Raw genomic sequence first — 135,227 nt, 5'->3', positions numbered from 1 at the left:
CTGGTACACTGCTGGAGACTGGTTCAATTAGCACATGATGCTAGGCTTACTGGTACACTGCTGGAGACTGGTTCAATTAGCACATGATGCTAGGCTTACTGGTACACTGCTGGAGACTGGTTCAATTAGCACATGATGCTAGGCTTACTGGTACACTGCTGGAGACTGGTTAAATTAGCAACATGATGCTAGGCTTACTGGTACACTGCTGGAGACTGGTTCCATTAGCAGCATGATGCTAGGCTTACTGGTACACTGCTGGAGACTAGTTCAATTAGCAGCATGATGCTAGGCTTACTGGTACACTGCTGGAGACTAGTTCAATTAGCAGCATGATGATAGGCTTACTGGTACACTGCTGGAGACTAGTTCAATTAGCAGCGTGATGCTAGGCTTACTGGTACACTGCTGGAGACTAATTCAATTAGCAGCATGATGCTAGGCTTACTGGTACACTGCTGGAGACTAGTTCAATTAGCAGCATGATGCTAGGCTTACTGGTACACTGCTGGAGACTAGTTCAATTAGCAGCGTGATGCTAGGCTTACTGGTACACTGCTGGAGACTAGTTCAATTAGCAGCATGATGCTAGGCTTACTGGTACACTGCTGGAGACTGGTTCCATTAGCAGCATGATGCTAGGCTTACTGGTACACTGCTGGAGACTAGTTCAATTAGCTGCATGATGCTAGGCTTACTGGTACACTGCTGGAGACTAGTTCAATTAGCAGCGTGATGCTAGGCTTACTGGTACACTGCTGGAGACTGGTTCCATTAGCAGCATGATGCTAGGCTTACTGGTACACTGCTGGAATATAGTACTGCAACTCTTTGAACTAGTTAATTACATACTACTGAACTAGTTAGTTACGTACTACTGAACTAGTTAGTTACGTACTACTGACCTAGTTAGTTACGTACTACTGACCTAGTTAGTTACGTACTACTGAACTAGTTAGTTACGTACTACTGAACTAGTTAGTTACGTACTACTGACCTAGTTAGTTACGTACTACTGACCTAGTTAGTTACGTACTACTGAACTAGTTAGTTACGTACTACTGAACTAGTTAGTTACGTACTACTGACCTAGTTAGTTACGTACTACTGACCTAGTTAGTTACGTACTACTGAACTAGTTAGTTACGTACTACTGAACTAGTTAGTTACGTACTACTGACCTAGTTAGTTACGTACTACTGACCTAGTTAGTTACGTACTACTGAACTAGTTAATTACATACTACTGACCTAGTTAGTTACGTACTACTGAACTAGTTAGTTACGTACTACTGAACTAGTTAGTTACGTACTACTGACCTAGTTAGTTACGTACTACTGAACTAGTTAGTTACGTACTACTGAACTAGTTAGTTACGTACTACTGACCTAGTTAGTTACGTACTACTGAACTAGTTAATTACATACTACTGACCTAGTTAGTTACGTACTACTGAACTAGTTAGTTACGTACTACTGACCTAGTTAGTTACGTACTACTGACCTAGTTAGTTACGTACTACTGACCTAGTTAGTTACGTACTACTGAACTAGTTAGTTACGTACTACTGAACTAGTTAGTTACGTACTACTGACCTAGTTAGTTACGTACTACTGAACTAGTTAGTTACGTACTACTGACCTAGTTAGTTACGTATTACTGACCTAGTTAGTTACGTACTACTGAACTAGTTAGTTACGTACTACTGAACTAGTTATGTCAAAACACTTTAATTAGACAATGTTTTATTACTCTGTCTCTTGAAAATGGGATATCAGTTTAAAGGCCCAAATCAAAGGGAGAGATTAAAGGAGGGGGCAGAGAGAGCGAGAGCGCGAGGACATTGACATCATCCAATCCCCCTCACACAGCCACAAACCACAGAGAACTCATATAGAGATGAATGGGGTAAGATGATATTTGAATCACTCATTTACAGAGACACACACAAGCTAATTTCCCCCCAATATCAGACAACCCGTAACTATCGGTTAGAGGATAAAATCACCTGGAGCTCAACGTTTAAATGGGCTGGAAAATAACGGTACGTTTTGCAACTAAAGACACCTTTCTAGCTAGCTGACAACCAATTTTCATCGCAATTTATGTAAGTTAAGTTAGGATTTTGAGAGTTTTCAAAAAAGTAATATGTATACACATTTTGTGGGACATGTTGTATATTGTAAAATTCAACAGCTCGACAGATCACACATCGTTTAATATCCAACTTTTTTACCTCTGAAATATAGCTAACTGATTTCAGGCGAGTATTTTTTTTTTTATCCGGAAGACTAGCCAACTAACGTTAGTCAACTATCTAGCAAACAGTTCGGATACAAGGTTGATGTCACGTTCGTCGTTCAATGAAGACCAAGGCGCAGCGTGTGTATCGTTCCACATTTTATTATAACTGTGAAACTATGCAAGACATACAAATAAACTAATAAACAAAACAACAAACCGTGACGAAGAGGTGCAACATACACTTACTCAAAATATAATCTCCCACAAACCCAGGTGGGAAAAACAACTACTTAAATATGATCCCCAATTAGAGACAATGAATGACCAGCTGCCTCTAATTGGAGATCATCCCAAAAAAAACATAGAAAAACAGAAACTAAAACCACACAACATAGAAAATGTAAACTAGACAAAACCCCCTGTCATGCCCTGACCTACTCTACTATAGAAAATAAAAGCTTTCAATGGTCAGGACGTGACAGTTGATGTCTCTTTTTTTGAACAAAATCAACAACCAAAAATAGTCATCAATAACTGGGAACCATATGCCGATAATACGGGACGTGTTTTTTTTTGCTAAACCACAAAGCTGATAGTAGTAGATATCCCTCTAGTGATGTGGGGGCTGTGCCTTGGCAAAGTCGGTGGGGTTATATCGTACCTGTTTGGCCCTGTCCGGGGGTATCGTCGGACAGGGCCACAGTGTCTCCCGATCCCTCCTGTCTCAGCCTCCAGTATTTATGCTGCAGTAATTTATGTGTCGGAGGGCTAGGGTCAGTCTGTTATATCTGGAGTATTTCTCATGTCATATCCGGTGTCCTGTGTGAATTTAAGTACGCTCCCTCTAATTCTCTCTCTCTCTCGGAGGACCTGAGCCCTAGGACCATGCCTCAGGACTACCTGGCCTGATTGCTCCTTGCTGTCCCCAGTCCACCAGGTCATGCTGCTGCTCCAGTTTCTACTGTTGTTCCTGACCTGTTCACCGGACGGGCTACCTTGTCCCGAACTTTCTGTTTTGGACTCTCTACCGCACCTGCTGTCTCTAACTGAATGATCGGCTATGAAAGTCAAGTGACATTTACTCCTGAGGTGCTGACCTGTTGCACCCTCTACAACCACTGTGATTATTATTATCTGACCCTGCTGGTCATCTATGAACGTTTGAACATCTTGTTAACATGTATAACATGTTCTGTTATAATCTCCACCCAGCATAGGCAGAAGAGGACTGGCCACCCCTCAGAGCCTGGTTCCTCTCTAGGTTTCTTCCTAGGTTCTGGCCTTTTAGGGAGTTTTTCCTAGCCACCGTGCTTCTACACCTGCATTGCTTGCTGTTTGGGGTTTTAGGCTGAGATTCTGTACAGCACTTTGTGACATCGGCTGATGTAAAAAAGGGCTTTATTAATACATTTGATTGAAATTTGATTGATAGTATTTCCACTGAAATGTCAAACATGCTAATTGCTAACCCGGTTAGCTAACATTTTTACGACACCAATAATCACAAAACATTGATGGCTTTATCACAAGATAACAACGTTGAAGGTAATATGTTTCTTATACACTGTTGAATATGCCGATGATACGGGATGCTACGCTAAATGAAAACACATTGTGAAATAATACAGCAAACCATACAACAGCTCAATTTATACACAACACTATGGAGAGATGAAAACACCTCTGTAATTAAGAATAATTTGTTTTATACAAAGTATCTTTTATGTGTTTGGGAGGAAATAGAGGGGAGTACCATTCATTCCTCTTCATGAAGCTTTGATACTATATGCATTATTGAACATTTCTATTGTTGGTCGCGGTGTTAAATAAACAAGGGCTTCTTTGAACATCCTCTGTACCTCAGAGAAGATGTTATTTAGTATCACTGAACTCTTATAAGAGACACTCTAGGCAGGGAGGGAGAGAGGAGGGGAAGAGGAGGAGGAGGAGAGGAGGAGGGGAAGAGGAGGAGGAGAGGAGGAGGAGGAGGAGGGGGAGGGGAAGAGGAGGAGGAGAGGAGGAGGAGAGGAAGAGGACGATAGGAGGAGAAGGAGAAGAGGAGGAGAGAAGGAGGAGGAGAAGAGGAGGAGGAGGAGAAGAGGAGGAGGGAAAAGGAGGAGGGGAAGAGGAAGAGAGGTGGAGGGGAAGAGGAGGGGGAGGGGAAGAGAAGAGGAGGAGGAGAGGAGGATAGGAGGAGGGGAAGAGGAGGAGAGGAGGAGGGGAAGAGGAGGAGAGGAGGAGGGGAAGAGGATGTTTTTAAACATGAGACCCCGGCAAACACTCCGCTCACCCTTCTGGAAGAAAAATTAGAAAAGAGGGAAAATGGGGGAGAAAGAGAGAGGGTCTGAATCCAGATAGGTGTGTGTTCTCACTTCTTCACGGAGGTGTGTGTTCTCACTTCTTCACGGCAGCAAGTGGCAGGTCTCCCCTTCACAAATAAAAAAAACACACACACACACACACACACACACACACACACACACACACACAAAAGCTAACACGCCATTTACCCAATCAATGTGAGGCTTAGTTTTCCCACTGTGTGTTAGAGTGCTGCAGCCTTTCATTTGATATTCCATCCATCCATCCTTCCATCTCTCTGCGAGTCCCTTCCATAGGCAGTGTTTGTGGCTGGCCCACCCCACCGCTGGTAGTCTCGGTAATTAAACACACAGCTCTTCAATGAGTCACTCTGGTTCACAGTAATTAAAAATGAGAGATTAACCACAGGAATCCATCAAGTGTTAATTAGCTGGGAAAAAAGCTGTTTTGAATGAAGGTCTGTTTATGATGTGCACACACGCACGCACACACACACGCACGCACGCACGCACGCACGCACACACACACACACACAGAGAGCTGTTTCCAGTGCACACACGCACGCACACACGCACACACGCACGCACGCACACACACACACACACAGAGAGACAGCTGTTTCCAGTGCACGCACACGCACACACACTCCGCTACACCTGCTCTTCAGTCTTGTTTGGGTCCAGGTGTGTAACCGGGGCCACCTGTGTGGGTTTGCAGCAGCCTGCACAGACGTACTTGAGGAAACAGAGGTAGGCGCTCCCGGACACAATGACAGTGATGATGATGATGATGGTGGCGCCGAAGGCTGGGGACACGGTGTCCTCCAGGACAGATTTTAGACCCCCCACGTTGACCCCAGCCCCACTGCCCTCCACTGAGGTCATACTCGGTCGGCTGGTGGTGTGACCTGGAAGAACAAGGTTGGGGATCAGTGATGTCTTCTCTGGGCAAAAACACCAACTGTACTGGAAGGAGGTGGTTTTTCCCCCAATCAACAAGGCTGTAGTTGGTGCCAGGTGTTGTCTTGTAGGCTGGAATAGGTGTACAGTACTAGAATAGAAACATGTCGCATTCCTTTGTATGTTTACTGTCTAAGAGCCAACACAGCTTCATAAGCAAACTGTATTTTCAATATTCTCTTCCAAAGGATTATCTACTGCTAGTTATTATGACTTGGTATGTCAAGGGGGACACTTTGGGTTGAGACGATCATTCAGAGGACCTCACAGATCTTAAAATGTGTTAACTTTTTCTTCCAATATTATCAATAATCAATTGAGAGCAAATTCAGAGCAATAGAGCACATGTAATTGATTTGACGTACAGCACATGACAAATATATACATACACACATCAAATAGGCTACATCGCATGTATAAGACCCATATTAAGGGTTATCTCAGGGTTATCTCAGTAGAGAAAATGTCCCTTCTGTCCCTTCTCCTTGACTGAATTCATTCTGAATTTATAGTCTGTTGTTGCTATCCTTGTGAGGCAATCCAGGTGTGCATTGGTCAGTCTGTTTCTCTGTTTGTGTTTCACAATGTTCATTGTTGAAAATGTTGCTTCACATGTATAAGTGCTGACAAAAAATGATTTCACCTTTTGCACACGCTGCTTCAGAAGTGGATATTCTATCAGGTATGAAGGTAAGACCAAGATGCAGACCACGTCGAATAAACAATAGTTTAATATTCCAACAGGGGCAGGCAATAGACAGGTCAATGCAGGCAGGGGTCAGTACACCAGAGGAGGGCACAGGGTCAGGTAGAGTGGTCAGGCAGGCGGGCTCAGAGTCAGGTAGAGTGGTCAGGCAGGCGGGCTCAGAGTCAGGACAGGCAAGGGTCAGTACACCAGAGGAGGGCTCAGGGTCAGGTAGAGTGGTCAGGCAGGCGGGCTCAGAGTCAGGTAGAGTGGTCAGGCAGGCGGGCTCAGAGTCAGGACAGGCAAGGGTCAGTACACCAGAGGAGGGCTCAGGGTCAGGTAGAGTGGTCAGGCAGGCGGGCTCAGAGTCAGGTAGAGTGGTCAGGCAGGCGGGCTCAGAGTCAGGACAGGCAAGGGTCAGTACACCAGAGGAGGGCTCAGGGTCAGGTAGAGTGGTCAGGCAGGGCGGCTCAGAGTCAGGTAGAGTGGTCAGGCAGGCGGGCTCAGAGTCAGGACAGGCAAGGGTCAGTACACCAGAGGAGGGCTCAGGGTCAGGTAGAGTGGTCAGGCAGGCGGGCTCAGAGTCAGGACAGGCAACGGTCAAAACCAGGAGGGCGAGAAAAGAGAGACTGGAAAAAGCAGGAGCTGAGACACAAAACGCTGGTTGACTTGAACAAACAAGACAAACTGGCAACAGACAAACAGAGAACACAGGTATAAATACACAAGGGATGATGGGGAAGATGGGTGACACCTGGAGGGGGTGGAGACAATCACAAAGACAGGTGAAACAGATCAGGGTGTGACATACTCTGTGTCTGACACAAAGATCCAGAAATGGGTAACACCTGATCTTAGTTCACCTTGCAATGTGTCATTTGCCTGCAGCTCTACTATCTCACTCTCTATTCCAGCACGGTCAGGACAGAGGGCAGTGATGACTGGGGGTCAGAGATGACACTGGCACATGAAAGGGGTTCTCAATGAAGTTGAAAAAGTCCTTGTACTCCAAGATATCCTTGAATCTTGACTCAAACTCCAACTTCAACTCTTCCAACACACGCACAAATGCATCATAGCTAAAAGGTTGCAGTATGTCTGGGTTGTATGTGGTGACTGATCTGAGTTTTGGGAAATGAACAACATGTCTGTCAGGTATAAACAAATGTGCTGATTTTATTTTTGAAATGCTGTGACCACACGTATCATTTTACCCAGAGTTTTAGCTTTCCCTTGGCGCTGGAGATTCACCATGTTCAGGTGGCAGGTGATGTCAGTTAAAAAAGCCAGCTTTAATATCCACAGTGGATCATCCAGCTCTGGCTCCTCTCTCCCCTTGCTTGCAACAAATTCATGGATTTGAGGGAGGAGAGAAAGAAATTTTTCCAAAACTCAAAGCCACGAGACAGACATCTCACCTCATGGAAAAATATAAAGTCGCCGTATTCTGTCTGGTATTCTTCCAGCAACTCGCAGAATTGTCTGTGATTCGGTGCCCTCGCAATAATAATGTTCACCACTCGCTGCATCACTGTCTTTAGCCACAAGTGCTTCCTGATGAATGACACAATGAAACATAACAAATTCAGGAATATCCTCTCTCATCAGGCCTATTTTAGCTTGTATTTATTTAACTAGGCAAGTCAGTTAAGAACCAATTCTTATTTTCAATGACAGCCTAGGAACCATGGGTTGACAGATTTTTACCTTGTCAGCTAAGGGATTCAAGCTTGCAACCTTTTGGTTATTAGTCCAATGCTCTAACCACTAGGCTACCCTGCCACCTATGACCAGCCTCGCACTCAGCACGCAGCGGATGGGGAGACCGGCATGGAGGAGAGCAGATCTGTCAGTGGATTCCTGCACTTTGACACCGTCTCCAAAGGTTAGTTCTAGTTCTTCACACCAACATATCTAACTGTGAACCATATACAATCTGTCACTATAGGCCCTTTTGTATTATAAGTTGCGGAAGTCAAGCGCTGGTCTTGTGATCCCGTGTGGCTAAGTTGGTAGAGCATGGTGTTTGCAACGCCAGGGTTGTGGGTTCAATTCCCACGGGGGACCAGTACGGGGAATATAAAAAATAAAAAAATGTATGAAATGTATGCACTCACTACTGTAAGTCGCTCTGGATAAGAGCGTCTGCTAAATGACTAAAATGTAAAATGTTCTCCTTCCCTCGCATGTTTGGGGTGCACACAGATTCCAGATTTGACCAGTCAATATTATTTTCAGCAAAAAAATGTAACAAGGGCTTTCATAATATCCTCTCCTCGTGTCTGTCCCTGAAGGGGCAGTAAACATAAACGTTCCTCTCTGAACAACTCGTTTTGAGGGAAGCGGACCCAAACACATAATTGGGCAATGTCAGTTACATCAGTGCTTTCGTCAAGCGCAATACTAAAACACGGCACCACGGATATGTCAGTAATCAGTTGCTAATGATGTCCTCGCCGATGTCCTCTATGCGTCTTGTTATGGTTGAGTCAGAGAGTTGCAGTCCCTTCATTTGCTTTAAAATAGCTTCCTTGTTTGTGAAATCAGAATATAATATTTTGGCTGAGGCCATAAAAACATTATTTGACCATCTCTGCATCTGTGAAGGCCTTGTTGTTTCTCGCGAGTATCCAAGCAATCTCATATGTTGCCTCTGTCGTTTTCTCTGCAACAGTGCTATATCTGTCCATCATTTGTTGTTGTCCTTTGAGCTATAGCACAAGCATTTCGCTACACTCGCATTAACACCTGCTAACCATGTGTATGTGACAAATACATTTGATTTGATTTGAAGTTGCAAGAGGGTGGGCAGGAGGGAGGGAGGGACAAGTCTTTGAGAACAGTGTGAAACTATGACTGAATCTCTCATGGGTTCCTCATGCACCAATTCAGTGATGACTGTAGGTACCTATAATGAACAGTGGGTCCAAGTCACTATTGCTTGAGTCACAAGCAAGTCTCAAGTCACAAGGTCCGAGTCTCAAGTCGAGTCCCAAGTAGAACGGGTCAAGACTCGAGTCAAGTCCAAGTTGAGCATTCTAACAGCAAGTCAAGTCGAGTCACAACTTTTCAAGTTAAATCTCAAGTCAAGTAAAAAAAAAATAATAATCTATACATGCAAGCACTTGTTCAACCACTATTCCTTGTCTGTTTATTGACGCTACCAACACATTTTGATTAGTCTATGTGACTGTAAAATATGTCCCTTTGTAGCAGTGCTAAGGCCATGACATCAGCAGAAGACAAGGCAGGTTGACATACTCAGAGTGTACATTTATTTACCGGTTTTGGGGACGCAATGGTGAAAGCGACATATCATACAAAATGTACAAGTAGATTTACTAAATATACACGGGCAGTAGACCACATCTGTATCAGGCTTTACCTGTCCTATCTGAACGGACACAGGTAGAGGGACAAGACTGTATACAGCCTCCCCTTGAGAAACCAAATGGAACCTGTCTAAAGGCGAGATCAAACAGGTGAGCCTGTATAATATAAGCACTTGGCTACCAGTACCATACAATTACCATATTGGCAATTATAACCAATAAACTGGTTCTATATTGTAAAAAGCCATTTCCACATCCATTGTTACATTCCTCTTAATGAGACGTAATGATTATTAATGATATTTCAACAACGTGCATACACAGAAACAATCATTTTCTCTTATTCAACGTTCTGACTCCAAAGCGTGGAGGAAACGTAGTCTATTTGTATGAAGCACTGAAGCACGCGCATCCATTACACACAACAACAGAACTTCTATTTCATGAGCCCTGCGAACGTTCATGTGCACTGTACACATCGCACTCACTCAGACCAGAGTAACAATGGTTGGCTGAATTCAAAATGTATCAAACATAAAACAGAAATGTCTGGCTAACGTTATCTAGGCTAGGGGTTAGGGTTAAGGTTAGGGGTTAAGGTTACGGTTAAGATTTAAGTTAAAGGGTTAAGGTCAGGGGTTAAAGGTTAGGATTTAGGTTAAAGGGTTAAGGTTAGGATTTAGGGGAAGGGTTAGCTAACATGCTAAGTAGTAGCAAAGTAGCTATAAAAAAAAAGGAGTAAGTAGCTGAAACATTGCTAATTAGCTATAATGCTAGTGTTGTTTTGCAGCTGGGCTCTTATGCTGAGACTGTGGAATAGAAGAAATCACTGCAAATTACATACTGCTAATGTATTTCCGCACCGTGCTGCATTGCACGCTGCCTGTGAAGAAAGGAGGAAGGGAAGGAGGAAGAGAGGAGGAGGCTTTTGAAGTTCTGGGGAGATTATAGACAGAAACTATGTTAAAAGAAAAAATTTAAATAAAGCTACCAGAAAGATAATGAGGAATTGGGTCACACAGGCACTGATCATAAAAAAAAGCGTCTTATGACAGCTCAATCGGTCTGCTATAAAAAATATGGTTTTCAATGAAACTTTGGATGGAAGCATTATCCTTTTGTCTGTCTGAAAATACTATTCTATTGCTATATTACATATATTATCTATTCTATATAATTATCTATTGTATTGTAGATATATAGTGGTAGAGTAGTGGTGTAATAATGTGTTGTATTGTAGATATGTAGTGGTAGAGTAGTGGTGTAATAATGTGTTGTATTGTAGATATGTAGTGGTGTAATAATGTGTTGTATTGTAGATATATAGTGGTAGAGTAGTGGTGTAATAATGTGTTGTATTGTAGATATATAGTGGTAGAGTAGTGGTGTAATAATGTGTTGTATTGTAGATATGTAGTGGTAGAGTAGTGTATAATATTGTATTGTATATATGTAGTGGTAGAGTAGTGTATAATATTGTATTGTAGATATATAGTGGTAGAGTAGTGGTGTAATAATGTGTTGTATTGTAGATATATAGTGGTAGAGTAGTGGTGTAATAATGTGTTGTATTGTAGATATATAGTGGTAGAGTAGTGGTGTGATAATGTGTTGTATTGTAGATATATAGTGGTGTAATAATGTGTTGTATTGTAGATATATAGTGGTAGAGTAGTGGTGTAATAATGTGTTGTATTGTAGATATATAGTGGTAGAGTAGTGGTGTAATAATGTGTTGTATTGTAGATATATAGTGGTGTAATAATGTGTTGTATTGTAGATATATAGTGGTAGAGTAGTGGTGTAATAATGTGTTGTATTGTAGATATATAGTGGTAGAGTAGTGGTGTAATAATGTGTTGTATTGTAGATATATAGTGGTAGAGTAGTGGTGTAATAATGTGTTGTATTGTAGATATATAGTGGTGTAATAATGTGTTGTATTGTAGATATATAGTGGTAGAGTAGTGGTGTAATAATGTGTTGTATTGTAGATATATAGTGGTAGAGTAGTGGTGTAATAATGTATTGTATTGTAGATATATAGTGGTAGAGTAGTGGTGTAATAATGTGATGTATGATGTACTGTTTTATTTTCTTGTTCAGACCCCATAGGGCACTGATCAGAAGTTGTGCACTATATAGGGCTATGATCAATAGTGCACTATATAGGATTCTGATCAGAAGTAGTGCACTATATAGGGAAGAGGGTGCCATTTGGGACATAATGGGCTCTGTTCAGGAACTAAATTGGGATCCTTGTACACATGAAAATACACTACAGATGGAGTCTCTCACACAGACAGACAGACAGACAGACAGACAGACAGACAGACAGACAGACAGACAGACAGACAGACAGACAGACAGACAGACAGACAGACACTAACCCTAACCCTAACCCTCACCCAACGTGATACGGATCTGCTATTTTTAGACCTTATAGCTAGAAACTCCAACAGATGTTAGCCATCAGATGCTAACCAGCTAATTATGCGATTAGCTGTTTCATCATTGTTAGCCACTGCTAGCAGCCTTTACCTTTAGCTAGGACACAAGCCGCTTTTAGCCTGGATAATACCTGCTTGTCTGCACAGCGCGATATCAACCCTGAGCATACCGGACTGGTCTTCTCCACTACATCACCAGATTCCTGCCGTAAGCTCTGGACCATTACTCCATATCATCGCATCTAGCAAGCTGCTACCGAGTGGCCCAGCCCCGAAGCTAGCCTTGAGCCAGTCCCATCTCCCAGCCTGCTCAGTGGACCCGATGATCACTCGTCTACACAGCTGATGCTTCCCGGACTCTTCACTAACACAACTAGAAGCCACTACATCACCGGATTCCTGCCGTAAGCTCTGGACCTTTGCATCGGATTATCGCAGCTAGCTAGATGCTACCGAGTGGCTATAGTGGCTAACGCTCTTGTTCCAAAGCTAGCACCAGTTAGCCTCGAGCCAGGTGCATCTCCCGGCTAGCAAACAAAATTACTCCAGCTACAATATCTCTTTTGCCAATTGGCCTGGACTCTTTGTCGACACGGAGCCCCGGCGATCAATCACGACTGGTCTGCCGACGTTATTCCGTCCGTTGTGCCCTCAACCGGTCTTTGCTGGACGTCGGTGAAGACGCTTCTGCTACCTGCTATCTTTATGTACGCCGTGTCTCCCGCTTGCTAGCGTAGTAACGAATACCTAACGGCTTCCCTGTTTCATCTATCGCTGTTCACTGGACCCTATGATCACCTGGCTACATAGCTGATGCCTGCTGGACTGTTCATTAATCACGGTTCTGCATTTTGTTTATTTTGTTTATCTGTTGGCCCCAGCCTCGAACTCAGGCCCTGTGTGTAGTTAACTGACCCTCTCTGCCCATTCATCACCATTTTACCTGTTGTTGTCTTACCCGTTGTTGTCTTAGCTAGCTCTCCTAATCAACACCTGTGATTGCTTTATGCCTCGCTTTATGTCTCTCTTTAATGTCAATATGCCTTGTATACTGTTGTTTAGGATAGTTATCATTGTTTTATTTTACTGTGGAGCCCCTAGCCCCACTCAACATGCCTCAGATACCTCTTTTGTCCCACCTCCCACACATGCGGTGACCTCACCTAGCATAACTAGTGCCTCCAGAGATACAACCTCTCTCATTGTCACTCAATGCCTGGGTTTACCTCCACTGTACCCGCACCCTACCATACCCCTGTCTGTACATTATGCCCTGAATCTATTCTACCACGCCTAGAAATATGCTCCTTTTATTCTCTGTCCCCAGCGCACTAGACGACCAGTTTTGACAGCCTTTAGCAGTACCCTCATCCTACTCCTCCTCTGTTCCTCAGGGGATGTGGGTATTAACCCAGGCCCTGTGTGTCCCCAGGCGCTCTCATTTGTTGACTTCTGTAACCGTAAAAGCCTTGGTTTCATGCATGTTAACATCAGAAGCCTCCACCCTAAATTTGTTTTACTCACTGCTTTAGCACACCGCCAACCCTGATGTCCTTGCCATGTCTGAATCCTGGCTTAGGAAGGCCACCAAATATTCTGAGATTTCCATCCCCAACTACAACATTTTCCGTCAAGATAGAACTGCCAAAGGGGGAGGAGTTGCAATCTACTGCAGAGATAACCTGCAAAGTTCTGTCATACTTTCCAGGTCTATGCACAAACAGTTCGAGCTTCTAATTCTAAAAATGATTCTCTCCAGAAATAAGTCTCTCACTATTGCCACCTGTTATAGACCCCCCTCAGCTCCCAGCTGTGCACTGGACACCATATGTGAATTGATTACCCCCAACCATCCTCAGAGTTCATTCTGCTAGGTAACCTATATTGGGATATGCTTAACTTCCCGGCCGTCCTACAATCTAAGCTAGATGCCCTCAATCTCACACAAATTATCAAGGAACACACCAGTTACAACCCTAAATCCGTAAACATGGGCAACCTCATAAATATTATCCTGACCTACTTTCCCTCCAAATACACCTCTGCTGTTTTCAATCAGGATCTCAGCGATCACTGCCTCATTGCCTGCATCGGTTATGGATCCACGGTCAAACGACCACCCCTCATCACTATCAAATGCTCCCTAAAACACTTCTGCGAACAGGCCTTTCTAATCGACCTGGCCTGGTATCCTGGAAGGATAATGACCTCATCCCGTCAGTCGAGGATGCCTGGTTGTTCTTTAAAAGTAATTTCCTTACCATCTTAAATAAGCATGCCCCTTTCAATTTTTTTTAACTAAGAACAGATACAGCCCTTGGTTCACTCCAGACCTGACTGCCTTCGACCAGCACAAAAACATCCTGTGGCGTACTGCACTAGCATTGAATAGTCCCCGCGATATGCAACTATTCAGGGAAGTCAGGAACCAATACACAAAGTTAGGAAAGCAAAGGCTAGCTTTTTCAAACAGAAATTGCATCCTGCTGCTCTAACTCCAAAAAGTTCTGGGACACTAAAGTCCATGGAGAATAAGAGTACCTCCTCCCAGCTGCCCACTGCACTGAAGCTAGGAAACACTGTCACCACCAATAAATCCACGATAATCGAGAATATCAATAAGTATTTCTCTACGGCTGGCCATGCTTTCCTCCTGGCTATCCCAACCCCGGCCAACAGCTACGCACCCCCGCAGCTACTTGCCCAAGCCTCCCAAGCTTCTCCTTCACCCAAATCCAGATAGCAGATGTTCTGAAAGAGCTGCAAAACCTGGACCTGTACAAATCAGCTGGGCTAGACAATCTGGACCCATTCTTTCTAAAATTATCCGCCGCCATTGTTGCATTACTATTACTAGTCTGTTCAACCTCTCTTTCGTATTGTCCGAGATTCCTAAAGATTGGAAATCTGCCAATGTCATCCCCCTCTTCAAAGGGGGAGACACTCCAAACTGTTACAGACCTATATCCATCCTACCCTGGCTTTCCAAAGTCTTCGAAAGCACAGTTAACAAACAGATCACTGACCATTTCGAATCCCACCGTACCTTCTCCGCTGTGCAATCCGGTTTCCGAGCTGGTCATGGGGGCACCTCAGCCACGCTCAAGGTACTAAACGATATCATAACCGCCATCGATAAAAGACAGTACTGTGCAGCCGTCTTCATCGACCTGGCCAAGTCTTTCGACTCTGTCAATGACCATAACCTTATCGGCAGACTCACCAGCCTTGGTTTCTCAAATGACTGCCTCGCCTGGTTCACCAACTACTTCTCTGATAGAGTTGAGTGTGTCAAATCGGAGGGCCTGTTGTCCAGACCTCTGGCAGTCTCTATGGGGATACCACAGGGTTCAATTCTCGGGCTGACCCTTTTCTCTGTATAAATCAATGATGTCGCTCTTGCTGCGGGTGATTCCTTGATCCACCTTTACGCAGACGACACCATTCTGTATACATCTGTCGCTTCTTTGGACACTGTGTTAACAAACCTCCAAACAAGCTTCAATGCCATACAACACTCCTTCCGTGTCCTCCAACTGCTCTTACACGCTAGTAAAACTAAATGCCGATCGCTGCCCGCACTTCAACCGATCGCTGCCCGCACCCGCCTGCCCGACTAGCATTACTACTCTGGTGTCTGGCTAGACTGTAAACTCTCCTTTAAGAAACATATCAAGCATCTTCAATCCAAAATTAAATCTAGAATCGGCTTCCTGTTTCGCAACAAAGCCTCCTTCACTCACGCAGCCAAACATACCCTCGTAAAACTGACTATCCTACCGATACCCGACTTCGGCGATGTCATTTACAAAATAGCCTCCAACACTCTACTCAGCAAACTGGATGCAGTCTATCACAGTGCCATCCGTTTTGTCACCAAAGCCCCATATACCACCCACCACTGCGACCTGTATGCTCTCGTTGGCTGGCCCTCGCTACATATTCGTCGCCAGACCCACTGGCTCCAGGTCATCTATAAGTCTTTGGTAGGTAAAGCTCTGCCTTATCTCAGCTCACTGGTCACCATAACAACACCCACCCATAGCACGCGCTCCAGTAGGTATATCTCACTGGTCATCCCCAAAGCCCTCAACACCCAAAGGCCCCAACACCTCTTTTCGTCGCCTCTTCTTCCAGTTCTCTGCTGCCAATGACTGGAACGATTTGCAAAAATCGCTGAAGTTGGAGACTTATGTCTCCCTCACTAACTTTAAGCATCAGCTTCTGAGCAGCTCACCGATCGCTGCAGCTGTACACAGCCCATCTGTAAATAGCCCATCCAACTACCTACCTCATCCCCATATTGTTTTTATTTACTTTTTTGCTCTTTTGCACACCAGTATTTCTACTTGCACATCATCATCTGTACATCTATCACTCCAGTGTTAATTTGCTAAATTGTAATTACTTCGCTACTATGGCCTATTTATTGCCTTACCTCCTTACTCCATTTGCACACACTGTATATATATTTTTCTATTGTTATTTACTGTGTTCTAGGGGTATGCGTGTTCTCGCATACCCCTAGAGCATCGAGCCAGCGGGGTGGTGGCACTGGAATCCTCATCTGTCCCAAGTGGACATTCTCTCTTTCTCCCCTGACCCATCTGTCTATCTCCTCATTTGAATTCCATGCTGTCACAGTTACCAGCCCTTTCAAGCTTAACATCCTTATCATTTATCGCCCTCCAGGTTCCCTTGGAGAGTTCATCAATGAGCTTGATGCCTTGATAAGTTCCTTCCCTGAGGATGGCTCACCTCTCACAGTTCTGGGTGACTTTAACCTCCCCACGTCTACCTTTGACTCATTCCTCTCTGCCTCCTTCTTTCCACTCCTCTCCTCTTTTGACCTCACCCTCTCACCTTCCCCCCTACTCACAAGGCAGGCAATACGCTTGACCTCATCTTTACGAGATGCTGTTCTTCCACTAATCTCATTGCAACTCCCCTCCAAGTCTCCGACCACTACCTTGTATCCTTTTCCCTCTCGCTCTCATCCAACACTTCTCACTCTGCCCCTACTCGGATGGTATTGTGCCGTCCCAACCTTCGCTCTCTCTCTCCCGCTACTCTCTCCTCTTCCATCCTATCATCTCTTCCCTCTGCTCAAACCTTCTCCAACCTATCTCCTGATTCTGCCTCCTCAACCCTCCTCTCCTCCCTTTCTGCATCCTTTGATTTTCTCTGTCCCCTATCCTCCAGGCCGGCTCGGTCCTCCACTCCTGCGCCGTGGCTCGACGACTCACTGCGAGCTCACAGAACAGAGCTCCGGGCAGCCGAGCGGAAATGGAGGAAAACTCGCCTCCCTGCGGACCTGGCATCCTTTCACGCCCTCCTCTCTACATTTTCCTCTTCTGCTGCTAAAGCCACTTTCTACCACTCTAAATTCCAAGCATCTGCCTCTAACCCTAGGAAGCTCTTTGCAACCTTCTCCTCCCTCCTGAATCCTCCTCCCCCTCCCCCCCCTCCTCTCTCTCTGCGGATGACTTCGTCAACCATTTTGAAAAGAAGGCTGATGACATCCGATCCTCGTTTGCTAAGCCAAACGACACCGCTGGTCCTGCTCACACTGCCCTACCCTGTGCTTTGACCTCTTTCTCCCCTCTCTCTCCAGATGAAATCTTGCGTCTCGTGACGGCCGCCCAACAACCTGCCCACTTGACCCTATCCCCTCCTCTCTTCTCCAGACCATTTCCGGAGACCTTCTCCCCTACCTCACCTCGCTCATCAACTCATCCTTGACCGCTGGCTACGTCCCTTCCGTCTTCAAGAGAGCGAGAGTTGCACCCCTTCTGAAAAAACCTACACTCGATCCCTCCGATATCAACAACTACAGACCAGTATCCCTTCTTTCTTTTCTCTCCAAAACTCTTGAACGTGCCGTCCTTGGCCAGCTCTCCTGCTATCTCTCTCAGAATGACTTTCTTGATCCTAATCAGTCAGGTTTCAAGACTGGGCATTCAACTGAGACTGCTCTTCTCTGTGTCACAGAGGCTCTCCGCACTGCTAAAGCTAACTCTCTCTCCTCTGCTCTCATTCTTCTAGACCTATCTGCTGCCTTTGATACTGTGAACCATCAGATCCTCCTCTCCACCCTCTCCGAGCTGGGCATCTCCGGCGCGGCCCACGCTTGGATTGCGTCCTACCTGACAGGTCGTTCCTACCAGGTGGCGTGGCGAGAATCTGTCTCCGCACCACGTGCTCTCACCACTGGTGTCCCCCAGGGCTCTGTTCTAGGCCCTCTCCTATTCTCACTATACATCAAGTCACTTGGCTCGGTCATATCCTCACATGGTCTCTCCTATCATTGCTACGCAGACGACACACAATTAATCTTCTTCTTTCCCCCTTCTGATAACCAGGTGGCGAATCGCATCTCTGCATGTCTGGCAGACATATCAGTGTGGATGACGGCTCACCACCTCAAGCTGAACCTCGGCAAGACGGAGCTGCTCTTCCTCCCGGGGAAGGACTGCCCGTTCCATGATCTCACCATCACGGTTGACAACTCCCTTGTGTCCTCCTCCCAGAGTGCTAAGAACCTTGGCGTGACCCTGGACAACACCCTGTCGTTCTCCACTAACATCAAGGCAGTGACCCGATCCTGCAGGTTCATGCTCTACAACATTCGGTAGAGTACGACCCTGCCTCACACAGGAAGCGGCGCAGGTCCTAGTCCAGGCACTTGTCATCTCCCGTCTGGATTACTGCAACTCGCTGTTGGCTGGGCTCCCTGCCTGTGCCATTAAACCCCTACAACTCATCCAGAACGCCGCATCCCGTCTGGTGTTCAACCTTCCCAAGTTCTCTCACGTCACCCCGCTCCTCCGCTCTCTCCACTGGCTTCCAGTTGAAGCTTGCATCCGCTACAAGTCCATGGTGCTTGCCTACGGAGCTGTGAGGGGAACGGCACCTCCGTACCTTCAGGCTCTGATCAGGCCCTACACCCAAACAAGGGCACTGCGTTCATCCACCTCTGGCCTGCTCGCCTCCCTACCTCTGAGGAAGCACAGTTCCCGCTCAGCCCAGTCAAAACTGTTCGCTGCTCTGGCACCCCAATGGTGGAACAAGCTCCCTCACGACGCCAGGACAGCGGAGTCAATCACCACCTTCCGGAGACACCTGAAACCCCACCTCTTTAAGGAATACCTGGGATAGGATAAAGTAATCCTTCTAACCCCCCCCCCCAAAAGATCTAGATGCACTATTGTAAAGTGGTTGTTCCACTGGATATCATAAGGTGAATGCACCAATTTGTAAGTCGCTCTGGATAAGAGCGTCTGCTAAATGACTTAAATGTAAATGTAAATGTACTGTACTTTTGTTTATTCCATGTGTAACTCTGTGTTGTTGTTTTTTATCGCACTGCTTTGCTTTATCTCGGCCAGGTCGCAGTTGTAAATGAAAACTTGTTCTCAACTGGCCTACCTGGTTAAATAAAGGTGAAATAAAAAAATTAACTTGGCTGGCTGATCGTTTCCATTATCCATTGCTGCCTGCTAGCTCTTGACACTGAGACAGTGGGAATTCCCTGTTGCAGCCAGGTGGACATGGAGCACATGTTCCCCAGTCTACGGTGTCGAGGTACTCCAGGACTCACTTCATCTCCATTACATTGACAGTAAAAACACTAATTGTCACCCAAGTGAATGTATAGGCTACAGTGCTGTCCCCTGTTGTGCTGGGGTGGAGTAGAGCAGTGGTTCCCAACCAGGGGTACTAGGACCTGTCCATAGGGGGTACCTAGTCTATCCATAGGGGGTACTTGAGAAGACTCATGAGACCATAGGCCTACTGGTAAAATGCACATGAGGGGGTACTTCAGGGGTACTCTGGGAAGAGCAGTTGGTGGTAGAGTAACCGAAAAGACTGGGAAACACTGACTCTACTCTGATTGCAGCATTCCGATTGGTATTGAATAGACGTGATGGCTTTCTGCGGGGGACAGTACTCTCTCTCTCCTACACAAAGCAGAAGATATAGGGGTCTTCTCTGCATTGTCTTTGGCCCGTCAATCAAGCCACAAATGGCACAGATGGTAGGGTGACAGTGCCAATGACAGAGAAACATCTGTGATCCCTCATAATATGTGAGGACACAGACTGTTGTGCAGTACAGAGCAGACGTCATTCAATTCATATAGGTCATAAATGTACTATCAATGCAGTGAGAATAGTTATTTTCAGGCAGAGAGAAATGTGATAGTGATTGAGATTGAAGTCGACAACGAAAGCGAACTCTGTCCTGAGGGCAGATCGATTTAATTACAATATGGATGACATAACGGTCATCTAACCAGTGGACCTTTGTAGAAATGTTACAGAAAACTTCTCATGAACTGCTGTGAGAACTGCCAAAGTCTAAGTAAATGTTGTCAACAATCCCAAAGTATATCGTTTGCTGAGTTTAAACCAAGCACTAAAATGTCCAGCGCAAGCATATCCCATGTATTGTGCTGACTGAGGAAGTGTGTGATTCGATCACTTGCTGATCCTAGAGAGGTAAGAGAGCCCTTCTGACAGCCCCTCTGACAGCCCTACAATCATCACAGGAGGAGATTCAAGGCCAGGCTGAAGGATGTTACCTTCCAAATCACATGCTCCCATTGCCCTGTCTGGACGCCTGTGGTGTTTCTGATAATAACACTCAGCTGGGTGACTCTTTAAATAATGACACATCCGTGCTATGTTTGGAGTCTACTGTAGTTCCATTTAAGGAGGCATGTAAGTGCATACTACAGACTGGACATGGCTGTACCAGATAGACATTGCTTACTAACTATGTGTGAGAGCCTATGGACCTGGTAAAGGAGGCTGGTAAAGGAGGCTGATAAAGGAGGCTGGTAATTGAGACTGGTAAAGGAGAATGGTAAAGGAGACTGGTAAAGGAGGCTGGTAAAGGAGACTGGTAAAGGAGGCTGGTAATTGAGACTGGTAAAGGAGAATGGTAAAGGAGACTGGTAAAGGAGGCTGGTAAAGGAGACTGGTAAAGGAGGCTGGTAATTGAGACTGGTAAAGGACACTGGTAAAGGAGGCTGGTAATTGAGGCTGGTAAAGGAGGCTGGTAAAGGAGGCTGGTAAAGGACACTGGTAAAGGAGGCTGGTAAAGGAGGCTGGTAAAGGAGGCTGGTAAAGGAGGCTGGTAAAGGAGGCTGGTAAAGGAGGATGGTTAAGGAGACTGGTAAAGGAGGCTGGTAAAGGAGGCTGGTAAAGGACACTGGTAAAGGAGGCTGGTAAAGGAGGCTGGTAAAGGACACTGGTAAATGAGGCTGGTAAAGGAGGCTGGTAAAGGAGGCTGGTAAAGGAGGATGGTTAAGGAGACTGGTAAAGGAGGCTGGTAAAGGAGGCTGGTAAAGGACACTGGTAAATGAGGCTGGTAAAGGAGGCTGGTAAAGGACACTGGTAAAGGAGGCTGGTAAAGGAGGCTGGTAAAGGACACTGGTAAAGTAGGCTGGTAAAGGAGGCTGGTAAAGCCTCAGGATTCCAATAGACCCTGATGCCACACAGAAGGAATGTTATTACCATCACAACATAATTATTCTCAGCACTGACTTCGCTCATCGAACTGTATCTAAGTCATCAAAGTAAACAGGAAACGCATGCACACACAAACACAAACTGAACTCATCACATAAAAGCAGTCAGGATTACCCATGGGTAAAGTGATGTAACGTACTATAATGAACCAATTCTAAACATTTACATTCATCATCATACATCAACTACATGGTGTCGCCTACTAGACATGAAGGTATGTTTTGGGTGATGGTAATACTGTACAATGATTGTACATTAGACTTGTGGCATTAGGTCTGAGAGAGTCAAAGTTTCAACCTCAAATATCCATTCACCTTTGAACTCTTTAAGTAGCAGCCAGTGTTTCTGGATAAAAGTATTAGATGGTCATAGAGGGACACATTTTGCACTAATGAGACCCAACGGATAAATAATCCGAGCTTCTTTTCTCGCTTCTTCTGTGGTCTCTGTGTTCCCGTTCCTCTGTCCCTCCTCCTCCAGGATCAATCTTTACTCTATCTATTTTTATTACTCTTTCATGTTTCCTTATTTTCCTGCTGAATAGAGTCTGTAGCTGAGAGCCCAGTGGGTATCCCTGTATTGCAATCTGAGGGGGACCAGGCAACCATGTGGTCTCTTGGGAACATAAAGTAACTCTGCCATGTTTGGTTCAATGCCAGGGGGAGGGAGGGCTGCCTGCAGAATAATATACAGAATACAGATCCTTGAAAGAGACAGAATGGATGATGAAACACAGTTCATCTGGAGTCGATCAATAAACAATAACCTACATGAAGGATCCCTACCAGGTCTGTTCTGACTCTCTCCTGGATCCCTACCAGGTCTGTTCTGACTCTCTCCTGGATCCCTACCAGGTCTGTTCTGACTCCCTCCTGGATCCCTACCAGGTCTGTTCTGACTCCCTCCTGGATCCCTACCAGGTCTGTTCTGATTCCCTCCTGGATCCCTACCAGGTCTGTTCTGACTCCCTCCTGGATCCCTACCAGGTCTGTTCTGACTCCCTCCTGGATCCCTACCAGGTCTGTTCTGACTCCCTCCTGGATCCCTACCAGGTCTGTTCTGACTCTCTCCTGGATCCCTACCAGGTCTGTTCTGGATCCCTCCTGGATCCCTACCAGGTCTGTTCTGACTCTCTCCTCTCTCCACACACACAGACTCACACAAATACACACACACACACACACACACACTCTCTCTCTCTTTCTTTGTCAACCTCGGTCTCTCAAACAATATGTTACACACTGTGACACGGGTTCACGGGCACACCTTATGAACACTTTTCTCCTCACCAAAGCTGTAATGGTATTTTAGGACACAAAGGTAGACTGATTGGATTTTAAAGTGGGGCACAACACCGACTCAGCTTTGTAATAGACCAGACCAAATAGGTTCATTTGATTGAAAAATCCTGAATAATAACATAGGCTAGTAATTCAAATCCCTGAGAGTGGTTTGGGTATTTTCTTTCCAGATTCTTCAATCATTTACAGTTACTTATTTCATACACATTTACTGTATTTTACTATATTATAGTCAGTGCCACTCCGACATTGCTCGTCCTCATATTTATACATTTCTTAATTCCATTATTTTACTTTTAGATTAGTGTGTATTGTTGTGAATTGTTAGATACTCCTGCACTGTTGGAGCTAGGAACACAAGCATTCTGCTACACCCACAATAACATCTGCTAAATATGTGTATGTGATCAATACAATTTGATTTGATGTACAGTGCCCTGGGGCATAGCAGCTGCGAATAACAAAAACAATGATCTATTTCTTCAACATTCAATATGCAGTATGGATACAGTAGTTATCCACTAACCGGCCCCTGAGAGATTTAGAGAGTGTCCTTTGGTTTAAACAGCCATCAATTTAACTCTTTATCAGCAACCATCGCAGTTTCATCTCTTACCTCGAACAGTGGAGAAAGACAAAAAGGCAAACAGCAACGTTCCAATGGACACACATAAATGTTCTGTGGGCATCTTCATAAAGGAAATCCTGTGTAGCAGATTTAATGATACAATTCAGTAGTTGCATGAAGAACCTTAATAATAAATAAGGATTAAGGATATAGCTAAGTCTCTATGACGGAAAAGACCATAGCATACAAGCAAAAACAGCCTGGTCTCATACACTAGACGTAACATAGTAAATGTAAATCCAGGACACTCAAATGAGTATGATATGTTACGTTTGGTATGGTTACATAAGACAGAAGGTTATTTAAAGGAGTAGTTCACTATTTTACAACTTGATGTTAGATGGTTCCAAACCCTGAAAGTAGTTTATGGGCCAGGAGAAACTGTAATCCATGGTTCCGTTTTCTTTAAAAGGTGCAATATGTAACTTTTTGGGTGAAATTCACATAGAAATGCTTTCCGGTGTTAACTTCTCTAGCGTAGGGGGCAGTATTTTGACGTCTGGATGAAGAAGGTGCCCAGAGTAAACTGCCTGCTACTCAGTCCCAGAAGCTAAGATATGCATATTATTAGTAGATTTGGATAGAAAACACTCTGAAGTTTCTAAAACTGTTTGAATGATGTCTGTGAGTGTAACAGAACTCATATGGCAGGCAAAAACCTGAGAAAAAATCCAACCAGGAAGTGTGGAAATCTGAGGTTTGTAGTTATTCAAGTGATTCCCTATCCAGTATACAGTGTCAATGGGGTCATTTTGCACATCCTAAGGCTTCCACTAGATGCCAACAGTCTTTAGAACGTTGTTTCATGCTTCTACTGTGAATGGGGAGAGAATAAGAGCCATTGGAATCAGATGACTGAGAAAATGACATGAGCTCAGTGGCACGCCATCACGTGACAGTTAGCTGTGTTCCTTTGCTTTTTTGAAGACAATGGAATCGTCCGGTTGGAATACTATGGAAGATTTATGATAAAAACATCCTAAAGATTGATTCTATACATCGTTTGACATGTTTCTACGAACTGTAATATAACTTTTTGGACTTTTCGTCTCAACTCACTACGCGAGCACAGTGGATTTGGATTACTCGACTGAACGCGCTAACAAAAAGGAGGTATTTGGACATAAAGGATGGACTTTATCGAAACAAATTAACATTTATTGTGGAACTGGGATTCCTGGGAGTGCATTCCGATGAAGATCATCAAAGGTAAGTGAATATTTATAATGCTATTTCTGAGTTTTGTTGAGTCCATAAAATGGCGTGTTTGGTTTTGTGACTGAGCGCCGTACTCAGATTATTGCAAAGTGTGCTTTCTCTGTAAAGCTTTTTTGAAATCTAACACAGCGGTTTCATTAAGGAGAAGTGTATCTATAATTCTTTGAATAACAGTGGAATATTTTATCAACGTTTATGATGAGTATTTCTATAAATTGATGTGCTCATTCACCGGAAGTTTTGGGAGGCAAAACATTTCTGAACATTATACGCCAATGTAAAATGGATATAAATATGAACTTTATCAAGCAAAACATACATGTATTGTGTAACATGAAGTCCTATGAGTTCCATCTGATGAAGATCATCAAAGGTTAGTGATTCATTTTAGCTGTATTTCTGGTTTTTGTGATGCCTCTCCTTGCTTGGAAAATGGCTGTGTGGTTTTTCTTGTCTCGGCGCTGTTCTAACATAATCTAATGTTATGCTTTCGCCGTAAAGCCTTTTTGAAATCGGACACTGTGGTTGGATTAATGAGAAGTGTATCTTTAAAATGGGATATAATAGTTGTATGTTTGAGAAATTTGAATTATGAGATTTTTGTTGTTTTGAATTTGGTGCCCTGCTATTTCACTGGCTGTTGAATAGTGTATCGCTAGCGTCCCACATACCCCAGAGAGGTTAAGTTTCATTTTTGCGTCTTTTACTTTCGGTTTTGTACGCTAGCGTCAAACAGTTGAAAATATAATATTTTTGGTTATGGAAAAGATATGTCACAGCAGTTTAGATGGTACAATGATTCTCTACACTATGTTTGCTTATTTAGTCACACAAACCGAAATCAGGCAAACTATTATAATTTTACCAACCAAGAAATGGCGGAGCAATTTTTGATTAGTGCACCTATTTTTTATATATTGTTTAGCCCTTTTCCTCCCCAATTTCGTGGTGTCCAGTTGGTAGTTAAAGTCTTGTCCCATCGCTGCAACTCCCGTACGGACTCGGGAGAGGCGAAGGTCGAGAGCCATGCTTCCTCCGAAACACGACCCTGCCAAGCCGCACTGTTTCTTGACACACTGCTCGCTTAACCCGGAAGCCAGTTGTACCAATGTATCGGAGGAAACACAGCACAACTGCCGACCGTGTCAGCGTGCAAGCGCCCCGGCCCGCCACAGGAGTCACTAGAACGCAATGGGACAAGGACATCCTAGCTGGCCAAACCCTCCCCTAACCTGGACGATGCTGGGCCAATTGTGCGCCCCATAGTGAAGCCTCAAGCACTGCGATGCAGTGCCTTAGACCGCTGTGCCACTCAGGAGCCCCACATAGTGCAGCTTTAGAGCCACTACAAACTTTAGCTAACTTTAGCCACCACAAGCTAACAATCAATGGAAGTAATGGAGGCATGTGAGCATGGCCATTAGACTACTTTCAGGGTGAGGAACTATTAAAGATTTCTATTTTAACAACAAACTACTCCTTTAATGAAAAAAAAATTAAAGGAAGGAGATTGGTCAGGGTCGGGGTACAACGCAAGTGTCTAGAATGTCTACTTTTTAGCTACATGGCAACTACTTAGCATGTTAGCTAACAGTTCCTCTAGTCTACAACCCTAACCCTTTAACCTAACTCCTAACTCTAACCTTAACCCTAACCACTAACCTTAACCACTAGCCTAGATATAGTTAGCCACTTATCTAACATTAGCATTAGCCACCTAGTTAATGTTAGCAACAATAAATTGGAATTCACAACATATTACATATTGTACGAATTGCAATTTGTAACATATCATATGAAATGGATGATGGGCATCCACAAATTAATACAAACCATATGAAACGTAACATCTCACACTAAATGAAGGGATACAGATTCACATTTACTATGTTATGTCTACCTCTGAGTCCAGGTTGAAAACAATAACACTGCCAATATTGTCAGTCAGCGGTGTCTAATCTACATAACCAAAAATGTATCAATAAATAGCAACACAAGACAACAAGACATATAGCGTATACATGCACTGAGAACTTTTAAAATATATAAAAAATAACTTACCTCAGTTATTTATTTTTTCCACAGGTGACACACCTTGTACTCATCCGATAAGAAACACACAACCGCAGATGAATCCCACATTTCTTTGAAGTGAGGGAGAACATATAGCAAACTTCGGTTTTCTGTCCTCTTTTCAGAACAGGAAAAGCAGTCGATGGATAAAGCATCTCCAAATGTCAAGGTGGATTAACTCAATTCGAGAAATAAGTCACATCCTCCTTTGCTGAGCGCAGTGTGCCTGCACATATTTAACTGATGAGTTTAGTGACTTATCCTCAAAGTGGGCAAGCATCTTTGCCTCTGCTGTTGGCGACTGAAATAGCAGCGTCTAGACTACTGAAAGCAATAACGCCAAGTGGTAGGAATAAACAGAAGAAAAAAATACTACATCAAAATGAAAATCATGTAGCCATACCATTTACTATTTTCTTCTGTGTGCATAACAATAAAACAAATTGAATGTTGAATGAACACGCAGCAAAATGGAGTAAAAATGACAAAGAGATGGAAGAATGAATGAAACATCAGTGAGATGTTGGTGGTCATTTATAGAAGAAAGGAGAGAGAGAGAGAGAGAGAGAGAGAGAGAGAGAGAGAGAGAGAGAGAGAGAGAGAGAGAGAGAGAGAGAGAGAGAGAGAGAGAGAGAGAGAGAGAGAGAGAGAGAGAGACAGACAGACAGACAGACAGACAGACAGAGTGAGAGAGAATGTGAGAGACAAACAGACAGACTGACATAGAGAGAGAAAGCATGAGAGAGACAAACAGACAGACTGACATAGAGAGAGAAAGCATGAGAGAGAAAGAGAGCGAGACAGACAGAGAGAGAGAGCGAGAGAGAAAGTGAGAGAAACAGACAGACAGAGAAAGACAGACAGATAGACGGATAGATGGATAGATAGAGCGAGAGAGAAAGAGAGACAGACAGAGAGTGATAGAGATCAAATACAAATCTTAGAATCAACTATTAAAGACTACCAAAACCCACTGGAATCTCCAATTACATTGAATGAACTGCAGGACAAAATACAAACCCTCCAGCCCAAAAAGGCCTGTGGAGTTGATGGTATCCTCAATGAAATGATAAAATATACAGACCACACATTACAATTGGCTATACTTATACTCTTTAACATCATCCTCAGCTCTGGAATATTCCCCAATATTAGGAACCAAGGACTAATCAACTCAATCCACAAAAGTAGAAACAAATTTGACCCCAATAACTACCGTGGGATATGCGTCAACAGCAACCTTGGGAAAATCCTCTGCATTATCATTAACGGCAGACATGTACATTTCCTCAGTGAAAACAATGTACTGAGCAAATGTCAAATTGGCTTTTTACCAAATTACCGTATGACAGAACACGTATTCACCCTGCACACCCTAATTGACAAAGAAACAAAACAAAGGCACAGTCTTCTCATGCTTTGTTGATTTCAAAAAAGCTTTTGACTCTGCTATACAAATTTATGGAAAATGGGGTTGGGGGAAAAACATACGACATTATAAAATCTATGTACTGTACACAAACAACAAGTGTGCACTGGAGGCCTGGTGCGTGGAGCCGGCACAGGTAGCACCGGACTGATGACATGCTCCTCAGGGTGAGTGCGGGTGCCGGCACAGGAGAGAGGCAGTGTGAAACACAGCAGGATAGAAGGAGGATTGGGTACTAGGAGGTAGGAGGTGGGAGAGAGGCAGTGTGACACACAGCAGGATAGAAGGAGGATTGGGTACTAGGAGGTAGGAGGTGGGAGAGAGGCAGTGTGACACACAGCAGGATAGAAGGAGGATTGGGTACTAGGAGGTAGGAGGTGGGAGAGAGGCAGTGTGACACACAGCAGGATAGAAGGAGGATTGGGTACTAGGAGGTGGGAGGTGGGAGAGAAGCAGTGTGAAACAGAAGGAAAGAAGGAGGATTGGACAGAAATATTAGGTAAATACTTCAAATCAAATCAAATGAGGAATTACAAGTTGACTGGAAAATGAAGAAAAATACGAAAAATATAGTCATTTTGTGTAAATGCGGTCAAGGTTTCAGGTCTTTAATGGCAAGGGCGTTGATGTGTTGGGAACGTAAGTGTAGTATTTTTAGATGTCAACTCCTCTGTTCCGTTGGCACAGCGTTCAAGCACAACATGCCTCCTATGTTGTCCTTTCCTCCTAAAGACAAGTACTTTCCCTTCATGTTTTGTGCATTGGGATGACTGCCAGAGCTGTGGCTACACCAAGGGTCACTGAGCTGCTGCTTTTTATAGCCCTGCTTTTGCTGACCTGAAAAAACCAGAGCATCAATTCTTGCTGTATCAGATGGGAACTTACCCTTCAAACTAAAACAAAACAAAATGTGAATGTATTCAAAAGAAGTAGTTAAGTTCTAGTTATCAAATCAAATTGTATTTGTCACATGCGCCAAATACAACAGGTGTAGACCTTACAGTGAAATGCTTTCTTACAAGCACAAGCAAGAAAATCTCTAAAAAAGTAAGAGATAAGAATAACAAATAATTAAAGAGCAGCAGTAAATAACAATAGCAGGGCTATACACAAGGGGTACCGGTACAGAGTCAATGTGCGGGGGGCACCGGTGTCGAGGTAATTGAGGAAGTATTTACATGTAGATAGAGTTATTAAAGTGACTATGCATAGATAATAACAGAGAGTAGCAGCAGTGCAGAAGTGGGGGGGGGGCAATGCAAATAGTCTGGGTAGCCATTTGATTAGATGTTTAGGACTCTTATGGCGTGGGGGTATAAGCTGTTTAGATGGCTCTTGGACCAAGACTTGGCGCTCTGGTACCGCTTGCCGGAGAAAACAGTCTATGCTTGCAGAGAAAACAGTCTATGACTAGGGTGGCTGGAGTCTGACAATTTTTAGGGCCTTCTTCTGACACCGCCTGGTATAGAGGTCCTGAATGGCAGAAGGCTTGGCCCCAGTGATGTACTGTGCCGTACGCACTACCCTCTGTAGTGCCTTGCGGTCGGAGGGCGAGCAGTTGACTTACCAGCAGCAATTTAACCAGTCAGGATGCTCTCGATGGTCCAGCTGTAAAACCTTTTGAGGATTTCAGGACCCATGTAAAATCTTTTCTGTCTCCTGAGGGGGAATAGGTTTTGTCGTGCCTTCTTCACGACTGTCTTGGTGTGCTTGGACCATGATAGTTTGTTGGTGATGTGAACGCCAAGGAACTTGAAGTTCTCAACCTGCTCCACTATAGCCCCGTCGAGCTTTGAGGGCACTATGGTGTTGAACGCTGAGCTGTAGTCAATGAATAGCATTCTCACATATGTGTTCCTTTTGTCCAGGTGGGAAAGGGCAGTGTGGAGTGCAATAGAGATTGCATCATCTGTGGACTTAAGTAGATACTTTATACTAGAGAGCACACAAGGTGTTCTCCCTCCCCGGTGGATGATCTCCTGTCTGTCTGTCTGACGTTCCCTCTCAGCATTTGGCTGAGGCACATCTATAACGCCATGCTTAATACAGTATTACAATTCCGACTGGGCAAATCACGCAAGCAACTTTTTAGTTTGTGCTAAGCTACATAAAAAGAGGATTTTGCCATGGACTTCTGGATTGACCTTCAACACCCATTGGCCCCACCTAACAGTGAAGAGGTGACTCCGGGATTCTGGCCTTCTAGGCAGAGTTGCAAAGAAAAAGCCATATCTCAGACTGGCCAATAAAAAGAAAAGATTAAGATGGGCAAAAGAACACAGACACTGGACAGAGGAAGTCTGCCTAGAAGGCCAGCATCCCGGAGTCGCCTCTTCACTGTTGACATTGAGACTGGTGTTTTGTGGGTACTATTTAATGAAGCTGCCAGTTGAGGACTTGTAAGGCATCTGTTTCTCAAACTAGACACTTTAATGTACTTGTCCTCTTGCTCAGCTGTGCACCGGGGCCTCCCACTCCTCTTTCTATTCTGGTTAGGGCCAGTTTGTGCTGTTCTGTGAAGGGAGTAGTACACAGCGTTGTACGAGATCTTCAGTTTCTTGGCAATTTCTTGCATGGAATAGCCTTAATTTCTCAGGACAAGAACAGACTGACAAGTTTCAGAAGAAAGGTCTTTGTTTCTGGCCATTTTGAGCCTGTAATCAAACCCACAAATGCTGACTCTCCTGATATATTTACATTTACGTCATTTAGCAGACGCTCTTATCCAGAGCAACTTACAAATTGGTGCATTCACCTTATGATATCCAGTGGAACAACCACTTTACAATAGTACATCTATATCTTTTTTTGGGGGGGGGTTAGAAGGATTACTTTATCCTATCCCAGGTATTCCTTAAAGAGGTGGGGTTTCAGGTGTCTCCGGAAGGTGGTGATTGACTCCGCTGTCCTGGCGTCCTGAGGGAGCTTGTTCCACCATTGCGGTGCCCGAGCAGCGAACAGTTTTGACTGGGCTGAGCGGGAACTGTGCTTCCGCAGAAGTAGGGGGGCCAGCAGACCAGAGGTGGATGAACGCAGTGCCCTCGTTTGGGTGTAGGGACTGATCAGAGCCTGAAGGTACGGAGGTGCCGTTCCCCTCGCAGCGCCATGGTCTTGTAGCAGATACTCAACTAGTTGTAGTTGATACTCAACTAGTCTGAAGAAGGTCAGTTTTATTGCTTCTTTAATCAGAACAACAGTTTTCAGTTGTGCTAACATAATTGCAAAAGGGTTTTCTAATGATCAGTTCGCCTTTTAAAATGATAAACTTGGATTAGCTAACACAGCGTGCCATTGGAACACAGGAGTGATGGTTGCTGATAATGGGCCTCTGTACGCCTATGTAGATATTCCATTAAAAATCAGCCGTTTCCAGCTACAATAGTCATATAGCACATTAACAATATCTACACTGTATTTCTGATTAATTTTCTAAGTGACCCTAAACTTTTGAACGGTACTTATTCCACATTTTGTTGTGTTACAGCCTGAATTCAAAATACGTCCATTTTTTTGTCACCCATCTACACACAATACCCCATATTGACAAAGTGAAACCATTTTTGGATTTTTTGCAAATGTATTGAAAATGAAATACAGAAATATGTAATTTACATAAGTATTCACATAAGAGTCAATACTTTGTAGGAACACTTTTGGAGGTGATTACAGCTTTGAGTCGTCTTGGGTGTGTGTGTATCAGCTTTTCTCCCATTCTTCCTCACAGATTTTGGGCTTTGGCTGTGTCACTGAAGGACTTTCACATTTTTGTTCCAAAGCCATTTCAGTGTTGCTTTGGCTGTATGCTTGGGGTCATTGTCCTGTTGGAACGCACATCTTCGCCCCAGTCTAAGGTTGTTTGCACTCTGAAGCAGATTCTCATCAAGGATTTGCCTGTATTTGGCTCCATTCATTGTTCCCTCTATCCTTACCAGTCTCCCAGTCCCTGCTGCTGAAAAGCATCCCCATAGAATGACGCTGCTACCACCATGCTTCACGGTAGGGATGGTATTAGACATGTGATGACCTGTGCCTGGTTTTCTCCAGATATATCTCTTTGCATTCAGGCCAAAGAGTTAAATTTTTGACTCCTAAGACCACAGAATATTTTGCCTTATGCTCTCAGTCTTTCTCGTGAAAAAGGCCTTTTCTCAGGCATGGCTTCTTCCATCTGGCCACTCTCCCATAAAGCTCCAGGACTAAGTTCATTGTTAGAACCTTCGCTATTTCCCAAAACCATTGTTAACATTGCACTTGAATACGCTCGTAATCTAACAGTTTGCCTCAGACCACTTGCAGAACAGCTAAATGCGTCGTTAGATGCTTTTTTTTTTGCCTTCCAGCGTCACTTTATACACAGAAGTATTGTGGAATAATTTGAATGTTAAAATAAGACTTGAATGGATAAAGCTGATCTGAGAGCAGCGTTCCCTTTCGATCCTATCAGTATCGTCATACGCCTCAACGACACACTTAGCGAACATTCTCTCCGTGTGGTGTTTTGGGGAAACGTTTGTTACATCATCGGCCGTTGTAGGAAAGATGCATCGTTAAAACACTTGTAAGCCTAAATTCCATCGCTATCGAGAAACCGGGCCCAGATTGGTGAAGTGCTGTAGAGACTGTTGTTCTTCTGGAAGGTTCTGCCGTCTCAGCCAAGGAACTTTGTAGTTCTGTCAGAGTACTCATTGGGTTCTTGGTCACCTCCCTTCTTGTCCGTTTGCTCAGTTTGGTCAGACAGCCAGCTCTAGGCATAGTCTGGGTAGTTCCATATGTTTTCAATTTCCTAATGATGGAGACCCGCTGTGCTCTTGGAAACTTTCAACACTCTAGAAATTGTTTAATACCCTTCCCCAGATATATGCCTTGTCAGAAACCCCGGGAGACCTACGGACAGTTCCTTGGACTTGATGGTATAGTTTCTGCTCTGAGATGCACTTCTTCTCCGATGAGGTTTAACGGCGGTTAGCATACAATAAATGTTGCACCTACTAGACTGGAGTATAAATCCCTTATACTTCACTTGAAAAAAAAGGGAAATAAATCAACCAATATCCTACCATTAAATCTACCCCCACCACTATATAAACCTATCTAGTCCTACCTACCATTACCTCTACCCCCAACACTATATAAACCTATCTAGTCCTACCTACCATTACCTCTACCCCCACCACTATATAAACCTATCTAGTCCTACCTAGCATTACCTCTACCCCCACCACTATATAAACCTATCTAGTCCTACCTCAGGCCAACAACCTGGGAGGACGGAACACCATCACTCAACACACCCTGTAACTTGTCTGAAGTCAAATCTCGTATACTCAAATACTTCTCTGCAGATGCCACCACAACATCTATTTTCTGTGCCTTACATTCCGTCCCTGCAGTACAGTTGATAACCATTGATATGAATGCTAAAAAGCCAATCTTACTGAAGCATGTAACACTTGTTGGCCCCTCCCTCTGTACTGATACAGATCTACTACTCACTGGGATCCTCTCAGGATCCTTCCCCCTTGATCCAATCTCCTCTACTGTCTTCACTGCCTCAGCATACAACACCTTCTGCACTACTCTAACCCTGGAAACCTCAAACTGCCTCTCTCGCACCGGACACTTCAAATTCCCAACCCCATGGGGATCCCTACAATTAACACATACTGCTTCTTTCCCCAATGCTACACATTCCTTTGTCTCATGCCCTTCTGCACACTTCTCACACCCAAGAATCTCCCTCCTACCCACATGCCCATAAGCTTGACACCTGTAACAACGTAATGTAATTGGCACAAAAGCTGATAAGAGATAAGTGAAATATTCTAACATCACTTTGTCGTGCAAAGACTCAACACCACAACTCAAAAGAACTTGTCTCACCACTCACACCACCCTGTCTGCATCGCACCAACTGACGAGCATCACAAACACCGGGAATCTTTCCCTTCAGTTGGTCCACTTTCACATTTACCGCTACCCCAGTAATCACTCCTTTCAATGGCGCCCTTTCTAGAGAGCAAAACAATTCACATCTCTTGACCCAATTCGTTTGGTGCGAAGTGCAAGCTCCCTCTGACCAGAAGAAACACAAACAGTTATCACAATACCAGTTCTGGTTACCCTCAATGATTCCACAGCACCCAACTCTGTTTTCACCCTCCCTGTTTCACCCAACTCTGTTTTCACCCTCCCCTGTTTCACCCAACTCTGTTTTCACCCTCCCCGAAACCAGCCAAAAGGGACAGATTCACTTTCTCCAAACATGTCACAGACTCATCTTTATCCTGACCCTCTGTGTAAGCCTCGGGCTCTGAGGACTCCCCTACACCTGCCACCTCCAACAATTCGCCCTAATTCACTTCAATTTCACCTCCAGACCTCGATCAGGCGTACATCTCACTCTGCTTACACTTTCTTCCATTTTTCTTCAAATAACCATCTCCCTTTTTCCACCATATTTACCTGACTCAAGCTCAACCAATTCCTCGTTGATCTCCTCTACCACAATTTTTTCCCTCCATTCCAAGTATACAGTTGAAGTCGGAAGTTTACATACACTTAGGTTGGAGTCATTGGAACTCATTTTTTCAACCACTCCACAAATTTCTTATTCACAAACTATAGTTTTGGCAAGTAGGTTAGGACATCTACTTTGTGCATGACACAAGTAATTTTTCCAACAATTGTTTACAGATTATTTCACTTATCATTCACTCTATCACAATTCCAGTGGGTCAGAAGTGTACATACACTAAATTGACTGTGCCTTTAAAAATCTTGGAAAATTCCAGAAAATGATGTCATGGCTTTAGAAGCTTCTGATAGGCTAATTTACATCATTTGAATCAATTGGAGTGGATGTGGATGTATTTCAAGGCCTACCTTCAAACTCAGTGCCTCTTTGCTTGACATCATGGGAAAATCAGAAGAAATCAACCAAGACCTCAGAAAAACAATTGTAGACCTCCACAAGTCTGGTTCATTCTTGGGAGAAATTTCCAAATGCCTGAAGGTACCACGTTCATCTGTACAAACAATAGTACGCAAGTATAAACACTATGGGACCACGCAGCCATCATACCGCTCAGGAAGGAGACGCGTTCTGTCTCCTAGAGGTGAACGTACTTTGGTGCGAACAGTGCAAATCAATCCCAGAACAACAGCAAAGGACCTTGTGAAGATGCTGGAGGAAACAGGCACAAAAGTAAATATATCCACAGTAAAACGAGTCCTATATCGACATAACCTGAAAAGCCGCTCGGCAAGGAAGAAGCCACTGCTCCAAAACCGCCATAAAAAGCCAGACTACAGTTTGCAACTGCACATGGAGACAAAGATCATACTTTTTGTCCTCTGGTCTGATGAAACAAAAATAGAACTGTTTGGCCATAATGACCATCGTTATGTTTGGAGGAAAAGGGGATGCTTGCAAGCCGAAGAACACCATCCCAACCATGAAGCACGGGGGTGGCAGCATCATGTTGTGGGGGTGCTTTGCTGCAGGAGGGACAGGTGCACTTCACAAAATAGATGGCATCATGAGGTAGGAAAATGATGTGGATATATTGAAGGAACATGTCAAGACATCAGTCAGGAAGTTAAAGCTTGGTCGCAAATGGGTCTTCCAAATGGACAATAATTCCAAAGTTGTGGCAAAATGGCTAAGTACAACAAAGTCAAGATATTGGAGTGGTCATCACAAAGCCCTGACCTCAATCCCATAGAAAATTTGTAGGCAGAACTGAAAAAGCATGTGCGAGCAAGGAGGCCTACATACCTGACTCAGTTTCACCAGCTGTCAGGAGGAATGGGCCAAAATTCACCCAACTTATTGTGGGAAGCTTATGGAAGGCTACCCAAAACATTTGACCCAAGTTAAACAATTTAAAGGCAATGCTACCAAATAATAATTGAGTGTATGTAAACTTCTGACCCACTGGGAATGTGATGAAAGAAATAAAAGCTGAAATAAATAACTATTATTCTGACATTTCACATTCTTAAAATAAAGTGGTGAACCTAACTGACCTAAAACAGGGAATTTCTACTAGGATTAAATGTCAGGAATTGTGAAAAACTGAGTTAATGTATTTGGCTAAGGTATATGTAAACTTCTGACTTCAACTGTATGTCTCCTAATGATGATAGTGTAGTTAACATGCATCTCGTTCTTGCCCCATCAAGGAACGTCATGTTTAACGTCTTCTTGATTATTCTGCTTCTCTCTGACATGCACTGTCAACTGTAGAACCTTATATAGACAGGTGTTTCTTTCCAAACAATTGAACTGGCCACAGGTGGACCCCAATGAAGTTCTAGTGACATCAAGGATGAGCAAAGGAATTTGGATGCACCCAAGATCAATGTGGAGTTTAGTAGCAAAGGGGTGTGAATACATATGTAAATAATTTCAAACATGTTTCAATTTGTCCTTATGCAGTATTGTGTGTAAATGGGTGAAGAAAAAAAAATCTATTAATACATTCATCATTCAGGCTGTAACAAAACATAGAATAAGTCAAAGTGTATGACTGTGCTGTTGCTGTGTGTGCACGCTTTAATTTGTTCCCAAACCCTTCCCTTGGGAGAAAAAAAAATTAAATACAAATGTTGATTGGGATATGAATGACTCGTGGTCTTTCCTTCTAAAATATAAAAATCCGATAATCCCCCACGCCAACAACAAAAATCCTATATTCTTCGGCAAAGCAAGAACGTCATGCTGTTTAACACACATATATGCAGTCTGGCTCAAAACTAAAAGACTGAGTGAAGAAGAAACACCCACAGTTAGACAGGTTCACTAAAATGAGGGAGTGAGTTTTTATTTGAACACTTGCTCACCCACAGAACAGCAAAACATGGAAAATTTGAAATTACAAAAAAAAAAAACATTTGTATATCAAGATCACTCTCTTCCCATAGGGGAATCTGTGGATATTCAGTTTATAATTATATTTTCCTGGTGGACAAACAGTGGGGGTGGGACGGTCATGTGTCTCACCAGTCTCCTCACAGAAGACTAGAAGAAGTCAGCCGCAGTGGGGCGTTTGGGGGTGGTTTTCAGGGTGCTTTTGGTCTTCTTAGTGCTTTTGGTAAGAAAGGCCTCTGGAGATTTCAGGACCCCAAACAGGGGCTTCTGCTGGGGGTCAAAGGGCACTCGGGACGACCCCTCTGGACTCACCAGCAGGCTGCGGTCAGTCTTCCTGAACTCTGGGGATCATGAATGGGCAAAAAACAAATAGGAAAGTCTCATCAAAACTACGGAACGACATTGAACCGTAAAGAAATGAGGACCTAGAAGCTAGATTATCATGGGATAACTGGAGATATATAGGTCATTAGAAAGTAAGAGGTCTTGTCTCTTGTACAAGTCCAAATAAGGTGCTATCCTGCCCTCTAATACCTGCAGTTTTGTTTTTATTGAGTCCGAAGGTAACCTTCTTGGATTCGGACTTTGGAGTCTGACACTTCTTCTGTGAAAGAAAATGATAAAATATGAGGATTTCACATTTGTGAACAGAAGTTAAGGACAGATGGTGAGGGAGTAACTTGCTGAAATAATAGACTGTAGGTTTTGAACCAGTTCACTACCTTCTTCTTGCTGGATAGCGGTGTGCTGGGGCTTCCCTTGGTGGTCTTGAAGAAAAGGGGAGTAGGGATGGTGGCATGGTTCTGGAACGTGATGAAGTCCGACTCCTCCCCTGCCTTCTTGGGCGTCATTTTTTTGGTTTTCTTGGCGCTCACTGGCGTGGACAGCTCTTTGCTGTCCTGAAGAGATGAGGAAACAAAAAGGAATTTAACTAAATTTAAAACAAGCTCATTAACTGGAAACCTGTTCAATGGCTACTAGCGAACACAGCTAACTAGCGCTCATCTGCTTCACTTACGCCAACTAAAGTGGTACGCATTTACTGTAGCTACTAACTTTAACTATTTGCATATTTGATAGACGGGGACACCTAACAAATGTGTCAGGCTGACTCAACCCGGGCCTAGGAAGTGACGTTAACGTCAACTTAAAACTCACGTTGCTCAGTTTGGCTTTCTTGCCTCCAGCCACCCCGTTGACCTCAGCCTCAACCTCTATCACTACCGGGACCTTCCTCTTCTTCCTCTTCCCTTTCTTCAGGGGCGTGTCCAGGTCAGCATCTGTAGGCTGCTCCTCTGAAACGCTCTCCTCCGCTGTTGTGGTCTCTGGCTCCTGCGCTACCCGTCCAGAGCTTCTCTTCTTCTTCTTCTTGAGTGGGGTAGGTGTGGCGGCCTCCAGCGTCTGTACCTCAGTGTCGATCAGTGTGAGGTTTGCCTCTGCTTTCGGCGGGGTTTCACCCTCGGCCTCCACGCTCTGTTCTTCAGCCTTGGCATGTTTCTTCTTCTTCTTCTTGAGCGGGGTTGATGTAGCGACATATGCTGGCTCCACCTTGTCCTTCCTGTAGACGCCACCTGCTTCAGTTTCTGGCTGCATTTCACCCTCAGTGCTCTCCTCTCCAGCCTTTGCCACCTTTAGTTTCTTCTTTTTCAGGGGAGTGGCGGCGATGCGGAGGTCAGCTGGAGGCTCCTCGGCTGGTGTAGACTCTGGTTCAAGGTCCACCTGTGTTGTGTCTGTCTCAGCTTCCTCAGCGGTCCGTGTAACCTTCTTCCTCATCCTCCTCCTCCTCTTCTTCGGTGGGGTGGCCGTGGTCTCGTCTACTGTTTCTAACGTCATTTCAACTTCCTCTACGGTTGTCTGCTCCTCAGGCTCCTGCTTGGTGTTTTTCCTCCTGCTCGGGGTGGTAGTAGCAGTCTCAGGGGCAGACTTGGCTGGTTCTGCTACCTCTTCCTCCTTCGGTGCAGGCGTTTTGGACTTCTTGATATTTTTCTTCTTGGAAGACGTGGCGTCTGGTTTCGGAGTCTCTGATTGTTTCTTCTGGTCTACCTCCGTGACTGTGACAGATGATAGGTTACCTACCACTACATCCCGTGGAGTTCCTGATTGGACCCCTGTCTCCATGGATGTCACCTTTGCCTTCTCCTTCAGGAGAGCCGCTCTCGTATCAGTGCCCTTGGCTGGGATAGAGGGCTCCGTCTCTGCTTCTTTAGAGTCTGTCGTCTGCGGTGCAGAAGCAGGAGTTGTGTCCTCCTCAGCCTTCACCACCACCCCGTTCTGCTCTTCGGTCTTCACCTCTCCAGTCTTCTTCTTCTTCTTCTTCTTCTTCTTGTTATATGAGTCTCCGGGAGCCTCCGCTGGTTTACTGTCATCTGTTGCGGCAGTCTGGTCAGAAGTTCTTGCTTTGGAGTCTTTTTTCTTGCCTTAAGTACAAGATATCAATGATGTAAGAACAACAAATAAATGATGAAGTAAAAGAATAAGATCAAAGGCGATCGTTTAAATAGGGGTTTTAGGTACCTTTCCATTTCTTGGCTGGTGAGCTCTCTTCCTCCTGCTCCCCGAAGCCTCGTCCCCGTTTCATCCTCTTTCTGCTGCCAAACATTTCATCATCATCCTCATCTGTCGATACCTCCTCTGGGTACTCATCCTGTGGAAAGACTCCTGAGAGAGAAAAAGAGAGGAGACAAAGGGAGAGAGAGAGACGTCAGCTTTCCTTGCACATCTATGATGGGGATACGCTGATGAAAGTTATGACCATCAGGATTCCTACCTTCACTGAGATCCCGGAGACTGCAGGAGAACAGAGGGAGAGAAGAGGTGTCCGTCAACACACAAACTGAACCAACTCCTCTTCATCAGTGTCCATGTCAAGGATTTCTAATTTACGAGTGTGTGTGTGTGTGTTTACTTACGTCTTGACGACTTTGTACAGTCTCTGTCTGTTGTGGCTAGGGGTGTTGCTGCGTCTGGCTAGCCCAAACAGCCTGTCTGCCAGGCTAGAGTAGTCAAACTGGAGAACAGGTCCGATCCCCGCGTCATCTGGCATCTCAGACTCAGAGTCACTCTCCAGATGAAGCATTTCGTCATCGTCCTCATCCTCCAGACCATCTTCATCATCATCATCATCTTCCTCAGTTGATACAGTGCCTAAAACCACAAAGGAAGGTGAGAACAAGACTTATGGATTATAACTGGACATTTGCAAATATAGGCTTTGTGTCATTAATAAGATAATTCCATATAATGCAACATACTTGTGGTATTCAAGCTAAAGCTGATCCATAAATTATGGCTCTTATATTTCACCGCCTACCGTTGGTCTGCCCACCAGTGGTTTTCTTGGGGGGTTCCTTTGCAGTTTTTTTGCCCTTGGGGGGCTCCTTCTCTAACTCCTCCTCTTCAGAAGCCTGTCCCGAGTCGGACTCCTCAGCCCCTCCACCTGTAGCCTTCACTTCCTTCAACAGGTCTTCGATGGCGAAGGGAGCCTGGTCCACGATGGCGCTGAAAATGCTGCTGCAGATAGCCTTGAGCAGGATCCGACTGAGACAGAGGGAATGAGACACAAGGAATGAGACACAGGGAATGAGCAGGAAGGATTGAAACTCGATATAAAAAAAGGTAGAGATTATCTTGACCCCTCCCCAGAAATGTCCCTGTAAAACTTACTCTTTCGTTTTAGATGCTGTTTTGCAGAAAGGGTCAATGAATGTCATGTTCTGAGCCGCTGTGAGCTGTAATCACAAGCAAACCACAACCAGTCATTCCACTGTGGTGGAAATGGAACCAATCAGCATACGACCACCTCATTCAGCCAATAGAACCTCCTAACACCCAATCAAACTGACAGATCTTTATCAAACTTAAGTCTCATTACTTCCCCTACCCTTAAAGGTGGATTTATTGATTGATTTATTACCTCTCAATTACAACTCTAATCGTAAACAACAAAGTGAACCTAGCACATCTCTTGGGGCATTAACATAACCAGTTGATACCTCAGCTGAGCCAACTGCAGCCAGCTCGGTCATATAGATGTCCAGTATGTGGAACTGTAATCCACAGGGAGCTCCGCTGGAGCTGTGGAGGACCTGGGCAGTCAGGAGCTCCAGAAACCTGCTCACCACACTGTAGAAAGACAAAACACCCCATTCTAACATCACAGGAAGCATGCATGCACAAAGACTTAAAGGGACAGTACACCCCAAAAATCTAAGTTTGTCAGATGTTTTCAAGTAAAAAAAAAAAAAAAAGGGGGGGGTGGGTTTGGTCAAGGGTCAAAGCGTCACCCACCTGGTCTCCCATTCTTTCCTCTTCATCATCTCAAAAGTGTTCCTGAACACGAAACGAACCAGCTGTCCGTCAGAGAGAATGACAAAAAGGATTTGTCATTTCTTCATGTACAAAATATTTTCAATTTATCCTCTCTAAGCTATACAGGACGATTTACTGCGTAAGGAAATGCTGATAACATTTTGATGGTTGAATATGCTGACCTGGAAGAACTTATCCATGCGAAGCCTGTCAATGCCAGTCCATTCTCTTTTGATGGTCTGCAGGAAGGTCTCCAGAAACATGAACTCTACAAAAAAGGATTAAAAAAGAATCGATGAAAAACAGGAACAGATCTTAAAATTGGAGTACATGTTCTGTATAGGGTCTGTCAAAACTCTCAGAACATTTGCTCCCAGACCCATGGGTAACATTTAAATTAAATAAAAGACAATATTGAATACATAGTAGTGCGTAAAAATGAGGCCTTACGGCTCTGGATGTTCTGGAAGCTGTGCATCAGGCCAGAGATCTGATTCGACAGCTCCTCCTGTTGGCAAAAATCATCATCAAGCAACTTATAGTCCGAAGTATTTTGTGTAGTCCGAAGTATTTTGTGTATCAGCTCTTCTAGTTTAACCTTTTTTTTAACATGAATGCAAATAAGTTGTGTCACAGTGGCTACGACTTACCTGAAGAAGTGGCTTGTCCTGCATCCACAGGCAATAAAAGAGTCCTTTCCATAGTTTGAGTAACTCGTCGCCTTCAAACCCACCTAGAGAGAAGACAAGTGCCGGTCAAACAACTAGATACAAAAAAATCACAACTATGAAAGGAGTTGGCAACATTGTTGCTCGCATCGTCACAATTTGCATTCCCGACCAAATGTGATCATTTTCTTTGATGTGTTACATTCTAAGCTCGTTTATATCATTTTTCGTGCTCTAACGAGTCCACTATTGTATTGTTAAAAATATATAAATCAAATTGGTTTAACGTGCAAAAAAAACGAATCGAAGGTTAGCTAAGCTAGGATCACGAAGAGATGAGGCAGACAAGCTGCGTGTGTGGAGGCAAAGCGCGTGGTCCATTTTCCTGGTAACCTCGTTAGCCTTACCTTGGATTTTCTGTGACCTAACACTAATATATTTTCTTAGCTTCTTGATGGCTTTTGTTCGCATGGGCTTCTCATTAGATGCCAATCTTTGAGCGAACTGGATCTCTGGTTCTTGTTGTACCGGCGCCATGTTTCCAACAAATTAACGTAGAAACACTTTTTGCCTAGCAGTGACACATTTCTCTCTGCGCTTTCCGCATGCGTTTCCCCTCGTCGCATGATGATGACGTAACACCTCCACTAAGTGGACGTTACTCTGGATTTCCCCACAGGGTGGCATATTCATTCAACTTTGACCCATCTTTTCTACCCTGGCTAAACCACACAGTCAATTGGGGATTTTTTTTAAATAATCACATCAAACCTTTTCATAGTCAAATAATTCCTCAGTGACTCTTATTAATCAGACCAGTAATTATGAGAGAGAAGTCTTTATTGTTGAAATGTGTGTTTGCTGTGCGTAAACTGTGAATCTGGCAAGGTCTCAGGTCTCTGGAGTGGGAGGTTCGGATCCCCCTTTCTGGTCTGCGGAGGCCAGTCCTTCTCCGTCTGTTGATAGAAAAACTATTTTAAATGATACATGTAAAAAACAAAATATGAATTATTCCTCAGACAAGGTTTATCACAGTCACACGTGATAAACACTACTACAGGCTACATAAGGGTCCTGCTCACCCGAGGATGGATCTTTGGCTGGGGTCCAGAGGGACAGGCCCGTGACAGCCTTGGGCTTCCACTTCAGGACCATGGTGGATACTATGTCATCCTCATCGGCATCCCCTCTGTCCTGTTGTCCATGGAGAAGCCGTAACAGAGGTCAAGAAAAGGTTCCCTTTGGCCATTTCTGCCGAAAGCACCTTTATGCATCTATTTTCATTTTCTCTTCTATGAATACAGTTGGGATGTTTTAAGTGCAATGCCATGCTGCAAGTGTTTTGCTGTCATTGTGTAAGATCTGTGTAGTGCTTCCTATTAGATGGTTAAATTGTTCAGCGACAGCTTCTTCTATAGCACGGCAAGCCCCAAAACATCTAAAACTCCAGTGCACAACTCAGCCAAAAACACACAGAGAGACTAGAAGACGAACAGTGGATCCATGACTACTATTACAATGTCATGAAGGATGATAATCATGCAAGTATCTAGGTGTATGCACTTTAAGAGACTAAGCCCAATAGCATTTTGAGAATTGTTGAGAAAAACAAAGAAGAAGGTTATCTTTGTATCAATCAACCACTAAGGGGTGTCATGCAACAAATGGACACATGAAGTGGAACTACTATTCTACAACAAAGGCACAGCACAGCAGCACTCTGTAATTGCTGTGGCACCTCCTCTCCTGACGCCCCTATAGAGAAATAGCCCTCCCCATGGCCAGGGTAGGGAGACCTGGACTTCTGGGCTTTCCCATGTTTACCATTCTCCTCATCTGATGCAGGCTGGAGTTTTAGTCAAGAGAGAGAAGCAGCTCTCTGTTAAGTGTCTTTGTCATGATCTCTTCCAGATACTTCAAACAACAAACATTTGCTAGAGAGACATTCTGCTCTTGTACTGGTTGTTTTATCATATCATTGCAATTTCTGCATATGCAAATATGTGTTAGTGGTCATACCTGATCCACCTGTAGGTATTCTCCATGCTGCTCACAGCCAATTTCAAACACATACTTCCCTGGACCTGAGGGCTGTAACACAAATGGCTGATAGTGAGTTTATATATGCAAGTACACAATAATCTTGTTGTATGCTGATAAACTTGTAACTAAACATGTCATATTTGATTTGATCATGCTGTGTTTGTGGTTATTGTTTTCATGAAGGCAGTGTTTTTGCTTTAATAATGTCAGATTCCTCCTGGGCTGACTTACATTGTTGTTGAGGAAGTTGCCCTGGTATCTGTGGTTCAGGTGGATGAATTCTCCTGCTGACTCCATCTTGCCCATCACCCACGTGCCCATGTACCTGGAACCTGTGTCGTTGTAGTGGTATATACCTTGTCCATTTCTGGTATTATAAAGACAAAGAGTAGTAAGATCTGGTGGGGGACTGTAATATGAATATTTAATATGAATAAGTTTCATTCCAAAACACTATACTTACTGTATGTATAACCATTATCAGAAATGTTGGTAAATTAGCTTTTTTTTGTTTAAAGAACTTATGAAAGAGATGTGTGTTTTTTCACCACCTAATCATGGAATGGGGTTGTTCATTGATAGATGTCAAACAAATACATGTCTATCACTTGATGGTATCATTTCAGAGACAAACAATCACATGTTGTTGCAAAATGAGATATATTTGCCTCAGTAGCTAGGTTTCCATCCAATTGGCGACGTATTTTAATGCAAAAATTTAAAAATCAGCATTAAATTGACTTGTTGCGGATAAAAGATTGTGCGTGAAAAATGTATTTTGCAGTTAAAATACAAGTTAAGTATGCTTCCATCCCATTTTCAATTCTACTGATGGTTTTGTCACAAAGCATATTGCGTTAAATAGCGAATGTGCCCACTCTAGTATTGACACGTGCGAACTACAGCTTGCAGATAACTGTGCAGGTAGGCTAGTCTACATGATGAGATTATTATGGATAAGAGCGAGAATATTTTTATTTGTCAAACAGCAGTCAAGCATCGATCCTCATGTCATCAGAATAAGAGCCTGGATATTTATTGTAAAGGAGCATCAAGCTCATCACCGTGCTCTTTCACCACCCTGTGAAGTTCTGTAGCCTAATAAACTGCATGCTTTCCCGATGAGTCAAACTGGGAGGACCATACAACACGTCATCGTGTGACTCCCAAGTTTACTTGTCACGCCCTGACCTGAGAGAGCCTTTTTTATGTCTCTATTTAGGTTTGGTCAGGGTGTGATTTGGGTGGGCATTCTATGTCCTTTTTTCTATGCTTTGTATTTCTTTGTTTTTGGCCTTGTATGGCTCTCAATCAGGGACAGCTGTACATCGTTGTTGCTGATTGGGAGTCATACTTAGGCAGCCTGTTTTCCTTTGGGGTTTGTGGGTAGTTAAATTCAGCAGAGAACTGGAAGGAAAGACGACCAAAGGAGGAATTGGCTTTTGGGGGTGACGAGTGAGATATACCTGCTGGAGCGCGTGCTACGAGTGGGTGCTGCTATGGTGACCAGTGAACTGAGATAAGGCAGGGCTTTACCTAGCATAGACTTGTAGATAACCTGTAGCCAGTGGGTTTGGCGACGAGTATGAAGCGAGGGCCAACCAACGAGAGCATACAGGTCGCAATGGTGGGTAGTGTATGGGGCTTTGGTGACAAAACGGATGGCAGTGTGATAGACTGCATCCAGTTTGTTGAGTTGAGTGTTGGAGGCTATTTTATAGATGACATCACCGAAGTCAAGGATCGGTAGGATGGTCAGTTTTACGAGGGTAAGTTTGGCAGCGTGAGTGAAGGAGGCTTTGTTGCGAAATAGGAGGCCGATTCTAGATTTAATTTTGTATCGGAGATGCTTAATGTGAGTCAGGAAGGAGAGTTTACAGTCTAACCAGACACCTAGGTATTTGTAGTTTTCCACGTATTCTAAGTCATAGCCGTCCAGAGCAGTGATGCTGGACGGGCGAGCAGGTGCGGGCAGTGATCGATTGAATAGCATGCATTTAGTTTTACTTGCGTTTAAGAGCAGTTGGAGGCCACGGAAGGAGAGTTTTGAAGCTCGTCTGGAGGTTTGTTAACACAGTGTCCAAAGAAGGGCCAGAAGTATACAGAATGGTGTCGTCTGCGTAGAGGTGGATCAGAGAATCACCAGCAGCAAGAGCAACATCATTGATGTATACAGAGAAAAGAGTCGGCCCGAGAATTGAACCCTGTGGCACCCCCATAGAGACTGCCAGAGGTCCGGACAACAGGCCCTTCGATTTGACACACTGAACTCTATCAGAGAAGTAGTTGGTAAACCAGGCGAGGCAATCATTTGAGAAACCAAGGCTGTCGAGTCTGCCAATAAGAATGTGGTGATTGACAGAGTCAAAAGCCTTGGCCAGGTCGATGAATACGGCTGCACAGTAATGTCTCTTATCGATGGCGGTTATGATGTCGTTTAGGACCTTGAGCGTGGCTGAGGTGCACCCATGACCAGCTCTGAAACCAGATTGCATAGCGGAGAAAGTACGGTGGGATTCGAAATGGTCGGTAATCTGTTTGTTAACTTGGCTTTTGAAGACCTTAGAAAGACAGGGTTGGATGCATTTGGAAAGTTTACCGACACATGTTCTGTTTTCCATCAGGCCTCTCGTGATATTTTTTATCCATCATGTACTTCACTGGCATAAAAAGGGGCCACTACTTTAGACAGTCAAATGTGACACATACTGTTTTTAATAAAGAACTGTACAAATTATACATTTGTGACATCAACATTTTAAAAAAAAGATCTATATCATTTTTTTTTTTTAATCAATACAGTAATATGAGATCTAGACTCTGTTCAGAAGTAATCCAGAGGCCTAACTCAAACCAAACACTATAGCATGAGGCTAGATTTATGATGGTTTCGATTTGTATGTTAAAGATACAGGATACGAACATTCCATTCCAGCGGAACAATGGATATATAAACCCATTTTAATACACATCTAAAATCTACGAATACAAAATCTTACACACACATAAACTATTAATTGGATACCGCAATTGGGGAGAGAAAGGGGTAAAACATTTTTTTTTTTTTAAATAGATTATTATTATAAAAACATTTTTAAATGAAGACGGTTCAAATGAATTATGCCACCTCGAATTTGCCTGCGTTCAGCACAATGAGTTGTCCATTTCCGATTGACTGTGTCGCAGCTGCTGCTTCAAGGTTCAACACCACCATACTTATTTATTGTGAGGTCCAGAACTCTGATAAATACATCATGGGCAAGAAACATATTGTTTTTAATAAAATAAAAAATGTAATAAAGCCACACACTCTAGGAGCTCAGATGCAAAAATGATTTATGTCCAACGTTTCGACAGACAAGCTGTCTTCAACAGGGTATAATGACAAACACTGCGAGATGACTCATTTATATAGTGTCTATAGTGTCAAAAGACACACACAGGTGTCTGGAATCATGGCCGGGTGTGGCCTGATATCATTGGTTAATTATCATATATTAAAATAGCATACAAAAAACATAAATGGATAGCATACGATCATGGATACAATTTGACTACATAAGCCTACAAACATTTACAATAGCAAAATCACAATAATCACAAGAATGGCTTCAGATCAAAGTCTATGTTGAGACCGAAGGGAGCAAGGGTCTTTAAATTAAAGATCCAGGCAGCTTCTCATTTTAATAATAAATTGTCGAGGTCACCCCCTCTCCTAGGGAGGGTGACATGTTCGATGCTGATATAACGTAGAGATGAGGTTCCTCTCTCCTAGGGAGGGTGACATGTTTGATGCCGATATAACGTAGAGATGAGGTTCCCCTCTCCTAGGGAGGGTGACATGTTTGATGCCGATATAACGTAGGGACAAAATCGAGTGGTTTTCTTCCAAAAGGTGGGCTGCGACAGGGTAAGTCGAGTTTTTGCACCTAATGGTGCTACGATGCTGTGAGATACGTACTTTTAATTCACGCTTTGTTTTACCCACATCATTTTTACCACAAGGACAAGTTATAAGATAAATAACTGCCTTAGTGGAGCACGTGTTAACACCTATGATTGGGATCGATTTCCCTGTTTGTGGGTGTTTGAAAGATCTACAATTATAAGTGTCATTGCATTGAGCACAGCCATTACACTTGTAGTTTCCATCCAGTAGGGGCGCAAATAGATGTTGTGCAGGGATATCTTGGGGTGGTAAATCAGAGTGTACCAATTAATCTTTGAGGTTTCTGCCCCGCGGGAATACGACCAAGGGAAGGTCCGAAAACACATTACCGATACTATCATCGGATCTTAGAATGTGCCAATGTTTGTGAACGATTCCCTTAATTTGTTCAGAGCACTTTGAATAGCGCGTAGTTAGAACGCAAGAATGCTTACTTTTGCGAGACTGACCTTGAAAAAGGTCATGTTTTGTTTTGAATTTTCTCAATGGCAGTATTAATCTGACCATTTTTGTTCCCCCTGTTTCAATATGCTTTGTGTTGTAGTCACGACAGACAAAGATATATTGTTAAGCAAACTTTACTAGGCATGTTGTGAACTAGCACATTAATAACGTAAGTAACAACTGGTTTCCGTTTCCTGTGTAACATCAATATGAGTAACATCAATGTTGCTACATGTTCTCTTTTTTTTTCTTTTTTTTTACAACAAAGGCAAACCACACCTAACTTTGGCTTGTAGTCCATGTCTGCAATAAACTGGAATGTGAACTGAATGTTTGTTTACTGTCTCTGACTGTCCATGAATTATTATTATTTTTACCTTCACACAAAGTCTTTCAGGTGTATAGGTCTTCGGATGGCCCTACCAGACCTTGTGTGGGGAGTGTTGGCTCCATCAGGTGCTTGACCTGAGATGTTTGGATCTTCTTGTTGAGGTGCAGCGTTCACCTCTAGGTTGTGTTCAGCACCATGCTAGGCGTCAGCTGGTGCACTGTTTACTGGCTCTGTGACAGGCTCCTCAACAGTGGGGAAATCCTCCTCTATTTATCTGCTCTTCCTCAGGTGTCGCCTGTTCCTCCTGAAGACTTGTCTCTGTTCTGTCTTCACCTCGTAGGACCTTTGCTCCACAGGTCTGACTACTGTGGTCCTCTGCTACCACTGTTTCTGTCCTGTGAGTGGCTGAACTCTCACCCTGTCATCTCGTTGCAGCTCTGTGAGATCCTTATCAGAGGTGTCGTAGTACTTTGCCTGTTTCTGTTGTCTTTCTTTGAACTTCTCCAACTGACAGTTTGCCATCCCCGGTCTCAGAAGATTTTCATTCATTATAAGTAGTGTCTTTGAACGTCTTCCCATGAGCACCATTGCAGGGCTGGTGTCTGTTCCTTGTGATGGGGTATTTCTGTGATCCAGCATGGCCAGGTATGGGTCAGCACCTGCTCTCTTTGCTTTTGCCATCAGTCTTTTGGCTGTTTTCACTGCCGATTCCACTTTCCCATTACTTTGCGGGTATCCTGGAGACTATGTTTTGTGTGTAAAGTCCCAAGCCTTGCTGAAACTACGGAACTCGTCTGAAGAGTACTGGGGACCATTGTCTGAGTAAAGGATGTCAGGTATCCCATAGGGTGCAGGGTGTCTTCAGTTTTCGAATGACCGTTTTCGACTGTGTGTTCTCCAAATGGTCCACTTCCCAGAAGTTGGAGAGATAATCAACTGTGACCATGTAGTCTCTGTCGTTGAACTGGAACAGGTCAGTCCCTATTTTTTCCCAGGGACGCTTTGGTGCTTCGTGTGGCCTCAACGTTTCTTTCTGCTGCTTTATACCCCATGCAGTGCCGGTGCTACACTGTGCCATGTATGTTCTCAGCTGTGCATTCATGCCTGGCCAGTAGACAGACTCGTGAGCTCTTTTCAGACACCCCTCTGTTCCTATGTGTGAGGAATGGATTCTCTGCATTATCTCTGACCTGAGGGCAGTAGGCACAACGACTTGCTCACCTCTGAAGATAACTCAATTTTGCACACTCAGCTCATCTCTGTTGTGAAAATGCATGGCTACTTTCAAAGTACATGTCTTTTCACTTCAGGCCACCCCTGCAGGATCAGATTTTTCAGTGTCTGGAGCTCCCGGTTCAGCTCAGTGGCTCTCTGGATTAGAGGTCGACCGATTATGATTTTTCAACGCCGATACCGATTATTGGGGGCCCCAAAAGCCCGATACCGATTAACCGGCCAATTTATTTATTTATTTATTTGTAATAATGACAATTACAGCAATACTGAATGAACACTTATTTTAACTTAATATAATACATCAATAAAATCAATTTAGCCTCAAATAGATAATGAAACATGTTCAATTTGATTTAAATAATGCAAAAACAAAGTGTTGGAGAACAAAGTAAAAGTGCAATATGTGCCATGTAAAAAAGCTAACCTTTAAGTTCCTTGCTCAGAACATGAGAACATATGAAAGCTGGTGGTTCCTTTTAACATGAGTCTTCAATATTCCCGGGTAAGAAGTTTTAGGTTGTAGTTATTATAGGACTATTTCTCTCTATACGATTTGTATTTCATATACCTTTGACTATTGGATGTTCTTATAGGCACTTTAGTATTGCCAGTGTAACAGTATAGCTTCCGTCCCTCTCCTCGTTCCTACCTGGGCTCGAACCAGGAACACATCGACAACAGCCACCCTTGAAGCAGCGTTGCCCATGCAGAGCAAGGGGAACAACTACTCCAAGTCTCAGAGCGAGTGACGTTTGAAACGCTATTAGCGCGCACCCGGCTAACTAGCTAGCCATTTCACATCGGTTACACCAGCCTAATCTTGGGAGTTGACAGGCTTGAAGTCATAAAAAGCGCAATGCATTGCTAAGGGCTGCTGGCAAACGCACGAAAGTGCTGTTTGAATGAACGCTTACAAGCCTGCTGCTGTCTACCACCGCTCAGTCAGACTACTCTATCAAATCATAGACTTAATTATAACATAATAACACACAGAAATACGAGCCTTAGGTCATTAATATGGTCGAATCCGGAAACTATCATCTCGAAAACAAAACGTTTTTCCTGTCAGTGAAATACGGAACCGTTCCGTATTTTATCTAACGGGTGGCATCCCTAAGTCTAAATATTCCTGTTACATTGCACAACCTTCAATGTTAAGTCATAATTACGTAAAATTCTGGCAAATTAGTTCGCAACGAGCCAGGCGGCCCAAACTGTTGCATATACCCTGACTCTGCGTGCAATGAACGCAAAATGACACAATTTCACCTGGTTAATATTTCCTGCTAACCTGGATTTCTTTTAGCTAAATATGCAGGTTTAAAAATATATACTTCTGTGTATTGATTTTAAGAAAGGCATTGATGTTTATGGTTAGGTACAGTCGTGCAACGATTGTGCTTTTTTTTCGCAAATGCGCTTTTGTTAAATCATCCCCGTTTGGCGAAGTCGGCTGTCTTTGTTAGGAAGAAATAGTCTTCACAGTTCGCAACGAGCCAGGCGGCCCAAACTGCTGCATATACCCTGACTCTGTTTGCAAGAGAAGTGACACATTTTCCCTAGTTAAAAGAAATTCATGTTAGCAGGCAAAATTAACTAAATATGCAGGTTTAAAAATATATACTTGTGTATTGATTTTAAGAAAGGCATTGATGTTTATGGTTGGAGCAACGTGTACCTAAGCGATTATATGCAACGCAGGACAGGCTAGATAAACTAGTAATATCATCAACCATGTGTAGTTAACTAGTGATTATGATTGATTGATTGTTTTTTATAAGATAAGTTTAATGCTAGCTAGCAACTTACCTTGGCTTCTTACTCCATTCGCATAACAGGCAGGCTCCTCGTGGAGTGCAATGTAAAGCAAGTGGTTAGAGCGTTGGACTAGTTAACCGTAAGGTTGCAAGATTGAATCCCCGAGCTGACAAGGTAAAAATCTGTCGTTCTGCCCCTGAACAAGGCAGTTAACCCACTGTTCCTAGGCCGTCATTGAAAATAAGAATGTGTTCTTAACTGACTTGCCTAGTTAAATAAAGGTCTAAAAAAAATTGTTTTTTTACATTTAAATGTAAAAAACGGCCAAATCGGCGTCCAAAAATACCGATCGGAAGATTGTTATGAAAACTTGAAATCGGCCCTAATTAATCGGCCATTCCGATTAATCGGTCGACCTCTAGCGCCCAACTCTAGTAACTACCTTTGATGGTGTAACCACTCTCCCTCATATGTGTCTTGGTTGGGGTATGTGTAGAGGCCATGGCCCTGGCGCTGGTCATCAACCCAGCTGCCTGAGAGAAAGAGAGAGAGGGTAGGGGCGTATATGACACAGACAGACAGACAGACAGACAGACAGACAGACAGACAGACAGACAGACCTTCATATTTTGATCCATCTGGGTAATAGAAGACACCCTGTCCGTGCTTCAGGTTCTGGTAATATTCTCCAATGTACCTGGCCCCATTCTTAAATCGGTATGTCCCCTGGCACACACGGAAATAGTCAAGGAAATGGTCAAAGGAAACAAGAAATATTAGCAATCAACAAATAATATTATTTATGGTGACAGTTACCTGGCCAGACCTTTTCCCGTTTTCATACATTCCTTGGTAAGTGTCTCCATTGGGTAGGACAGCTCTCCCGACCCCATGTCTCTCTCCAGCTTCATTTCGGTCCCCTTCATATTCCTGTGTCAGTCAATTACATCCTTCTGTCAATGTTGCGTAGGCGCAAGTAACGTTAGCTGTTAAAATTAGCAAACGTTAGCTAGCTAACGTTAAATTAGCATTGCTAGCTCAAAATCGGCTTACGAGTTTTCTACCAAGTTTAACAGCGAACTTTGACTCACCCCAAGGTAACCCTGATCATCATCAAAATCCTCTGATCCAACATCTGACATGTTTAGCTACTCGTTTAGTCTTTGCTCCTGTAAAGTAAAAAGTAAACAAAGGGACTGTGGCTCTTCAACTCTCCTCTTCCCTCCTCTGTTTACCGTTGGCATGACAATGATGGACTGGACACGTGACCAATGGAAAAAAACCGGAAATAAACCAACGGAGAAAAAAAAAAGATAAACAAGCATCAATATCTTTAAAACTGTTAGGTGTACATTTATTAGCATTTATATCTTGATTTATTCTGTGCCATGTAAAAGATGTTCAGCCTTATCATTTGGTGATAAGGATATCTCAGAAATTCCTCGACAAATAGAGCAACTGCAAGATTTTTAGCGTTCCAGTACCTAGGTTTCCATCGGAATTGGAGAAAGATTATATGCGCATTTTTCCAGAAGATATGTGTTTTTATCAAATTGACTGTGCTTGATGATGCAGTACCCATAAAAATAACTTTTACTGTTAAATTCCCGTGTACTGAATAAACAATATAAGTTAATAAAATGGGTTTCCATCGCATTTACAACTCTACTGACGGTTTTCTCACAACAATGTCTGCGTTATATTACAGCGAGTTACTGTTACGTGTACTCCAGCTAAAAGCGCTTTGTGCGCTCTGTTGGTAATGCCGCGTTCACAACAACTAGGAACTCGGAACTGGCGACTTGGAAATCTCCTACTTCGGACCTCAACGCGTTTAAAACAACTGGGAACTCATAAAAAACAAAAAATATATATATATATATCCGAATGGGAAATATCGTTTTAAATGGTCATTCAACTCAGAATTCCAACTCGGGAACTCGGCTTATTTCCTAGAGCTCCGACTTTCCGAACTGAAGATCACTGGCGTCATGATTTGACCTCGTATTTTTCCGAATTCCAAGTTGGACAGAAAACAAAAATTTTTTATGGACAAAAGAGCGAGATTGTTTTTATTTGTCAAACGGCAGCCAAGCACCGATTATCATGTCACCAGAATAAAACCCTCGATATTTATTGGAAAGGAGCATCAAGCTCACCGCCGTGCATTTTCACCAGCCTGTGAAATCTACCATAACTTTCATCTGTAGCCTAAAAACTGCATGCTTTCCCGACAAGTCCTAGTTGGAGGACCACACAACGTCAACGCGTGACTCCAAGTTTACTTCGATATAATGGTTATTATATCAATATTTTCGCATAAAAGCCTTTCCACCGACATTGCTCGCATAGTTCCCTTTACCGACACTAAAATATTCCACCTTCTCTAGCATATTTTGTTTTGTCGACATTTGGAAAGTTTACCTAAAATGTAGCTGTTTCCATCAGGCCTGTCATTACATTACATGTAACGTTACTTTACTCGCATAAAAAGGTTGGATAGAAAACCTGGTTAGTAACAGATTCATATTGTATCTGATTTCCTTGTGTTATTACATGTTTTCTATAATCCGATATGTACTTTACTCTCATAAAAAAAAAAAAAAAAGGTTGGCTGGAAACGTGTTTAGTTGCACATAACTATTGTATTTAATTTCCTTGTTGGGTGACTTTGTTGCCATTTGTTTGACAAGGAGCCAGGGCTCGGCCGTTCCTCTGCGCTGTTCTGACGTCATCCGGAGACCGAAGTGGAGGTTGGGCGACCAGTGTGACTGTGAATGACAGCTCCACCAAGCTCTGTGAAAGAACAAGGAAGTGAGAGCTACACCGCCCGAGTTGGACGACAAAACCACACGGTTCTTTTGAAATTTTCCGCGATTTCAGCCACGGTAAGTTTGATCATTTATCCCTGGGTGTCTGTGAATAGATAGGGTCGGGGATTTTTTTTCCACAGATAGACCGCTGTTTTTGTCTAGCATCGAGGATGAGCAGAAAGTGAAGCGAGCAAGCCATGGTTATTTGAACACAGTGGTTCTAAACAAAGAGCTGTCGGATACATTGTAAGGAGGATTCTTCATGTTAATACGTTTGTATCTTTCGACTGGAGTATCGATTTGGTTGCAATGTTGCTGAGGATCATAATGATTGGAAACATTGATGTGGGCTTTCAAAGCAAACTGGCAAATGTCCTACAGTAGGTTTCTCTCTCTCTGATGTCTGCTACACTGGGAAGTCAAATGTGTTTTCATTGTTTTTACTACAGTCCAAGAAAATGGTAAAATAACAGTATTGGGCTCTGTATAACAATCTCAATTTAATCTACAGGATGTTAGATGGTTATATACGTTCATATATGGGGGGAAATAGAAGAAATACAGAAACCTATTGTCGAATGAACTTCAGTAATGAACTTCAGTAACTGGGTTTGAGGCTCTGTCACAATATGAATGAAAAAGCCTGGTCCAGTTGATGTGCCATCCAAGATTCCACGTATGAGGTTTTGCTATGAGCTGTAGCCAACTGTAGGCGGCTGTACTGTATGGGCCAAATAGTTTTTTCAAATGTAGTTTAAATTTTAGTCATTTAGCAGACGCTCTTATACAGAGCGACTTACCTTAGTGAGTGAATACATTTTACTACTTGTCCACCATGGGAAAGTATTGACAGTTTTAGTATGTAGAATGAATCAATTCAACTTACAAAATGATGACAGTGACCATATCAGTAGTGTAAATGACTAATGTTGTGGCAGAGGCTCATGATAGAGTTCAATGGTATGTGTAGTTTAGCAAGCCAAGCTGTCGATATACACAGTTGGTGGTTCAGTGCTTGGCAACATCATGTTCCCAGACCAAGATTCTGGTATAGAAGGGTACTGGTATTCATGCTACATGTGATCCCCAGAGCATTAAGCAGAAGTTGTATGAATGTGAGAATTATCTCTGATACCCCAATGAGATGAGTGGCTATGGAAGGTTTACTGTATCCTACTATGCCTTTCTGGAGAGTTGTCCCATGTCATTTCAACAAGCCATCACACCCACCATCGCAGATAATTCAGAAATTGTTTCTGTAGTTAGAAACAGGTAATATTGACATTCCTGAAGAAAAAAAAAAGTAATTTCAACAAAATAACAATAAAGAAGGATAAACTGAATTGCTTTCATAGAGGACTAGCTTGAATTGTGAGGATGACCACACAACAGGTCAAAACCTGGTACTTTCACACTATTTAATGGTAAATAATGCAAGTGACTTCAATGACAAATTTCTCTGAACAGTGAAAAAATGTACATCACCACATTCACAGAGAATAGATTACATAATATGGAGAAGCAATACTCCAAGCCGCAGGTTCATACGTCTTGTCAAACATATAATTTGATCTCTGAGAAACAAATTCTATTTCAACAAAATAATGTTTCACAAAAGATAATTGTATCGGTTACTAACAACAAAATAATTTCAGAACAATCTGAGATGGTTGGTGTCAATCCTCTTTCTTGTGATTTTTGAGGTGGAAGGACCCTGGACAGATACATGCACAAAGTATACGTTCGAGAACATACACTATAGAAATGGAACAGAGAGAGATGCCATCTTCAGATGTCCTGCTGTGTTTAAAACTCTTTAATTATTTTGCCCCATACAGGAGAATACAGCTTCTGAGGGGATATTCCTGCAGCCTCTTGGCCATGTCTCCTGGGCCTTGCATTAAGTTCACAGAATGGAGCATTAGGTCTGCGTGTTGGTCATCATCATCGCTGTGAGACCTGCCCGTCTATTGACTGCCCAGTCAGTGCCTGTTATCGGCAAATTATGGCCCCCGTGCCACCTGGCATCCGCTTCCTGGCCTCCTTCAACAGAGACCAGTGGTGAGTTTGTTTGTCTGTGTCTGTCCTTCTGCCCGCCCGTCTGTCCACCTTCCGGCCTGTGTCTGTCTTGTCTATCTGCCTGTCTGTCTTTTTGTCTCTGTCTTTCAGATGAAAATGCACTCTGTCATAAGTAGTTTATCAATGAATTAATGTAGATGACAGTCTCGTCAGAACAATAAGAGTGGATCAGGGCTAACAACTTGCTTTTGGTTGGTGGCATTTGGTTGAAGAAGCAGGCTGTCCTCCTCTGACAAGTAAGCCGACTATTCATGTCACTCTTCTAATCAAACCAGATGTTCGTGTTTCTGTCTTCGCGTGTCTGTTTTATAATTCCACAGAGTCCTGTCTGTCCACGTGGGTTGTGTGCTTGTCTTGACATACGTGTCTGTTTTATAATTCCACAGAGTCCTGTCTGTCCACGTGGGTTGTGTGCTTGTCTTGACATACGTGTCTGTTTTATAATTCCACAGAGTCCTGTCTGTCCACGTGGGTTGTGTGCTTGTCTTGACATACGTGTCTGTTTTATAATTCCACAGAGTCCTGTCTGTCCACGTGGGTTGTGTGCTTGTCTTGACATACGTGTCTGTTTTATAATTCCACAGAGGCCTGTCTGTCCACGTGGGTTGTGTGCTTGTCTTGACATACTCTAGGGTGAAAAGTGACTGAAGGGTACATAGCCCATCATTCTATTGACTTTGTGCTACTCTGTTTATGGGGATTTGTCTCTGCGGGGTCTTGCTCACACTTGGACTTAGTTGTAAATCGTTGATGACTTATTATATCAGGACTCAAGCCATACTTTGTGTGTGTGTGTGTGTGACCCTGTGTGTGTGTGACCCTGTGTGTACATATGGCTGTGCTGGTGTTGGTGTACTGTATGTGCCTTGTCTTGCGCCAGTTTGTGCTGCCCGTATCAATTTTATATTTAGTCCAATATAATTATGTGTGGGAGACAGGGAATTGGCCGAGCTACAGAGAGAGAGAGAGAGAGAGAGAGAGAGAGCACTGTGCTAACAACAGACGTCCCATAGATCATGTAGTGTAGGGCCTACAGCTGTAAATGGTAGGTACGCACCATCTATGTGACATTGGTCCAGCATACTTGCAGGCAGGTTAATGATTACTGAACAACTTCTACCCCCAAGCCGTAAGACTGTTAAATAGTTAACCAAATAGCTACACAGACTATCTGTATTGACCCTTTATACACAAACTGTCTCGACTCATCACACACTGCTGCTACTGTTTATTATCTATCCTGTTGCCTAGTCACTTTATCCCTAGTTATATGCACATTGTCTCAGTACTGGTACCCTGTGTATATAGTCTAGTTATCATTACTCAGTACTGGTACCCTGTGTATATAGCCTAGTTATCATTACTCAGTACTGGTACCCTGTGTATATAGCCTGGTTATCATTACTCAGTACTGGTACCCTGTGTATATAGTTATCATTACTCAGTACTGGTACCCTGTGTATATAGCCTAGTTATCATTACTCAGTACTGGTACCCTGTGTATATAGCCTAGTTATCATTACTCAGTACTGGTACCCTGTGTATATAGTTATCATTACTCAGTACTGGTACCCTGTGTATATAGCCTAGTTATCATTACTCAGTACTGGTACCCTGTGTATATAGCCTAGTTATCATTACTCAGTACTGGTACCCTGTGTATATAGTTATCATTACTCAGTACTGGTACCCTGTGTATATAGTCTAGTTATCAGTACTGGTACCCTGTGTATATAGTCAAGTTATCAAGTTGTGTATTTATTGTTACGTGTTATTACTTTTCTATTATTTCTCTATTTTCTTTCTCTCTTCATTGTTGGGAAGGACCTGTCAGTGAGCATTTCACTGTTAGTCTGCATCTGTTGTTTAGGAAGCATGTCAGGCCTTCTATTATCAGTAGAACTATAGTCAAAGGTCAAACTGAAAAAGAGTGGTAAACCAAGTTGTTAACCTGTATCTTTATAGGGGTTTGAAGTATTTCTTTGAACTCTACCACATCTGCTAGTTATTCCGTGTGAGTGACAGTGGCATGCTGGCTGTAGCCAGTCTCTGTCTGGTGTCCTCAGAGCTGTGGAGCTGGGACAGTGTTGGTGTTCTGTGTTGTCACAGAGCCACTGACGTGTTTTACACTAAATTACTGCTGACAGGGAAGACACTGCCAGTGTCCTAACTGTCTTATTTCTGTCCTGCCTTGGGAGAGAACACAACCCCCTTTCCACTAGACACACACACACACACGCTGCCCAGCTATTGTGAGTATACATAGGCAATCAGGGATTCTTCCCTCTGACTGCTTTCCTTCCCTTAGCAACTGGTCTTTAGGGCTGGTTTATGGTGGTGTGACTTTATGATGTTTTAGGCATTGTCAGGGGAAGACCCACGTCTGGGTGGCTGTGTTTGTCTAGGTCAGGGGGAAGACCCACGTCGGGGTGGCTGTGTTTGTCTAGGTCAGGGGGAAGACCCACGTCGGGGTGGCTGTGTTTGTCTAGGTCAGGGGAAGACCCACGTCAGGGTGGCTGTGTTTGGCTAGGTCAGGGGAAGACCCATGTCAGGGTGGCTGTGTTTGGCTAGGTCAGGGGAAGACCCACGTCAGGGTGGCTGTGTTTGTCTAGGTCAGGGGAAGACCCACGTCAGGGTGGCTGTGTTTGGCTAGGTCAGGGGAAGACCCACGTCAGGGTGGCTGTGTTTGTCTAGGTCAGGGGAAGACCCACGTCGGGGTGGCTGTGTTTGGCGAGGTCAGGGGAAGACCCATGTCGGTGTGGCTGTGTTTGGCTAGGTCAGGGGAAGACCCATGTCGGGGTGGCTGTGTTTGGCTAGGTCAGGGGAAGACCCACGTCAGGGTGGCTGTGTTTGGCGAGGTCAGGGGAAGACCCATGTCGGTGTGGCTGTGTTTGGCGAGGTCAGGGGAAGACCCATGTCGGGGTGGCTGTGTTTGGCGAGGTCAGGGGAAGACCCACGTCAGCGTGGCTGTGTTTGTCTAGGTCAGGGGAAGACCCACGTCGGGGTGGCTGTGTTTGGCTAGGTCAGGGGAAGACCCACGTCAGGGTGGCTGTGTTTGGCTAGGTCAGGGGAAGACCCATGTCGGTGTGGCTGTGTTTGGCGAGGTCAGGGGAAGACCCACGTCAGGGTGGCTGTGTTTGGCAAGGTCAGGGGAAGACCCATGTCAGGGTCTGTCGAACTCGACTTGTTTGCCCTTTGTACAAGTCCACCAGGAAATAACTGATGATGAGTGGAAGATCTACAGGAACAGGACTTAATGGTTTTTATTATACTCACCGGCTCTCGCTGGGTTTATTATACTCACCGGCTCTCGCTGGGTTTATTATACTCACCGGCTCTCGCGGGGTTTATTATACTCACCGGCTCTCGCGGGGTTTATTATACTCACCGGCTCTCGCTGGGTTTATTATACTCACCGGCTCTCGCTGGGTTTATTATACTCACCGGCTCTCGCTGGGTTTATTATACTCACCGGCTCTCGCTGGGTTTATTATACTCACCGGCTCTCGCTGGGTTTATTATACTCACCGGCTCTCGCTGGATTTATTATACTCACCGGCTCTCGCTGGGTTTATTATACTCACCGGTGATGCGTGTTAATGTCGGGATCTTGACAAACTTAGCAGTGAGTGAGTGATGACAATGAAAACACGCCAGACTGGTTATACAGTTGAAGTCAGAAGTTTACATACACTTAGGTTGGAGTCATTAAAACTCGTTTTTCAACCACTCCAGAAATGTCTTGTTAACAAACTATATTTTCGGCAAGTCGGTTAGGACATCTTCTTTGTGCATGACACAAGTATTTTTTTCCAACAGTTGTTTACAGACAGATTATTTCACTTATCATTCACTGTTTCACAATTCCAGTGGGTGGGTCAGAAGTTTACATCCACTAAGTTGACTGTGCCTTTTTAAAAAACTTGGAAAATTTCAGAAAATTGTGTCATGGCTTTAGAAGCTTCTGATAGGCTAATTGACATAATTTGAGTCAATTGGAGGTGTACCTGTGGATGTATTTCAAGGCCTACCTTCAAACTCAGTGCCTCTTTGCTTGACATCATGGAAAATCAAAAGAAATCAGCCAAGACTTCAGAAAAACAATTGTAGACCTCCACAAGTCTGGTTCATACTTGGGAGCAATTTCCAAACGCCTGAAGGTACCACGTTCATCTGTACAAACAATAGTACGCAAGTATAAACACCATGGGACCACGCAGCCATCATACCGCTCAGGAAGGAGACGCGTTCTGTCTCCTAGAGATGAACGTACTTTGGTGCGAAAAGTGCAAATCAATCCCAGAATAACAGCAAAGGACCTTGTGAAGATGCTGGAGGAAACAGGTACAAAAGTATCTATATCCACAGTAAAACGAGTCCTATATCGACAACCTGAAAGGCCGCTCAGCAAGGAAGAAGCCACTGCTCTAAAACCGCCGTAAAAAAGCCGGACTACAGTTTGCAACTGCACATGGGGACAAAGATCGTACTTTTTGGAGAAATGTCCTCTGGTCTGGATGAAACAAAAATAGAACTATTTGGCCATAATGACCATCGTTTTGTTTGGAGTAAAAAGGGGCTTGCAAGCCGAAGAACACCATCCCAACCGTGAAGCACGGGGGTGGCAGCATCATGTTGTGAGTTGCTTTGCTGCAGGAGGGACTGGTGCACTTCACAAAATAGATGGCATCATGAGGATGGAAAATTATGTAGATATATATTGAAGCAACATCTCAAGACATCAGTCAGGAAGTTAAAGCTTGGTCGCAAATGGGTCTTCCAAATGGACAATGACCCCAAGCTTACTTCCAAAATTGTGGCAAAATGGTTTAAGGACTACAAAGTCAAGGTATTGGAGTGGCCATCACAAAGCCTTGACCTCAATACCATTGAAAATTTGTGGGCAGAACTGAAAAAGCGTGTGTGAGCAAGGAGGCCTACAAACCTGACTCAGTTACACCAGCTCTGTCAGGAGGAATGGGCCAAAATTCACCCAACTTATTGTGGGAAGCTTGTGGAAGGCTACCCAAAACGTTTGACCGAAGTTAAACAATTTAAAGGCAATTCTACCAAATACTAATTAAGAGTATGTAAACTTCTGATCCACTGGGAATGTGATGAAAGAAATAAAAGCTGAAATAAATCATTCTCTCTTCTGTTATTGACATTTCACATTCTTAAAATAAAGTGATCCTAACTGACCTTAGACAGGGAATTTATACTAGGATTAAATGTCAGGAATTGTGAAACTGAGTTTAAATGTATTTGGCTAAGGTGTATGTAAACTTCCGACTTCAACTGTAGCTACTGTGTTCAACATGTATATTATTATTCTGGTTTTATCTAGCTCTATTTGACCTTGGCTTGCTAGCATCTAGGTAATCAATCCTCCTCTGACATCTGCAATGTTGTGGACGATAAACATCTGACTTTGTGTTTGTTAACTTGCATGAGCTGCATTTGAAGTTGCATGTGATCCACTGATAGGTCAACAAAGAGCTTTCTGAGGAAGAACTGCGTGCACAACTTTTCATGACGCTGACGGGCAATGGGTATACAGTGCATTTAGAAAGTATTTAGACCCCTTGACGTTTTCCACATTTTGTTACGTTACATCCTTATTCTAAAATGATTTAAATTGTTTTTTTTTCCCTCATCAACCTACACACTACCACATAATGACTAAGCAAAAACTGTTTTTTAGATTTTTTTTGCAAATGTATAAAATAAAATAAACTGAAATATCACATTTGCTATGTATTCAGACCCTTTCCTCTGTACTTGTTGAAGCACCATTGGCAGCTAATACAGCCTTGAGTCTTCTTGGGTATGACGCAACAACCATGGCACACCTGTACTTGGGGAGTTTCTCCCATTCTTCTCTGCTGATCCTCTTAAGCTCTGTCAGGTTGGATGGGGAGTGTCGCTGCACAGCTATTTTCAGGTCTCTCCAGAGATGTTTGATTTAATTTTTTTTAAAGGCTAACGTAACAAAATGTGGAAAAAGGGAAGGGGTCTGAATACTTTCCAAATGCACTGTATATCTGACCCTGTATCAGTGGATGAATGTACCTACAGGGAGACTACCTCCTCCTCCCCTCCAGTCCTTTACTGTTGTCTCCCTGTGTTGTCTCCCTGTAGCTACAGAACCTCCAGTCCTTTACTGTTGTCTCCCTGTAGCTACAGAACCTCCAGTCCTTTACTGTTGTCTCCCTGTAGCTACAGAACCTCCAGTCCTTTACTGTTGCCCCCTGTGTTGTCTCCCTGTTGGTACAGAACCTCCAGTCCTTTACTGTTGTCTCCCTGTGTTGTCTCCCTGTAGCTACAGAACCTCCAGTCCTTTACTGTTGCTCCCTGTGTTGTCTCCCTGTGTTGTCTCCCTGTAGCTACAGAACCTCCAGTCCTTTACTGATGCTCCCTGTGTTGTCTCCCTGTAGCTACAGAACCTCCAGTCCTTTACTGTTGTCTCCCTGTAGCTACAGAACCTCCAGTCCTTTACTGTTGTCTCCCTGTAGGTACAGAACCTCCAGTTCTTTACTGTTGCACCCTGTGTTGTCTCCCTGTAGCTACAGAACCTCCAGTCCTTTACTGTTGTCTCCCTGTAGCTACAGAACCTCCAGTCCTTTACTGTTGCCCCCTGTGTTGTCTCCCTGTAGCTACAGAACCTCCAGTTCTTTACTGTTGTCTCCCTGTGTTGTCTCCCTGTAGCTACAGAACCTCCAGTCCTTTACTGTTGTCTCCCTGTAGCTACAGAACCTCCAGTCCTTTACTGTTGTCTCCCTGTAGCTACAGAACCTCCAGTCCTTTACTGTTGTCTCCCTGTAGGTACAGAACCTCCAGTCCTTTACTGTTGCCCCCTGTGTTGTCTCCCTGTAGCTACAGAACCTCCAGTTCTTTACTGTTGTCTCCCTGTGTTGTCTCCCTGTAGCTACAGAACCTCCAGTCCCTTACTGTTGCCCTCTGTGTTGTCTCCCTGTTGGTACAGAACCTCCAGTCCTTTACTGTTGCCCCCTGTGTTGTCTCCCTGTTGGTACAGAACCTCCAGTCCTTTACTGTTGCCCCCTGTGTTGTCTCCCTGTTGGTACAGAACCTCCAGTCCTTTACTGTTGCCCCCTGTGTTGTCTCCCTGTAGCTACAGAACCTCCAGTCCTTTACTGTTGCCCCCTGTGTTGTCTCCCTGTTGGTACAGAACCTCCAGTCCTTTACTGTTGCCCCCTGTGTTGTCTCCCTGTTGGTACAGAACCTCCAGTCCTTTACTGATGCTCCCTGTGTTGTCTCCCTGTAGCTACAGAACCTCCAGTCCCTTACTGTTGCACCCTGTGTTGTCTCCCTGTTGGTACAGAACCTCCAGTCCCTTACTGTTGCTCTCTGTGTTGTCTCCCTGTAGGTACAGAGCCTTCACCTTTGGACTCACCTTCCTGCTGTACACCAGCTTCCACCTGTCCAGAAAACCCATCAGCATTGTCAAGGTAACACACACAGACACTGATGTATCCTATAGGGAATTCACTGTACTACACTGGCATATAAACAGAGACTTACTCACTGTACACTCGTCTCCACACACTATATATACATGTTATCAGCGCAGGTGCTACTGTAACCTGGTCAGTATGACCTCACAGTGGTTCAGCCTGCTACTGTAACCTGGTCAGCATGACCTCACAGTGGTTCAGCCTGCTACTGTAACCTGGTCAGCATGACCTCACAGTGGTTCAGCCTGCTACTGTAACCTGGTCAGTATGACCTCACAGTGGTTCAGCCTGCTACTGTAACCTGGTCAGCATGACCTCACAGTGGTTCAGCCTGCTACTGTAACCTGGTCAGCATGACCTCACAGTGGTTCAGCCTGCTACTGTAACCTGGTCAGTATGACCTCACAGTGGTTCAGCCTGCTACTGTAACCTGGTCAGTATGACCTCACAGTGGTTCAGCCTGCTACTGTAACCTGGTCAGTATGACCTCACAGTGGTTCAGCCTGCTACTGTAACCTGGTCAGCATGACCTCACAGTGGTTCAGCCTGCTACTGTAACCTGGTCAGCATGACCTCACAGTGGTTCAGCCTGCTACTGTAGCTGCTCCAGAATGACAAGCAATGCAGAGGCAGGGCATTAACCCTTTTTGGGTGGTTTGAGCCCCGTACAAATGACCTAGACTAACCTGTAGCCCCGCACATTGACTTGGTACCGGTACCCCTTATATATAGCCTCCACATTGACTCGGTACCGGTACCCCTGTATATAGCCTCCACATTGACTCGGTACCGGTACCCCTTATATATAGCCTCCACATTGACTCGGTACCGGTACCCCTGTATATAGCCTCCACATTGACTCGGTACCGGTACCCCTTATATATAGCCTCCACATTGACTCGGTACCGGTACCCCTGTATATAGCCTCCACATTGACTCTGTACCGGTACCCCCTGTATATAGCCTCCACATTGACTCTGTACCGGTACCCCCTGTATATAGCCTCCACATTGACTCTGTACCGGTACCCCCCTGTATATAGCCTCCACATTGACTCTGTACCGTAACACCCTGTATATAGCCTCCACATTGACTCTGTACCGGTACCCCCTGTATATAGCCTCCACATTGACTCTGTACCGGTACCCCCTGTATATAGCCTCCACATTGACTCTGTACCGGTACCCCCCTGTATATAGCCTCCACATTGACTCTGTACCGGTACCCCCTGTATATAGCCTCCACATTGACTCTGTACCGGTACCCCCCTGTATATAGCCTCCACATTGACTCTGTACCGTAACACCCTGTATATAGCCTCCACATTGACTCTGTACCGGTACCCCCTGTATATAGCCTCCACATTGACTCTGTACCGGTACCCCCTGTATATAGCCTCCACATTGACTCTGTACCGGTACCCCCCTGTATATAGTCTCCACATTGACTCTGTACCGGTACCCCCTGTATATAGCCTCGTTATTTTATTATTGTGTTACTTTTTATTTGATTTCTTACTTAATTTCTTTAGTAAATATTTTCTTAACTCTATTTCTGAACTACATTGTTGGTTAAGGGCTTGTAAGTAAGCATTTCAGGGTAAGGTTGTATTCGGCGCATATGACAAATACAATTTGATCTGAATGCTAATTGCATGAAAGCTGTGGTATATCAGGTCATATACCACTGGTATGAAATAGGAAAAAATATGCTAGTAACCAGGTTATAATAGCAATAAGGCACCGCGGGGCTTTGTGGTATATGGCAAATATATCACGGCTGTTTTCAGGCACTCCATGATGCGTTGTACGTTACAGCAGCCTTTAGCCGTGGTATATTAACCATATACCACAAACCCCTGAGGTGCCATATTGCTTAATTATACCATGGCATTGTTGAATACTCCTTTCTGATTGGCTTGAAGGGCATTCTAGAGTGTGCATTATTTCCCTATAAGGCACGGTATATTTACATGGTACAATTCAATGGCTATAGTTCATTCTTAGATGTTCTGTTTGAGCTGCGTTAGTCAAACATGATTGGCATTGTTGAATTTGATTTTCATAATAGCAAGCTAGGACTGATGTTTGGTTTGCTAAACTACCAAGTTTGTTAGGTTACCAAGGCAACTACTGTCACTATCCAGTAAACTTGCTAGCTACTTCAGTGGATGTTGAACACACTTCTTCTACCTGCAAATGAACCCAGTTCTAGTGTTAAATTATAGCCTTGGTATAAAAGGGATAATCAACTCGGGGCTCTATGCTGTTCTCTGGAAGATAATGCATCTCTGCTAGCGCGTTGTGGACCACACCTTCCACATCGTTCGTTATTTTCCAGAGAACGCATCGACCATTGTTTACTTTGGAACCACAGCATGGCTGCAAGCTGCTTGACATTGGGATGAATGTATGACAACATGTATGCTGTAGCAGGTGTTCTTTTTTGATGATGAGGGTATTGAATATGCATGTTTTCTCATGGAGATCATACTTGGTCCACAGAGTGAGCTGCATAAGAACTGCTCAGCTCTCCATGAGCTCTCCACAGCAGGTAGCAGGCAGCTGCCGAACCTCCACACAGAGACAGACTGCAGCTGGAAACCCTTTGGTGAAAACCCACTCAACCCTCGTTCTCTTTCTCTGATGACCCTCTTCTTCTCAATCCCTCTTACACCAATTCCCATTCCCTCCCACCTATTCCACCTACCTACCTTCCCTACACTTGTTACTATTCACACATGTTTGTTGACCCCCCCCCATAACCAAATCCAGGGGTCAGTATTCAGATAAGTGGCCCTTGGTTGAATTGATGTTATTCTTATGCCAAAACTATTTTCACCATTTGTAGATAAAAGCAACTATAAGCAGCTGCTGGGAGCCATGGACTACTCCTTCCTCTGTGCCTACGCTGTGGGAATGTACCTCAGGTAAGGCTTCAACTAGGCTGTCCATGTAACCTGACCAGGGGAAATCTCTGGCTGTGTTATTAGCTAGGACGGTCCTGGAGATGATCCTGGACAGGTCAGGTGATTAGGAAAACCCACCAATATCTAACTGCTATTTTAACTTGAGCAAGAGTGTCAACGCTGAAGATCTGAGTTGGTGACAGTTTTGTATTCTATTAGAGGCCTAGTGATGTTAAGTCCTGAACCTGGGAGGAGATTGTGTCTATTCCTATGATTGTGTCATCATTGTGCGTCCTGCAGTGGCATCATCGGCGAGCGCCTGCCTATCCGTCTGTACCTGACGTTCGGCATGCTGATGAGTGGCCTCTTCACCTGTCTGTTTGGTCTGGGCCGCATCTACAACATCCACAACCTCAGCTTCTATATATTTGTCCAGGTGAGTCAAACGCGTACATAGAATGGAGAGATCAGAGGACAACTATTCTGTATGTTTTTCTAGCTGCTCTCGTTGCTCCCAAGTCTTAACATAACATACTTCTCTGTGTGTTTCTCCGCTGCCTCAGGTGGCCAATGGCTTGGTTCAGACTACTGGCTGGCCCAGTGTGGTCACGTGCATCGGGAACTGGTTTGGGAAGGGAAGGTAAGCCGCAAGATGTGGTGTTGTTGTTATTATTCTGATGATGCCTCTATAGTTCAGATACATTGAAGTTACAATAGGATTTTAACTATGTTAACTGGTGTTCCCTACAGGAGGGGTCTGATCAGAACACTATCCTAACCCTGTTTTAACTGGTGTTCCCTACAGGAGGGGTCTGATCAGAACACTATCCTAACCCTGTTTTAACTGGTGTTCCCTACAGGAGGGGTCTGATCATGGGCATATGGAACTCCCATACCTCAGTGGGCAACATCCTGGGCTCTTTGATCGCAGGTTACTGGGTCTCCTCCAACTGGGGCCTGTCCTTCATCGTCCCCGGCCTCGTCATCGCTGCCATGGGCGTCGTCTGCTTCCTCTTCCTCATCGAACGTGAGTACTGCTCTGTGACTGGTTGTAGGAAGATTGGAAGAGACTTTCTTCCCGTTGACCTCAGAGAAGTTTCCATGCATGATTTATGTGATGGTAAAACTTTTGCATGCTGACATTCACATCTAATCTGACCTGGTTTTGTCTGCAGATCCAAATGATTTGAGAAGCGTCCATGATGTACAGAACCCTGCTTCCAGCAACACTGTGAGTACTATTCATGTCTCTCTGGGTCTCCCAAAGCATCTCTTCTTAGTATAGACATAATATGGGGACGACATTTCAGAGGTATGAATCTCAGACAGACAAAGCCCCCTTGTTTTTCTTCTATGCCGAGTGTAAGTGCCATTTTCGAAATGTGTTGTGGACTTGTTTGTTTGTTTTTTTGTGAGCCATGAGTGGTTTCATTGTGCGTAGCCCACGTCTTCAGAATTTGCCTGAATAGCATCGTTTCCATAACAACTGTCTCCCACTTTATCCCACTGATAGCAGTAGAGTACCTGAGTGTCGCACATCAAAAAGGGAAACAAAAAATAATTGTTTACAATGTGGGTGGATTCATTGTAAAAGCTTTATTTAAGGTTATTCTTGATTGACAGGTGATGTTTTCATTCTCCCACACTACTTTGAACTGCGTTACAGATGTTTATATTGGTGGCTGCTGGAACACTATATCTTGATGGTGAAAACTGAATGTAGCTTCATATGGACTCTGTAACATGATGGTAAATGGTGTTGTACTTGTTTGTTTTGTTTTCTCATGTAAAAGCTGACCAATAGCTGGAAAGGAGTGAATGGACATAACCAGCTCTATCATTCGTACAAACAAGGAGGCAAATCTCAGGTGTGTGTCTGGTTTTTATCTGAGTTTGTCTGTGTTTTATGTTAGTGTCTGTATCTTAGATCTGTGTTATTAACCCTTGGTCTCCCTGTCAGAACTGGGACACAGAGCTGCTGCTCCCTGTACAGCAGGTGGTGGTGGTGAAGAGCGAATTGGAGCCCTCGGCCATCAGCTTCATGGGAGCGCTACGCATACCGGTCAGTCACCTGAGCTCTCACACCACCCATATCACACACACTTATGGATTGATATCCTTGTGGGGACCAAATAATTGATTCCCATCCAAAATCCTATTTTCCTTCACCTTAAACTTAACCCTAAACCCTTAACCCTAAAACTACACCTAAACCTAACCTTAACCCTAAACCCCTAACCTTAACCCTAACCCCTAACCCTAAAACTACACTTAACCCTAACTCCTAACACTAAACCTACTCCTAACCCCTCACTCCTAACCCCTCACTCCTAACTCCTCACATTACTGTGCAGCCGTATTCATCGACCTGGCCAAGGCTTTCGACTCTGTCAATAACCACATTCTTATTGGCAGACTCGACAGCCTTGGTTTCTCAAATGACTTTCTCGCCTGGTTCACCAACTACTTCTCAGACAGAATTCAGTGTCTCAAATTGGAGGGCCTGTTGTCCGGACCTCTGGCAGTCTCTATGGGGGTGTCACAGGGTTCAATACTCATGCAGACTCTTCTCTCTGTATACATCAATGATGTCGCTCTTGCTGCTGGTGATTCTCTGATTCACCTCTACGCAGACGACACCATTCTGTATACCTCTGGACCTTCTTTGGACACTGTGTTAACTAACCTCCAGACGAGCTTCAATACCGTACAACTCTCCTTCTGTGGCCTCCAACTGCTCTTAAACGCTAGTAAAGCTAAATGCATGCTCTTCAACCGATCGCTATCCTCACCTGCCCCCCGACTAGCATCACTACTCTGGACGGTTCTGACTTAGAATATGTGGACAACTACAAATACCTAGGTGTCTGGTTAGACTGTAAACTCTCCAGACTCACATTAAGCATCTCCAATCCAAAATTAAATCTAGAATCGGCTTCCTATATCGCAACAAAGCATCCTTCACTCATGCTGCCTAACATACCCTCGTAAAACTGACCATCCTACCGATCCTCGACTTCGGGGATGTCATCTATAAAATAGCCTCCAACACTCTACTCAACAAGCTGGATGCAGTCTATCACAGTGCCATCTGTTTTGTCACCAAAGCCCCATACACTACCCACCATTGCGACCTGTACGCTCTCGTTGGTTGGCCCTCGCTTCATACTCATGGGGCGGCAGGGTAGCCTAGTGGTTAGAGCGTTGGACTAGTTGCAATATCGAATCCCCGAGCTGACAAGGTACGAATCTATCGTTCTGCCCCTGAACAAGGCAGTTAACTCACTGTTCCTAGGCGTCATTGAAAATAAGAATTTGTTCTTAACTGACTTGCCTAGTTAAATAAAGGTAAAAAAAGTATAAAAATACTCGTCGCCAAACCCACTTTATCTACAGGTTATCTACAAGTCTCTGCTAGGTAATGCCCTGCCTTATCTCAGCTCACTGGTCACCATAGCGGCACCTACTCGTAGCACGCGCTCCAGCAGGTATATCTCACTGGTCACTCCCAAAGCCAATTCCTCCTTTGGCCGCCTTTCCTTCCAGTTCTCTGCTGCCAATGACTGGAACAAACTGCAAAAACCTCTGAAGCTGGAGACTCATATCTCCCTCACTAGCTTTAAGCACCAGCTGTCAGAGCAGCTCACAGATCACTGCACCTGTACATAGATGGGCTCTTTACAGATGGGCTATCTACCTACCTCATCCCCATACGGTATTTATTTATTTATCTTGCTCCTTTGCACCCCAGTATCTCTACTTGCATGTTCATCTTCTGCACATCTACCATTCCAGTGTTTAATTGCTATATTGTAATTACTTCGCCACCATGGCCTATTTATTGCCTTATCTCCCTTATCCTACCTCATTTGCACTCTCTGTATATAGACTTTTTCTTTTCTTTTTTTCTACTATATTATTGACTGTATGTTTTGTTTACTCCATGTGTAACTCTGTGTTGTTGTATGTGTCAAATTGCTTTGCTTTATCTTGGCCAGGTCACAGTTGCAAATGAGAACTTGTTCTCAACTAGCCTTACAAGTTAAATAAAGGACTTGTTCTCAACTAGCCTACCTGGTTAAATAAAGGTTAAATAAAGGTGAAATAAAAATAACCCCTACACTAAACCTAAGCCTAACTGTAACATTAAAGCCTAAAATAGCATTTTTACTTGTTGGGAAATGTTGCCGTTCCCTACATGTCAGAATTGTCCTTGTTTTACCATCCTTATGAAGACTTCTGGTACCCACAAGGATAGTTAAACAAAAAGTCTGCTGAGGGGAGGAGGGCTCATAATAATGTCTGGAACGGAGCGAATGGAAACCGTTCCACTTGTTCTGCTCCAGTCATTACCACGAGTCCTCCCCATTTAAGGTGCCACCAACCTCCTGTGATACACACCAACGCCCAGGCCCTGTTCCCCAAAGCCAGGGTGTCAAGCTCATTTCCTGGAGGGCTTGTATCAGCTGGTTTTTGTTCTTTTCTTTCAATTCAAGTCCAATTTAAGACCTACACAACCAGGTGAGGGGAGCTCCTAACTAATCAATGACCTTAATTGATAAAGTCAAGTACAAGGGGCAGCGGAACCCTACCGACACTCTGCCCTCCAGAACTGGATTTTGGCACATGTGCCCTAGGCTCTTAAATAGATCAAAAAGAATTGCATAGGTACTGAATAAGCAACTGGGGAAAACGCTGGCCCTAAACATAAACCAAGTACCTTTCTATTCTAGACAACTGTATAGCTTTTATTTGTTGACAGTATGCTTCTCTCTCTTTCTCCATCCAGGGAGTGATCGAGTTCTCTCTGTGTTTGCTGTTTGCCAAGCTGGTCAGCTACACTTTCCTCTTCTGGTTACCGCTCTACATCACGAAAGCAGGTATGTGCCAGTGGTGGAAAAATGACTCAATTGTCATACTTGAGTAAAAGTAAAGATACCTTAACAGAAAAATGGCTCAAGTAAAAGTGAAAGTCTCCCAGTAAAATACTATTTGAGTAAAAGTATCTGGTTTCAAATGTACTTCAGGTCAGTGGTAAAAAAAAGTACTCAATCGTCATACCTGAGTAAAAGTACAAAGTAAAAGTAAATGCTATACATCAAATTCCTGATATTAAGCAAACCAGACGGCAAGCTTTTCTCATTATTTTTAATTAGGGACAGACAGGGCCACACTCCAACACTCAGACGTCATTTACAAACACAGTATTTGTGTTTCATGAGTCTGCCAGATCAGAGGCAGTAGGGATGACAATGTGTTCTATTGATAGGTGCCCTAATTCTGTCCTGATTGAGCATTCTAAATGTAACGAGTACTTTTAGGCGTATCAGGGAAAATGTATGGAGTAAAAAGTACATTATTTTCTTTAGGAATGTAGTGGAGTAAAAGTAAAAGTTGTCAAAAATATGTAAATAGTAAAGTACAGATTCCCATCTGTACTACATCTGTAGAGAAACTCTGTTTGGGCATTATGGTAAGAGATGCAAGATATACTAGATGTGTCAGGGCATTCAATCTTTGTCTGATGACTATTTGACATTAGGTCTTGATGTTCTGTGGTCAGCTCTGCCAGGTCGTATTCCTGTGCTCTGCCAGGTCGTATTCCTGTGCTCTGCCAGGTCGTATTCCTGTGCTCTGCCAGGTCGCATTCCTGTGCTCTGCCAGGAATACATATTCCTGTGCTCTGCCAGGTAGAATTATTAGTATGTCACTTGTTTTGTTTGCCAGAGGGTGTGTTGAGAAAGTGTTCTGTCTGTCTCAGCTCACCTAGATGCCAAGAAGGCCGGAGAGCTCTCCACTCTGTTTGACGTGGGAGGAATTGTGGGTATGTTCCCTTTTCTTGTTTTTTCAGTGGTTGTTTTTATATCTGTTCATTTCATGTAGCTTCATGATGTCAAAACAAACCATATAACTTTCTTATGATATGGATGTTTCTGCACCTTTGTGTGTGTTTTGTGTCAGAGATTCTTTTTATTTGTCAAGATTATCATTGGAAACTAATAGACATCATTCCTACATCATTGGAATAGAACTACCCTCAAACCACTCCTATTTTCTTGATTGTTGTGCTCATCACATAGTCTCTGTCTGTCTGTATAGGGGGAATCCTGGCTGGGGTCATATCTGATAAGCTGGGAAAGAGGGCCACTACCTGTGCAGTGATGCTGCTGCTGGCTGCTCCTACTGTGAGTCAGTCTCTCTCTCTCGGTCTTGCTCTCTGTCTGTCTCTGCCTCTCTCTCTGCCTCCCCCTGTTGTACAGGACAGGAATCACAGTTGATCATCCCAATGAATAAAACTATGAGCATGCATCATGAACCTTACAGGACAAGTACACTGAGTGTACAAAACATTAAGAACACCTTCCTAATATTAATTTGCACCCTCCAGTTTTGCCCTCGGAACAGCTTCAATTGGCTGCTAATCAAGTTGGCTGCTAAACATGTGTATGTGACAAATAAAATTTGATTTGATTGGTCGGGGCATGGACTCTGCCAGGTGTCGAAAGCGTTCCACAGGGATGCTGGCCCATGTTGACTCCAATGCTTCCCACAGTTGTCAAGTTGACTGGATGTCCTTTGGGTGGTGGACCATTCTTGATACACGCAGGAAACTGTTGAGCGTGAAAAGCCCAGCAGCGTTGCAGTTCTTGACACAAACCGGTGCGCCTGGCACCTACTACCATACCCCGTTCAAAGACACTTAAATATTTTCTTTCCCGTTCACCCTCTGAATGGCACTCATACAAAATCTACACTGAACAAAAATATAAAAAGTAAAGTGTTGGTCCCATGTTTCATGAGCTGAAATAAATATCACAGAAATGTTCCATACGCACAAAAAACGTATTTCTCTCACATTTTGTGCACAAATTCGTTTACATCCCTGTTTGTGAGCATTTTCTCCTTTGCCAAGATAATCCATCCACCTGACAGGTGTGGCATAGCAAGAAGCTGATCAAACAGCATGATCATTACACAGGTGCACCTTGTGCTGGGGACAAAAGGCCTCTCTAAAATGTGCAGTTTTGTCACACAACACAATGTGCAATTGGCACTCTGACTGCAGGAGTGTCCACCAGAGCTGTTGCCAGAGAATTTAATGTTAATTTATCTTCCATAAGCCGCCTCCAACTTTGTTTTAGAGAATTTGGCAGTACGTCCAACCGGCCTCAAAACAGCAGACCACGTGTAACCACGCCAGCCCAGGACCTCCACATCTGGCTTCTTCACCTGCGGTATTGTCTGAGACCAGCCACCGGACAGCTGATGAAATGGTGGGTTTGCACAACTGAAGAATTTCTGTACAAACTGTCAGAAACCGTCTCAGGGATGCTCATCTGAGTGCTCGTCGTCCTCACCAGGGTCTTGACCTGACTGCAGTTTAGCGTTGTAACTGTTTTCAGTGGGCAAATGCTCACCTTCGATGGCCACTGGCAAGCTGGAGAAGTGTGCTCATCACAGATGAATCTCAGTTTCAACTGTACTGTAAAGATGGCACACAGCCTGTATGGCGTTGTGTGGGCAAGCGGTTTGCTGATGTCTACGTTGTGAACAGAGAGCTCCATGGTGGCAGTGGGGTTATGGTATGGGAAGGCATAAGCTACGGACAACGAACACTATTGCATTTTATCGTTGGAAATTTGAACGCACAGAGATGCCTGAACGAGATCCTGAGGCCCGTTGTCGTGCCATTCATCCACCGCCATCACCTCATGTTTCAGCATGATAAAGCACGGCCCCATGTTGCAAGGATCTGTACACAATTCTTGGAAGCTGAAAATGTCACAGTTCTTCCATGGCCTGCATACTCACCAGACATGTCACCCTTTGAGCATGTTTGGGATACTCTGGATCGATGTGTACGAGAGTGTGTTCCAGTTCCCGCCAATATCCAGCAACTTTGCACAGCCATTGAAGAAGAGTGGGATTAAATTCCCCAGGCCACAATCAACAACCTGATCAACTCTATGTGAAGGAGATGTCGCACTGCATGAGGCAAATGGTGTTCACTCCAGATACTGACTGGTTTTCTGATCCACGCCCCTACTGTTTGGTATCTGTGACCAACAGATGCATGTCTGTATTTCCAGCCATATGAAATCCATAGATTAGGGCCTAATAAATGTATTTCAATTGATTGATTTCCTTATATGAACTATAACATCGTAATAATTGTTGCATGCTGCATCTATATTTTTGTTCAGTATGTTTCAATTGATTTAGATGTACTATTGTAAAGTGGTTGTTCCACTGGATATCATAATGTGAATGCACCAATTTGTAAGTCGCTCTGAATAAGAGTGTCTGCTAAATGACTTAAATGTAATTGTCTCAAAGCTTATAAATCGTTCTTTAACCTGTCTCCTCCCCTTTATCTATACTGATTTTGAAGTGGATTTAACAAGTGACATCAGTAAGGGTTCATAGGGTTCAGTAAGGGTTCACCTGGATTCACCTGGTCAGTCTGTCATGGAAAGAGCAGGTGTTCCTAATGTTTTGTCCACTCAGTGTACACAGGTGTTCGTAATGTTTTGTCCACGCAGTGTACACAGGTGTTCGTAATGTTTTGTCCACTCAGTGTATTTGATAGATGTTTTTTGTTCTTTGTTTCAGCTTTATGGCTTTTCTATGATCAGTGAGTTTGGACTGGGACCCACCATCGGTAGGGATAAATTCTCATATTCTCCAGTTTGTGTTGAGGGATTGACTGAATCCCACTCCTGAGCCCATTGACTTGTATAGATATTAGCTGTGCTATTTTGACTGTCAGTCACTTACAGGTGAACAGTGTTATGTCACAAGCTTGGTTGGTTTTGACATTCAACCAACAATCAAGTGAATGGTGTTTTGATGTGCCGTGTACCTCCTAGGTATGCTGCTGGTGTGTGGAGGGCTAGTGAATGGACCTTATGCCCTTATTACAACAGCAGTGTCTGCTGATCTGGTGAGTGTGTGTGTGTGTGTGTGTGTGTGTGTGTGTTGCGAGTCTGTCTCGCTCTCCAATTACACTGTTTATAATCCTCCCTAGTTTTATCTTCCTAACCTTTTTGAACGGCCATACTATTTCAGTATTTCCTGTGTGTGGGCCTCTCTCTGACCTCGAATCCTGTCTCTCTGTCTCTCTGTCTCTGTCTGTCTCTCTCCCCGTTTTGACCTTTTTGACTCCAGGGAACACACAAGAGCCTGAAGGGCAACTCCAGAGCCCTTTCTACTGTCACGGCCATCATCGACGGCACAGGATCAGTAGGTTAGTGGGTCACCTCCAGCCCTACCAGTAGATCCTACATGATAAATTAGCTCCACTTGGCGGTAGCTAACGGCCACAGGTTGCTTTCGAATTCAGCATAGGACTATCTTTCTCTGTGACTTACTAACTGTCCTGTGATGATATGTTTTCTTCTCAGGTGCAGCGATAGGCCCCCTCCTGGCAGGAGTGTTGTCATCACGGGGGTGGAACCAGGTCTTCTACATGCTGATGGCAGCTGACTTCCTGGCACTGATGGTGTGTGCGGAGGCTAATCTTCTAAATATTTGACCTGAAATGTGCTTTAATGTGTGTGTGGATCTCGTAGAATGAGGTTTTAATGTGTGCGGATGTCGTAGAATGAGGTTTTAATGTGTGCGGATCTCGTAGAATGAGGTTTTAATGTGTGCGGATCTCGTAGAATGAGGTTTTAATGTGTGCGGATCTCGTAGAATGAGGTTTTAATGTGTGTGGATCTCGTAGAATGAGGTTTTAATGTGTGTGGATCTCATAGAATGAGGTTTTAATGTGTGTGGATGTGCTTTCTCTGTAGCTGTTGCTGCGGCTGGTGACTAAGGAGCTGACTTCTGCTAATGTGGTTAAACCTCGTTCTGGCAGCACCACAGTAGAGTAAGTGACTTCTCTCTGTTTGGTGAGAACTTATTGTACTAAGGTGGTATCCAGGCTTGATAATCATGATTGAGGCCACTGATCATGTTCTATGTTGATGATCTATGTTCTACGATCATACATGCTAACCTCCCCTGTTATTGGTCAAAGTGAGAGGTTACCATGTCTTGGGGGTATGATCTTTGACCCTCTGTTACTTTCTCAATCATTAATCACCATTCATTAAGGATTATCTGTAATCATGGTAGCATCCACATTATAGTAGAAATGTTAAGAAACGTATTATATTCTTATTTATGATAAAAGTAACTCCAAAATGACACAATACATTATTTACCATTAATTTCTATTTGGCACAAAATAATCTGAAACACAACTAAAACTAATTGCAAATGCATCCAACAAGTTTGTAGTCACAAGCTTGATGTAGTCATTGCGCCCTAGGAATACCGGACCAAATACTACACTTTTGACTACTTTATTTATAAGACTCTTTAGAGGTGTCAATTGTGACGTGTAACTTTTTGAGAGAAAACAAATGTATTACTTGTTAAACAAAATCTCTTTCTTTGAGCAATTGTGCAGTGGCAAGTATGTGAACCCTTTGGAATTACCTGGATTTCTGCATAAATGATACTTAAAATTTGACTAAGTCACAACAATAGACAAACACAGTGTGCTTAAACTAATAACACACAAATTATTGTATTTTTCTTGTCTATATTGAATACATAATTTAAACATTCACAGTGTAGGTTGGGGAAAAGTATGTGAACCCCTAGGCTAATGACTTCTCCAAAAGCGAATTGGAGTCAGGAGTCGGCTAACCTGGAGTCCAATCAATGACATGAGGTTGGTTAGAGCTGCCTTGCCCTATAAAAAAACATTCACAAAATTAGAGTTTGCTATTCACAAGAAGCATTGCCTGATGTGAACCATGCCTCAAACATAAGAGATCTCAAGAAGACCTACGATTTAAGATTTGTTGACTTGCATAAAGCTGGAAAGGGTTACAAAAGTATCTCTAAAAGCCTTGATGTTCATCAGTCCATGGTAAGACAAATTGTCTATAAATGGAGAAAGTTCAGCACTGTTGCTACTCTCCCTAGGAGGGGCCGTCCTGCAAAGATGACTGCAACAGCGCAGAATTCTCAATGAGGTTAAGAAGTATCAGTGTCAGTTAAAGACTTACAGAAATCTCTGGAAGATGCTAACATCTCTGTTGACGAGTCTACAATACGTAAAACACTAAACAAGAATGGTGTTCATGGGAGGACACCACGGAAGAAGCCACTGCTGTCCAAAAAAAACATTGCTGTACGTCTGAAGTTCTCAAAAAAGCACCTGGATGTTCCACTGCGCTACTGGCAAAATATTCTGTGGACAGATGAAACTAAAGTTGTTGTTGTTTGGAAGGAACACACAACACTATGTGTGGAGGAAAAAAAGGCGCAGCACACCAACATCAAAACCTCATCCCCACTGTAAATTATGGTGAAGGGAGCATCATGGTTTGGGGCTGCTTTGCTGCCTCAGGGCCTGGGCAGCTTGCTATCATCGACAGAAAAATGAATTCCCAAGTTTATCAAGACAGGAGAATGTAAGGCTATCTGTCCACCAATTGAAGCTCAACAGAAGTTAGGTGATGCAACAGGAAAACAACCCAAAAGACAGAAGTAAATCAACAACAGAATGGCTTCAACAGAAGAAAATACACCTTCTGGAGTGGCCCAGTCAGAGTCCTGACCTCAACCTGATTGAGATGCTGTGGCATGACCTCAAGAGAGCAGTTCACACCAGACATCCCAAGAATATTGCTGAACTGAAACAGTTTTGTAAAGAGGAATGGTCCAAAATTCCTCCTGACCGTTGTGCAGGTCTGATCTGCAACTACAGAAAACGTTTGGTTGAGGTTACTGCTGCCAAATGAGGGTCAACCTGTTATTAAATCCAAGGGTTCACATGCTGTTTCCACCCTGTACTGTGAATGTTTACACGGTGTGTTCAATAAAGACATGAACAATTATAATTGTTTGTGTGTTCTTAGTTTAAGCAGACTGTGTTTGTCTATTTTTGTGACTTAGATGAAGATCAGATGAAATTATATGACCAATTTATGCAGAAATCCAGGTAATTCAAAAGGGTTCACATACTTTTTCTTCCCACTGTATTACTATAAAATAATATAATTATCAAAATGTTTTGAGCATACAGTATAGCTCAATATTTTAATTGTTTATTTTATATAGTGGTTTTTGCTCATCTTTATCAAGGGAGTCAATAATTTCGGAACCCCCACTGTATGTCACAGAAATACAGATAAGTTAGTCAGATGAACTCATGGCTACCATTTTTATGCCTGTGTGTATTATGACGGAAGTTAGAGGTGGTTTCGCGAGTCAATGCTAATTAGCGTTAGTACAATGATTGGAAGCTTCAACGTTATTATAGTAAACTAAAACTAAAATTGGAGAAACTATTTAGTAAACTGAAATAAAATAATTAAAAGCTTTTGAAAAACTAAAACTATACTGAAACTATTATATTTGACTGTGAAACAAACTAAATTAAAAAAAATTATGTTTAATTGTATTTTTTTTTTTTTCTTCTACCCCTTCTAAAATCAAATCGGGTTTTCAACCTTTTTTTCCCTAATGGGGTTTGTGAGCTTTTGAATCTGTCGGGTAAATGTTGACAGTAGATGGCAATCTTTCAAATAGGCCTGGCTTGTGCATCACTGTCACTAGTTATCAGTAGCTAACAGCTTCAAGTGTGTCAGTTTTTGTTTTCCAATTCAAAATGAATCTACTCCCTGTTTCTTTCCAAACACTATTCAATATTCAGGTTCATCATTATTCTACTAGAACTGCCAGCGATCTCCACATCCGTTTTTTCCGTACAAGATTAGGTCAATCTTCCATCACATCCGTTTTTCTGCAGTCTCCCGGACCACCCAATGATGTATATAAACCCTGGATTGCTGGTGCTTAGTATTGGCCATTTGAAGCCACCAGTCAGCCATATTGGTGCTCCACAGTAAGAGCGGTCCTCCATGTGAATGCATGGAATTGTACAGTATTTCCGTTAAATGTTTCAAGGACAAAATTACATGGATTTAAGTATTGTTTTTGCTGTAGTGGGGACGGTAACACTAGTAATCTCAAAATTATACTTTAAGAAAAAAAAATTTCTTAAAATATATTTTCTATTTTTATACATATGTTAAGCTCACATAATATAATTTCAAAGTGTGCATTAAGGTGTATGTAATAGATGTTTTTTACAATAGTGGGGGAGTACCAAGATGGAGGAACGGTTGCTTCAAAACAGCACCCGCTGTTAGTCATCTAGTGTATATATATATTATTGGAACCACCTCATGCACTGCAACACCTTCAACGCCTTCAAATACAAAATTAACGAATATCTACTAGACATTCCATACAATGACTCATCCTAATAACCTTCTGCCATATATCCATAAAAAATGATGCTGTTCGTGATTTTGACTAGCTGAGAAAAGCTGCCTGCCTGTCTGTCTCGTCCCGACTCCCCACCCCGACACGTTCATTACTATGGGACAGCTGAATATTGAAACAATGTTGCAAATGTCAGAGACAGAAAGCAAGGTTTATACAAATCTCTAGTATTGTAAACCAATTGCTAGTCTAAAAGAAATGGGAGGTAATGTCTAAATGCTTTTTATAGTGGAGATGAAGTTTATTTGTTGCCTGGCTGGGCTGATGAGACAGTCATCCTCCAGGATTAGACCCACCCTTTGTATAAATCCCATTTATAAACTGGGTGGTTTGAGCTTTAAAGCTGATTGGCTGACAGCTGTGTTATATCAGACCATATACCACTGGTATGACAAATCATTTATTTTTACTGCTCTAAAAATGTTGGTAACCAGTTTATAATAGCAATAAGGCACCTCTGGGTTTGTGGTATACGGCCAATATACCACGGCTAAGGCCTGTATCCAGGCACTCCGCGTTGCGTCGTGCATAAGGACAGCCCTTAACAGTGGTATATTGGCCATATACCACACCCCCTCGTGCCTTATTATTTAATAACCTTCTGCCTATCTGTCAATTATTATTTATCATTAGCCATATACCACACCCCCTCGTGCCTTATTATTAAATAACCTTCTGCCTAGAACTTTTGTTTTTTATTTCTGTAAATCTTTTTGTTTCTTATATCAGGATACTTTTTTGCTTTTGTTCTCTAAACATTTGAAAGTGAGAAATGCCTTAACGAACATCTCTTTTTCTTTTTTTTGTTTACCTCATGCAAATAAATAAATCATAGTCACTGATCAAAGTCTGTTTTTCTGTTTCTTTCTTGTAGGATGAAGGAGCACTAAAGCACTTTGCACTAACTCCAGACAGAGGAGTGAACAGACTGTCCCTCAGCACAGACACACACGTTGCATCTTATACCACTAACCTGTACCTCCGTCCAGTAACTGAACTGAGCTAGTGTGAAGCAGCACCTCCTTAGAACTGAATGAAAGCCGATTGGAAGATTTGGTAACAGAAGATAATAAGCAACCAACCAAGCCATCCAAAGTTCCTCTAAGCACGTACCACTAGAACTTTTGTTTTACTTGTTCTACAGCACACTGGGCCTTAAAAAAAAATATATATATATATATTTTACTGTCGGGTCTGCCTTATGGAACCAAAGATTGTGTGGAAATGCATAATAATTTATATGAAATTATGATTATAATTTTGTTTTAATTGGCATCATATTATTCTGTTTTGTGGTGTATTTTCTCTGTAAATGAAGTATATGCAGGTACTGCTATGTTGTATTTTTATATGATCATCAAATGATGTTTATTATGTTTGGTGACTTCAATCCTATGAATGTAACATTTGTGTTTGTGTATGAAATTCTACATACCAACTCTAACTGATGAGAAGGATCAATAATTTCTCAATAAGCTTTCTTTAGGCAGTGCAATGTTGAAAACGATAGTGATGTTATTGTTTGTAGATGTGGAAAATATCAAATGCCATCATCCCAGACCTTAAATGCTCACATAAAGTGAGTTAATTTATTCTGCCTCTAGAATGTGAACATTTTGAATGTGTTCCCTTTGACTGACTGCTAACTCAAGTCCTTTAGAGTGTAAAAGCACAAAATGCCAAATGAGTGAAGAAATGTAGGTGATAATTATCTTTAAAAAATGATCTATATTCTTAACTTTCATGATGGCACATGCAGAGGCTGTGGTCAATTCCAATTCACTTCCTGTATTAAACTGAATTGAAATGGAATAGACCCCATCCAACAACATGTCCATTTTATTTATGTGGGGATAGAGCACATCTTGGTGGAAGATAAAACGTTCATCTAAGTGCTTCAGTGGTAGTACTTGAAATACTGTGTGCCTTTTGTTGTTTGTCGGGCAGTTGCTTTGTTCAGTTACGTATGTGGGAGCCTTACTTGATTACTATAGCTACATGGTCTTGGTGACAATTGTAGATTTGTAATGACCTCTTGGTATATAAATAAAAAAAAGATGGCATGTCTGCGTTACAGAATTCTCTGGAAGCCTCTATACCCAAAGCAAAATATCTCAATCTTGGTTTCGAAGCATATTGTCGAGTTGTTTTGTCAACCAGGCTAAATGTGTTCCAGTCAGGGTGAAGAGTGGTCCGATGTCTCTAGCTATCTCAGCTGGAGGTGGCAGATGTAAAAAACAAAAAAAACGGTACACTTTTGACAACTAGGCCTCCACTGAAGTCTCTCTCTAACTCTCTCTCTCTAACTCTATCTCTCTAACTCTCTCTCTCTCTAACTCTATCTCTCTAACACTCTCTCTCTCTAACTCTAACTCTCTCTCTCTCTAACTCTCTTTCTTTTTCTCTCTCTCTCTCTCGCTCTCTCTCTCAACATTAACAGTCCTTAACAAATCAGTCATTATAACTGGTGGTTAGCTGCTCATGTTGTGCCTAAATAAACCAGTCCAGAAGGTAATTATTCAGGATTATATGGCTAAATTCAATTAGTGTTTATTGGAGGTATAATTAGTATATTGTTTTGATCGTCGATGACTCATCTGACATGCATCACAAAACAACTGAGTTGACTCGAGTCTTCAAAACGGGATATGTTATCAAGTGAAGCTCACAGGCGGGCGCCCACGCAAGAAATTACATTTGAAACGTCCCTTTTCACGGTTCTTGCTCTCGGCTTTGCTTATCTCTCTTTAGCTCGATATCCTTTTTTTTATATACATTCCTTGACAAAAAAAATACAGTTTATATAAATAGACGATTTTAATACCCATACTCCGGGTAGAATTTAGCCTGTGTTTTAATGAAAAGTTGAATGAACGTAGCGGGCAGACAGGTTGTGGGGGTTGTGTGGGCGACCTGCAGGCAAACCTCTACCAGCCGCGCCTGCTTCCTTCAGGAGACCCAGTAACTATGGCGATGAGAGAGAAAACACGCACGTCTAGTTTTGATTTAGGCCTACATGTTGTTGAGTTGTCAACTAACTTGAATTCAACGTGAAATCAATCAAACATTTCACCCTGTCATTTGGATTTAGGTTAAAAGTGAGGGGGGAAAAAGTGAGAGAAAAAAATTCCCTTAAATTGATGACTTTGCTAATCCAATCAGTTTTCCACATTGATTTTAACGTCATCACATGATATTTTGGGGTTTAAATGACATGGAAACAACGTTGATTCAAGCAGTTTTTGCTCAGTGGGAAACTATAATTCCTGGCTCTCCGGTGTATGTGCGATTATTGAGGGAGGCTGAGGGGGAGAAGAAAGGGAGTTTGTCAGATGAGAGATAGCTAGGTAAGTGACGGAGATAGAGAGATGAAGCTGAAACGCTAATTTAATTTTCCCGTTCAGAGACGCACCGACGGCTCTCTGGGGGGTTTCCAGCTCGATCACCGACCGCACGGCACCGAGCGGTGGCCTGTCGCCCGCATTCCGAATCCTCGACCTAGGAAACGGCGAGAGAGACTAGCGGGGAGGAAAGAGAGAGATGGGATCAGCTTCGTCGGTGTACCGAGTAATCTACCTGGACGTCGATGGCAGAATTCAGAAGGTAAACTGTCAGTCAACAGTTTATATTGTCAGCCTACTACACCCTTCCATGCAAGCGGTCCAATATTGCATGAGAGAAATAAGGAAGAAAGGTGCCATGATAGTTTTACTTTTTATAGGATATCCTCAATTATCATAATATTAATAATAACAATTCAATGAAAGTATTCTCACATGTTGATGCATTACATGCATATATCGAAAAACAGAATTTTCAGAAAATCCTGTACATTGGACACATTTACTGTCATCTCTAGCTTCTTATGGCGAGTTCTTGTAGTCCGAGTTTGACTGTGTTATTGTATTTTTGTCATTATGTCTGGTTGGTTTCACATTTGCAATTTTTGTTCGTTTGACATTTGACAAACAAAACCACGTGTCCATGCAAGTAATTTGTTTAGTGGACAAATAGGCCTATGCTCACGTTAAATCAATGTATGATTATCATGAAGCATCACTTCATTTATACTTTCGATTTGGTCTCCCGACAACATGCGGGAGGAAACGGAGCAATAGCCGCTCTAAATGCGATGTGAATAGTCTATATTCAGTAGCCCATCCCTAATATAGCGCTCCCCCTAATCTGCATCGGATGCGCTCATGTATGCGCTGCAACTCACATTATGTTTTAGAGATTTCAAATCATGACGCTGAGTACATCGTGTTGTTGAACGACCAAAGCGAAGTAATAGATTGGGACACACAAGTGATACTTAATGATAATCATACATGGATTTAACGTGAGCATATTTGTCCAATAAACAAATGACTTGCATGGACATGCGGTTTTGTTTTGGAATTTTATACTGAACAAAAATATAAAGCAGCATGTAAAGTGTTGGTTCCATGTTCTGAAATAAAATACCACAGATGTTTTCCATATGCACAAAAAGGTTATTTCTCTAAAATATTGTGCACAAATTTGTTTACATCACTGTTAGTGAGTATTTCTCCATTACCAAGATAAACCATCCACCTGACAGATGTGGCATATCAAGAAGCTGATTAAACAGCATGATCATTACACAGGTGCACCTTGTGCTGGGGACAATGAAAGGCCACTCTAAAATGTGCAGTTTTTCACACAATACAATGCCACAGATGTCTCAAGTTGAGGGAGCGTGCAATTGGCATGCGGACTGTAAGAATGTCCACCAGAGCTGTTGCCAGAGAATTGAATGTTAATTTCTCTACCATAAGCCGCCTCCAACGTCATTTTAGAGAATTTGGCAGTATGTTGAACCGGCCTCACAACCGTTAACCACGCCAGCCCAGGACCTCCACATCTGGCTTCTTCACCTGCGGCATCGTCTGAGACCAGCCACCGGACAGCTGATGAATCTGTGGGTTTGCACAACGGAAATATTTCTTCACAAACTGTCTCAGGGAAGATCATATGCGTGCTTGTCGTCCTCACCAGGGTCTTGACCTGACTGCAGTTTAGCGTTGTAACTGACTTCAGTGGGCAAGTATTCACCTTCGATGGCCACTGGCACGCTGGAGAAGTGTGCTCATCACAGATGAATCAGTTTCAACTGTACCGTAAAGATGGCACACAGCCTGTATGGCGTTGTGTGGGAGAGCGGTTTGCTGATGTCAACGTTGTGAACAGAGAGCCCCATGGTGGCAGTGGGGTTATGGTGTGGGAAGGCATAAGCTAAGGACAATGAACACTATTGCATTTTGTCGATGACAATTTGAATGCACAGAGATGCCGTGATGAGATCCTGAGGCCCATTGTCGTGCCGTTCATCCACCGCCATCATCGCATGTTTCAGCATGATAATGCACGGCCCTATGTCCTAAGGATCTGTACACAATTCCTGGAAGCTGTAAATGTCCCAGTTCTTCCATGGCCTGCATATTCATCAGACATATCACCCATTGAGCACGTTTGGGATGCTCTGGATCGACGTGCACGACAGCGTGTTCCAGTTCCCGCCAATATCCAGCTACTTTGCACAGCCATTGAAGAAGAGTGGGACAACGTTCCACAGATGTGTTGCGCTGCATGAGGCAAATGATGATTCGTCCTATCGCTCAAAACTGTGTGAAAACGCCCTTACACTCTCTCTCTCTCTCTCAATTTCAATTTAAGGGCTTTATTGGCATGGGAAACATATGTGTACATTGCCAAGGCAAGTGAAATGGATAATAAACAAATAAAACATGTCCTGTAAACATTACTCTCTCTTTCTCTCTCTCATTTTCTCAATTGAAGGGGTTTTATTGGCATGGGAAACGTGTTAACATTGCCAAAGCAAGTGAGAGAGAGAGAATATACAAAAGTGAAATAAAAAGTAACAGTAAACATTACACATACAGAAGTTTCAAAAGAATAAAGACATTACAAATGTCATATTATGTATATATACAGTGTTGTAACGATGTACAAAAGGGGAAATAAATAAGCATAAATATGGGTTGTATTTACAGTGGTGTTTGTTCTTCACTGGTTGACCTTTTCTTGTGGCAACAGATCACACATCTTGCTGCTGTGATTAAACACTGTGGTATTTCACCCAGTAGATATGGGAGTTTATCAAAATTGGGTTTGTTTTTGAAATCTTTGTGGATCTGTGTAATTTAAGGGAAAAATGTGTCTCTTATATGGTCATACATTAGGCAAGAGGTTAGGAAGTGCAGCTCAGTTTCCACCTCATTTTGTGGGCAGTGTGCACATAGCCTGTCTTCTCTTGAGAGCCATGTCTGCCTACGGCGGCCTTTCTCAAAAGCAAGGCTATGCTCACTGAGTCTGTACATAGTCAAAGCTTTCCTTAAGTTTGGGTCAGTCACAGTGGTCAGGTATTTTGCCGCTGTGTACCCTCTGTTTAGGGTCATAGCATTCTAGTTTGCTCTGTTTTTTTGTTAATTACTTGACACATTGGAAAGAATTATCTTTTTGTTTTCTCATGATTTGGTTGGGTTTAATTGTGCTGCTGTCCTGGGGCTCTGTGGGGTGTGTTTGTTTGTGAACAGAGCCCCAGGACCAGCTTGCTTAGGGGACTCTTCTCCAGGTTCATCTCTCTGTAGGTGATGGCTTTGTTATGGAAGGTTTGGGAATCGCTTCATTTTAGGTGGTTGTAGAATTTAACGGCTCTTTTCTGGATTTTGACAATTAGTGTGTATCGGCCTAATTCTGCCTTGCATGCATTATTTGGTGTTCTACGTTGTACACGGGGGATATTTTTCTCAATTTGGTGTTTGTCCCATTTTTCTGAATTCTTGGTTGGTGAGCGGACCCCAGACCTCACAACCATAAAGGGCAATGCGTTCTATGACTGATTCAAGTAATTTTAGCCAGATCCTAATTGGTATGTTGAATTTTATGTTCCTTTTGATGGCATAGAATGCCCTTCTTGCCTTGTCTCTCAGATTGTTCACAGCTTTGTGGAAGTTACCTGTGGCGCTGATGTTTAGGCCGAGGTATGTATAGTTTTTGTGTGCTCTAGGGCAACGGTGTCTAAATGGAATTTGTATTTGTGGTCCTGGCGACTGGACCTTTTTTTGGAACACCATTATTTTGGTCTTACTGAGATTTACTGTCAGATCCCAGGTCTGGCAGAATCTGTGCAGAATATCTAGATGCTGCTGTAGGCCCTCCTTGTTTGGGGACAGAAGCACCAGATCATCAGCAAACAGTAGACATTTGACTTCAGATTCTAGTAGGGTGAGGCCGGGTGCTGCAGACCTTTCTAGTGCCCGCGCCAATTCGTTGATATATATGTTGAAGAGGGTGGGGCTTAAGCTGCATCCCTGTCTCACCCCACGGCCCTGTGGGATGAAATGTGTTTTTTTTGCCCATTTTAACCGCACACTTGTTGTTTGTGTATGTTTTACCCCCAACACCACTTTCCATCAATTTGTATAGCAGACCCTCATGCCAAATTGAGTCTAAGGCTTTTTTGAAATCAACAAAGCATGAGAGAACTTTGCCTTTGTTTTGGTTTGTTTGTTTGTCAATTAGGGTGTGCAGGGTGAATACGTGGTCTGTTGTACGGTAATTTGGTATTTGCTCAGTACATTTCACTGAGGAAATGTACGAGTCTGCTGTTAATGATAATGCAGAGGATTTTCCCAAGGTTGGTTGACGCATATCCCACAGTAGTTATTGGGGCCAAATTTGATTTTCCCACGGTAGTTATGGCGGTCAAATGTGTTTCCACTTTTGTTGATTGGGGTGATCAGTCCTTGGTTCCAAATATTGGGGAAGATTCCAGAGCTGAGGATGATGTTAAAGAGTTTTAGCATAGCCAATTGGAATTTGTTGTCTGTATATTTTATCATTTCATTGAGCATACCATCAACACCACATGCCTTTTTGGGTTGGAGGGTTTTATTTTGTCCTGTAGCTCATTCAAGGTAATTGGAGAATCCAGTGGGTTCTGGTAGTCTTTAATAGTTGATTCTAAGATTTGTATTTGATCATGTATACGTTTTTGCTCTTTGTTCTTTGTTATAGAGCCAAAAAGATTGAAGAAGTGGTTTACCCATACATCTCCATTTTGGATAGATAATTCTTCGTGTTTAGTGTTTTCCAATTTTCCCAGAAGTGGTAAGAGTCTATGGATTCCTCAATTACATTGAGCTGATTTCTGACGTACTGTTCCTTCTTTTCCCGTAGTGTATTTCTTTATTGTTTTAGTTATTCACCATAGTGAAGGCGTAGACTCAGGTTTTCCGGTTCTCTATGTTTTTGGTTGGACAGGTTTCTCAATTTCTTTCTTAGATTTTTGCATTCTTCATCAAACCATTTGTCATTGTTGTTCATTTTCTTCGGTTTTCTATTTGAGATTTTTAGATTTGATAGGGAAGCTGAGAGGTCAAATATACTGTTTAGATTTTCTACTGCCAAGTTTACACCTTCACTATTACAGTAGAACGTTTTACCCAGGAAGTTGTCTAAAAGGGATTGAATTTGTTGTTGCCTAATTGTTTTTGGTAGGTTTCCAAACTGCATTCCTTCCATCTATAGCATTTCTTAATGTTACTCAGTTCCTTTGGCTTTGATGCCTCATGATTGACTATTGCTCTGTTCAAGTAGACTGTGATTTTTGCTGTGGTCTGATAGGGGTGTCAGTGGGCTGACTGAATGCTCTGAGAGACTCTGGGTTGAGGTCAGTGATAAAGTAGCCTACAGTACTACTGCCAAGAGATGAGCTATAGGTGTACCTACCATAGGAGTCCCCTCAAAGCCCCTCTCTCTCTTTCTGTGTGTGCAACATTTTGCTTCTTCAGCAAATCAAGTTTTGAAACATTGCACTATTTTTATGAACCTGTGTGGAATGACAAAATACTTGTAACATTTTGGTAAAAGCATGATAGCCTATCAATAATTTAAGTGGGCAAAATAACAGTCTCAGAGCTAATAGTTTTTGCGGTTGCTTAGAGGTAGGGAGTACAGGTTCAAGAATAACTCCTTTGAGGATTAACATGAGGACCAGCTTTTTACTGTGTCTACTTTGCTGGACCATTGTACAATTCTGGAAAAGTATTGGAAAAGTACTGGAACAGTTCTGGAAAAGTACTGGAACAGTTCTGGAAAAGTACTGGAACAGTTCTGGAAAAGTACTGGAACAGTTCTGGAAACATTCTGGAACTGTCTATGCCACTACCATACTTTAAGACCATCTTCTGTGGTTTTAAAACACGTATGTAGTTTACATCTCTGTATTATACCCGCCATGCTGGATTCTAGGGATCGATTGTTCAGGTTTCTTACTCGATCAAAACCTCAGCAAATCTTAACTTGAGATGCATCTGAAACCTTTGAGTAAATCACTTGGAGTACTTACTATATGACACCTCAGGTGACATGCATGCATCTAATATTAGAATTTGGCCCAAAGACAATTTTGATCATGTGACCACAAACTCCCTAATCTCACCCAGTCTATATCTGTTGTACTCCATGTGAACTACCCTTCACAAACACAGCCGGTATAGTGGGTCTAGATCCTGTCCAGAGGTCTGTTTACACTTAGGCCTACACCCAGTGGAGTGGAGGAGACTGAAGACCAGGACCATAAAGCAGCCATATAAAGACCTTTTATGATGCTCCGATGGCTCTTTGCATTTATTGCAGTTCGTGTCACTTTTTCTATAGTTCACTCTATTTGGTGTTTCTCTGTGAGCTTGTTTGGCCAGTTGTTATAGGATATGCTGTGGTGTATAGGCTAGTAGTCTGTGAATCCACATCTGTGAGCTCATAGAGAGAGCCATTTATTTCTGTGTTGGAGCTGTTGTTCTCTATTTCTGATGTTGATCTGTTTGTTCGTTTGTCATTGGTTAGTTGTTGCTTGGGAAAAAATTCACCTTGTCTCTTTCTCTCTCCCGCTGTCATTCTCTCTCCTGATGTCATTTTCTCTCTCTTTCTCTTGTCTGTGACACTTCATTTTCTCACACTGTTGCTGGTATCAATCTCTCACACACACCCTCTCTTTCCTTTGTCTAATTCCTTTCCCTTGTCTCTTTCCTTTGTCCCTTTCCTTTCCTTTGTCTGTCTCCTTTCCTTTGTCTGTCTCCTTTCCCTTGTCCCTTTCCTTTGTCCCTTTCCTTTGTCCCTTTCCTTTGTCCCTTTCCTTTCCTTTGTCCCTTTCCTTTGTCCCTTTCCTTTCCTTTGTCTCTCTCCTTTCCTTTGTCTCTCTCCTTTCCTTTGTCTCTCTCCTTTCCTTTGTCTCTCTCCTTTCCTTTGTCTCTCTCTCTCCTTTGTCTTATATCTCCCTCTCTAACTTTAAACATCAGCTGTTATAGCCCATCTGTAAACTACCTCATCCCCATATTATTACTTACCCTCTTACTCTTTTGCACCCCAGTATCTCTACTTGCACATCATCATCTGCACATCTATCACTCCAGTGTTAATGCTAAATTGTAATTATTTCTCCTCTAGGGCCTATTTATTGCCTACCTCCATTCTCTTCTACATTTGCACACACTGTACATAGATTTTTCTATTTATTTTTTCTATTGATTGTACGTTTGTGTAACTCTGTTGTTTTTTGTCACACTGCTTTGCTTTATCTTGGCCAGGTTGCAGTTGTAAATGAGAACTTGTTCTCAACTGGCCTACCTGGTTAAATAATCTCTCTCTGTCTCGCTCACCTTTATCTCTCCCTCTCGGTAATCAAGCCACCAGCGGTAATCAGCCTCACTAGTCTATCCACCAGCTTCTTACTGTCTCGCTTTTTCAATTCTCTTCCTCGTTTCTCTCCCCATTCAGTTTGCATTTTATGACTAGATCCTAGGAGTCTTTCCCGGGCCTGGTTTCCCATGGCGATGGAACTTAGGCTTGCGAGTGTTTTTCTAACAATGCATCTTTCCTACATTGAAGATGTAACATACATTTCCCAAAACACAACGCAGAGAGAGGGAGAGATCTGCTCTCAGATCAGCTTTATCCATTCAAATCTTACCTTAAACATTCTAATTATTCCACAATACTGACGACGAATCAGCTCCTGGAAAGATATCACTTATGGCTCCAAATATTGAGCCGGCTTATTCTAATGCCTACCCTATAACAATGCACTAAGTCAAGATTTGGCACATCATTGATTACGTTAGAATAAAGGCACAAGGTGAGACCCAGATATGGGAGACAGATGGTTGGAGTCTTGATATTTATTAAACAATCCAAAAGGGGTAGGCAAGAGAATGGTCGTGGACAGGCAAAAGGTCAAAACATTTTACATTACATTTACATTTTAGTAATTTAGCAGACGCTCTTATCCAGAGCGACTTACAGTAGTGAATACATACATTTCATTTCATGCATTTTTTTTTTTTTTTTTTGTACCAGTACAGAGTGGCAGGCAGGCTCGAGGTCAGGGCAGGCAGAATTGTCAGGCAGGCGGGTACAGAGTCCAGAAAACTGGCAAGGATCAAAACCGGGAGGACTAGCAAAAGAGAATAGAAGCAGGAGTACGGGAAAACGCTGGTTGACATGAAACAAGACGAACAGAGAGACGGGAAACACAGGGATATGTATACACACACACACACACACACACACACACACACCAGGGATAATAAGCGACACACAGGGGGTGGAGACAATCACAAGACCGGTGAAAGATCAGGGTATGACAGTTAGTCTATACGTCATGAAGTACAGTTGAAGTCGCAAGTTTACAAACACTTAGGTTGGAGTCATTAAAACTTGTTTTTCAACCACTCCACAAATTCTATATCTACAGTAAAACGAGTCCTATATCGATCTAACCTGAAAGGCCGCTCAGCAAGGAAGAAGCCACTGCTCCAGAACCGCCATTAAAAAAAGCCAGACTACAGTTTGCAACTGCACATGGGGACAAAGATCGTACTTTTTGAAGAAATGTCCTCTGGTCTGATGAAACAAAAATAGAACTGTTTGGCCGTAATGACCATCGTCATGTTTGGAGGAAAAAGGGGGAGGCTTGCAAGCCGAAGAACACCATCCCAACCGTGACGCACGGGGGTGGCAGCATCATGTCGTGGGGGTGCTTTGCTGCAGGAGGGACTGGTGCACTTCACAAATTATGTGGATATATTGACGCAACATGTCAAGACATCAGTCAGGAAGTTAAAGTTTGGTCGCAAATGGGTCTTCCAAATGGACAATGACCCCAAGCAAACTTCCAAAGTTGTGACAAAATGGCTTAAGGACAACAAAGTCAAGGTATTGGCGTGGCCATCACAAAGCCCTGACCTCAATCCTATAGAAAATGTGTGGGCAGAACTGAAAAAGAGTGTGCGAGCAAGGATCCTACAAACCTGACTCACCCAGCTTATTGTGGGAAGCTTGTGGAAGGCTACCCGACACATTTGACCCAAGTTAAACAATTTAAAGGCAATGCTACCAAATACAAATTGAGTGTATGTAAACTTCTGTTCTGGCTGTTCTGTCGGGTGTTCTGTATTTTTCTGTCAGGGTTTTCTGTATGTTCTATGTGTTCTGTCTGTATATTCTGTCTGGGTGTTCTATGTGTGAATCCATTTGAATACTGTATTTCCTGTGCCATTGGATAATCAGTGTCGATTTATGATGACATTTTGCATATTGGTTTAGGGGGCCATATCGAGATCTTGGGACTATCTGCATTTTTGTCAAAATGTAGTTATTGACATAGCCTTGTTCTGTTCAATGTTTTCTAGTACTCTAAATACCACAATTAATGTTAAGTTCTCTCTCTCTATATATATATATATATATGAAGCTCAACAAGAACAGAGTTGAGGTATGATAGAGGAACTGGTTATTATTGGATGACATGGAGGGTCCATAAACGTCCAGGTTTGTCAGCACTATCCACAGATCTGCTTCCTCATACAACACAGAGCTCCCATGCTTACCATACCACCTTCTGCTCTATCAGCTCTTTAGCCTACTCTCTGGTATCAGGCTAGTGCCATCTGTCATCGAGAAAAGAAGCTGGCAGCAGTGGCAGACAATTAGATATGCACCTCCACATCGTCAAGCACTCACAGAAACGCACACATACTCACCCATGTATGTAAACAGACGTGATGAACAGAGTTAGATCTCTTACATGCATGACAGGTGACAAAGACAATGTTTACTCCCTTTATTATATGGACTTCTTTTCCAAAGGGCTGTTGTGTGTCACTGTATATTATACATACTGAGTAGCATCCGCTCAGATGTTGTCACTACTACTGTTACTATAGGCCTTCTACACATCTCTCTGGGCAGGGGCGGACTTGGTGATTTAGAGGCCCCAGGCAGCCCCCCTAATTTTTTTAAATGGGTTTTATAGTAAATAAATTTAACTGTAAAAATGTATTACTAATGTGCCATTTAACGCTTTCGAACACACGTACAGCGTCATTGCATTTTGGCACACCAGAATTACATTAATTTCCAATGAAACGATACGTTTGCCTTGCAGCATTGCGTTGCAGTGTGTTTGGTGTGGTCCATACGTTGGATTAATCGAACGTATGCATCAAACTGTACGCGTAAACGGCTTGACAGAAATGGTAGCAGAAAATGAATGTTTAACTTTTGCTGCACGCATATCCAGATGATGCTGCGTACTATTTCAGCAGCACCTGTCTTTTTACTAAAGAAATGCGGATTGTGGGGGGCCTCCCGAGTGGCGCAGTGGTCTAAGACACTGCATCGCAGTGCTAGCTGTGCCACTAGAGATCCAGGGTTCGAGTTCAGGCTCTGTCACAGTCGGCCGCGACCAGGAGACCAATGAGGCGGTGCACGATTGGCCCAGCGTCGGTTAGGGAGGGTTTGGCCAGCAGGGATGTCCTTGTCCCATTGTGCTCTAGCGACTCCTGTGGCGGGCCGGGCGCAATGCACGCTGACACGGTCGCCAGGTGTACGGTGTTTCCTCCGACACATTGGTGCGGCTGGCTTCCGGGTTAAGCGGGCGTTGTGTCAAGAAGCAGTGCAGCTTGGCTGGGTCGTGTTTCGGAAGATGCACTGCTCTCGACCTTCGCCTCTCTTGAGTCCGTACAGGAGTTGCAGTGATGGGGCAAGACTAACTACCAATTGGATACCACGAAATTGGGGACAAAAAGGGTTTAACATTTTTTTGTATTGTATCCCCTTAGAGTTGAGAACAAGTTGTCATTTACAACTGCGACCTGGTCAAGAATAAAGCAGATCAGTTCGACACATACAACAACACAGAGTTACACATGGAGTAAACAAACATACAGTCAATAATACTGTATGTATTATTATACAGTGTGTGCAAATGAGGTAAGCCAATAAATAGGCCATGGTGGCGAGGTAATTACAATATACCAATTAGACACTAGAGTGATTGATGTGCAGAAGATGACTGTGCAAGTAGAGCTACAGGGGTGCAAAGGAGCAAGATAAATAAATACAGTATGGGGATGAGGTAGTTGGATGTGCTATTTACAGATGGGCTATGTACAGGTGCAGTGATCTGTGAGCTGCTCAGACAGCTGGTGCTTAAAGCTAGTGAGGGAGATATGAGTCTCCAGCTTCAGTGATTTTTATTTTTTTGCAATTCATTCCAGTCATTGGCAGCAGAGAATTGGAGGAATTGGCTTTGGGGGTGACTAGAGAGATATACCTGCTGGAGCGCGTGCTACGGGTGGGTGCTGCTATGGTGAACAGTGAGCTCAGATAAGGTGGGGCCTTACCTCTCAGAGACTTGTAGATGACCTGAAGCCAGTGGGTTTGGCGACGAGTATGAAGCAAGGACCAGCCAACGAGAGCGTACAGGTCGCAGTGGTGGGTAGTATATGGTGCTTTGGTGACAAAACGGATGGCACTGTGATAGACTGCATCCAGTTTGCTGAGTAGAGTGTTGGGGGCTATTTTGTAAATGACATCGCCAAAGTCGAGAATCGGTAGGATGGTCAGTTTTACTAGAGTATGTTTGGCAGCATGAGTGAAGGATGCTTTGTTTTGCGAAATAGGATGCTGATTCTAGATTTAATTTTGGATTGGAGATGTTTAATGTGAGTCTGGAAGGAGAGTTTACATTCTAACCAGACACCTAGGTATTTGTAATTGTCCACATATTCTAAGTCAGAACCGTCCAGAGTAGTGATGCTGACAACGTCCATCCTAGCTCGCTCATTAATGTCTTAATCGAAATTATGGATTGCCTCTTATCCGCTCATCCTCCCCTTATGCCATAGTTTGTACATCAATTGTCAGTAGAAACCACATTTGTTTAAGCAAGTCAGCCATATCAGCTATGTTTTTTTTTAAAGGCAGTAAATTAGGCAGAATTAACTGTTTCTCTGCCAGACAAGGCTCCGCTGATCGCCAGGTGTAGCTGTGGTAAGGTGTTGGGACTGCTGTTGGGACTGCTGTATATGTGGGCACCGTTTGTCACCGTTATAGTGCAATTCATGTATCGTTTAGTGTTTTGTTGTGTAGTGGCTTTGCTGGCATGCATCTAAAAAATGTTTGCCCCACCAAGATTTACACGCTAAAATCCCCACTGGGTATAGCATATTTTGGCCCTGTGCCGTCAGGGGGTTTGGGCTCGATGAAGAGCGGTACTGAATTGAGGAAATGAATGCAAGCCCTGGTATTATAGCCAGGAAGGCAAGGCTTCCGAGGGTGGGCTCGGCATCCATTGGCTAGTTGGGAGTGATTTTGTTTCTTCAGGTGAATATGATTGGTCGTTGACTCCCCATAGTATGTTTTACCTCATTCCCTTCTTCAGAGAACAATAGTTATATTCATGACTGTAAGTTTTGAAAATCAGTTTTTTTTTTTTTCTTTTAATCCTACCCTGTGATGTCACAGAGAAGCATTTTTTTAGGACCTTATCTTTATGACCTCGTATCATAGAAATGCACTGTTTTCACATATGTAGACCCTGGTTTCGTTCTGGAGATAACAATTATGAGATTTTAAAGTGGCGGAATTGCCCTTTAACTCTTGCACTTGAACGCTCTTGATCTAATGCCTGACTCATAGAACAGCTAAGTGCGTCGTTGTATTTTTTATTTTTATTTTTTTTTCCCCTCCCACATCACTTTATACACACAAGGTCTCCGCTAAACATAGAATCACATGGTTTATCCGCGACCTCCGATAACTGCAGAACAAATTTGACAAAAAAATTAAAAAAAATACAAAGTTGACAATGTCTATAAACAAGCAACGCATAAAAAAAAATGCTGGGTCAAAGTCATCTGTCTTGGTGAAGCTGGTTAGTGAAGCTTGGGGTTGGGGTTGACACTTCAAATGACTGACTGACTTGTTACTGTTGATGACGGCACTCAACCTTGTTTGGAAGACAATAAAAGAAGGGTGACGGTGGGATAGGGGGAAATCTGCATATTTGTCATTAAAAGAAAAGCCCATAATGGGAGACCTTTTCAAATCAAATTGTATTTGTCACATGCGCCGAAATCAACAGGTCTACCCTTACCGTGAAATGCTTACAAGCCCTTAACCAACAATGTGGTTTTAAGGAAATAGTTAAGAAAATATTTACTAAGTCAACTAAAGTTTAAAACATTTAATAAAAAGTAACACAATAAAATAACAATGAGGTTATATACAGGGGTTACCGATTTTTCTCTCACTGTACTCTGAGGACTGTTGTAGAACAAGCTGACTAAATACACTGGTTTGCTGTACCACCCTGATCATTAGGAAAGTATTCCACATCTAGTAACAGCATCTCCAACATATATTTACATAATACTGTATGTGACAGCATTTTCAATATATTCTAGAAATGCTTTCTCCCTTATATCCACACACATGATGGTTGTTATATGAACATGAACGTTTTGCCTCACATGCCAAACATGATGTACTAAGTGCGGACTCTGCTTACATTTTGCATCATTATATACACTGCTCAAAAAAATAAAGGGAACACTAAAATAACACATCCTAGATCTGAATGAATGAAATAATCTTATTAAATACTTTTTTCTTTACATAGTTGAATGTGCTGACAACAAAATCACACAAAAATAATCAATGGAAATCCAATTTATCAACCCATGGAGGTCTGGAATTGGAGTCACACTCAAAATTAAAGTGGAAAACCACACTACAGGCTGATCCAAGTTTGATGTAATTTCCTTAAAACAAGTCAAAATGAGGCTCAGTAGTGTGTGTGTGTGTGTGTGTGTGTGTGTGTGTGTGTGCCTCCACGTGCCTGTATGACCTCCCTACAACGCCTGGGCATGCTCCTGATGAGGTGGCGGATGGTCTCCTGAGGGATCTCCTCCCAGACCTGGACTAAAGCATCCGCCAACTCCTAGACAGTCTGTGGTGCAACGTGGCGTTGGTGGATGGAGCGAGACATGATGTCCCAGATGTGCTCAATTGGATTCAGGTCTGGGGAACGGGCAGGCCAGTCCATAGCATCAATGCCTTCCTCTTGCAGGAACTGCTGACACACTCCAGCCACATGAGGTGTTGCATTAGGAGGAACCCAGGGCCAACCGCACCAGCATATGGTCTCACAAGGGGTCTGAGGATCTCATCTCGGTACCTAATGGCAGTCAGGCTACCTCTGCTGTGCAGCCCCCCAAAGAAATGCCACCCCACACCATGACTGACCCAACGCCAAACCGGTCATGCTGGAGGATGTTGCAGGCAGCAGAACGTTCTCCACGGCGTCTCCAGACTCTGTCACGTCTGTCACGTGTGCTCAGTGTGAACCTGCTTTCATCTGTGAAGAGCACAGGGCGCCAGTGGCGAATTTGCCAATCTTGTTCTCTGGCAAATGCCAAACGTCCTGCACGGTGTTGGGCTGTAAGCACAACCCCCACCTGTGGACGTCAGGCCCTCATACCACCCTCATGGAGTCTGTTTCTGACCGTTTGAGCAGACACATGCACATTTGTGGCCTGCTGGAGGTCATTTTGCAGGGCTCTGGCAGTGCTCCTCCTTGCACAAAGGCGGAGGTAGCGGTCCTGCTGCTGGGTTGTTGCCCTCCTACGGCCTCCTCCACGTCTCCTGATGTACTGGCCTGTCTCCTGGTAGCGCCTCCATGCTCTGGACACTACGCTGACAGACACAGCAAACCTTCTTGCCACAGCTCGCATTGATGTGCCATCCTGTATGAGCTGCACTACCTGAGCCACTTGTGTGGGTTGTAGACTCCGTCTCATGCTACCACTAGAGTGAAAGCACCGCCAGCATTCAAAAGTGACCAAAACATCAGCCAGGAAGCATAGGAACTGAGAAGTGGTCTGTGGTCCCCACCTGCAGAACCACTCCTTTATTGGGGGTGTCTTGCTAATTGCCTATAATTTCCACCTGTTGTCTATTCCATTTGCACAACAGCATGTGAAATGTATTGTCAATCAGTGTTGCTTCCTAAGTGGACAGTTTGATTTCGCAGAAGTGTGATTGACTTGGAGTTACATTGCGTTGTTTAAGTGTTCCCTTTATTTTTTTTTGAGCAGTGTAGTTAGTGATACTCCAATGTTGCATGTCTTCGCTACTGTTCCCGTAGGTGGTCTTCAGCAGATTCTGCAGCCCGTACGATATCAAAGAGTTATTTTGCACCGCTCTGGGTATCCCAAGGTAATGCTTTGCTCACCTCTCTTTTCCTCTCTTTAGTCTTAAGTATTTGTCTGGATCCTTTCATTTTCATTGTACACTTGACTGGTTTTCTACTTCAGCAATAAGGCACTTTGGGGTTTTGTGGTATATGGCCAATATACCACGGCTAAAGGCTGTTCTTATGCACGATGCAACGCGGAGTACCTGGACACAGCCCTAAGCCGTGGTATATTGGCCATATACCACAAACCCCCAAGGTGCCTTATTGCTATTAAAAACTGGTTACCTGGTTACCAACGTAATTGGAGCAGTAAAAATGCTATACCACGGCTGTCAGCCAATCAGCATTCAGGGCTCAAACCACCCAGTTTCTAATGTTGTTTTGACAATCACTTCTATTAGATGAGGACACAACCATAATGAAAAGATACAAGGTCATAGGTCCCAATAGTCTTGACTATCTCTCGCTTGGTTTCTTTGATTGATATTTGGAATGTGCCAAACACCAATCACCCTCTTCATTGAACTTTAGTGTGACACATCCTCAGAGAGAGTGTCCCTGCTTTGTCTGTTTTGGACAGGAACACCACATTGTCTCTGCTGGACTCCACAGGAGCCATGGTGTCCATCGACCCCACCATGCCACACAACACCGAGAGGTAGGTGCTGTCGCATTCACATTTATAGCAGAATATTACACATTGTACCTTCACAGACCAATCTGTCATTTCAACAGCCTAAACTCACAAGCATAATAAGTTATGTTCTTCAAGGGTTAATGGTTATATCATTTGAACAGAAGGACATATCCCATGATTGTGCCCTATTGCCCAGGGTTAGTAAAAAACACTATCAGATCCCAGGTCAGGGTGAAACAGTGAGCCAGATACTGCTCACTCTCTCTCTCACTCACACACACACACACACATCCACCAACGTGTCCTCACACTTCAGACGCTGAGTAAGACAGTGGGAGGAAGAGGAGAGGACATTGACAGCACGTCTATTAGAAGGAGGGGGGGACGTACAGTATTTGAGTGCTGCACCACTTCCTGTTTAAACTGACGTGTGTGTGTGTGTGTGTGGTGTGTGTGTGTTAAAGGTCACCGTACAGCGTGGTGCCCCTGACTGGTGGACAGCTAGCTGGTGAGTCCTAGTGGGCCAGGGGGGTTTTCACACGCTAGCTACGCAAATAAACACGCATGGCTGATAAGCACATACCAAATTAGAATATATTTTATTTATTTATTTAACTAGGCAAGTCAGTTAAGAGCAAATTCTTATTTACAATGACGGCCTACACCGGCCAAATCCAGACGACGCTGGACCAATTGTGCACCACCCTATGGGACTCTCAATCACAGCCAGTTGTGATACAGCCTGGATTCGAACCAGGGTGTCTGTAGTGACGCCTCTAGCACTGAGATGCAATGCCTTATACTGCTGCACCACTCGGGAACACGCACACGCACACACGCGCGCACACACACACACACACACGTTAATTTTGCCATTATTTAGTCTTGTCTTAGTTATTTTGACTAAAATATAATTTAATAATGATTTAGTCTAGTTACTGTAAAATTATGAAGGCAGTGGGGCCATTTTAGTCAACTAAATGCCCTTTATTTTAGTCACATCACATTTGTATTGCCTCATTAACCTATATTAAACATCAATCACTGACTTCCATGAGCACAAACACACATCTCCTTGTCCTACACTCTTAAAATAAAAGGTGCTATCTAGAACCTTAAAGGGTTCTTTGGCTGTCCCCATAGGAGAACCATTTGAAGAACCCTTTTGGGTTCCTGTTAGAACCCTTTTTTGGTTCCATGTAGAACCCTTATTATTGTCACTGTTAAAAGAAGGATCCTGAATTTTCTGCAATGTGTTGTTCAATAGAGATTAATTTGCCTACATCTTCATGTGCACTAATATCATAGGCTAATTTACTTTGTAGCTAATTCACCACATTAGAAAGTGAAAACTCAAAACAAATTAGTTAGATCGCTAACACTAAATATAATACCTACTGCTATGTATTCCTCTAAAAGTACATTTAAAATAGTTGCTATTGAGGTCAATAGTAAGAGATAACAAATTAAAATTATACCCACAGAAAGCGGAGAACAATGGTTGTTTCCAAAGCTATATACTGTATGTATTTCCCGCTATTGGATTTTGAAATGATTGTTAGATATATATATATATATATATCAGAAGCCTTTTTCTGTCTCCCGGACCGCACATCAAGATGTTCGCTCATCACAGCAACAGGCCCCAGCGGAACAGGCCAGGGACTGGGCAGACACTTTCATTACAGGAATCATGAGCATAATTCGCTTTACTGTTTGACCAAATCATGGTTTTAGCCACCAAAAAAATGTGATTGTTTTGAAACTTTTGAATGTGGTGGCCATGTAATGAATGTTCAGCTCACACTGATACGACCAATTTTTTTTTTTTATGTTTTTTTTTTTTACCTCGCTTAGCCAAGTCAATGGGTCGCAAAATGCCACTAAATGGTTGCAGTCTGGAGCCCTGTCCCTTGACATACTGTAGCTGTATTGTAATCAAAGGTCTGTCAGTAGTAGTGGTCTTATAGGTTGTAGCAAACTAACTAGCTAGCATTATCTATCTGTTATTACCTGAGTGTATTATGCTCTAAATGTGAATGCGGCAGCGCCTACCTCTCGGTGTTGTGTGGCGTGGTGGGGTCTGATAGCTATAGCTATATATATTTATTTATTTATTTATTTATTTCTTTCAGATAGGTTGGTAGTATTTTTACCAATGTACAGTGACTTGGACCCCTTGACCTTTTCCACATTTTGTTACGTTACAGCCTTATTCTATAATGTATTACATCATTTTTTTCCTCATTAATCTACACACAATACCCCATAATTTATCCCCCCCAAAAAACTGAAATTTCACATTTAAATAAGTATTCAGATCCTTTACTTTGTACTTCGTTGAAGCAGGTTTAGCAGCGATTACAGCCTCTAGTCTTCTTGGGTATGAGGCTACAAGCTTGACACACCTGTATTTGGGGAGTTTCTCCCATTCTCTGCAGATCCTCTCAAGCTCTGTCAGGTTGAATGGGGAGTGTCGCTGCACAGCTGTGTTCAGGTTTCTTCAGAGATGTTCGATTGGGTTCAAGTCCAGGCTCTGGCTGGGCCACTCAAGGACATTCAGAGACTTGTCCCAAAGCCACTCCTGCGCCGTCTTGGTTGTGTGCTTTGGGTCATTGTCCTGTTGGAAGGTGAACCCTCACCCCAGTCTGAGGTCGTTAGCTCTCTGGAGCAGGTTTTCATCAAGGATCGATCTCTCTGTACTTTGCGCCGTTCATCTTTGCCTCGATCCTGACTAGTCTCCCAGTCCCTGCCGCTGAAAAACATCCCCACAGCATGATGCTGCCACCACCATGCTTCACCATAGGGACGGTGCCAGGTTTCCTCCAGATGTGACACTTGGCATTCAGGCCAAAGAGTTCAATCTTGCTTTCATCAGACCAGAGAATCTTGTTTCTCATGGTCTGAGAGTCCTTTAGGGTCTTTTTGGCAAACTCCAAGCGGGCTGTCACGTGCCTTTTACAGAGGAGTGACTTCTGTCTGGCCACTCTACCATAAAGGCCTGTTTGGTGGAGTGCTGCAAAGATGTCTGGAAGGTTCTCCCATCTCCAGAGGAACTCTAGAGCTCTGTCAGAGTGACCATCGGGTTCTTGGGCACCTCCCTGACCAAGGTCCTTCTCCCCGATTGCTCAATTTAGCCGGGCGGCCAGCTCCAGGTCTTGGTGGTTACAAACTTCTTCCATTTAAGAATGATGGAGGCCACTGTGTTCTTGGGGACCTTTAATGCTGCAGAAATGTTTTGGTACCCTTGCCCAGATCTGTGCCTCGACACAATCCTGTCTCAGAGCTCTACGGACAATTCCTTGGATCTCATGGCTGGGTTTTTGCTCTGACATGCACTGTCAACTGTGGGACCTTATATAGACAGGTGTGTGCCTTTCCAAATCATGTCCAATCAATTGAATTTACCACAGGTGGATTCCAATCAAGTTGTAGAAACATCAAGGATGGTCAATGGAAACAGGATGCATCTGAGCTCAATTTCCAGTCTCATAGCAAAGTTTCTATTATTATACATTTGCATAAATGTCTAAACCTGTTTTCGCTTTGTCATTATGGGGTATTGTATGTATATTGCTGAGGAAATTGTTTTATTTAACTGATTTTAGAATAAGGCTGTAACATAACAAAATGTGGAAAAAGTCAGGGGGTCTGAAGACTTTCTGAAGGCACTCTATATAAACCCTGTATTGTTGATGCTATTTATTGGTCTTTGAGAGGCTTTGTAGCCACCGGTCGGCCATATTGGCATTCCTCAGTATTTCAATTAAATGTTTCGAAGACAAAATTACATGTATGTATTTTTAAAATTTTTGTAGTGGGGACCGTAACAATAGTAATCTCAAAAAAATGATACTTTAAGGAATTAAAAAAATAAATAAAAAATCATTTGTTTAGCTCACATATTATAATTCAAAAGTATGTATCAAGGAAGTGGTCACCAACCTTTTCTGAGCCGAGATCACTTTCTGGGTCAAAATGCAGGTCGAGATCTACCGCTCAGAATAAAAATCATGAGCCTATTAAAAACAGTACTGTAGCAATGAGGTTTGTGCAGTAGGCCAGAGGCTCAATACATTATTGTCTATTATTGAATTGCCCTACCAATGTTCTTCTCAGACCATTTTACACAATTCCTGGAAGCTGAAAATGTCCCAGTTCTTCCATGGCCTGCATACTCACCAGACATGTCACCTATTGAGCACATTTGGGATTCTCTGGATCGACGTGCACGACAGCGTGTTTCAGTTCCCGCCAATATCCAGAAACTTCGCACAGCCATTGAAGAGGAGTGGGACAACATTCCACAGGCCACAGTCAACAACCTGAGGAGAGTTGGAGAGTTGTTGCACTGCATGAGGCAAATGGTGGTCACACCAGATACTGACTGGTTTTGTGATCCAGGCCCCTACTTTTTTTTTTTTTATTATTTTTAAAACCTATCTGTGACCAACAGATTAATTTCTGTATTCCCATTTATGTGAAATCCATAGATTAGGGCCTAATGAATGTATTTAAATTGACGGATATCCTTACATGAACTGTACCTCAGTAAAACCTTTTGAAATTGTTGCGTTTATATTTTTGTTCGGTGAACTTGGAAAAGAGACCTAAGTCTTAATGTCTTCCCTGTTTAAAATAAAGATTAAATAAAAACATAAGAAATAATGCATTTCTATAGCTTCCAAAATATTTTTTACAATGGTGGGGGAGAGCCAAGATGGAGGTACGGTGGCTTCAACACAATGGTGGGGGAGGGCCAAGATGGAGGCATGGTGGCTTCAACACAATGGTGGGGGAAGGCCAAGATGGAGGCACGGTGGCTCAACACAATGGTGGAGGAAGGCCAAGATGGAGGCACGGTGGCTCAACACAATGGTGGGGAGGGCCAAGATGGAGGTACGGTGGCTCAACACAATGGTGGGGGAGGGCCAAGATGGAAGCACGGTGGCTCAACACAATGGTGGGGGAGGGCCAAGATGGAAGCACGGTGGCTCAACACAATGGTGGGGGAGGGCCAAGATGGAAGCAAGGTGGCTCAACACAATGGTGGGGGAGGGCCAAGATGGAGGCACGGTGACTTCAACATGGCGCCCCTATCAGTCATTGCATTCGGTCTTGTTTGAATCAACACGATAAGTAAAGTGGCCCCCTTTTCTACCGGGTGCTTGTAACCCCAGGAGAGTAGCCATGGTGTGCCTTATTTGCATCAGTGATTTGTAACCTGGGCATGGTATTTATTTTCCACCAATTACAGCATTGCAACATTGCAGTGAGAAAGCCTTACAATTCTGAAAATGCCATGCATGCTTTTGATTGGACCAAACAAATAACACTGAAAAGCTCTGTCTCTCCAGTCCACTTACTAGTTAAACATTTTGTTGCAGACAAAATCTAGTCAGCCCGAAATGAAAAGTATTATTCTCTGGGTCGATTTAGTCAGTTATCGTCTCGTCAATTGCCACTGAAAAATAGCTGGTTGACAAATATTTTTGTCACTATTTTCATTTACGAAACTAACACACACACACAGACAAACCCACATACCTGACGTGCAAACAGCATATAAAGGAGCATCATCAATAACATGTTTAGGCATTAGACACACACACACTATTTCATTAACTGTGTTGCTTGGTTACAACAACATCTTGTCCTCATCACTCAAACACAAGAGCACACAGACAGACCAGCTCAACATCTAGGGGAAAAAAGTCCATAAACAAAAGGTTTTGTCTTTGTTCCCAATCTTTACTGCAATCACCTGGTTCAATTCCACATCATTCAAATGGGTTGTTTTATTACAGCAATGTAACCTTCTGGGTAGTGATGCAGACACACACTATCTGTGGCTGTCGTAGAGGCGAGGCTTAGTATGGTCCTAACCTCTGACCCCTGGTGAAACAGTGTTCTATCGTTTAATGTGACACGGTGTACAACGGGATAGCAATAATGTGATATAGTGTACAATGGAATAGCGTTAATGTGACACGGTGTACAATGGGACCCGGCCAACCGGTGCTTTTACTAGTTCACATACCTGCACTTTTATTGGCCTCTCAGGTGAACTTTGGCCACAACTTTGTTCTGCAACAATAGCAGGGCTGTGTTTTTGTCATTTAGTTATTTTTTGTGCGTAGGATGGAAAGTTATAAGTGTCTTGTTAAGATATCAAGCTGGCACTATCTCCAAACACCACTACTGTATTCAGCTGGCACAATCTCCAAACACCACTACTGTATTCAGCTGGCACCATCTCCAAACACCACTACTGTATTCAGCTGGCACAATCTCCAAACACCACTACTGTATTCAGCTGGCACCATCTCCAAACACCACTACTGTATTCAGCTGGCACCATCTCCAAACACCACTACCGTATTCAGCTGGCATCATCTCCAAACACCACTACTGTATTCAGCTGGCACCATCTCCAAACACCACTACTGTATTCAGCTGGCACCATCTCCAAACACCACTACCGTATTCAGCTGGCACCATCTCCAAACACCACTACTGCATTCAGTAGTGAGACAGAAAAAAACTATTACTCTCTCTTGTTTTGCCATCTGTTGTGTCGCTTTCATTCTGTCGTTGCCACTGGTTTACATAAGGTGTGTGTGTGTGTGTTTGAGTGTGAGAGAAGGGCCAATCAATATCTGTTACACCACCAGGCTCAGTTCTAATGAAAGGCAGATAGTTGAGTGAAGGCTTCAGTCAGATAGTTGAGTGTATCAGACCTGTGTGCAGTGTTGTCTTTATAACACAGAGTGAAGTGGTATGAGTTTGAGCTTTTCTGTGTAGTACCATCCTACACCTTCCTTCCCACAGATAAAGAGGAACTCTTCCAGAATGTATTGACACAGGTGGCAGAGCAGTTTTCCAGGTAAGAGCACTGATTTTGCTTTCATGGACATTTTGTGTCTTGCCTTCGTAAAGGCTTTTTTTTCTGTGGTTTTAGTAAATGCTTGCTATTTGTCTGTTACTATATTTATGCGTGCGCTGCTTTCAGATAATCAATGCTCTCTGTCCCATCTCTCTATCCTATCTGCCTTTTAATTTTCTCTCTGTCTATCTCTCTCCTTCTCTCTCTCTCTGTCCATCTCTCTCTCCCCATCTCTCTCCTTGTCTCTCTCTCTCTGTCCATCTCTGTCATATTCTCTCTCTCTCTGTCCATCTCTCTCTCCCCATCTCTCTCCTTGTCTCTCTCTCTCTCTCTCTGTCCATCTCTGTCCTATTCTCTCTCTCTGTCCATCTCTCTCTCCCCATCTCTCTCCTTGTCTCTCTCTCTCTGTCCATCTCTGTCCTATTCTCTCTCTCTGTCCATCTCTCTCTCCCCATCTCTCTCCTTGTCTCTCTCTCTCTGTCCATCTCTGTCCTATTCTCTCTCTCTCTCTCTCTCTCTCTCTCTGTCCATCTCTTTCTCTGTCCATCACACTCTCTCTCTCTCTCTGTCCATCTCTGTCCTATTCTCTTTCTCTCTCTCTCTCTCTCTGTCCATCTCTCTCCCCATCTGTCTGTCTGTCTGTCTGTCTGTCTGTCTGTCTGTCTGTCTGTCTGTCTGTCTGTCTGTCTGTCTGTCTGTCTGTCTGTCTGTCTGTCTGTCCATCACTTTTTTTCTCTGCAGAGCGTTTAAAATCAACGAGCTGGAGACAGAGGTGACAAACCGCTTGGTCATGTTGGAGAAGAGAGTTGAGCGTGAGTCACACAGTACTGTGTCTGTCTGTGTTTTTATTTCTCCCCAGAGAGGAGGCAGACTCTTATATCACAGTGAGTTTCTCCCCAGAGAGGAGGCAGACTCTTATATCACAGTGAGTTTCTCCCCAGAGAGGAGGCAGACTCTTATATCACAGTGCATGTCCAGTTATCTGCCACGGGGAATAGTAAGGGGACTGCAGAGCAGATACACTGAAATGCAGAGAACCAAGCGGATGCCCTGAGAACCAAGCGGATGCCCTGAGAACCAAGCGGATGCCCTGAGAACCAAGCGGATGCCCTGAGAACCAAGCGGATGCCCTGAGAACCAAGCAGATGGCCTGAAACCGTAATACCAAGCAGATGGCCTGAAACCGTAATACCAAGCAGATGGCCTGAAACCGTAATACCAAGCAGATGGCCTGAAACCGTAATACCAAGCAGATGGCCTGAAACCGTAATACCAAGCAGATGGCCTGAAACCGTAATACCAAGCAGATGGCCTGAAACCGTAATGACAAGCAGATGGCCTGAAACACTATTCAGTATTACATTTACATTTCAGTAATTTCACCTTTTTAATTCAGCGAGTAACCTAGATGTTCAGTAACTGTATGTGGTGCCCGCGGCGGTGTATGGGGCAATCGAACCCTCACTGAAACTGCAGTAAAATGTGCAGTAAACATTGATGTACTACTGTATGTGAGAGGCAATTTTAAATAGGTTCACTCGCCACTCATTAACTTGGCTGGATGGGAAATGGAAATGGTAACCCGGGAGATTGAGTCATGAAGAGAGAATGTTAAGGTTAAGAAAAGTAACCCCCTGAAAGGGGGGGGATTTAACTATTTGGTAGGGTTTCAATGAGGTGTATTGTATTTGTATTTATTATGGATCCCCATTAGCTGCTACCAAAGCAGCAGCTACTCTTCCTGGACATTACAATACATTCACAGTTTTCACAATACACTGTGTGCCCTCAGGCCCCTACTCCACCACTACCACATATTTACAACACACTGTGTGCCCTCAGGCCCCTACTCCACCACTACCACATATTTACAACACACTGTGTGCCCTCAGGCCCCTACTCCACCACTACCACATATTTACAACACACTGTGTGCCCTCAGGCCCCTACTCCACCACTACCACATATTTACAGTACTAAATCCATGTGTATGTATAGTGAGTATGTTATCGTGTGTGTGTATGCATGTGTATGTACTAATGTTTCAAATCAAATCAAATTTATTTATATAGCCCTTCTTACATCAGCTGATGTCACAAAGTGCTGTACAGAAACCCAGCCTAAAACCCCAAACAGCAAGCAATGCAGATGTAGAAGCACGGTGGCTATGTTTGTGTTGCTTCACAGTCCCCGCTGTTCCATAAGGTGTTTTTTATCTGTTTTTTTAAATCAAATTTTACTGCTTGCGTCAGTTACCTGATGTGGAATAGAGTTCCATGTAGTCATGGCTCTATGTAGTATTGTGTGCCTCCCATAGTCTGTTCAGGACTTGGGGACTGTGAAGAGACCTCTGGTGGCATGTCTTGTGGGGTATGCATGGGAGTCCGAGCTGTGTGTCAGTAGTTTAGACAGACAGCTCGGTGCATTCAACATGTCAATACCTCTCATAAGTAAAAGTAGTGATGAAGTCTATCTCTCCTCCACTTTCAGCCAGGAGAGATTAACATGCATATTATTAATATTAGCTCTCTGTGTACATCCAAGGGCCAGCCGTGCTGCCCCGTACTGAGCCAACTGCAATTTTCCTAAGTCCTTTTTTGTGGCACCTGACCACACGACTGAACAGTAGTCAAGGTGCGACAAAACTAGGGCCTGTAGGACCTGCCTTGTTGATAAAGTTGTTAAGAGGACAGATAATCGCTTTATTATAGACAGACTTCTCCCCATCTTAGCTACTGTTGTATCAATATGTTTTGACCATGACAGTTTACAATCTAGGGTTACTCCAAGCAGCTTAGTCATCTCAATTTGCTCAATTTCCACATTATTTATTACAAGATTTAGTTGAGGTTTAGAGTGAGTGTTTTGTTCCAAATACAATGCTTTTAGTTTTAGAAATATTTAGGACTAACTTATTCCTTGCCACCCACTCTGAAACTAACTGCAGCTCTTTGTTCAGTGTTGCAATCATCAGTTTTGTCTTGAGCTATTTAGCTATGCGACTTTGTTCAGCTTTAAACTTACTTGTGTCTAGTGGTTGTTATACAGTGATTATAACATTTTCAAATGGTCTTACAAACAAAACTGTCCACTAACTTACTGAATTTGGGTCTTTAATTTGATCTTTGAGCCCTGTTGTGTAACACAATAGACTGACATATCAGGTAGATCCCTGCCCCTGACATCATACATTCTCTAGAGTCCATTCCCATTGTCACGGATCTCTCCGGTACTGTTGCTAATTCCGTGCACCAGTTCAGAGGTCACCGGCCTCTAGGAACTGAACTGTTGATTACGTACACCTGGTGCCCATTTCTCAATGATTAATAATTGTATAAGGGTGCCCTTTGGTTCACCATTGGGCTGTTGATTTATTGTTCCAATGTCCGTTTGGTTGTGTGAGTAGCTATGCGTTGTTTCATCTTCTGTGCTGCGTGTTTTATGTATTGTGCAAATGATTACGGGTCTCGTCCCGTGTTGTATCATTGTGTACTTGTGTTTTCGGGTCTCGCCCCATGTATTTATTCGAGGTTCTCCTCTCTCTTTTGTTTGGGTTTCAACCCTGTGTTTTGTTAGGTGTTTTTTTGTCTTCGTCCCCGTGCCTTTACACGGCGCGCTGTAATTTGGATCAATAAAAAAAAAACTATTACGCATTCCTGCGCCTGTCTCCCGATCCATTTATACCAACGTGACACACCTATTATTCTCCTCTTGTCTAGTGTTTCCCAACCCTGGTCCTCCAGTAACCCCAACAGTACACATTGATGTTGTAGCGCTGAACAGACACCCCTCATTCAGCTCATTGAGGGCTCGATGACTAGTTGACAAATTGAATCAGGTGTGCTTGTTGGGGGTACTGGAGGACCAACTATCTGACTGAAGCCTTCACTCAGGTAGATTAGGGAAGTTAACTAGGTCACGTGTTACTAGCTATGTTCTCTACTATAGTTTAACAGGCTTCTGGACACGAATTCACATAGAAATACCATTGAATTAGTGGGAGATATGCAATGTCATAAACGTATACAACGCTAGCTGTAGCCTTGACATGGCTAGCCTCCACTAAACACCATAATAACGGAGGCTAGCTAAATAAAGGCTATGCTAGCTGTCTTTGACCCTATAGCTAAAGCTACTGCAGCTTCCTAGTTCTGCCCATTTAATCTATTTCTGTCCTTTTTTGTTGTGTGCCAGGAAGTTAGTTTTCACACTGTCCTACACTATGCCCGCAGGCTTTTCTTTGATTTAATGTATTAATTGTCTGTAATCACACATGGCTTTAAAATAAAATTGATAAAGATAGCTTGCTACGCTTCATTCCAGTTAAGTCCTGGTAGTAGAGGTTTTTCTTTTTGCACCCTACTGTTTCCGACGCCTCTACTGCCTTCAGCTGTCCCGTACACAGCCTTGCTGTGCAGTCCAGTGGGAACATTTAATCAGTAATTCATCTTTAACCATTACATTGTCGCCCTTCACTGTAAAGTACTGCTACTGTCATGGCCGCGTGGTTTTTGTTCTGGATTGACTGACTGCCTCGAGGTCTTTGGTGAAACACCTTGAACCCAGATTTAAACCATTGTGAAATTGTGTGTGAGTGCGTGCATGTTTCTATGTGTGTGTGCGTGTTTCTATGTGTGTGTGTGTGTGTGTGTGTGTGTGTGTGTGTGTGTGTGTGTGTGTGTGAGATTTCTGACTCAATTCACCCCTTCATCCCCCACATTTTGAACTACAAACAGCAGATTTCACGATGACACCTACGTAAACAGGAAACAAGCCAGCAGCTGCTAACAGGCAAATGATGTACACTGACAGGCAGCATTACATTAATACACACTTTAACACATAATGGTCCAGTGTCCTCATAACAACCTTCTCTGACCTCTCAGTCACCGTGGCGACCCCACGGTTGTTACGGAGACAACGTACGAGCGGACGGGTCTCCCATGGAGACTGAGCTCTCAGTCCACAAAGGTTCATCCTCCCCTTGCTCTCCATTATTTTTTTGTTTTCTCCGCCAAGAGATCAGCCTAATGGCCACATATACTAATGGGACTTGGAGAGGCGTCAATCGAAGACATTGATTCAGGGATTTCTTTATCTACTCGGGACATAACCTTGTCCCCAGGTTCGAGAGAGACGTCTGAGGACGAGATTACTTGGGACATGCTTCTATCAAACACCTATTTGGCAGAGGCGCATCGCAGAACAATTTGCATTGCAGAAAAGCACAGTGCAGAAAAACCCTAATGCACTTTGATTGAATTCTAGCCAGAGAGTACAAATTCAAATCAAATCAAATGTTATTTGTGACATGCTTCGTAAACAACAGATGCAGACTAACAGTGAAATGCTCACTGACAGGTCCTTCCCAACAATGCAGAGAGAAAGAAAATAGAGAAATAATAGAAAAGTAATAACACGTAATAATAAATACACAACTTGATAACTTGACTACATACACAGGGTACCAGTACTGATAACTAGACTATATACACAGGGTACCAGTACTGATAACTAGACTATATACACAGGGTACCAGTACTGAGTAATGATAACTATATACACAGGGTACCAGTACTGAGTAATGATAACTAGGCTATATACACAGGGTACCAGTACTGAGTAATGATAACTAGGCTATATACACAGGGTACCAGTACTGATAACTAGACTATATACACAGGGTACCAGTACTGATAACTAGACTATATACACAGGGTACCAGTACTGATAACTAGACTATATACACAGGGTACCAGTACTGAGTAATGATAACTAGGCTCTATACACAGGGTACCAGTACTGAGTAATGATAACTTGGCTATATACACAGGGTACCAGTACTGAGTAATGATAACTATATACACAGGGTACCAGTACTGAGTAATGATAACTTGGCTATATACACAGGGTACCAGTACTGAGTAATGATAACTAGGCTATATACACAGGGTACCAGTACTGAGTAATGATAACTAGGCTCTATACACGGGGTACCAGTACTGAGTAATGATAACTAGGCTATATACACGGGGTACCAGTACTGAGTAATGATAACTAGGCTATATACACAGGGTACCAGTACTGATAACTAGACTATATACACAGGGTACCAGTACTGAGTAATGATAACTAGGTTATATACACGGGGTACCAGTACTGAGTAATGATAACTAGGCTATATACACAGGGTACCAGTACTGATAACTAGACTATATACACAGGGTACCAGTACTGAGTAATGATAACTAGGTTATATACACAGGGTACCAGTACTGATAACTTAACTATATACACAGGGTACCAGTACTGAGTAATGATAACTAGGCTATATACACAGGGTACCAGTACTGAGTAATGATAACTAGGCTATATACACAGGGTACCAGTACTGAGTAATGATAACTAGGCTCTATACACAGGGTACCAGTACTGAGTAATGATAACTAGGCTCTATACACAGGGTACCAGTACTGAGTAATGATAACTAGGCTATATACACAGGGTACCAGTACTGAGTAATGATAACTAGGCTATATACACAGGGTACCAGTACTGAGTAATGATAACTAGGCTATATACACAGGGTACCAGTACTGAGTAATGATAACTTGGCTATATACACAGGGTACCAGTACTGAGTAATGATAACTTGACTATATACACGGGGTACCAGTATTGAGACAATGTGCATATAACTAGGGATAAAGTGACTAGGCAACAGGATAGATAATAAACAGCTGCAGTGTATGTAATAAGGATCAATGTAGATAGTCCAGCTAACTAACAGTCAAATGGCTTGGGGCGTAGAAGCTGTTCAGGGTCCTGTTGGTTCCAGACATGGTGCATCGCTACCGCTTGTCATGCAGTATTTAATATATATATATTTTTTATTTAACCTTTATTTAACTGGGCAAGTCAGTTAAGGACAAATTCTTATTTACAATGACAGCCTAGCCCGGCCTAACCTGGACGACGCTGGGCCAATTGTGCGCTGCCCTATGGGACTCGCAATCACGGCCGGATGTGATACAGCCTGGATTCGAACCAGGGACTGAAGTGATGCCTCTTGCACTGAGATGCAGTGCCTTAGACCGATGTGCCACTCGGGAGCAGAGAGAACAGTCTATGACTTGGGTGGCTGGAGTCTTTGACAATTTTTAGGGTCTTCCTCTGACACCGCCTGCTATAGTGGCCCTGGATTGCAGAGAGCTTGGCCCCCAGTGATGTGCTGGGCTGTACGCACCACCCTCTATAGTGCCCTGTGGTCAGATGCCAAGCAGTTGCCATGGTGATGCAGCCATTCAAGATGCTCTAAAGGGTGCAGATGTATAACTTTTTGAGGATCTGAGGGCCCATGCCGAATCTTTTCAACCTCCTGATCTGGAAAAAGGCGTTGACGTGCCCTCTTCATGACTGTGTTGGTGTGTGTGGACCATGATAGATTCTTAGTGATGTGGACACAGAGGAACTTGAAGCTCTCGACTCACTCCACTACAGCCCCGTTGATGTGAGTGTGGGCGTGCTCGGCCCTCATTTTCCTGTAGTCCACGATCAGCTCCTTTTGTCTTGATCACGTTGAGGGAGAGGTTGTTATCCTGGCACCACACTGCCAGGTCTCTGACCTCCCTATAGGCTGTCTCATCTTTGTCGGTGATCAGGCCTACCACCGTTGTATCTTCAGTAAATTTAATGATGGTGTTGGGAGTCATGCGTGGCTATGCAGTCGTGGGTGAACAGGGAGTACAAGAGGGGACTAAGCAGGCACCCCTGAGTGGCCCCCGTGTTGAGTGTCAGTGTGACAGATGTGTTGTTACCTACCCTCACCACCTGGGAGCGGCCTGTCAGGAAGTCCAGGATCCAGTTGCAGAGGGAGGTATTCAGTTCCAGGGTCCTTAGCTTAGTGATGAGCTTGGAGGACACTATGGTGTTAAACGCTGAGCTGTAGTCAATGAACAGCATTCTCACATGGGTGTTCCTCATGTCCAGGTGGGCGAGGGCAGTGTGGAGTGCAATAGAGATTTTGTCATCTGTAGATCTGTTGGGTCGGTATGCGAATTGAATTGGGTCCAGGGTATCTGGGATGATGCTGTTGATGTGAGCCATGACCAGCCTTTCAAAGCATTTCATGGCTACATATGTGAGTGGTACGGGGCGATAGTCATTTAGACAGCACAAGAACGCCAAGGTACCCTAAGGGACTATGGTGGTCTGCTTGAAACATGTAGGTATTACAGACTGGGTCAGGAAGAGGTTAAAAATGTCAGTGAAGACACTTGCCAGCTGGTCTGCGCATGCTCTGAGGACGCGTCTTTGTAATGCATCTGGCCTTGCAGCCATGTGAATGCTAACCATGTTTAACGGTCTTACTCACATCGGCTTCAGAGAGCGTGATCACACAGCTGTCTGGAACAGCTGGTGCTATAATGCATGGCTCAGTGTTGCTTGCCTCGAAGCGAGCATAGAAGGCACTTAGCTCGTTTGGTAGACTTAGGTCGCTGGGCAGCTCGCGGCTAGGTTTCCATTTGTAATCCGTGATAGTCTGCAAGCCCTGCCATATCCTACAAGCATCAGAGTCGGTGTATACTGAACAAAAATATAAACACAACATGCAGCAATTTCAAAGATTTTACTGAGTTATAGTTCATATAAGGAAATCAGTCAATTGAAGAAAATACAAATATTAGGCCCTGATCTACGGATTTCACATGACTGGGAATACAGGTATGCTTCTGTTGGTCACAGATACTTTAAAAAACAGGTTGGGGCGTGGATGAGAAAACCAGTCAGTATCAAGGGTGACCACCATTTGCCTCATGCAGCGCAGCACATCTCCTTCTCATAGAGTTGATGAGGCTGTTGATTGTCGCCTTTGGAATGTTGTCCCACAACGGCTTCAATGGCTGTGCAAAATTGCTGGATATTGGCTGAACTGGAACAACCGGTCGTACATGTCAATCCAGAGTATCCCAAACATACTCAATGGGTGACATGTCTGGTGAATATACAGGACATGGAATAACTGGGACATGTTCAGCTTCCCGGAATTGTGTACATATTTTTACATCATGGGGCCCTGCATTATCATGCTAAAACATGAGGTGATGGCGGAGGATGAATGGCACGACAATGGGTCTCAGGATCTCGTCACGGTATCTCTGTGCATTCAAATTGTCATAGATAAAATGCAATTGTGTTCATTGTCCGTAGCTTATGCCTGCCCATACCATAACCCCACTGCCACCATGGAGCACTCTGTTCACAACGCCAAACTGCTCGCCCACACAACGCCATACACGTGGTCTGCTGTTGTGAGGCCGGTTGGGACGTATTGCCAAATTATCTAAAACAACGTTGGAGAAGACTTTTGGTAGTGGAATGTACATTGAATGATCTGGCAACAGCTCTGGTGACCAATCCTGCAGTCAGCATGCCATTTGCACACTCCCTCAAAACTTGAAACATCTGTGGCTGTTTGACAAAACGGCACAGTTTAGAGTGGCCTTTTATTGTCCCCAGCACAAGGTGCAACTGTGTAATGATCATGCTGTTTCATCAGCTTCTTGCTATGCCACACCTGTCAGGTGGATGGATTGTCTTGGCAAAGGAGAAATGCACACTAACAGGTATGTAAACTAATTTGGACACAACATTTAAGAGAAATAAGCTTTTTGTGCAAATCAAATCAAATTTTAATGGTCACAGACACATGGTTAGCAGATGTTAATGTGAGTGTAGAGGAATGCTTGTGCTTCTAGTTCTGACCATGCAGTAATATCTAACAAGTAATCTAACAAATTCACAACAACTACCTTATACACACAAGTGTAAAGGGATGAATAAGAATATGTACATATAAATATATGGATGAGCGATGGCCATGCTGCATAGGCAAGATGCAGTAGATGGTATAGAGTACAGTATATACATATGAGATGAGTAATGTAGGGTATGTAATCATTATATAAAGTGGCATTGTTTAAAGTGACTAGTGATGTATTTATTACATCCAATTATTAATTATTAAAATGGCTAGAGATTTGAGTCAGTATGTTGGCAGCAGCCACTCAATGTTAGTGATGGCTGTTTAACAGTCTGATGGCCTTGAGATAGAAGCTGTTTTTCAGTCTCTCGGTTCCAGCTTTGATGCACCTGTACTGACCTCGCCTTCTGGATGATAGCGGGGTGAAGAGGCAGTGGCTCGGGTGGTTGTTGTCCTTGATGATCTTTTTGGCCTTCCTGTGACATCGGGTGGTGTAGGTGTCCTGGAGGGCAGGTAGTTTCCCCCGGTGATGCATTGTGCAGACCACATTACCCTCTGGAGAGCCTTACGGTTGTGGGCGGAGCAGTTGCCAACCAGGATGCTCTCGATTGTGCATTTGTAAAAGTTTGTCGGTATTTGTTTTCGGTGACAAGCCAAATTGCTTCAGTCTCCTGAGGTTGAAGAGGCGCAGTTGCGCCTTCTTCACCACGCTGTCTGTGTGGGTGGACCACAGCAGTTTGTCCATGACGTGTACGCAGAGGAACTTAAAATTGTCCACCTTCTCCACTACTGTCCCGTCGATGTGGATAGGGTGGTGCTCCCTCTGCTGTTTCCTGAAGTCCACGATCATCTCCTTTGTTCTGTTGACGTTGAGTGTGAGGTTATTTTCTTGACACCACACTCAGAGGGCCCTCACCTCCTCCCTGTAGGCCATTTCGTTGTTGTTGGTAATCAAGCCTACCACTGTAGTGTCGTCTGCAAACTTGATGATTGAGTTGGAGGCGTGCATGGCCACACAGTCATGGGTGAACAAGGAGTACAGGAGAGGGCTGAGAACGCACCCTTGTGGGGCCCCAGTGTTGAGGATCAGCGGGGTGTAGATGTTGTTTCTTACCTTCCCCACCTGGGGGCGGCCCATCAGAAAGTCCAGGACCCAGTTGCACAGGGCGGGGTCGAGACCCAGGGTTACATGGAACATTTCTGGGATCTTTTATTTCAGCTCATGAAACATGGGACCAACACTTGTGTCACGGTCCTTAAAAGCGGCAGCTCTAGCCTTTAGCTCAGTGCGGATGTTTCCTGAAATCCATGGCTTCTGGTTGGGATACAGTGCCTTCAGAAAGTTCTAATTCATACCCCTTGACTTATAACACATTTTGTTGTGTTATAGCCTGAATTCAAAATGGATTAAATGTTGTTTTTTGTCACCCATCTACACACAATACCACATAATGACAAAGTGAAACATGTTTTTATAAATGTTTGCAAATTTATTAAATTAAATATCTAATTTACATAATTATTCACACTCCTGGGTCAATACTTTGTAGAAGCATCTTTGGCAGCGATTACAGTTGCGAGTCTTTCTGGGTAAGTCTCTAAGAGTTTACCACACCTGGATTGTGCAACATTTGCACATTATTCATTTAAAAATTCTTCAAGCACTGGCAAATTGGTTGTTGATCATTGCTAGACAACCATTTTCAGGTCTTACCATAGATTTTCAAGCAAATGTATGTCAGAACTGTAACTCAGCCCCTCAGGAACATTCACTGACTTCTTGGTAAGCATTTCCTGTGTAGATTTGTAGTGTTTTAGGTTATTGTCCTGCTGAAAGGTGAATTCATCTCCCAGTGTCTGGTGGAAAGCAGACTGAAGCAGGTTTTCCTTTTGGATTTTGCCTATGCTTAGCTTCATTCCATTTATTTTTTATCCTAAAGATGCAGCCACCACTATGCTTGAAAATATGGAGAGTGGTACTCAATAATGTGTTGTATTGGATTTGCCCCAAACAGCACTTTGTATTCAGGACAAAAAGGGAATTTATTTGCCACATTGTTTACAGTTTTACTTTAGTGGCTTGTTGCAAACAGGATGCATGTTTTGGAATGTTTTTATTCTGTACTAGCTTCCTTCTTTTCACTCTGTCATTTAGGTTAGTATTGTGGAGTAACTACAGTGTTGTTGATCCATCCTCAGTTTTCTCCTATAACAGCCATTAAACTCTGTAACTGTTTTTAAAGTCACCATTGGCCTCATGGTGAAATCCCTGAGTGGTTTCCTTCCTCTCCGGCAACTGAGTTAGGAAGGTTGCCTGTATCTTTGTAGTGACTGGGTGTATTAATACAACATCCTAAGTGTAATTAATAACTTCACCATGCTCAAAGGGATATTCAATGTCTGCTTTTTTACCCATCTACCAATAGGTGCACTTCTTTGCGAGGCATTGGAAAACCTCCCTGGTCTTTGTGGTTGAATATGTGTTTGAAATTCACTGCTCGACTGAGGGACCTTACAGATAATTGTGTGTGGGGTACAGAGATGAGATTGTCATTCAAAAATCATGTTAAACACTATTATTGTACACAGAGTGAGTCCATGCAACTTATTATGTGACTTGTTAAGCACATTTTTACTCCTAAACTTATTTTGACTTTCCATAACAAAGGGGTTGAATACTTATTGACTCAAGACATTTCAGCTTTTAAGTTTTAATACATTTGTAATATTTTCAAAAAACATAATTCCACTTTGACATTATGGGGTATTGTGTGTAAGGCCAGTGACAAAAACAGTCAATTGAATCAAATCTAAAATACAGGCAGTAACTCAACAAAATGTTGAAAAAGTCAAGGGGAGTGAATACCTTCTGAAGACACTGTATGTACGCATGGTCACTTTGGGGACAACATCATCGATGCACTTATTAATGAAGCCAGTCGACTGATGTGGTAAACTCCTCAATCCCGGGAACATATTACAGGCTGTGCTAAACAAAACAGTCCTGTAGCTTAGTATCCACTTTATCGGACAACTTCTTTATTGGTTGCGTCACTGGTACTTCCCATTTTAGATTTTTGCTTGTAAGCAGGAATCGGGAGGATAAAGTCAGATTTGCCAAGTGGAGGGCGAAGGAGAGCTTTGTATGCATTTCTGTGTACGGAGTAAAGATGGAAGATGTGGCGTTGAGTCCAAAGAGTCCTGATAAGGATTTCTCATCATGATGTTTATCAATAAGGTCATCTGACTGATATAGATCCCAGAGGTAATCAATATTAATAGTTTATACAGTACAGAAGGCCTGGGCCAGGTGGTTCTGATGCCAGACAAGGAGGAAATAGGTGTTGCATCTGACTATTGGTATCATAGGATACATTAACCTCTCTCCCCCTCTCTCTTTCCCTCCCTCTCTCTGTCTCTCCCTCTCTCTGTCTCTCTGCAGTGGAGGGGATGAAGGTGGAGGAGATAGAGAAGTGTCACAGCGACATCAAGAAGCTCAGGGAGGAGATGGCCTCCATGAACAACAGGTTAGTCACCTTATTACATCATCATCTTTGAACGTTTACCTCTAGCTGCGACCTGAATCCTGATAACGATGTCCAATGCCTGAATGGTTCTTTTCTGCATCTTACATTTGAACAGTCCTATCTGAGCTCCTAGTTAGTGTAAGTTAGTAGAGGAAGTATTGACGAAACAAACGTCCCCCTCCCCAGCCGGTCATTAGCTGGGCTTTAGAACCAGGGTCATTAGAACCAGGGTTATGCTCATTAGGTTATACATTTAGATCAGGTATTATTATACTTTAATTTTAACAACCCCCCTCAGGAGATCTCACTCTCTTGCTCAGGGTAGATCAGTGGCATAACAATGGGATCAGGTTGGACAATTATTAAAGGATTTAGTTAAGTTCATTGTTCCGCATAATACAGTGTTATTAATAACCTAAGGCGTCTGATAAGGTTACATACTGTCTGATTTATTGTTTGCTGCTTCCTTTGAACTGTAGTCATTTCCTGGATGACAAAAAGAAGCTGACACCTCGGAGAGACGTGCCCTCTTACCCCAAGGTAAGGTAGTGGTCTGCAAATTACTCCAACTTCATTGTGTGGGTCAGTGTTTGTTTTGTCATTGTCAGTGAGCCTGTTATCAGGGACTGTATGTCCATAGTGTCAGAACACCACCTGTATGTCCATAGTGTCAGAACACCACCTGTAGGTCCATAGTGTTAGAACACCACCTGTATGTCCATAGTGTTAGAACACCACCTGTAGGTCCATAGTGTTAGAACACCACCTGTATGTCCATAGTGTTAGAACACCACCTGTAGGTCCATAGTGTTAGAACACCACCTGTAGGTCCATAGTGTTAGAACACCACCTGTAGGTCCATAGTGTTAGAACACCACCTGTAGGTCGTATGTCCATAGTGTCAGAACACCACCTGTAGGTCCATAGTATCAGAACACCACCTGTAGGTCCATAGTGTCAGAACACCACCTGTAGGTCCATAGTGTCAGAACACCACCTGTATGTCCATAGTGTCAGAACACCACCTGTAGGTCCATAGTGTCAGAACACCACCTGTATGTCCATAGTGTCAGAACACCACCTGTAGGTCCATAGTGTCAGAACACCACCTGTATGTCCTGAGTCAGTTGTATGACTGATTTACCTCCACCCTGTCAGATACAGCATGCCCCTAGTTAAGTACACCCATGTCATGTGTGCCAGTGTTTCTTCTAGATTTCATAGGTGGGTGCGGAGTGCAAAGGCCCTAGGGGCTAGCTGCCTCGCCTAAAGAATTACAGCCAGCATCTGTCTCCGATGCTGGTTTAACACCCGTAGTCAGGTCAGGTGTGGTGAGGTCAGGTCAGGTATGTAGAGGTAAGTCCATAACTAGCACCGGAGACAGACAGACGGTGAACTGGGAGCTCTGTGACTTGCAGTACATGCTTTCGCAGCAGACCATAGACGTCCTCAGAAAGCCTGCCCTTTGACCTCTGGCTGTGGGAGGCCAACAAGGTCAGATGCTGACTTCACCAAAACATTGTTGTTCTTCTCTCTCCCCTCTTCTGTGCCTCTATCTGCCTCTCTCTCTGTGTGTGTGTGTGTGTGTGTGTGTGTGTGTGTGTGTGTGTGTGTGTGTGTGTGTGTAGTACCATCTGTCTCAGGAGACAGTGGAAGCTCTCAGACATCCCACCTTTGATGTGTGGCAGTGGGAGCCCAATGAGGTGAGGAATGGGGATTGGACCATAGACCCTCAACTACCATACAGTGAGGAAAAAAAGTATTTGATCCCCTGCTGATTTTTGTACGTTTGCCCACTGACAAAGAAATGATCAGTCTATCATTTTAATGGTAGGTTTATTTGAACAGTGAGAGACAGAATAACAACAAAAAAATCCAGAAAAACACATGTCAAAAATGTTATAAAATGATTTGCATTTTAATGAGGGAAATAAGTATTTGACCCCTCTGCAAAACATGACTTAGTACTTGGTGGCAAAACCCTTGTTGGCAATCAGAGGTCAGATGTTTCTTGTAGTTGGTCACCAGGTTTGCACACATCTCAGGAGGGATTTTTGTCCCACTCCTCTTTGCAGATCTTCTCCAACTCATTAAGGTTTCGAGGCTGACGTTTGGCAACTCGTACCTTCAGCTCCCTCCACAGATTTTCTATGGGATTAAGGTCTGGAGACTGGCTAGGCCACTCCAGGACCTTAATGTGCTTCTTCTTGAGCCACTCCTTTGTTGCCTTGGCCGTGTGTTTTGGGTCATTGTCATGCTGGAATACCCATCCACAACCTATTTTCAATGCCCTGGCTGAGGGAAGGAGGTTCTCACCCAAGATTTGACGGTATATGGCCCCATCCATCGTCCCTTTGATGCGGTGAAGTTGTCCTGTCCCCTTAGCAGAAAAACACCCCCAAAGCATAATGTTTCCACCTCCATGTTTGACGGTGGGGATGGTGTTCTTGGGGTCATAGGCAGCATTCCTCCTCCTCCAAACATGGCGAGTTGAGTTGATGCCAAAGAGCTCCATTTTGGTCTCATCTGACCACAACACTTTCATCCAGTTGTCGTCTGAATCATTCAGATGTTCATTGGCAAACTTCAGACAAGCATGTATATGTGCTTTCTTGAGCTGGGGGACCTTGCGGGCGCTGCAGGATTTCAGTCCTTCACAGCGTAGTGTGTTACCAATTGTTTTCTTTGTGACTATGGTCCCAGCTGCCTTGAGATCATTGACAAGATCCTCGCATGTAGTTCTGGTGGAGAGTTTGGAATCTGATTGATTGATTGCTTCTGTGGACAGGTGTCTTTTTATACAGGTAACAAGCTAAGATTAGGAGCACTACCATAGACACTCAACTATCATAGAACTGTTGCTCACACTCGGTCTCACTTCTCGACCTTCCTTCATGTGGTCAGATGCTGAGCTGCCTGGAGCACATGTACAATGACCTGGACCTGGTCAAGGGCTTCAACATGAACCCCATCACATTAAAGAGATGGCTGGTAAGACATCTAGAGAGATCTACAACTGTTCTTCATCTACTGCTGCACCACTTGTTACTAGTGTCAGGTTTGTTGTAGATGTCTGATGGTCTCACGTCTTCCTTCCCCTCTACCTCCCTGCAGCTTTGTATCCATGACAACTACCAGGTGAATCCCTTCCATAACTTCCGTCACTGTTTTTGTGTCACCCAGATGATGTACAGCATGATCTGCCTCTGCAGCCTACAGGTAATACTACAGTAATACTACAGGTAATACTACAGGTAATACTACAGGTAATACTACAGTGAGTACTACAGTAATACTACAGGTAATGCTACATGTGATACTATAGTAATACTATAGTAATACTACAGGTACTACCACAGTAATACTATAATAATACTACAATAATGCAACTGGTAATACCAAAGTGATACTATGTGTAATAGTACAGTAATACTACAATAATACTACAGTAACACTACATGTAATAACACAGTCATATCACAGTAATACTACAGGCAATACTGCAGTAATACTACAGTAATACCATATTCATACTACAGTAATACTACAGGTAAAAATTGCTGTCATATCACAGTAATACTACAGGTAATACCACAGTCATATCACAGTAATACTACATGTAATACCACAATAATACCACAGTAATACTACCGGTAATACCACAGTAATACTGCAAGTAATACCATAGTAATCCCTCAATAATACTACAGTAACACCACATATAATACTACAGGTAATACCACAGCAATACTGCAGTAACACCACAGTAATACTACATATAATACTACAGGTAATACCACAGTAATACTACAGTAATATCAAATCAAAGTATATTTGTCACGTGCGCCGAATACAACAGGTGTAGTGAAATGCTTACTTACAGGCTCTAACCAATAGTGCAAAAAAGGTATTTGGTGAACAATAGGTAAATAAAGAAATAAAAACAACAGTAAAAAGACAGTGAAAAACAGTAGCGAGGCTATAAAGTAGCGAGGCTACATACAGACACCGGTTAGTCAGGCTGATTGAGGTAGTATGTACATGTAGATATGGTTAAAGTGACTATGCATATATGATGAACAGAGAGTAGCAGTAGCGTAAAAGAGGGGTTGGCGGGTGGCGGGACACAATGCAGATAGCCCGGTTAGCCAATGTGTGGGAGCACTGGTTGGTCGGGCCAATTGAGGTAGTATGTGCATATGTATAGTTAGAGTGACTGTGCATATATGATAAACAGAGAGTAGCAGCAGCGTAAAAGAGGGGTTGGGGTGGGGCACACAATGCAAATAGTCCGGGTAGCCATTTGATTACCTGTTCAGGAGTCTTATGGCTTAGGAGTAAAAACTGTTGAGAAGCCTTTTTGTCCTAGACTTGGCACTCCGGTACCGCTTGCCATGCGGTAGTAGAGAGAACAGTCTATGACTGGGGTGGCTGGGGTCTTTGACAATTTTTAGAGCCTTCCTCTGACACCGCCTGGTATAGAGGTCCTGGATGGCAGGCAGCTTAGCCCCAGTGATGTACTAGGCCGTACGCACTACCCTCTGTAGTGCCTTGCGGTCGGAGGCCGAGCAGTTGCCATACCTAGCAGTGATGCAACCAGTCAGCATGCTCTCGATGGTGCAGCTCTAAAACCTTTTGAGGATCTCAGGACCCATGCCAAATCTTTTTAGTTTCCTGAGGGGGAGTAGACTTTGTCGTGCCCTCTGTAATTCCACAGTAATACCACAGTAAGACTATATACCTCAGCTCTATAAAAGGGTATCAATAATACTGGAGTGATGAGAAAGAGAGATTGGTGAGGAGGAATCGTTTTTTTCTTGAAGAGGAGGGAGGGGGGAGAGAGAGAGACACTGAGAGATGAGTTTGAAAGAGAAATTCTACTCCCTTGGAGACGCTCCCTCTGGCATCCTCTCGAACCCTGTTGTCGTGGTCAACCATTCATGAGAGGTGCCGGGAACACACACACATGCACACACACGTGCGCACAGTACACAGATGGCCCATTCACTGACGTAATGGGCCTGTGTTGTGTGTCTCCCAGGAGATATTCACCCAGGTAGACATTCTGATTCTGATGACAGCTGCAGTGTGCCACGATCTGCAGCACCCCGGGTACAACAACACGTAAGACTTTTATTCTCTCTCTCTCATCTGTCTATACTAATTCAATGAAACTAGACACCCAGGTTTCAGTCAAAAAGGGATTTGAAAGCATGGCCCTGTGAGACTAAAGCATGTCCCTGTGAGACTAAAGCATGTCCCTGTGAGACTAAAGCATGGCCCTGTGAGACTAAAGCATGGCCCTGTGAGACTAAAGCATGTCCCTGTGAGACTAAAGCATGTCCCTGTGAGACTAAAGCATGTCCCTGTGAGACTAAAGCATGTCCCTGTGAGACTAAAGCATGACCCTGTGAGAATAAAGCATGACCCTGTGAGAATAAAGCATGACCCTGTGAGAATAAAGCATGGCCCTGTGAGACTAAAGCATGTCCCTGTGAGACTAAAGCATGGCCCTGTGAGACTAAAGCATGGCCCTGTGAGACTAAAGCATGTCCCTGTGAGACTAAAGCATGTCCCTGTGAGACTAAAGCATGGCCCTGTGAGACTAAAGCATGGCCCTGTGAGACTAAAGCATGGCCCTGTGAGACTAAAGCATGGCCCTGTGAGACTAAAGCATGTCCCTGTGAGACTAAAGCATGACCCTGTGAGACTAAAGCATGGCCCTGTGAGTCTAATTCTCTCTCAGGTACCAGATAAATGCACGGACGGAGCTGGCGGTACGCTACAATGACATCTCTCCTCTGGAGAATCACCACTGTGCCGTGGCCTTCCAGATCTTCTCCCAGCCTGACTGCAACATCTTCTCCACCTTCGACCCTGAGGCCTTCAAACAGATTCGTCAGGTAGGAGTGTGTGTGTGTGTGTGTCCGCATACTACTATACCAGTAGTCTAATATAGCATGTTCTATAGTCTGACCTGTATCTCTGTCTTAGGGAATCAACACACTGATCTCTCTCTGTCTGTCTTAGGGAATCAACACACTGATCTCTCTCTGTCTGTCTTAGGGAATCAACACACTGATCTCTCACTGTCTGTCTTAGGGAATCAACACACTGATCTCTCACTCTGTCTTAGAGAATCAACACACTGATCTCTCTCTGTCTGTCTTAGAGAATCATCACACTGATCTCTCTCTGTCTGTCTTAGAGAATCAACACACTGATCTCTCACTCTGTCTTTATGAATCATCACACTGATCTCTCACTCTGTCTTTATGAATCATCACACTGATCTCTCTCTCTCTGTCTTAGGGAATCAACACACTGATCTCTCTCTGTCTGTCTTAGAGAATCATCACACTGATCTCTGTCTGTCTTAGGGAATCAACACACTGATCCTGGCCACAGACATGGCACGACATGGCGAGATACTGGACTCATTCAAGCATAAAGTGGACAGCTTTGACTTCAGTGATGAAGAGCATGTCACTTGTGTAAGGATACACATTACTATGTATTTGCCCCTACCCTAGAATACGTATTTTCCACTACCTTACAGTTTGTGCAAATCAGTGTATTTGTCCTGCTGCCGTATGCAGTAATACTATATTTACAACTTCCCTAGGTGTGTATGTTAGTCCTTTCTGCTGCTATTTATGTGGGCCATCTGGTAGACCCCCTCCCTATATTAAACTCTGCTCTGTGTAACCTTTGACCCCTAGCTGAAGATGGTGCTGATTAAGTGCTGTGACATCTCTAACGAGGTGCGGCCCATGGAGGTGGCTGAGCCCTGGGTCGACTGTCTGCTGGAGGAGTACTTCATGCAGGTACATAAAGCCCCATATGTACTGTATATGTGTTTTGATACAGTACATAGCCTACAGTGTAAAGCCCCATATGTAGTGTATATGCGTTTTGATACAGTACATAGCCTACAGTGTAAAGCCCCATATATAGTGTATATGCGTTTTGATACAGTACATAGCCCAGTGTAAAGCCCCATATGTAGTGTATATGCGTTTTGATACAGTACATAGCCCAGTGTAAAGCCCCATATGTAGTGTATATGTGTTTTGATACAGTACATAGCCTACAGTGTAAAGCCCCATATGTAGTGTATATGCGTTTTGATACAGTACATAGCCTACAGTGTAAAGCCCCAGATACAGTGCCTTCGGAAAGTATTCAGACCCCTTGACTTTTTCCACATTTTGTTACGTTACAGCCTTATTCTAAAATTGATCAAATAAAATCCTCATCAAACTACACACAATACCCCCATAATGACAAATTGAAAACAGTTTTTTAGAAATGTTTGCAAATGTATAAAAAAACTACAGAAAAACCTTGTTTCCATAAGTATTCAGACCCTTTGCTTATGAGACTCAAAATTGAGTTTAGGTGCATCCTGTTTCCATTGATCATCCTTGATGTTTCTACAACTTGATTGGAGTCCACATGTGGTAAATTCAATTGATTGGACATGATTTGGAAAGGCACACACCTGTCTATATAAGGTCCCCCAGTTGACAGTGCATGTCAGAGCAAAACCAAGCCACGAGGTTGAAGGAATTGTCTGTCGAGAACCGAGACAGGATTGTATCAAGGCACAGATCTGGGGAAGGGTACCAAAACATTTCTGCAGCATTGAAGTTTCCCAAGAACACGGTGACCTCCATCATTCTTAAATGGAAGAAGTTTGGAACCACCAAGACTCTTCCTACAGCTGGCTGCCCGGCCAAACTGAGCAATCGGGGGAGAAGGGCCTTGGTCAGAGAGGTGACCAAGAACCCGATGGTCACTCAGACAGAGCTCAAGAGTTCCTCTGTGGAGATGGTTGACCTTCTGGAAGGTTCTCCCATCTCAGCAGCACTCCACTAATCAGGCCTTTATGGTGGAGTGGCCAAACGGAAGCCACTCCTCAGTAAAAGGCAAATGACAGCCCGCTTGGAGGCTGCCAAAAAGACCCTAAAGGATTCTCAGACCATGAGAAACAAGATTCTCTGGTCTGATGAAACCAAGATTGAGCTCTTTGGCCTGAATACCAAGCGTTACATCTGGAGGACACCTGGCACCATCCCTACGGTGAAGCATGGTGGTGGCAGCGGCAGGGACTGGGAGACTGGTCAGGAGGGAAATATGAACGGAGCAAAATACAGAGAGATCTCTGACGAAAACCTGCAGATTTTTTTATATCATCGTTATCAAGGGATCCAATAATTCCGGACCCCATGTAGGTGCCGTTTTGTTTTAAAAATGAAGGATTGCACTGAACTTTCTCTCTCTTCTCCATTCTTTCATCAGAGTGACAGGGAGAAGGCAGAGAGTCTGCCTGTAGCCCCCTTCATGGACAGAGAAAAGGTCACCAAACCCACCGCCCAGATCGGATTCATCAAGTTCGTCCTCATCCCCATGTTTGAGACCGTAATGAAGGTGAGCGACGGTTGGATGGGACTGTAAAATGAGAATACGACTGTGACCATGACGATAAACCCTGCCTCTTGTCTCTCTCAGCTGTTCCCTCAGATTGAGGAGGTGATGATCCAGCCTCTGAGAGAGTCACGAGACCGATACGAGGAGCTCAAGCAGATCGACGATGCCATGAATGAGGTCAGACATATTTGTTTGTGTTTGATTGTTTTCTTTGAGGACACGTCAGCATCTTGTTATGTGTAGCATTGACTGGAACAGTGCTGTGAATGTCTCTCTTCTTCAGGTGCAGAAAAAGAAAGTGAGAACCTGACTATTGGGGAAGAAGAAATGAGAGCTTGAAGGTGTTTTGACTGGCTGCATTGAAGAAAGTCTTCTATAAGCAATATGGTTTGGTGTTTAAATGAATGTATGTTCCTCTATTTCAGCTCATAAGTCCTATGGTGGAAAAAAGTCAGTATGGCATTCTGGGGAATGGGGAAACCGACCAAGCCACTGACTGGCCGGATGGACAATCCAAAGCTTTTATCAGGGAATGTCGACTTGTACGGCACGGACTACTTCAATGAATGATATTTTGATTCTATGTCTTGCCGTTTTTGTTTCATACAGAATGTACAGGTTTTTTGTCACCTTTGTTTCCTACAAAAATAAAAGGTGGACTGTTTGAGTTTGACTATTTATATTGAGCAAAAATAGAAACGCAACATGTTTAATGAGTTGAAATAAAAGATCCCAGAAATTTTCTATACGCACAAAGCTTATTTCTCTCCAATTTTGAGCACAAATGTGTTTACATCCCTGCTAGTAAGCATTTTTCTTTTGCCAAGATAATCCATCCACCTGACAGGTGTGGCATATCAAGAAGCTGATTAAACAGCATGATCATTACACAGGTGCACCTTGTGCTGGGGACAATAAAAGGCCACTCTAAAACGTGCAGTTTTGTCATGCCACAGATGCCTCAAGTTGAGGGAGCATGTAATTGGCATGCTGACTGCAGGAATGTCCATCAAAGCTGTTGCCAGAGAATGTAATGTTAATTTCTCTACCATAAGCAGTACGTTGAACCGGCCTCAACCACAGACCACGTGTAACCACGCCAGCCCAGGACCTCCACATCCGGCTTCTTCACCTGCGGGATCGTCTGAGACCAGCCAGATGAATATTTCTCTGTAATAAAGCCCTTTTGTGGATCTTGTTTTTTTTTTTTTCTGAGTGGGTGGGCCTGGTTACCGCCTGGGTGGGTCTATGCCCACCCATGGCTCCACCCCTGCCTAGGCATGTGAAATCCATAGATTAAGGCCTAATGAATTTATTTCAATTGACTGATTTCCTCATATAAACTAATGCAGTAAAATCGTTGCATTTACATTTTTGTTTAGTGTATAAATTCTACCCAGCAGTGCTTACTGAGTAGTCTTACATGTTACGGTTCATGTGATCAAGCAACTAGTCATCCCTGTTTACTAATGAACATTCCTAGCAAACGTAGCAGCTTCTGAAGGTTTGAAGAGCTTTCAGTGTGGCAGTGAACCTTACAAAACAGGATGTTGTTGAAACACCTTAAGCCTTTTAATGCAATGGGACATTTTTACCTCTGAAATTTGATAAACTTGTTATCCTACTTTGGAGACATTATCTCAGCCAATCACGGATCCTGCCTTTCTCTTTAAAAAGCTCAGTGCTTCCTCGGCTGAATTAGACTCATAATATAAACATTTTATTCATATGCAGATCCCATATAAGTTTGTAATTAAGGCGTATGAAAGTTCACGTTCAATGAAGTATTTCTGAAGTGAAGTAGGAAATGTAATCAAATGCCCACGATCCTGAATTGGGTCAGATATGCACGATCCAGTCAACTTACTTTCTGACAGTGGAAGGACTTGGTTCCCCAGCGGTCAGGGTACGACAGTGCTTGGCTCTTGTTCAACCTGAGAGGACTATACATTTAGTGGAGAGCGAGAGAGACCCTTTCAAACGTCAAACTGTCAGTCATTTTTTATTAAAAAAAAAAAAAAATCTTTCTAGCTAATTCTCTGTAAATCACAAATCATAATACATTTACACAACTCAGTGGTTGGTCTATCCGTCTCCAAACAAACATAGAAAACTCTGAAAGAAGCCTTTATAAACCAAAATATAGAATTTATCCCTCTGTCTCTCCTATCAGTTTCAGCTAGAGGCTTTGGTCACTGGCCCAGACTGGTTGCCTTTCTTGGCTTTTTTACTGGCTCCGTTAGACTGCTGTCCCTTCCCTGGTCCTCTCTTTTTGCCCCCTTGTTCATTCTGCTGTTGGAGCCTCTGCTCTTTCTTCTCTCTGTAGGACGCCATATTGTCAAAGTTGCCCTTGTACAGGTGCTGGAACCGGCTCTCTAACCCTGCTGAGACTGTTGTGAGGAGAAACAGGAGGGTCAGAGACAGTGAAAGAGATTGTTGCACAGTTCAGGTGGTGGATTACTTAGAATAACAAATTAAACCCTTTTGTTCTAAGTCTTGATCCAAGTTTGTTACAGGCATCTCTGAGCATCCACTAAATAACAGAGTAAAAAACTAAATCTCCTGTAAGTCTGACTACTTTGCATTAAGAACTACTGAGCTCAGGGGAACATGAGGCAGACATGAGCCAAGTGATAAACATCCCAGGTTAGCACTGCTCTTTACTGAGTGAGTAGGAGGAGGATGATGATGAGGGGTAATGTGAGGGCACAGTGTTGTGCCTTATGTGTGATGACTCACCCTGAAGGGCCTCCCAATGCGGCTGAAGGGCCTCTGTCACTCTTTTCAGCTGTGGGCTTTCACTGTCGCACTGCAGAGAGAAACAACAAACACCACAGTGGTCATCAAAAAGAAAGGAGGACCAAGGCACTCTTCATATAATTAATTAAAATGCCTTTATTAGTATGGCATGTTCAATAGAAACAATGTTTTTAAAAATCTGCAATATATTCCATAGTAACTGCAAAACCACTCATGTCATCTATAGATTGGAATTTCCACAGTGCAAGGTGTTCTACATTGGACGGACAAAGAGACGCCTTCAAGATCGCCTAGCGGAACACAAGTACGCCATACGGGTAGGCAATGAAGAATACCCCATGGCAAGGCACTACAAGTCCTTACACCATGGCAACCCTGCCTCCCTACAAGCTATGGGTATTGATCATATCCCGGCCTCTATTAGAAAAGGGGACCGCCTTAAACAGTTAAACCAAAGGGAAAGTTTTTGGATTTACAAACTACAGGCCACTAAATACCTGGGTTTAAATGAAGATATGGATTTCTCACCCTTCCTGTAGGGTTGTGATGGGTACATTTGCTGTCATCTAGTGGATATTTTGCTCAATTGCCCTCAGCTATGTTTAGACTGTTGTTGTTCATGTTTTGCTGTGTTCTAGTGTACTATGGAATATATTGCTTTCTTATTCTTGACACTTCTCCCAGACATATTTAAGGTTAGAACTACCTTTCTAAGTGTTCTGATACTTCTAGCTTGGAGTTACATTTTTATGATAACATAGCTACAGTATTTCACTTTAAAGTGTGTATAGTATTGCTTACTAGGTGTGTCCAATCAATTTTAACCACTCCCCCTTCTAATTAGGGTTAACGTGAAAAGCTGTTAAAAAGAGAACATTGTATTATTTCTTTGTACTCCCTGACGAAGGCCATGCATCCGAAACGCGTCGGTTTTTTAAAAACATTGTTTCTATTGAACATGCCATACTAATAAAGGCATTTTAATCAATTATATGAAGAGTGCCTTGGTCCTCCTTTCTTTTTGATGACCAACTCAACCCTTTTACCAAAGAGCACCTTCTGTCTACCAACATTTACTATTGTGTACCTTGGTAGCGCTTCCATTCCTACTCTTTCTAAACACCACAGTGGCTTTGTGAACAGAACAAACACCACAGTGGCAGCATAAGGGATAAAACCCAAACCCTGGTGTGTTTGTTTACTAAACAAGAACAGTATACTGTTGTGTGTGATGAGCTTGGAGGGTACTACGGTGTTGTGAGTGATGAGCTTGGAGGGTACTACGGTGTTGGAGGCTTGGCTATAGTCAACGAACAGCCGTACCTGCCAGCTGCCTTGCGTGTGTGTGTACATGAGGAACGGCGTCTCTCGGCTATCCAGCAGGACCCAGAGCCGACCCTGGGGGTCAAAGGTCAAATCCAGAGGACAGTGAGGTAGGGTCACCCTGCTGGAGGGAACCAGTCGCTCCTCTGTCCCCTGCTCCATCCCAAAAAACTGCACCGAGGGAACTCTGGAAAACACAGGACAAATATTATGTCACAGGTTACACACACACACACACACCACTGATCTACATAGCTAGGGTCATTTATATATGTGCACAGTGTACACTGTCAACTCCTGATATATGCACAGACCTCTCACACTGCACCGCCACATGCTGTCCACCGGGGGACCCAGCGATCCTGCTGACTGCAGACCTCTCACACTGCACCGCCACATGCTGTCCACCGGGGGACCCAGCGATCCTGCTGACTGCAGACCTCTGGGAACAAAGGTAGAAATTATGATGATGTCACAAACAGAACTGAGGGGGGAAAAAATCAATGACCCGCTATGGTCTTGCATCAGGTCAAATACCAACAGTTGACCCTAAAAAAAATATATATAAAAAGTAAAAATCTACTGGGTGGTGGAATTAAAACTTTCTTTCAACTCGCGGGTTGGCTGGCGGTTCAGAACAATTATATTTCGGGTCGTAAACGGTGTAAATTAATATCATTTTTTATTTTACAAATCCAGGAACTTGTTGTGTTGAAATATGTTGCGAATCCCATTAGGCTGTGTGAGCGGTGAGGCAGACATAGCCAGGACTAGGTAGGCTACCAGCTACGCCACGAGAGAGTAGAGCAGGGAACTTTCCATTAGTAGGCCTGTGTGTGGTGCTGAACATTCTTCAAATGTTTCAGCGTGCAGAGCTTCTATTCCCTTCAACCAAGTTCATTTCCCCGACTCCATAGCTCACATTAGCTCCATAGCTTTACATTAGCTCACTTAAAAATGGCTAAGGTAAAAGGAGAAATAAAAAAATGAAAGGTTATGATGGTGAAATACACCATCATGGAAACCGGTGTTGCCTGAGTAAAATCCCCGGTTTGGAAGGATTTTGGTGTCATTGTGGACAACAACCAGGTAGCTGGATAGACAGCCTGCAAAAGTGCGAGCAGGTATTTGTTTAAGATGAGGTTTATTAACAGTCAATTATTACATTCATTGAGGTTTTTGTTCATTTAGACCATATACAGGCAATAGAAAGTTTAAACCTGTACAGCTGGTAAAACTTTGTAGCTAATCACCTACTAAATAAATCTAGGCTAAATAAAAGTTAACCTGTTGCAGTCTATAGCCTATTATATTCTGGGAATTGTTTATTTAAGTTTCAATTAAACTATTTGATTATGTAAACAAAAGGTATTGTTTGGTTATGTCAGCTATAGGCTTTCATTAGGTAAGAAAAAGGCTACGGTAGTTAGAAAATGTTTTTCAAAGCAGTTTGAGTTGTCAATGTGCCCCGACGCATTGTGAAAAGAGCATCGTTCTTAATTCATGGCATGGTTTCCTTTTATCCAAATGTTGGAGAGACATGTAGACAAATTATTTTATGCAAGGAATAGCGTACTACTCTGGAGTTATAAAAAACAATTAGGCCTAAATATATTGAAGTTAATTAGTGGGCCACGAATCAGCTCTCGGAACAATTCTATATAGGACACAGCCATATACAGTGTGTATATAGGACACAGCCATATACAGTGTGTATATAGGACACAGCCATATACAGTGTGTATATAGGACACAGCCATATACAGTGTGTATATAGGACACAGCCATATGCAGTGTGTATATAGGACACAGCCATATACAGTGTGTATATAGGACACAGCCATATACAGTGTGTATATAGGACACAGCCATATACAGTGTGTATTTGGGACACAGCCATATACAGTGTGTATTTGGGACACAGCCATATACAGTGTGTATTTGGGACACAGCCATATACAGTGTGTATATAGGACACAGCCATATACAGTGTGTATATAGGACACAGCCATATACAGTGTGTATATAAAAGACACAGCCATATACAGTGTGTATATAGGACACAGCCATATACAGTGTGTATTTGGGACACAGCCATATACAGTGTGTATTTGGGACACAGCCATATACAGTGTGTATATAGGACACAGCCATATACAGTATATAAAAGACACAGCCATATACAGTGTGTATTTGGGACACAGCCATATACAGTGTGTATATAGGACACAGCCATATACAGTATATAAAAGACACAGCCATATACAGTGTGTATTTGGGACACAGCCATATACAGTGTGTATTTGGGACACAGCCATATACAGTGTGTATATAGGACACAGCCATATACAGTATATAAAAGACACAGCCATATACAGTGTGTATATAGGACACAGCCATATACAGTTCTGTGACAAAGTATTTGCCCTCTTTCTAATTTTCTCTAGTTTTGCATATTTTTGATACTGAATGTTATCAGATATTCAACCAAAACCTGATATTAGATAAAGGGAACCTGAGTGAACAAACATGCTTGACTGTTGGTATGAGACTCTTACGGTGGATTGCGGTGTTGTGTTTTCGCCAGGCATAATGGGACCCATGTCATCCATAAAGTTAAACTTTTGACTCATCTGTCCATTGAACATTCTTCTCAGAGTCTTGAAGATCATCTAGGTGCTTTTTGGCAAACTTGAGTCCACTTTTTGGATGAAATAGGTCCCATTATGTCTGGTGAAAACCAAACACTGCATTCCACAGTAAGAACTTTATACCAACGGTCAAGCATGGTGGTGGTAGTGTGATGGTTTGGTGATGCTTTGCTGCCTCAGGACCTGGACGACTTGCCATAATAGAATGAACCATGAATTCTGCTCTGTATCAGAATTCTACATG

At 43.3% G+C, this 135,227-nt stretch overlaps 5 protein-coding genes and 1 long non-coding RNA gene across 15 annotated transcripts in view; 3 read left to right on the top strand and 3 right to left on the bottom strand.

Annotated features, from left to right (window-relative positions):
* Positions 1-36,967: 36,967 nt before the first annotated feature.
* rrp1 (ribosomal RNA processing 1) lies at positions 36,968-42,639 on the bottom strand. Of its 3 annotated transcripts, none has more exons than XM_029712307.1 (15): positions 42,433-42,639; positions 42,008-42,090; positions 41,808-41,865; positions 41,540-41,625; positions 41,337-41,398; positions 41,042-41,171; positions 40,713-40,777; positions 40,360-40,586; positions 39,959-40,193; positions 39,817-39,836; positions 39,564-39,707; positions 38,208-39,466; positions 37,772-37,948; positions 37,584-37,653; positions 36,968-37,399 (listed from the first exon to the last, which is right to left on the bottom strand). In XM_029712307.1, exons 1-15 carry the CDS (start codon positions 42,560-42,562, stop codon positions 37,200-37,202), a joined length of 2,946 nt encoding a protein of 981 aa, XP_029568167.1. In that variant the 5' UTR covers positions 42,563-42,639; the 3' UTR covers positions 36,968-37,199. The 3 variants fall into 3 exon arrangements, with proteins under 3 accessions (XP_029568167.1, XP_029568168.1, XP_029568169.1); XM_029712308.1 differs by having other exon boundaries at positions 36,968-37,390; XM_029712309.1 differs by having other exon boundaries at positions 37,383-37,408; positions 42,433-42,638.
* A 208-nt stretch (positions 42,640-42,847) lies between these two features.
* rsph1 (radial spoke head component 1) lies at positions 42,848-53,056 on the bottom strand. The gene is made up of 8 exons (XM_029712305.1): positions 52,878-53,056; positions 52,603-52,716; positions 52,407-52,512; positions 52,229-52,319; positions 44,300-44,435; positions 44,045-44,116; positions 43,108-43,219; positions 42,848-42,981 (listed from the first exon to the last, which is right to left on the bottom strand). Exons 1-8 carry the CDS (start codon positions 52,926-52,928, stop codon positions 42,917-42,919), a joined length of 747 nt encoding a protein of 248 aa, XP_029568165.1. The 5' UTR covers positions 52,929-53,056; the 3' UTR covers positions 42,848-42,916.
* A 1,422-nt stretch (positions 53,057-54,478) lies between these two features.
* LOC115161364 (glucose-6-phosphate exchanger SLC37A1) lies at positions 54,479-82,488 on the top strand. The gene is made up of 20 exons (XM_029712304.1): positions 54,479-54,674; positions 56,438-56,660; positions 64,066-64,147; positions 66,658-66,763; positions 67,004-67,082; positions 67,362-67,497; positions 67,625-67,701; positions 67,922-68,088; positions 68,237-68,292; positions 68,855-68,929; positions 69,022-69,123; positions 71,851-71,941; positions 72,823-72,885; positions 73,161-73,246; positions 75,675-75,723; positions 75,932-76,005; positions 76,230-76,308; positions 76,466-76,563; positions 76,859-76,935; positions 81,289-82,488. Exons 2-20 carry the CDS (start codon positions 56,605-56,607, stop codon positions 81,302-81,304), a joined length of 1,569 nt encoding a protein of 522 aa, XP_029568164.1. The 5' UTR covers positions 54,479-54,674; positions 56,438-56,604; the 3' UTR covers positions 81,305-82,488.
* On the top strand, positions 59,451-59,894 carry LOC115161366 (uncharacterized). Its single transcript, XR_003869250.1, has 2 exons — positions 59,451-59,577; positions 59,824-59,894. It is a non-coding gene; the product is annotated as an uncharacterized LOC115161366 (long non-coding RNA).
* Positions 82,489-83,103: 615 nt separating the features above from the next.
* Positions 83,104-128,993, top strand: LOC115161363 (high affinity cGMP-specific 3',5'-cyclic phosphodiesterase 9A). Of its 7 annotated transcripts, none has more exons than XM_029712298.1 (19): positions 83,104-83,527; positions 83,819-84,017; positions 98,953-99,023; positions 99,584-99,661; positions 100,105-100,148; positions 106,445-106,526; positions 107,268-107,338; positions 119,732-119,816; positions 120,296-120,356; positions 121,445-121,519; positions 122,721-122,807; positions 122,931-123,035; positions 124,858-124,940; positions 125,563-125,719; positions 126,197-126,310; positions 126,539-126,643; positions 128,121-128,249; positions 128,331-128,426; positions 128,675-128,993. In XM_029712298.1, the coding sequence occupies exons 2-19, from the start codon at positions 83,955-83,957 to the stop codon at positions 128,813-128,815; spliced, it is 1,647 nt and encodes a 548-aa protein (XP_029568158.1). In that variant the 5' UTR covers positions 83,104-83,527; positions 83,819-83,954; the 3' UTR covers positions 128,816-128,993. The 7 variants fall into 7 exon arrangements, with proteins under 7 accessions (XP_029568158.1, XP_029568156.1, XP_029568161.1 ...); XM_029712300.1 differs by lacking the exon at positions 83,104-83,527 and adding an exon at positions 128,533-128,590 and having other exon boundaries at positions 83,565-84,017; positions 128,675-128,774; XM_029712296.1 differs by lacking the exon at positions 83,104-83,527 and having other exon boundaries at positions 83,563-84,017.
* Positions 128,994-130,234: 1,241 nt separating this feature from the next.
* The window catches only part of wdr4 (WD repeat domain 4), a 9,912-nt gene continuing 4,919 nt past the window's right edge, over positions 130,235-135,227 (bottom strand). The window contains exons 8-11 of one of the 2 annotated variants that reach the window (XM_029712294.1): positions 132,647-132,774; positions 132,333-132,519; positions 130,989-131,058; positions 130,235-130,639 (exon numbers count right to left, since the gene is read on the bottom strand). In XM_029712294.1, coding sequence (XP_029568154.1) covers positions 130,425-130,639; positions 130,989-131,058; positions 132,333-132,519; positions 132,647-132,774 — 600 coding nt within the window. In that variant the 3' untranslated portion in view covers positions 130,235-130,424. The remainder of the gene's footprint in view (positions 130,640-130,988; positions 131,059-132,332; positions 132,520-132,646; positions 132,775-135,227) is intronic. The other variant, XM_029712295.1, reaches the window with a different exon arrangement.

This window comes from Salmo trutta, chromosome 24 (assembly GCF_901001165.1).
Source record: "Salmo trutta chromosome 24, fSalTru1.1, whole genome shotgun sequence".
NCBI classification, from domain to species: domain Eukaryota; kingdom Metazoa; phylum Chordata; class Actinopteri; order Salmoniformes; family Salmonidae; genus Salmo; species Salmo trutta.
Note: the sequence above shows the minus strand (reverse complement) of the source record. Positions and strands in the feature narration are given on the sequence as shown.

Bases quoted from the DNA above. Each gene is read 5' to 3' on its own strand.
- rrp1 (XM_029712307.1), bottom strand. From the start codon at position 42,562: ATGGCGCCGGTACAACAAGAACCAGAGATCCAGTTCGCTCAAAGATTG. The intron at 41,399-41,539 runs GTCAGCATATTC...TCTGACGGACAG, and splicing joins GCATGGATAAGTTCTTCCAG to CTGGTTCGTTTCGTGTTCAG. The intron at 40,587-40,712 runs GTAAGTTTTACA...CCTCTGTCTCAG, and splicing joins ACAGCATCTAAAACGAAAGA to TCGGATCCTGCTCAAGGCTA.
- rsph1 (XM_029712305.1), bottom strand. From the start codon at position 52,928: ATGTCAGATGTTGGATCAGAGGATTTTGATGATGATCAGGGTTACCTT. The intron at 52,320-52,406 runs GTCTGTCTGTCT...TCTTTCTCTCAG, and splicing joins AGATGGATCAAAATATGAAG to GCAGCTGGGTTGATGACCAG. The intron at 42,982-43,107 runs GTGAGCAGGACC...TTCTATCAACAG, and splicing joins AGCCAAAGATCCATCCTCGG to ACGGAGAAGGACTGGCCTCC.
- LOC115161364 (XM_029712304.1), top strand. From the start codon at position 56,605: ATGGCCCCCGTGCCACCTGGCATCCGCTTCCTGGCCTCCTTCAACAGA. The intron at 64,148-66,657 runs GTAACACACACA...CTTGGTCCACAG, and splicing joins AACCCATCAGCATTGTCAAG to AGTGAGCTGCATAAGAACTG. The intron at 68,293-68,854 runs GTGAGTACTATT...CTCATGTAAAAG, and splicing joins ACCCTGCTTCCAGCAACACT to CTGACCAATAGCTGGAAAGG.
- LOC115161363 (XM_029712298.1), top strand. From the start codon at position 83,955: ATGGGATCAGCTTCGTCGGTGTACCGAGTAATCTACCTGGACGTCGAT. The intron at 119,817-120,295 runs GTTAGTCACCTT...TTTGAACTGTAG, and splicing joins ATGGCCTCCATGAACAACAG to TCATTTCCTGGATGACAAAA. The intron at 121,520-122,720 runs GTGAGGAATGGG...TCATGTGGTCAG, and splicing joins GGCAGTGGGAGCCCAATGAG to ATGCTGAGCTGCCTGGAGCA.